The sequence below is a fragment of the Sinohyriopsis cumingii genome, chromosome 6 (genome assembly GCF_028554795.1).
Source record: "Sinohyriopsis cumingii isolate HCF-2022 chromosome 6, ASM2855479v2, whole genome shotgun sequence".
Lineage (NCBI taxonomy): Eukaryota > Metazoa > Mollusca > Bivalvia > Unionida > Unionidae > Sinohyriopsis > Sinohyriopsis cumingii.
In genome coordinates this window covers 14,019,856-14,164,034 of record NC_142966.1, presented here as the reverse complement: position 1 = coordinate 14,164,034, position 144,179 = coordinate 14,019,856, and the positions used below count along the sequence as shown (strand labels likewise).

The 144,179-nt window shown below is 35.9% G+C and overlaps 1 protein-coding gene across 1 annotated transcript; it reads left to right on the top strand.

Annotated features, from left to right (window-relative positions):
* The first annotated feature begins 49,484 nt into the window (after window positions 1–49,484).
* LOC149796388 (cholecystokinin receptor-like) lies at window positions 49,485–109,161 on the top strand. The gene is made up of 3 exons (XM_089961066.1): window positions 49,485–50,171; window positions 102,916–103,284; window positions 107,417–109,161. The coding sequence occupies exons 1-3, from the start codon at window positions 49,841–49,843 to the stop codon at window positions 108,061–108,063; spliced, it is 1,347 nt and encodes a 448-aa protein (XP_089817192.1). The 5' UTR covers window positions 49,485–49,840; the 3' UTR covers window positions 108,064–109,161.
* Window positions 109,162–144,179: the final 35,018 nt, after the last annotated feature.

Below are 144,179 nucleotides of genomic sequence, written 5' to 3'. Positions count from 1 at the left end.
AGACGCTATCTTTTGCGCATTGAAATCCATATAATAGAATTATTACTTAGAATTAGGCATTCTTCATAGTACGATCAGTCTTGGAAGTCTTTTAATATAAATATAGGAATATATACAACGGGAGAATGGATAGAAATATTGCAGATTTAACGAATGTTTAACAATTTTAAATTCACATGGTTTTGTTATATATGTCTATATTTACTAACAAGCTAATGTCAAGGAACAAATCTACACCACTTCCAGCTACCTTCTCTCCAGTCGACCTTTCGGACATGTTTGCAAATTTCTTCCGTGACAAAGTACAAACCATTAGAGATAAGCTTGACACCACAATTTCAATTGATTGGTCATCACCATACAGTTGGGATACAGAATTTGAGGGGCAACCATTAGCAGCATTTGAACCTGTCTCTATGGATTTCGTACGTACAATCGTGATGAAGAGTGCACGAAAGTCATGTGAACTTGATCCAATTCCAACATCACTGCTGCTTGAGTGCTTAGATCCAGTATTGCCTTCACTAACTGATGTTATTAATAGTTCTCTCTCATCCGGGGAATTTCCATCCTTTTTTAAAACTGCCATTGTAAACCCTCTGCTGAAGAAACCAACACTAGACCATAACGATTTAAAGAGATACCGCCCAGTTTCTAATCTCCCATTCATATAAAAAATCTTAGAAAAGGTTGTTCTATCCCAGCTTGTATCGCATCTAAATTCAAACAGTATTTTTAGCAATGTACAATCTGCATATCGCCCTTGCCATAGTACTGAAACCACTCTTCTAAAAGTAGTTAATGACATTCTCTCTGTTTTGGATAGCGGAAAGATTACAGTCCTCACCCTCCTTGATTTGGCTGCAGCATTTGACACAATAGACCATGATATATTGCTTCACCTCTCCAGCATGTATTTGGCATTCATGATACAGCCTTACTGTGGTTCAGGTCCTACTTGGTCAACAGGACACAGATTGTATCTGCAAATTGAATACACTCCAGCCCAGTTGATCTATGTTGTGGTGTTCCACAGGGGTCTGTTCTTTGACCTGTTCTCTTCATTCTGTACGCTCAGTCGCTCTCAAGTGTCATAGATCATCATCCAGTGTCTCACCAATCGTACGCTGATGACACCCAAATATACAAATCTAGCCACCCAACGGAAGTTGATGCTACCATCCAAGATGTAGAGAAGTGCATTTCTGATGTGAAATCATGGATGACATGTAACAAGCTGCAGATAAATGATGATAAAACTGAAGCCATTCTGATCACAACACAAAGACTTTCTCATTCATATCCTTTACCTCAAAGAATAAATATCAGCAACACTAACATTAAATTCACACAATCAGTACAAAACCTAGGTGTTACTCTGGACAGTATTCTCAAATTGCGCCAACATGTCATGAACATATGCAAGGCTCCATTCGCAAATATCTTTCAGCTGATGCCACTAAAACACTTGTGTGTTCATGAGGACTTTCAAGACTGGACTATTGTAACTCACTTCTGTCTGGTTCAACTCAATATCTGCTCCAGAAACTTCAAAAAGTTCAAAACATAGCTGCTGGGATCATACTTTGAGTACCAGGATCAGAGCACACCTCCCCGATGCTCTGTACCCTACATTGGCTATCCATTCGATCCAGAATCAAACACACAATTTGTTCTCTGTGCTACGTTTCACTGTCGGACTCTAGTTCAACATACCTAATCCAAGACACAGTGATCACATTCAAGAGGGCTCTCAAAACTCACTTATTTCGTCTGCAAGAACAAACTTAAAGACCTAATGATGTTTCCAGCCTTAAATATTCTCAGCATGTTTTTTTAATGTTTTCTAATTTCATGGTGTTTGTTTTTTTAATCATATCATTATATGTTTTTTATCTTATAGGTATTGTCTAATGTTGTAAACCGCTTAGAGCTTCTAAAGATTAGGCGCTATACCAAGTCCACATTATTATTATTATTATTATTATTATTATTATTATTATTATTATTTCCTTCTATTTTCCGTGGTTTAGGGTTGTGAAATTAATGTCAACCCGGTTATTTGCATGGCATATATATTTCCCACATACATTAAAAATAACATGGCATTTAAAGTGTTGGTATAAAGCAAATTTATATATCATTATTGGTATGCCAAATTCTGATCCGCCCATGGCGCAATAATAAGAATATATAAACATTCTTTGAACTGCAAGTCCATATACTGATAACGAGTTTCAACTGATTCATTAATCATAAATGACAGATCAAAATAGCGATAAAAAGTATTCATAGTCCTTGCTTTTTAAATGAAATTAAATGGTACACAATTTCATTAGAATCGATTCTTTTTTCCAATCCTCTCTCCCCTCTCGTGCGTAAGGAACAAAATAAGCAAAAATCTGGAGTGAGAGAGAAAAACATATTGCGCTGGACGAAAACATTAAAACTGAATTTGCACCAAGTAACCTACATTAATCTGGTTCGTCGTAACAGTATGTTTACGCTTTCCTTGGGATCAATCTTCAGTGTTCATAATATCAATGATACAAAATTGCAATAACCAGTCGACACTAGGACTATATATTAAGTTTGTCGGTTACGAGGCACACATGCTGTAGCGTTATTTACTGATTTATTGTTGTTGTTGTTTCTTAAACCTATTATAATGTTCTAAAAATAGAATATTATTATGTAATATAAACATGTCCAAATGGTCGACCAAGGTCCCCCCCCCCCCCGCCCCGATTATGGCAGCTAGATACGGGCTAAAATCCATGAAAATACGAACGTATGTGATATAAAAAAAATATGTATAGTATATGCACTATATCAATTACATACTACTCGTTTCCTTTTAATGAAAATTTATACATCTCATGGTTTGTCGTTGATACAGCGTACTTGCTATAATATGTTTAGATAACTAACGTTTTGTCCAAGGTTGTGCGTAGTAGTTTAAGGTAATATTTAACATTCATAATTTGGTAAAATGGCATTTTGACCTTTGAAATTTCTGGAAGCGAACGTTTGACCCACATCATGCTCATCTTATTGTGTCAGATTGTTATATAGGGTTCTGATAAACATAATTATTTCATTCTTACTTTAAGTTCAGTCTCTGGATTTATTTACTGCTGTGTCCAGAAATAATTTAAGGGTATCATTTATTTAAATGATATTCCTTAGAATTACTCAGTGCTCATTGATATTTTAGACTAAAGCAATATTATGGGATTATTATGAATTCATTCAAGGACATTCTGGATTATAGCACATCATCTCATCCAAGACTATTTGGCTCTCATCATCATACTCGATACTGGAATTCATTTAGAACACTCTATACTTTTGGACTTTTGATAAAACAAATAGGATTACCTGAGAACTAATTCACAATGCTGTCATTTCCTTTTAAATTTTCACTTTGCCTTAGTTAAAGTTATTTTATAAGTTAAATAAATTATTTGTTTAATGCAAATGAACTTTCTGGTGTTGCGTTTTCTGTTACTTAAAGGCAATATAGTCGTTACAATATGCGATAGCGCAACATTGACATTCCTCGTGTTTTCATTATTCTTAAATTCAGTCTTATAGTATGGGTAAACACATGCAACAAAAGTTGTTTCAGGTAATTTTCATATTTTTAATTTACATTCTTTCTTATTTTATCCTTAGATTCGTCTTTCTTATAAAGAGAGTTGTAAAATTAATCCCATAGCGAACAAGATACGATAATAAAATTTCGTAGCTACTTCAAGTTTAAGGAACAAATTTATCTTTTCAACCTGATCTGGGTGGGAGTTTTTTTTTATCATGTGTGATGTTGTTTGTGAATGGGTTTCCCATCTCTATGTATATGTAGTGAACTAACGAAAGGACAGATTATGGAACTGAGAGCGACCAATCAGTGGTTAGTAGTGAAGGGGGGGAGATTAGCGACAATGGGAATTAGCATTACAGAACCCCTTGGGTTAGATTAGCGACAAGGGAAATTTAACATGGAGAAAAATCGTGGGTCAGATTAGCCACAAGGGAAATTAACATGGAGAAAAATCGTGGGTCGGTTTAGCGACAAGGGAAATTAACATGGAGAAAAATCGTGGGTCGGTTTAGCGTCAAGGGAATTTAAACAGGGTGGGTCTTTATAGCGTCAAGGGAAATTGAACATGGGATTTTTTTTAAAAAATTTTTTTAAAAAAAAAGGGGTAGGCAATTGAAAGGCTATCTCTTTTCGAGAAATATGGCTGGCCCTGAAAAGGGCCTTTGGGTTTATGTTAATGTATTCATAAACATAAATGGCACCGCATTGGTCTTCTTCTTGTCCTTAGGCTGCGTCTCACTGTTGGTCCATAAATCAGCACTCTTTTCAGGCATCCTTGTCTTTCAACGTAGATCCTACGTATCCACAGGCTTGTGTTTGTCCTGTGGACAACGGTCCACTTCGATCGGACATACATGAGCAAGTCTGTCCGAAACATCATGGAAGACACAAGGGTGGATGACTCAACTGTGGTCCACATCTTGAAGCGACGAGAATAGGTGAATCAATGCAGTGAACTGCGCTTATTTATAGGTAGAGGAAGGATTGAAACCGATTGAGTTCATTCACCAATCAAATCATGCGTTACAAAATTCAGTCAGCTCGCATCCAATCCGAAGAGAGCAGTCTGTGACGTCACTTGGTCTATATGGATTCGCTAGCGCTTGTGTGCAGTCAGTCTATGCGACAGTGATTCACCATGACGGAAAGTCAGAAAACGATCCATTGGGGTGCACCAACAGGGGAGACCGTCCAAGGGAACCCGGACTTACTTTCAGGAGAGGTGAATTGGGATTTTGTGGATTTTCTCTCCTCGCAAGAATTTGTTCCGGAACCTTCGTTACCTTCTTCATTACCGCAAGTGGAGAATTTTAGACAGAGACAGAAAGAAGAATTGGAGAAATTTATACAACGACAAAAGGAAGCGGAACAAGCTTTTCTCCTACAGCAGCAAGAAGAAGAGGTAAGAAAAAAACAACAGCAACAACAGCAAGAAGAAGTAGCAGCAAAGAAACAAGAGGGTGAAAATCAAACGGTCACGGTACTGTTGGACATTTTAGCGGAGTTAAGAAGTCTGAAACAAATGTATCAGACTTCTTTATTACGACCGAAGAGAATACGACCTTCCCGAGCTAAACACGTCAACCCTGTGACTAAGCCTACCGTACCACCCTTAGTGATTTCAACCCAATCATCATCAACATTACGCAGTTCAGAAGTAGGCCTTGGCCGTGGCAAAGGCATAAGGCAGTTAAAGTTGATTGCTTAAACTCACCCCTACACCATAAAGAAAAAAGGCCCTTTTCAGGGCCAGCCATATTTCTCGAAAAGAGATAGTCTTTCAATTTGCCAATAACTCAAAGAAAATATTAAACAGCCCATTTTACCCTTATAGTACGTGTCTGTGTATCAGTGCGTGAGTGTACGTTCTCATTTTAAAATCAAAACTCAAAGACACTTACCTTATATCATTCATTTATTCTTTTCTCTATTTTTACAATCCAATTCATAACACAACACTTTAATTAAAAGTTCATTGATTTCTTCTTTTTCTCCTTCTTTAGTCTCTCGGTTTTTTGAATTATTTCACCGTCACACTCTTTTCCTCTTCTTCTTCCTCCTCGCTTTCTTCCCTTCTTCTTTTTTTCTCCTGTTTCTTTTTCTTCACCTGTCTTCTTTCTTCCTCAGAAGAATCCCTCTCTTCCTCTGAAGAATCATTCTCTTCTTCTGAACAATTCCTCTTTTCTTCTGACTCCTCTTGTTTCTTTTTTGGGCAATCTGGAGACCAATGTCCTTTTTCTTTACAATAATAACAGGTATCTTGACTTTTGTCTTTTTTAGCCCCTGTTTTTTTTCTTTTTTGACGGTCTGGACACTCTGAAGACCAATGCCCTTTCTTCTGACAGATATAGCAAGTATCTTGACTTTTATCTCGAAAGGAAGGAGAGTAGTCCGTCGGCTGGTCTGAAGAGAATTTTCTAATGATCCCTCGCAAAGCTCTGACGAAACATTCCATCTGGGTAGTCTCTTCCATCGTTGTGCTCGGATTGAGAGTGAAATGAATAGTGAAAGAACAAGACACACACCCTTTTATATACGCTGGTCTGCCATGACTATAAATTAGTCTATGGTGTTTGAACTTGAGTCATTTGACGTTTTTCACTCAGGATGAAACGATCCTATTCATTTGAGAAGAACGAAGAAGAAAGTAAGAGGCAGAAACGTGATCTATCGCCTCGTACCAGGGCTGAAATCTTGGCACAAATTCATGCCAGTGATTTTGAAGAGGACATGAGTGAACCGGAATTTGAAACCTCTAAACCAAGTTCACCACCCTTAGTCAACCCTGAAAAATACTATTCCATTCGAGAGACGGAAAAGCGCTCCTCTAGAAAATTTAGAACCACGGCTTACAAATGCACGGTGAAGTTTAAAGATTTCAAGGCTGAAGTGCCGTTAGAGAAAGCAGAAGTGTTTATCACTGGGGTGTGGGATTCTTTGCTCACTGCACTCAAGCAACAATGTCAACCCAAAGAAGACGATCGCTTGAGACTTTCCATACAACACGACGGTTTGAAATCCCTTGTTTGGATCGAGTTTAGCACCCCTGCAGAATTGACCGCTTCCAAAGTCATGGACAAGATTCAACACGTACAACAATCTAATGATCAGTTTGACATCACCGATGGTAAAGCCACACTGGACATGACCCACGTCTCTCCTCCTCAAGGAACTGGATACAAAAAGATGTTATTGGTGAACGACCTTCGCAGCACCAAAAAGAGTCTCGTCCAAATTCACAACCCTCAAGACCAGATGTGATTAGCCCGAGCCATCGTGGTGGGACGAACCTATGCCAACAAGAACGACACGGCAGAATGGAAAAGAGCCTGGAAAACTATTCAACGATCCGACCGAGCCAAACAACGAAACGAAGCAGAACTCCTGTTACAACAAGCCGGACTGTCCAAAGACACACCCTGTGGCATTCCTGAAATTGCAAGATGTCCTAGCTCCACGATACACCTTGAAAGTGCACCCTCAAGAAGTGCGCGGACCTCTGTTGTTTCGAGGGCAAGATTTTAAGGACGGAAAATACATTCATGTCTATTATCACGATGACCATTTCGATACCATTACCAGTATCACTGCATTCCTGGGATACAGTTATTACTGTGAGAAATGTGACCATGGTTATAACAATCGAGAGCTACACAAGCATTGTGGATCGAAATGCACAGGATGTTTGGCCTCTTCACCCTGTCTGAGCGAAGAACCAGTGCCTTGTTCAACTTGTCTGCGTACGTTTGTCAGCCCTACCTGTTACCAACAACATCTGAAAACGCAAGGTTCACAGAAGAAATGTGCTTGTCAACTGCTGAGATTGTGCTCTACGTGTGAACAAGTCATACGTACCAATAATACCAAGGCACACGTATGTTCAGGAAAGAAAAAATGTCACATTTGTCACCACATCGTGGACTTGGAACACCAATGTTACGTGCAAAAATACCAACCCCCACCAGAGAAAGAGGACGGTCACAAGAAGAAAGGCAATTTCATCTTTCTCGATTTCGAATGCATGCAAGAAACCGGCATTCACATTCCTAATTTCTGCGTGGCTTATCGAGCGTGCGAGAAGTGCATTCAAGAACCTATCTTCAGTCATTGCCCTCACTGCAGCAAGATTCCCGGAGGGCGTGGAAAAATCTTTCGGGGACCAAACACGTTAGTCGATTTTGCCCAATGGGTCTTAGACCCCATCGACAAGACGTGGAGCCAAGAGGACATCGAACGTTACGGAGATTGTCATCGTCATGCCACGGTGATGGCTCACAATTTCTCCGGATACGATGGACAGTTTCTTCTCAGATACTCTACGGAACAAGGCACCGAGCGTCCTAAAGTCACTTTGAACGGAGCCAAAATCATTTTCATGCAAGTGGGACAAGTGCAGTTTAAAGATTCGATGAGCTATTTGGCCATGCCTTTGAGTCGAATGCCTAAAACGTTTGGAATGACAGAAATGGCTAAAGGGTACTTTCCACACTTTTTCAATACGGAAGCCAATCAACATGCCGTTCTACCCCATTTGCCTGAGGCTCACTATTACGACCCCGACAACATGCGTACCGAACAACGAGAAGCTTTCTACGCTTGGTACCAGGCTCACGCCTCGGACCCTTTCGACTTTCAGGAAGAAATGCTAAAGTATTGTCGTTCCGACGTGGACATTTTATAACGTTGCTGTGGAAAATTTCGAGAACTGTTCATGGAACACGGAGGGGTCGATCCTTTGAAAGAAGCTTGCACCATTGCCAAAGCGTGTTCCTTAGTGTATCGACAACGATTCATGCCTTAAAACACCGTGGCTGTCATCAGCCCTCAAACGACCCACTATGTCAAGCGTCAATACTCGGTCAAAGCCCTACGTTGGTTACATTACTTGTGCGACAAGGAAGACAAGTGGATTCAGCATGCCCGCAACGGAGGGGGTGAAAAGACCATCGGAACGTATTCGGTCGATGGCTGGGACTTAGAAAACTCCAAGATCGAGTACGAGTTTAACGGTTGCTTATTTCACGGATGTCCCGTCTGTTGCCCTGACCGTGGCACTAAAAATCAGTTTTTACAACGAACCATGGAAGACTTGTACCAGGACACTTGTCAGCGACGCCTAAAGTTAGAACAGCAAGGATACCAAGTGGTGGAAATGTGGGAACACGAGTACGATCACCGTTTGAAAACCGATCCCGAGTTTAAACGCCTCGTGGAAAGTTACCAGTTCATGGACCCGCTGAACCCGAGGGATAGTTTGTACGGAGGAAGGACCAATGCCACCTGTTTGCTGTACCAAGCCGACGAAGAGAAAGGAGAAGAAATCAAAAACTTGGACGTGTGTTCGCTGTATCCCTATGTGTGCAAATATTGTCGCTTTCCTGTAGGGCACCCGCAATTGCTGACGGAACACATCGACCTGAAAAACATTCGACAATACGAAGGCTTGATCAAGTGCAAAGTTTTGCCTCCCACGAACCTATACCATCCCGTCTTACCTCACCATTGTCAAGGCAAACTGATGTTTCCCTTGTGCCGTACTTGTGCCCAAACGTGCAACCAAGATCAGCCTTGCCATCACAGCCAGGAAGAACGGGCCTTGACGGGAACCTGGGTCAGCGTAGAATTGTTCAAAGCTCTGGACATGGGATACCAACTGTTAGAAGTGTACGAAATTTGTCACTTTCCCAAGACACAACAATACCACAAGGGTGACGCCACGCAGAAATGCATTTTCGCAGACTACGTGGATGCCTTTTTGAAACTGAAGCAAGAAGCCAGCGGCTATCCGTCCTGGTGTCACACTCCCGAAGACCAAATACAATTCAAAGAGAAATACTATGAACAAGAAGGCATCACTTTAGACCACATCGAGAAAAACGAAGGCAGACGGTTGTTTGCCAAAGTGATGTTAAATTGCTTGTGGGGTAAAATGGCACAACGACCGTGTTTACCCAAGACGGAATATTTGACAGAACCTTCCCGTTACTTCCAGATGATTCACGACAAAACCAAATACATGAAACACGTGGACGTCGTTCGAGAGAATTTGATCTTGGTCAATTACGAAGAAGATCTGGACTTTGTACAAGACGACCCTTTTAGAAATGTCATCATTGCGGCTTACGTGACAGCTCATGCTCGCTTAAAATTGTACGAAGCTTTAGATCTGTTAGGGGAACGCGTCCTGTACTTTGACACGGACAGTTGCATTTACATCCATCACCCGATTCAACAGCACCCTGACATCGAAGGAGACCGTTTAGGAGCCTGGACAGACGAGCATCCCGACGACAAGATTCTAAGTTTCGTCAGTGGCGTTCCCACAAATTACGGCTACGAATACCGGAACAAACAAGGAGAAGTGCACACGACGTGCAAAGTAAAAGGACTGACTCTGAATTATCGTACCAGTCGTGTGGTGAACTTTGGGGTATTGAAAGAAGCCTTGCAATCGGGAGAGGATGCAAACTTTAAAGTGACCACTCACCAACCGAACAAGATTGTACGTTTACCCACTCACCACATCGTCAGTCGACCCTTGGAAAAAGTCTATCAAATCGTGTACCAGAAGCGAGTGAGACTTCCCAATCACTTTACGTTGCCGTACGGTCACGTCGGTATTGGTCTGTATATAAAAAAGGAACCCTAGGCAAGATCGATAGTTCATTGTGACTACCAAGACCGAGCGAACAAGATGAATACTTTCAGAGAAACACAGAAAAAGTTGTTTAGAAGGGCACAATTCAAGTGTGAGGCTTCGGAAGTGGAATGCGATTGTGAGCCTTGCGATGGGTACGATGCTGTACGTTGTGACCTGAGCGATGCCGTAAAGCATCATGGGAACTTTAGTGTCCCTACCCCTATCATGGAAAGTGATGCTGTGCGTGTCAAACCTGTGGGATGCGAAAGTGATGCCACTCGTCCTCTTGGACATTTTACTAGGTTTCGTTTTAAAGGGGGATGTTCACCTTCACGTCTACCCCCCTACGGATGTCATCCAGCCCTGAGCAAACTCCTGTCCATGTCACCCAACCCTCATCGAAACGAACCTGTGAAAGACGAATATTCGTTTCCTGTGCGTTTGTCGGAATACTGCGACTTTGAAAATCGTCTTCAATCGTTCAAAGGAAAATGGCCTAAGTATCTGGGAGGACCGACCCCCGAAGAATTAGCCAGAGCCGGATTTTTCTACTTGGGCGAAGGAGATAAAGTCAAGTGATTCAGTTGCGGTGTATCACTTCACCATTGGGAACCGCAAGATTCGGCCTATGTAGAACATGCTCGATGGTCACCGAATTGTCATTACTTACCCTTAGTGGGACCGAGACATTGAAGTAACTTACCATGTCGTTGACGAAGAAGAAACCAGATTGGCTAGGAGTCAAATGTTGGACATCACCGAGACCAGTATTTAAACTTCATTTCAAAAACGATATTGAATCATAACCTAAAGAACTGCAAGAGAAGATTTACAAGGAAGTTTGGCAGGGGTTTGCCAGAGTGAAATCTCAGTGGGTCACTGTAGAACTTTTGTGTCGAGAAATTCATAAGAGGAAAGTGAAAAAAGTCAACCAGTGTGTTAGATTTCTTTGGGTCAAGGGTGCATTCATCCTATTATATCGCTTTAGACCGTTTACATCAAAAGAGTTCAGTGACATTCTTGGACGTTACCCTGAATGGCAGTGGTCAGAAATTACTCACTATGTGGATTACTTTTGTGAATTGTACTTTACAAGAGAACATTCGTGCTTTGCCTGTGGAATTGAGAGAAAGGATTTACCGAGAGCTGGTCAAAATACAAGTGAAACGTAAAGAACAATTGCATCCGTTACGTCACCAGATCTTTGACCACTGGTACCTGAATGGTATAAGAGGACTGATTCGTCAGAATTTTTTTCAGTGGCCAGATCTTGTTGAACACTTTCAGTTTATGGATGAGGATGGACCAGACGTTCGTAATTTCGGTTACTTGGAGATTCACTTACTGCAACGTATTGAGGAAGACGAGTTAAAGGATTACCAACATTTGTTACATGGAATCTGCTTAGAAAAAGACGAAACCTCTAGACAAACTCTGACGTTTCAATTACAGTATGTAACATTTAAATTCCCTACTGGAGAACGAACGTGTTTGGTTAGAAATTACCTTTATTGCTTCCGAAACAAACACACTATAAAATCAAGTTACCATGCCACGGATTATGTCACATATCATTCAACAGATTCCGTGGAAGGAACTCAATGACCATATTCAAACCGTGGATCATTACCATCGATTATTACAAGAACTTTATCCATTCAATTTGGGACGACAAGTGGTGTGTGTCTTAGTGACTTGTTTTCTGGGATTTCGTTTACCAGCCGATTCTTTGTGGACTCTTTACGATCAGTACTTACCACCTCAATGGCCTTAAATGGTCACGAAAAACTCCTTTTGCTCAAAACCTTGCGTTTTCATCTGGATACTTCTCGACCTCAACAGGAAAAAAAGATTCGTCAACTTTTAGCGACCCAAGACGTGTATGACGATGTGTGTGTAGCTTGTGACTTACATCCCCATTGGACAGATGTCCGTGCCTGGAAAGAATGGGGTTTTGAGGCTTGGACCCAAGAAGCGGCCCAGTATGCACAAGAGTTGTTCAAGGAGAAAAGTTACTTTTCAACCCGTGTTAGTGACGGTGCCAGAAGAACCCGTCACCCAGGACAGGATTGTCGTGGACAGACCTGAAAGACCCTTTCGGGAGGACACTTATGTGACCTTACCCCCTACTATAGAACTGGTTAGAACATTACCCAAAACATGTTGTACAGACACTTGTTTTTATTCCACGTTCATAGTTATCATGTGCCTTTTATTCTTGTACTTAAGCCTTTGGCTTTTATGTATTTTTGTCTTTCGTATTCATGTTTGAAAAAAAACATTCAATAAACGTGTTCTGAAAAAGTATATAAACTCTTGTCTTGTTTGTTTTTCGTGTCACAAGTGACATTTCTCACACCATGGCTACTCTGCTGTCTCTGCTCCCTCTTCCTCTACTGTCAAAGTCATCGACGAACACTTAGATCGTGCCAGTTGGGAGGCTTTGTATCTTCGCCATCCCTTTGACATGCTCATTGCTGGACCTAGCGGTTCTGACAAAACCGAATTCGTCAAACGTTTGATCGAACATAAACATCATTTGATCGATCGGCCCCCTCAACGGATCGTGTGGTGTTACAAAGAGTGGCAATCGGCGTACAGCCTCTTGCGAGAAAGTCAAGGCGATTCCATCGTGTTTGTGGAAGGCATTCCTAAAGAAGACGACGGCATCGTCTCTGACTCCCGTCAAACCCATTTGGTCATTTTCGACGACACGTTAGGAGAAGACGAAGAAGAAATTAAACTGTGGTTCACGCGTAAAGGGCATCATGTGCCAGTGTCGTTTACATCACCCAAAATTTGTTTCAACAAAGTAAAGCACATCGCACCATCAGTCTGAATGCGCATTACGTGGTCTTGTTTAAAAGCCCTCGAGATAAATCGCTAGTGCAAGTCTTAGCCAAACAGTTAGGGACGCCTTGGCTGACTCAGGCGTACGACGATGCCACTCAAACGCCACACGCCTATTTACTCGTCGATTTGAAAACTACGACTCCCGAGGATTTGCGATTTGGTACCCACTTGTTTCACCACTGGTGCCAAGACGGAGGGCCTGTCCTGTACACGTCTCCGTCCTCGACTTCATTTCACTCCCCATCAAAAAATCTATAAAAACCTCAGACCCTTTTTCGTCTGTCTCACACAGTGTGAACATGACGTCCCTTCAGTCGCATCTTCCCGTCAAATTGATTCGTACCTTGTATGGCATCAGTCGAGAAAAAGATCCACAAACACGAGCTCGTGTCTTAGAAGCTAGTCTCAAAGAAGTCTTACGATGGTTCACGGTGACTGCACGTCAAATACTCCAAGGAATCATTCAGATTCCTCATCAAACCCAACGCTTTTTCGATCGAAACAAAGTCGCTTTGGTCCAACTGGCCGATCCCCGCATCGACACTCAAACCAAAAAACAAATCATTTTGAAACCTGGAGGGAGCGGTACTCTAGGAGGGGTCATCATTCGCTCACTCTTAAGATGGGATCCTAATGCCCCCAAAGTTATCCCCAAGACAAAAGTCCAACGAAGCCCCAAGAAGAAAAAGTAAAAGACCAGGTCCCCAAAGAGAAGAACTTCTCCAGTGGCGGGACCCTCCTCTTACCAGACACCACCCCGGAAAAGGAAAAGAAGCCCCAAGAAAAAGAAAAGTCCACAGAAGAAAACTAGTCGTAAGAGAGGCACTTCGGCCAGGACGCAACCTTACACTCGCAAACCACGACCTGCCACGGCGGTGACTACGTCTCCGGCATCCTCACGTTTGTCCACTTCTCCGTTGATGACACCAGGAACTGAAGAGTACTTGGAGACGTTGATCACACCAAGAACATCTCCGTTGATGACCCCCAAAAGAACTTCCCCAGTGGCAGGACCTTCCAATTTTGCGGCAGTGGCTGCTGCTCACAAAGTACCTTTTCCCAAAATCAAAGTCCATGAAAGATCGGGCATGTTACAAAGTTTACTGGATTTGTCCAAGCAAGAACTGGCTCGATTTAGTCCTTTACGTACCCCTGCACGACGTGTCATGCCTGTCCTCAAACTAATACGCCGTAAAGACAATCAGTGGCGACGCGTTCCAGTATAAAAAAGGCCTGTGACCGAGTAGGGTATCAGTGTTTTTTTTGTGCTCCTAAAGACTCAAAGATGTCACCCTCCAGAAAACCCCAAGGAAAGAAAAGGAAAGGACTGCCACCACGTTTAGCCAAACATGGGGACATGTTATGTGTTCTGTCCAAAGCTTCTCCACCCCTACGAAAAAAACTCATTCAAACGGCCTCCAAAGAGGTCATCGATACCGTGTGCGAATGTTGTTTGAACGTTTTAAAAGGCACAATCCCTTTGTCCAAACACCAGAAACAATGCTTAAGCAAGCATCGTCACGTTCTTCGCCAAATGGCTCGAAAGAAAATTCCCATTCGTCAAAAAAAGAAGATGTTGGTCCAACGTGGAGGCATTTTGCCTCTCTTGTTAGGCCCCATACTGAAAGGAGTCTTGGGAACCATGTTGGGAGGACTGGTGGGAGCAAGATAAAAAAGCCTTAGGAATTACCTAGATCTATGAATCGACCCCTGACAACCCCATTGAAGGACGAAAACTAGCTTTAGTGCCTTACAAACGATGGATGGAATACCATCGTTGGCAAGAACAACGCACCCCGCATTTACCTCCCAATCCCAATTTGAGCGAGATGTCCCAGTTACAACACGAATTGCAGTCCTTGATGGATCGCCAAGATTTGTCCGAAACAGAAAAATCGCAAAAGTACGGTCAACTCTTGCAACGACTGCAACTCTTTCACCAGAAAGCTTTAGACGAAACAGCTCTACCCACTCTGAAAGATTTTAAGACCTTGATGAAAAGTCCAGCACCATCATTACCACCACCACCACTACTACCATCCCCAGGGGTCACCAGAGATGCTACCTCACGAAGACCTGAGGAAGAAGAGATGCGAGAAGTGTTTCAAACACCGTCAGCAGCTCCCATTTCAAGTAAGATTGCAGCATCCTTGCTGACACCGTCCCCCACACCCCAACGAGAAGAAATGAAAGCTTGGGTTAAAAGATGATGTCCACTCCTCCTTCGACAGAAGTGAAAAAGAAAGAAGGGAAACCAGAAGCGAAAAAAGAAAAGAAAACCAAAGCCATTCCATTGCCACCTCCACCACTACCTTCGACTTCTACTCCCGTAGCCCATCGGACACGTAAATCCGTTTCCAAACCACCCTTCCGTCCCACCCAAAGTAGCATCACCGAAGAGTGGGTGACTTATTAACACACAAAAAATGGAAAAAGTATTAGCCAGCATTTACTACGATCCCTCCCATCCTGCAGGTTACGCAGGAGTTCAAAAACTGTATCGTGCTGCCAAAACGCGACTGAAAAGTCTCCGTTTACCTCAAGTGCAACGATGGTTACAAGAACAAGCTACCTACACTTTGCACAAACCCATTCGACGCAAGTTTGCCAGAAGTCGCACCCGAGTGGAAGGCATCGATCATCAATGGCAAGCCGATTTAGCCGATGTCTCTCATTTGGCCAGCTACAATCGTGGCTACAAATATTTGTTTTGTGTCATCGACGTCTTTTCCAAATTTGCCTGGGTCGTGCCCTTGACTTCCAAATCGAGCAGCGAGTTAGTGCGAGCCCTGCAACGGGTGTTGAAACAAAGCGGTCGTCACCCTCTTCGATGGCAAACGGACAAAGGCACCGAATTCTTGAACCAAGCTTTCCAAAAAGAATTAAAGAAACGTGACATTCATTTTTTTACCACCGAGAATCCCGAAACCAAAGCCAGCATCGTGGAACGTTTTCAACGCACTTTGAAAGAACGCATGTGGAAATATTTTACGCATCACCACACTCTGAAGTACATCGACATCTTACCGCACCTGGTGCAAGCGTACAACCAATCTTACCATCGAAGCATCGGACGTGCTCCGCAAGACGTGACTCCCGACAACGAAGTGCTGGTGTTCGAGCGTCTGTTTGGTACGTCACCGACGAGGGCTGTCCCCAAGAAAAGTGGAGAGTTGGCCGTAGGAGATTGGGTGCGCATTGGCAAAACCAAACGCACTTTCGACAAAGGTTACTTACCTAACTGGACGACCGAATTGTTTCGCGTCACTGGACGAGTGCATGGCCGTCATCCTGCCGTCTATAAATTGGAAGACATGAATGGAGAAGTGCTCAAATGAACGTTTTATTTGCCCGAGTTACAACGTGTCACCAAAAAAGAAGACGACGTGTACGACATCGAAAGCATTCTCGAACGCAGAACCCGTAAAGTGGGCAAACGACGTGTCAAAGAAGTCAAAGTACGTTGGAAAGGATATCCACCCAGTTTTGATTCTTGGATCGACGCTTCGCAAGTCATCGACTATAAAAAGAAGTGACCATCATGCCCTTTCACACAGCAGACGCAGCTACGTCGACCACTCCTCCTTCACCCAGTTCTTCTGTGCAAGATTTACAAAAACAACCCTTGTGGGTGTGGTGTGGAGAACGTGTGCCTAAAACGCAAATCGTCTTTTTCTGCCAAATCTTCGTGGTGTATTGTGTCATCGGGGCAGCCATCGCCAATTTGAGTTTGCAACAAGGAGACAAACAATTGTGGACCATTTTATTGAGCAGTTGCATCGGTTACCTGCTTCCCAATCCTTCCCTGAAATTCTCCTCGAACGGGAACCACGGGAACCTTGTGTCCAGTGCCAGAGTCAGTCACCACTCCAACAACCAGAACCCCATTTTGGGCGGAGACACGTCTCTGACGTCCAGTAATATCCCCTCGGACAGCCACAGAACTCTGGAATTATGAGTCACGAAAACCAATTTTACTTAACCTTACCCAGTGACAGTTCCATGGAGGTGTTTCCCCACAACACGTTGTGCTGTTACACGGCTAAATTACCTCAGACCATCCCCTTAGATCACGAAGCCCATTGGGAAGTGGCTTTAGTAGAAATCATTCACCCGACCCAAGTCCTCAATGTTCTTCCCAATCAAAATGTTTTTGATGTGGAAGTTTATGACGAGCAAATGCAACAGTACTTGGATACCAATGGCAAATATGACAAGAAAACCCGTACACAAAATCAAAAGTACACCACCTATCACTTGTTCATTCCCCCAGGCTATTATTTTAGTGGTCAACATTTGGTCAGCACCATTACCTCCAGGTTTAATGTCGTGTTTCTGAAAGCTTTGGAAAGTGCCAAAAAAGTGTCACCATGGAATACCACAAAACAGCTCGTCGCTTCTTGATGAAATTTGACGGGAGTAAAATCCTGTCCATTTTATTTTGTCCTGACTTGTTTGACATGTTGGGCGGAGACATGGACATGAGAATGGCCATGATGAAGAAAAACGAATTACCCATCGTTTACGACAACGAGTCTTTTAGCAAGTTATTTCGTGCCCCGGTAGAACTGAACCAAGGACTGAATTTGATGTTTGTGTACTCCGATGTGGTGGAGTACAACGTGGTGGGACACACCTGCGTACCGTTACTGCGTGTCATTCCTTTCAAAGTGGATTCTGCCGCAAACGCTGACGAGGAAGGTGGAAACACTTACCACGTCCACCGCGAATTTGTCCATCCTCACTATTTACCTGTCAGCAAGTCGTATTTGGACACGGTCAACATTACTATAAAAGGAGATTTAGGACAAAATATTCCATTCACCAAAGGAAAAGTCACGGTGAAACTCCATTTTCGAAAACGGTTTTCTCACGACTCGTAAGTAAGTCATGTATCCAGTGTACCGAGGAGTTGCACGACAGCGAGGACACGGCTTAGGAGACATGTTAAAATCGGCCTTTCGTTCGGTGGCCCCAGTCTTGAAACCGATGGTGACACGCGGATTGCACGCCTTGAAAGATGCGGCACTGACGCAAGGCAAAGAATTTCTCCAAAATGTCATCATCGACAAACAAAATCCTAAAGAAGCCTTCATGAGGGCAGGCAAAAATGTCTTGCTGCAAACGGGCAAAGACATTTTGGGCCGACGAGACACACCTATAAATGCCCTGCACGCTACCGAATCAGGCATTCAGCAAGGACAAGGCAGAAAGAGACGACGAAGAAAACACCCTTTCACCAGACTTCAAGCGAGAAAGGCCAAGAAAAGAAGAACCGTTCGAGACTTAGACGTTTTCGATTATTGAGAAAGAACAGAACAAAAAATGATGCACCGAGAGTCTTGCGCTTGTTCCAAGACGGAACTGGATCTGTTTGCCATGCCCCCCACCATGATGACGATGCAAGAATCCCAATGGGTGGAATTTCACCCCGTCTCCTCATTGACAGCCTCAGCTCCCATCGAGTTTGAAATCAAAGGACAGCCCGAAGATTACATCGATCTGAATAGCAGTTATTTGAACTTGAAAGTCAAAGTTGTCGATGAGGACAATTCACCCCTAGATGGCGATGAGGTAATAGCTCCCGTCAACAATTTCATGCATTCCTTGTTTAGCGGAGTGGACTTGTACTTGAACAACAAACTGGTCAGCAGCAGCATGGATACTTACCCTTATCGTGCGTACCTGGAAAATCTCTTGACGTACGGAATAGACGCCAAGAACACTCATCTCAATGCCTGTGTGCTATGGGAAGCTGACGAAGCAGGCCAGTTTGAAGAATTCGAAATTGATGCAAAAAAAAACACCAAACAATGACGGAATTATAGAACGAAGAAACAGAATCAAAAGTGAAAATAGTTTAGAACTGATGGATCGTTTGCATTTGGACATGTGGTTGCAAGAGAAATATTTGCTGAACGGGGTGAATGTCTGCCTGAGACTGAATCGTAGCAGTGCCGCTTTCCATTTGATAGGTACTACCGCTTGCAAAACTGTTATCGAGGAAGCCAGGCTCTACGTACGACGCGTGGAAGTGTTACCTAAAGTGGGAAACGACATCAGTCAGACGTTGAGCAGAACGACCGCCAAGTATCCCATACGAAGGGTGGAAGTGAAAACCTTCACCATTCCCGTTGGACATCATTCCATGATCGAAGATCATCTGTTCCAAGGACAGTTACCCAAACGTTTGATCCTTGGTATCGTCGAGAATAAAGCCTTCAACGGAGATTTGGGTAAAAATCCTTTCCACTTTCAAGACTTCAAGGTGAAGAAAATCGAAGTCAGTCGCGATGGCAAGACCTTGTGTACCCGACCTTTCGAACCTGACTTTGAGAAGAAGAATTACTTGAGATCGTACTTGTCCCTGTACGAAGCCACCGGCCAGTTAGGAACCAACACCAGTCACGGCATTACGTACGAGGATTACGCAGGAGGCTATGCTTTGTGGGCTTTCGATTTTACTCCAGACCAAGGCAGCGACGAAGGACATTTCCACCCTATAAAATCCGGCCAAATTCGTGTGGAACTTCAGTTTGCAGAACCGCTGAAAGAGACAGTGAACGTCCTCCTGTATGCAGAATTCGATAATACCATAGAAATCAACAGTTTGAGAGAAGTCATTCTAGACTATTAGAAGCTATGGAAGACTGTTATCCCTCTTTGCCTAGTGGAGAAACTTTGGAGATGGAATGTGAGGAGACCCTGGAAAAAGAAGTAATCATGATGAAATCGAGATTGCCAGAACAAGACGCCCATTTAGTCTCCTGTTTTGCCAAACACTTGGTCGACAAAATGACGGAATTGATCAAGAAAAATTGTTATGGATGTCAAAACGATCATCCCAGTCAAATTCAACACGATAAATGCCTGATGTTAAGTCAAGAAGAAAAATTGGACGAGTATCTGGACGAAGCTTGGAGTCTCATCTCGGACAAAGACGTGTTGCACCAGTGGTATAAAGACTTGCGTGAACATTCTTGTCCACCATTAACCACTCAAGAGATCCATCGTATCGAAGCTCTCCTGAATCAGAGTGAGGAAACAGAACGAATAACTGTTTATTCGACAGACATTTTCAAGCAAAAAGTCAGGATCGAATTGACGACTTATTATTACCTGTGAAGAAAAAAACACAAAACAATGGATACCTGGGAACTTTATTACCTTTTAAACCACAGTTCGTATACGGCTTCTTGGAATCCTGTCGTCTGTGCTAAAGATGAACTCCCTCATCGCAAACCTCAAGACCATCAAGCTTACGTGATCAACACGGACGACAGTCATCTCCCAGGAACCCACTGAGTAGCCGTCTACTTTCCTCAAGAAGGATGTGTGGAATATTTCGATTCGTATGGATTGCCCCCTTTGGAAGACGATATCATTGACTTTATGAGAAGAAATGCTCAAACCACCCAATTCAATAACGTGAAATTACAAGGCACAGATTCCTTGGTGTGTGGACAGTACTGTGTGTATTTTCTGCATCATCGCAGCCTGGGCTATTCCTTCGAACATTTAGTGACTCATTTTGATCCTCGTTCTTCTTCAAGAAACGATGTGAAAGTAGATCGATGGTTTTGTGACCATTATGCTTATCTTTTGTCTCAAGCTAGGAAACGTAGTGTCCATCAATGGCCTAATGATTTCCAACAGTGGAAATCACAATTTCATTCACAACGTTGTCAGCCCTGTTTAAAGTAAATTGTCCATTGAGAAAAAATGTTGTGTTTTGAAAAAAAATTATTTGATGTTATCATGTTGGGTTATTGTTAAAAATGTTAGAGTTGTTGTTTAGTGTTAAGTGATTTTTGAATAAAAAATGTTGTGTTTTGAAAAAAAATGCCTTTGTCTTTTGTTTAGCTATAAGAATGTTGGATTGATGCTCTTTGATTTCTTACTATCCCTCTCATGGCACTCACTGAACGTTGCGGCTCGAAAACCGTGTGGGGGATGTTTTCCTTCACGTCCGCGCTTTGACTTTAAGAACCGGGGTTGTTTCAAGTCTAACCATCCATTGTCGACTCATCCTCCTAAGAAGATGTGCTCCAAACTAGCTAAGCTCAACGAAGCCTACGTGAATTTGCATAGGGTCAGACACAGTCTGATACCGAAGCCAGAAGAAATAGAGAATGTGAGAATGTTAAAAATCACTGAAGACCTGATAGAAGAGCTCTTCAGAGAAGAAATGAACCGGGAAAAAGAAGAATGGACAGAGAAGTACAGACTTCAGAGACAGCAGCAACAACAGCAACAGCAGCAGCAACAACAGCAGCAACAGCAACCTGAAGCTGACAGAGGCTTTGTCGATTGCCGTATCGACACCAAAGAGTTCTTCTTCTCTTTCCGAAGAAGCAGACCTATTGCCAGAAAGTCTATCCTCAGAGGACATCGCATTCTTAGAAACTAAAAAAGAATGCCATAGCAAGCAAAAAAAAAACAGCCCTTTTCAGGGCTACCCAATACTCTAGAAAAGAAATAACGATCGATTTGCCAATGTGTGTAGGTAGAGTAGTGTGAAAATAAACACTAACTCTTTATTGATAGTGAGAGTGTATGTGAATGTGTGTTTGTGTTAGTAACAGTTCACGTAAGTTTAGGTCAATAGTAGATTAAAATAATGTCTTTTTTTGGTGTTTGAGGTGTATATTTGGGGTTAGATTGGATTGCTTTGCGTATGTAAATAGTCTATTGAAGTGATTTATAAAAAATTGTTAGAATAGGAATGGGTAGCATAAAAAGTGAGTGAGTGTTTCTTTTAGGTCCGCGCGTTGTTTTTTTTTTGGTCATGATCTAGGTAAGATGAATTTTATGTTTTTAGGGGGATGTTTTCCTTCACGTCCGCGCTTTCACTATAAATTGAAACTCATTCGTCAGTCTAGCTACCCTTGTTGATTGATCAACACCACCACCAGAAGAATGAACACCAGAATTGTGAAACTGTTAGAACTCCAGATGCACCTGGAATATACCAGACGCATAGTAAATGAACTATCAGCGGAGGCTATCGTAGAAGAAGAAAGAATAAAGAAGGAAGTGGAGGAGAGAAGAGAGAAGGAAGAAGAGGAAAAGAAAATAGGAGAGAGGATGTCATACAATATTCCCGAGACAGAGGATTGGGGTGCTGAAGCGAATCATCCCGCCTCTGCACTCTCAAGACAAAAAGTAAAAAGAGACTGGAGTCAAAGATGTGTGTATGGCGCCAGACCTGGAAGGTGCAACCATTAGATAGGTGCATCTGGAGTTGAAAAAAACAGCCCTTTTAAGGGCTACCCAATACTCTAGAAAAGAAATAACTATTAATTTGCCAATGTGTGTAGGTAGAGTAGTGTGAATATAAACACTAACTCTTTTAAAAAATGTGAGTGTATGTGTTTGTGTGTTTGTGTGTTTGTGTTTGTAAGAGCTCAGGTATGTTTGTGTGAATAGTAGATTATGGGTTTCTTAGCGTATGTGAAGAGTATAGTTAGGGTTGTATTATATGAAATGAGAAAGTAGGGGGATGTTTTCCTTCACGTCCGCACGTTGTTCGGTCATGATCTAGGTAAGATCAATTTTTATGTCGGGGGATGTTTTCCTTCACGTCCGCGCTTTTTGTATAAGAACCCACAGTATTCGTCGTTCAAACCATTCTGCAAAGAATAAAAAAGAAGATGGCTTCGAACCACCTTAACAAAATGGAAAAATTGCAAAACGTCATGGACAATTTAGGAATGTTTGAGCAAATGTTGGTTAACCTAAACGAGGATCACTAATCATATAGTCCCCATCGAGTGAAGATGGAGATAAACAATTTACGAAAAATGAAGGTAATCATCAGTGATCTGTTGAAAGAAATAAAGGAGGAGAAGGAGGATGAAGAGGAAAGGATAAGGATGAGAGCATGGAATGAAAAAATTGAAAAAGAAGAAGAAAATGAAAAGAGGAAGAAAGAAGAGGAGGAAGAGAAGAAAGAAGAAGAGGAGGAGAAGAAAAAAGAAAGAGAAGAAGAGTGTAGGAGATAAAATAAGAACTTGGTGGAGGAAAAGGAGAAATTAGAAGAAGAAGAAGAAAACCCAAAGGCCCTTTTCAGGGCCAGCCATATTTCTCGAAAAGAGATAGCCTTTCAATTGCCTACCCCTTTTTTTAAAAAAAAATTTTTTAAAAAAAATCCCATGTTCAGTTTTCCTTGACGCTATAAAGACCCACCCTGTTTAAATTCCCTTGACGCTAAACCGACCCACGATTTTTCTCCATGTTAATTTCCCTTGTCGCTAATCTGACCCACGATTTTTCTCCATGTTAAATTTCCCTTGTCGCTAATCTAACCCAAGGGGTTCTGTAATGCTAATTCCCATTGTCGCTAATCTCCCCCCCCCTTCACTACTGTGGTTTCAACTTATGTCCCAAATTGGTATAAAACCCTTGTGTAAAGCACATAGGTGAGCTAAATTAGTCTCCTCCTGAGCAGAAAGGAAACCAGACGTTATTATTTAGGACACTAGAAGGAACTACTTATGTATTCCTTTGTCCTTTTTAATGTTTCACCAATATTTGTAAACAATGTTTTAATGATAGCTCTGTCATTTATTTCTCGAGAGTCGTTATTATTTTGGATAATTATTTGTAATTATAAGACTTGAACTTTTTATTCAGTAGGAGTCATGAACTGGCTTTGCTTAGACAATGACTTCGTGAATACTGTAAAATCGAAAAACTAATTCTTAAATAGTGTCTGGTAACCGCATTTTTAAACTGGATATACTCCTGTGTGCAACTGTCTAACTACTCGCTCGCTTCCAACGTATTTTGTCTCCACAATGTATTGTCGTGTTGTAGATGTTTATATGTGTGTGATCAGGTTTCTTTGAAACTGTTTAAGATAATGAAATTAAAAAATTTACAATAAAGGGCAGTAATCTTATGTTTCATGTTTTCATAATTGAAACAATTTACAATATGTAGTCACAAATAATTATTCTCAAATATTTGTTCCACTATTTTGCTATTGTACATCAGAATGCAGTTTGCACCTGATAAGCTATTTAATAAATTAGTGTCAGAGATGAAAATGATAAACGTATGCTGGCAATTTATCAAGTAATAATACTGCAATGAAGAAGTCATTCGACGTGTTGTGCCGGATATCCACCAGTCCTTGAAAGAAAAAAACCAAGACAAAAATCAATTAAGCTTGACTTCAAGGAATATACTTAATAAATCTTGCTCACAACGTAAGAATATTGTAATTTCTATCCCTGCAAAGCTGTATTGATTGTGAGACTAACTTACGCTACCAACAAAGGGTACTGCTTTAAGATGGATTTACACTGGCTGGTCGTTTGTTAAATGCTGAAGTATTTTACTGTTTACAAAATCGATATTTCTATATAGCTGACGGTCCAGGCAATATGAAATCAGTTATAAATTATAAGGTTGACTTGCATTTCTACTGCTACTTTTACCTGAAGACCTATCCACAACATAGGGTCGTTACGTTTAAATGTTAGGGTCATTGTGTATAAAAGTTAGGATCTTTGCGTAAAACAGTTAGGATCATTGCGAATAAAAAATGTTAGGGTCATAACGTAGAAACGTTAGGGTCATTATGTAGTAAAGGTACGGCAATTACGTTGAAAAATTTAGGAAATTACTCTATCATTAGCTTCAAATAAAATAATATATAACTCAAAATGTAAAGATTGTCATGTTTGAAAGACTCCTTTTAAATTTCATAATGAAATATTGAAATATCTCTGTGAGAGTAAAATTATATAGCCACAGTGACAATACCACTTTTATCGATAACGTGACGATACCACTTTTATCGACACAGTGGCGATACTACTTTTATCGATACAGTGATGATACCACTTTTACTGACACAGTGACGATACCACTTTGATTGCCACAGTGACGATACCACTTTTATTGTTACCTAGGTGATACTAATTTAATCGCCACAATGGCGATACCACTCTTGAAACTACATTCTACCATTTAGGATATATATTCGCCCTAATTTGTGATATTCAAACTGTATTTCCATAGCTAAGCATAATTCATTTTTTCTTCTTCTGCTCGTTCTCTATCTCCATCACATCACTGTATTTATCTCTAACTCCATACAGGGAAGTATAGATCTTACAATGTGTCATATCACTGTATTTATCTCTGTCTCCCTCCATACAGGGAAGTATAGATCTTACAATGTGTCACATCACTGTATTTATCTCTAACTCCATACAGGGAAGTATAGATCTTACAATGTGTCACATCACTGTATTTATCTCTAACTCCATACAGGGAAGTATAGATCTTACAATGTGTCATATCACTGCATTTATCTCTGTCTCCCTCCATACAGGGAAGTATAGATCTTACAATGTGTCACATCACTGTATTTATCTCTAACTCCATACAGGGAAGTATTGATCTTGCAATGTGTCACATCACTGTATTTATCACTGTCTAACTCCATACAGGGAAGTATAGATCTTACAATGTGTCACATCACTGTATTTATCTCTAACTCCATACAGGGAAGTATAGATCTTACAATGTGTCACATCACTGTATTTATCTCTGTCTCTCTCCATACAGGGAAGTATAGATCTTACAATGTGTCACATCACTGTATTTATCTCTGTCTAACTCCATACAGGGAAGTCTAGATCTTACAATGTGTCACATCACTGTATTTATCTCTAACTCCATACAGGGAAGTATAGATCTTACAATGTATCACATCACTGTATTTATCTCTGTCTCCCTCCATACAGGGAAGTATAGATCTTACAATGTGTCACATCACTGTATTTATCTCTGTCTCCCTCCATACAGGGAAGTATAGATCTTACAATGTGTCACATCACTGTATTTATCTCTGTCTCCCTCCATGCAGGGAAGTATAGATCTTACAATGTGTCACATCACTGTATTTATCTCTGTCTCCCTCCATACAGGGAAGTCTAGATCTTACAATGTGTCATATCACTGCATTTATCTCTGTCTCCCTCCATACAGGGAAGTATAGATCTTACAATGTGTCACATCACTGTATTTATCTCTAACTCCATACAGGGAAGTATTGATCTTACAATGTGTCACATCACTGTATTTATCTCTGTCTAACTCCATACAGGGAAGTATAGATCTTACAATGTGTCACATCACTGTATTTATCTCTAACTCCATACAGGGAAGTATAGATCTTACAATGTGTCACATCACTGTATTTATCTCTGTCTCCCTCCTTACATGTAAGTATAGATCTTACAATGTGTCACATCACTGTATTTATCTCTGTCTAACTCCATACAGGGAAGTCTAGATTTTACAATGTGTCATATCACTGCATTTATCTCTGTCTTCCTCCATACAGGGAAGTATAGATCTTACAATGTGTCACATCACTGTATTTATCTCTAACTCCATACAGGGAAGTATTGATCTTACAATGTGTCACATCACTGTATTTATCTCTGTCTCCCTCCATACAGGGAAGTATAGATCTTACAATGTGTCACATCACTGTATTTATCTCTAACTCCATACAGGGAAGTATAGATCTTACAATGTGTCACATCACTGTATTTATCTCTGTCTCTCTCCATACAGGGAAGTATAGATCTTACAATTTGTCACATCACTGTATTTATCTCTGTCTAACTCCATACAGGGAAGTCTAGATCTTACAATGTGTCACATCACTGTATTTATCTCTAACTCCATACAGGGAAGTCTAGATCTTACAATGTGTCACATCACTGTATTTATCTCTGTCTCCCTCCATACAGGGAAGTATAGATCTTATAATGTATCACATCACTGTATTTATCTCTGTCTCCCTCCATACAGGGAAGTATAGATCTTACAATGTGTCACATCACTGTATTTATCTCTGTCTCCCTCCATGCAGGGAAGTATAGATCTTACAATGTGTCACATCACTGTATTTATCTCTGTCTCCCTCCCTACAGGGAAGTATAGATCTTACAATGTATCACATCACTGTATTTATCTCTGTCTCCCTCCATACAGGGAAGTATAGATCTTACAATGTGTCACATCACTGTATTTATCTATGTCTCCCTCCATACAGGGAAGTATAGATCTTACAATGTGTCACATCACTGTATTTATCTCTGTCTCCCTCCATGCAGGGAAGTATAGATCTTACAATGTGTCACATCACTGTATTTATCTCTGTCTCCCTCCATGCAGGGAAGTATAGATCTTACAATGTGTCACATCACTGTATTTATCTCTGTCTCCCTCCCTACAGGGAAGTATAGATCTTACAATGTATCACATCACTGTATTTATCTCTGTCTCCCTCCATACAGGGAAGTATAGATCTTACAATGTGTCACATCACTGTATTTATCTATGTCTCCCTCCATACAGGGAAGTATAGATCTTACAATGTGTCACATCACTGTATTTATCTCTGTCTCCCTCCATGCAGGGAAGTATAGATCTTACAATGTGTCACATCACTGTATTTATCTCTGTCTCCCTCCATGCAGGGAAGTATAGATCTTACAATGTGTCACATCACTGTATTTATCTCTGTCTCCCTCCCTACAGGGAAGTATAGATCTTACAATGTATCACATCACTGTATTTATCTCTGTCTAACTCCATACAGGGAAGTCTAGATTTTACAATGTGTCATATCACTGCATTTATCTCTGTCTTCCTCCATACAGGGAAGTATAGATCTTACAATGTGTCACATCACTGTATTTATCTCTAACTCCATACAGGGAAGTATTGATCTTACAATGTGTCACATCACTGTATTTATCTCTGTCTCCCTCCATACAGGGAAGTATAGATCTTACAATGTGTCACATCACTGTATTTATCTCTAACTCCATACAGGGAAGTATAGATCTTACAATGTGTCACATCACTGTATTTATCTCTGTCTCTCTCCATACAGGGAAGTATAGATCTTACAATTTGTCACATCACTGTATTTATCTCTGTCTAACTCCATACAGGGAAGTCTAGATCTTACAATGTGTCACATCACTGTATTTATCTCTAACTCCATACAGGGAAGTCTAGATCTTACAATGTGTCACATCACTGTATTTATCTCTGTCTCCCTCCATACAGGGAAGTATAGATCTTATAATGTATCACATCACTGTATTTATCTCTGTCTCCCTCCATACAGGGAAGTATAGATCTTACAATGTGTCACATCACTGTATTTATCTCTGTCTCCCTCCATGCAGGGAAGTATAGATCTTACAATGTGTCACATCACTGTATTTATCTCTGTCTCCCTCCCTACAGGGAAGTATAGATCTTACAATGTATCACATCACTGTATTTATCTCTGTCTCCCTCCATACAGGGAAGTATAGATCTTACAATGTGTCACATCACTGTATTTATCTATGTCTCCCTCCATACAGGGAAGTATAGATCTTACAATGTGTCACATCACTGTATTTATCTCTGTCTCCCTCCATACAGGGAAGTATAGATCTTACAATGTGTCACATCACTGTATTTATCTCTGTCTCCCTCCATACAGGGAAGTATAGATCTTACAATGTGTCACATCACTGTATTTATCTATGTCTCCCTCCATACAGGGAAGTATAGATCTTACAATGTGTCACATCACTGTATTTATCTCTAACTCCATACAGAGAAGTATAGATCTTACAATGTGTCAGATGTAGAATCTATTCAGTATGCATTGATGAAACCAATGGATTGCTATCAAAACATTCCTTTAAACTAACTCAGAACAGCCAAATGTAAATTTCTAGTATTAACACTTTTATAACTAGTTTTCTAGGTGAATCTTGTAAACTATCAGCGACAACTTATGCGATCCATGGCTATGTGTCACCAAGTATTGTATGGCTGTAACTCCTTAAGTCAAATGGTGCGTGTTTTTCAGAAAATGAAATCTGATTAAATCAAGTAATACTATTATTTTAAGTAGAAATTTTAACTCGCATCACAATCGTGTTTGAAGCACTGGCTAGTGTTAATTGCAATCCGAAATTAAGTGACAATTAAACGTGTTAATTGCAATCCGAAATTAAGTGAATTAAACGTGTTAATTGCAATCCGAAATTAAGTGACAATTAAACGTGTTAATTGCAATCCGAAATTAAGTGACAATTAAACATCAGATACAGCGCCTGCTAGACTGGAAGCTTGCCAAGACCAAACATTAACGTCTGGATATAGAAGTAAAGAAAAGGATAAAAGAAAATTCTTACAAATAAACTTACAACCGCTCTGTTGCGTTTCAAGTTACTCCACCTCAATGCTCTCACTCCGCGCATGTTAACAACAATAAGAATTATTTCATCTTCGTAAGATTACGGTCGTCAGTTTTACAAAATACAATTTTTTGAAGGATAGTGTGTGCAAGAAATATTTGTAAAACATCGCAGTCTCAGAATCATTGTAAAATGTGGGAACCTTTTCTTTACGATATAGTAATGCAGCTGTTAATCGCAGTGGCACAGAATGAAAAACACCCATACACAGTCAACGGCTTTTGCCTTTAAAAATATATATTTAAAAGAAAATCTATATTTTTTTTGAGTAGATATAGTGAAATGGAAACATTTTAAATCAATACAATGTTTGTCGATCGTGAAATATTTGTATATATCTATTTAAAAAAACCACAGATATCTTCAGTGTAGCAAATGCACGAACTCTGTACATATTGGTGAATGATTTTATAGTACGTGTTGGTTTTACAAAAGTGTACATCCCTATTTGCTTATGTCAGATTTCAATACATGTGTGACACAGCAGTTTACATTATTAAAACAACAAAATAAACCCAAACAAATAAATATAAATAAGCCTCAGTGAAATTCAAAGAAAGATAAAAAGCATTAGAAAGCCATGCTGCTATCATCAAAGCCTCCATACCCTAGCTAGTTTGAATGATTTTTGCGAGCGGGTTAAAATACACGCCTTAGTAAATTGTGAGGTGTTACGAATATCCATGACAAAAGTTGTCGAGGGAGGACTGCTTCCCAGAAGATACAAAGGCAGCGTTATACTAGGATCTTTAAATTAGATATAATGTATTATTTTCGTAGGATGACGATGGTGGAACAACTCTCTGATCGACAGAGATATAAAAAGATTATTCTGGCCTTTTTTACGAAGGTGTCACTCCTTGCAATTTAGGGCGCTTACGTTGCTGGGGTACAAAAATAAAAGAAGTAATTTATCAATTTGCACAGAGATTGCGATTACTTGCAAAAGGTAAAGAACTACGTTTTGTAGCACACACACTAGAAAGGCTTATGCAGAGTTTATTCATTCCATTCGTTCCGTCAATACACCATTTCTTGCAGTCAATCTTGACTGCGTTAGAAATGCAAGTATATGTATTTGTATGAGATATAAATAAAATATATGTATAATATGTACGATACATCTTTAATATACCACTCGTTGCAACCATTTTGCATTAAAAGTTAACTCGGCAAGCCTCCTTTCCGTTCGATGAAAACGTGCACAACTCGTATTATATCAAAGATAAACTGTCAAACTATATTCATTTATCTATCTATCTACCTATCTACCTATCTCAGTTATATTTAAGAAACAATAGTAATTTAATATTCTGGAGTATTTTAACTGGATGTGCACATAACATAAACATGTCTAAAAGAAATATAAAGCGTCACACACACACACACACACACACACACACACACACACACTTCTTACAGCAACGTGCTTTACCATATCTCTTTCTCGCTTGAGCTGTCTCTCTGTCTCTCCACTTGGATATGTTTATAAGTGTATGCGTTCCAGACGCAATATACTAGAAGTGCCACATCCCAGATGTATTTCTTGTTTCCTGACTAGCACGCTCAATTTAATCCTTACCATCTGCAGACTATGCTTGGTAGTTACTGGCGGAAAATTTTCAGAACTGTGTCTAACTCCTAAAGATTGATTGCTAAATGTTTAATTGTCTTGTAAAACGAACATTACATTCCATTAGGCAAAATATGGATAACATGAATTTCAGCAAAAGTTTGTTTTTGTTCTGATTTTATATATATAGCTATAGTATTTGTTTGCCAGTGTATTCACTAGGGTGGAGCAAACAATAACTATCAATAAGAAATGAATAATGTGATATTTATGACTGAAGCAAAACAAGGTTTACAATAACATGTCGTTAATAGGCATGTCAATATGAGTCGTAATCGTTCATTGCATCCACATATCGTTAATATGCATGTCAATATGAGTCAGTACATTACACCTACATGTCGTTAATAGGCCCGTCCATATGAGCCGGGATAGTACATTACACATACATGTCGTTAATAGGCCCGTCCATATGAGTCGTGACAGTACATTACATCCACATATCGTTAATAGGCATGTCAATATGAGTCACTACATTACACCTACATGTCGTTAATAGGCCCGTCCATATGAGTCGTGATAGTACATTACATCCACATGTCGTTAATCATCATCATCATCAGTCTCCTGACCTAGTGTGGTCATCGAGGCACTGTGCTGCTGAACATCTGACCAGTTCTCTCCACTTGTCTCGATCATGTGCCAATGCATGTGTCTCCGCAAAACTTTTCCTGGTCCATTCTGTGATGTTGTCAGTCCACTTTTTTCTCTGTCTACCTCTCCTTCTGCCATCCTGGACGCTGCCCTGTAGGACTGTTGTGGATAGACTGTTGGCTCTAGTGACATGGCCATACCATTTCAGCTTTCTCTTTTTGACGATGGTGAGGAGGTCCTCATATTGGCATACTTTACGCTTGATGGTGTTACGCACTTCTTCATTTGTGATATGGTCCATGTAAGAGATGCTAAAGATGGTTCTGTAGCATCTCATTTCAAGTGACTGGATTCTTCGTTGTAATTCTGCTGTCAGGGTACAGGCCTCACATGAGTACAAAAAGAATGAGATGACTAGAGCTCGCAATAGTCTGATTTTACTTTTCAAACAAATGTTCTTGTCTCTCCAGATGGGTCTTAGCTTTGACATAGCTGCCACTGTTTGTGCTGCTCTTGACAAAATTTCTGCTCTTGATCCTCTTCGGTGATTATGGAACCAAGATATTTGAACTGGCTCACTGTTTCCAGCTCATGTCCTCTGACTTTAATCTTGGCTGAGATTTGTTTGCCACTATTTGTCATCAGCTTTGTCTTCTCAGCGCTTATCTCCATGTCAAATCTGGAAGATGTTTCATCCAGGTTCTTCACTAAGGTGGCAAGCTCGTCTTCACTACCTGCCAGCCCATCAATGTCGTCTGGTGATGTTACGCCCTCCAATGCTTACTGCCCCACGGTGGTTTTCCAGGGCTTCGCTCATTATGCGCTCCAAGTAGATGTTGAAAAGCGTGGGTGACAGGAGACAGGAGACAGCCTTGACGCACTCCCACTGTTGTCTGGAACCAGTCCCCCACAGAACCTTGGGCGATTACTGCACTGGTAGCCTTGGCGTACAGCTGCTTGATGGTATTGGTTAACTTTTGACCCATGTTATACTTCTTCATTGTGGCCCACAATGCTTCATGCCACACTCTATCAAAGGCCTTTTTAAAATCTATGAACACATGATAGATGTCATGTTGGTGTTGCGAGTACTTTTCACACAGAACCCTGAGATTAAATATTTGTTCTGTTGTGCTTCTTCAACTCCGGAACCCAGCCGTTCTTCAGCGATTATTTCTTCTGCTTGTGGTTCCAGTCTGTTCAAGATCATCTTTAGCATTACCTTACTTGCATGGCTGATCAAACTGATAGTTCTGTAATTCTGGCACAGCTGGAGATTGCCTTTTTGGGGAGTGTTATAATCAGTGACTGGGTCCATTGGGTTGGCCATTCACCTGTCTGCCAGATCTTGTTGCAGATTTTTGTTAGTAGCTCTTTCACTGATTCTCACCCACTCTTGATAAGTTCAGCTGGGATGTTGTCTACTCCAGCTGCCTTCCCATTCTGCAGTGCTCTTATTGCTGACTCCACCTCTTCTTTGAGAATGGGAAAGTCATCATCATTTGAGGAGTTTGGAACTTCAAGCACCTCTGGGTCTCCTGTAGACTGATGATTGTAGAGTTCTTTGCAATACTCAGTCCATCAGTGTCACTCGCTTCTGTGAGGCATTTTCCATTTTTGTCTTGAATGGTATTGACTATTGGTTGTTTCTGTCTGGTGAGGTCTTTCACAATTTGGAATGCCTTTTTGCTGTTATTCTTTATCAGATTGCTCTCTATTTCTGTGCACTTTTGTCCAATCCAATCTTCTTTTACTTTCTTCAAGTTTTTTTCTGATATTCTTGTTTATTTCTCGGTACTCCATTGCCCCTGTTGTGTGTCTGGTGTTTTTGAGTTCTCTTCGGGCATCACACAACTTCAGAATCTCTTCTGTAACCCAGGGTTTTTTCTTCGGGCGATGGAGGCCAATGATGTCCTTGGTAGCTGCTGTCATGACTGTGTTTAAGGTGTCTGTCATCCCTTTAACATCACCATCCATCACAAGGAGTGGAGCATGTTTTTCTCCAATTGTGGCTTGGAATGACTTGCAGATGTTAGGGTCCTTCATTTGTTCAAGGTTGAATTTGAACCTTATGTTCTTTGGCTTGTTGATTTTCTTCAGCCTCACTCGGAAGTTCATAATCACGAGGTCGTGATCACTCCCAAATCAGCACCTGGGAACGTCCTTGTTTTTGCTCTATTGATGCCAGATCGGTAACGGTTTTGAACCAGTATGTAGTCGATCTGATTGTGATGGGTTCCATTTAGTGCGTGCCATGTCCAGCATCGTGAAGCTTTATGTTGTCCCAGGGTGTTGACTAGTACCAAATTGTTGTAGCTTGCGAACTCGAGCAGCCGTCTCCCTCTTTCATTGGTAAGCTCATTTCTAGAAGGTCCACAATGATCTTTCCAGTCTTTTAAAGCATCTTTGCCAGCTTTGGCATTCCAGTCTCCTTGGATGACAAGGATGTCTTTTGTCATTAATAAGCCTGTCCATGTGCGTCGGGATAGTACATTACATCCACATGTCGTTAATAAGCCTGTCATTATGAGTCGTGATAGTACATTACACCCACATGTCGTTAATAGGCCTGACAACATGAGTCGTGATAGTACATTACATCCATATGTCGTTAATAAGCCTGTCCATATGAATCGTGATAGTACATTGCACCCACATGTCGTTAATAGGCCTGTCCACATGAGTCATGATAATACATTACATCCACATGTCGTTAATAAGCCTGTCCATATGAGTCGTGATAGTACATTACACCCACATGTCGTTAATAGGCCTGTCCACATGAGTCGTGACAGTACATTACACACACATGTCGTTAATAGGCCTGTCAACATGAGTCGTGATAGTACATTACATCCACATGTCGTTAATAAGCCTGTCATTATGAGTCGTGATAGTACATTACACCCACATGTCGTTAATAGGTCTGTCCACATGAGTCGTGATAGTACATTACACCCACATGTCGTTAATAGGCCTGTCAACATGAGTCGTGATAGTACATTACATCCACATGTCGTTAATAAGCCTGTCCATATGAGTCGTGATAATACATTACACCCACATGTCGTTAATAGGCCTGTCCACATGAGTCGTGATAGTACATTACATCCACATGTCGTTAATAAGCCTGTCCATATGAGACGTGATTGTACATTACATAACATGTCGTTAATAGGCCTGTCCACATGATTCGTGATAGTACATTACATCCACATGTCGTTAATAGGCCTGTCCACATGAGTCGTGATAGTACATTACATCACATGTCGTTAATAAGCCTGTCCACTTGAGTCGTGATAGTGCATTACATCACATGTCGTTAATAGGCCTGACCACATGATTCGTGATAGTACATTACATCCATATGTCGTTAATAGGCCTGTCCACATGATTCGTGATAGTACATTACATCCACATGTCGTTAATAGGCCTGTCCACATGAGTCGTGATAGTACATTACATCACATGTCGTTAATAAGCCTGTCCATATGAGACGTGATAGTACATTAGATCCGCATGTCTGATTATAACTGATTGTAAATCACTGATTACTCCAAACAGTAGGCATTTGCTACCGAGCATTTTTTGCACTTCTATCATAAGGATTATCATTAAAAAAATCTTCTGCATTATTTGATACACAAATGCCTTTGCATTTGATAATGTATTATTATTATTATTATTATTATTATTATATGAACTTTAATTAAGTTGATTTGCATATGATTTCTAACAGAATGACCAACGTTTGTGCTTACGTAAACGTTTGTATTAAATAATATTTTCCGTTCTTTTCAGTCGTACAATCTTTCTGGAGTGCTACATGCCAAACAATCTATCTTTCTAGCAAGCTAGGTACAATACTTGGAGTGCCACATCCCAGACATATTTCTTGTTTCATAACTAGCACACTCTATTTAATCCTACTTAGCACGCTGAGTTTAAACCTAACTCGCACGCAAACCTAACTCGCGCGCTCAACTTAATCCTAACTCGCACGATCAGTTTAATCCTAACTTGCAAGCTCAGCTTAATCCAAACTGCACGCTCTGTTAAATCCTCACTAGCATACTCAGTTGATACAAGTTCGACGTCTGTTTAATCCTAAATGGCACGCTGTTGAACCCTACCTAGCACACTCAGTTTAATACAGATGCACAAGCTTAGTTTAATCCTAGCTAGCACGTTCAGTTTAATCCTAGCTAGCATGTTCAGTTTAATCCTAGCTAGGACGCTCAGTTTAATCCTACCAAGCACACTCAGTTTAATTTTAGCTAGCACGCACAAGAGATGAATCCAATTTTACTTTTGCTATAAGTCTTCAGATATTTGTATAGTTTTGAAACGTAATAATTATCTAAAGTTTTGAAAGGCAACAAATTGCCAAATGGTTTTGAAATGAAATTATTATCGTATTGTTTTTAAATTTGTTAATTATCGTATGTTTTTTAATTGCAATAATTATAGTTTATTAAATGCAGAATATATCGGATGTTTTGAAGTGTAATAAATATAGCTTATTAAATGTAGAATATATCGTATGGTTTTGAAATGTAATAATTATTGTATGGTTCTTTTAATGTAGTAATTATCTATAGCTTCGAAACGTAATAAGTTATCATACGTTTTTGAAATACAATATTGTGGCAATGTCTTGAAATGTAATAATTACATATAGTTTTGAAATGTAAATATGTCGTATTGTTTTGAAATTTAATAATGATCCTTAATTTTGAAATGTAATAATTATCGTATGGTTTTGAAATGTAATATATAAATATAAGAAAGAAGTGGCAATTGGCGCCTTTCCCAGAACCTATGCTTAACATTTCCACCATGTGAACATTTTTTGTTTCTGGAATGGTTAGACTTTGTTTTTAGGACAGAATGAAAATCGTGTTGGTTTCAAACTGAAAAATAAAAGTGATTGAAATTTACATGCTATATATTTATGTATTTACTACTAATCTAGAAAGAAGAAACCAATAAACAACACATCTTTCTACACAATTAAACAATTAATAAACATTTCGATAATGTGCTTGTGTTTTCTTTACGTATTTTCGGATCAGCGTATAATACAACGTATTGCTAATTCGTGGCCTGTTAAGTTAATTTTTGTTTAAATTTAGACTACATGCTCTGTAAAGATGCCAACTTTGGATTACGTTCTTTTTCTGGTCCTGCTATTAACCATGCATATTTGTTTTTTCCTATTTCCATATGTTTCAAGGATATAAATTTTATTATTGTGAATTGTTTCACAAATTAAATTTCCAGGGTCAAATATTGACCCATTAAAGTCACTTACGAACATGACGATGTCAAGGATAAACAAAATTTTGGAACAACAAGCACGCCTGGTTTTAAGACCACACAGGTGGCTTTTCCGGAGAAGAGCTGAAGGCAAGACAATTCGATACGGCTTTATTTATCTGGTGATGTGTTTGTGCGGTATTTATACTCATAATTAAGTGTGGAAATATTTCATAAGGTAGTTAATGTGCATTTTTAATGCAGCTGTTGCCGCCAGCACCTCATTCGACACATTGCATACATGACACCACTACAGATAACTACCAGGTTGTTCCGGTTGATGCCTTCCATGGATGCTTTGCAGATTAATCATGGACAATGATCTCGTGAAATCTAGCGAACAGGAGAGATGCCATATTTTGAAAATACGAGAAAAGGGTGACAGGGCAAACTATAAGATTAATGTTCAAACATTTATATCATGGACTTTAAAGCTTGTTTTGTTTTTCTTTAAAGAACCAACTATAGGACGTAGAAATAAAATGAAGATTTTATATTTTCTTCTTGTTAAGGGTAAAGTTCTGAAGTCAAAATTTCTTTGAAAGGTAAAGTTTAGTAAAGAAAACATTATGGAAAAAAAACCTGCATGACAGTTATTTCCTTCGTTGCCGTCGCAGTAGTTTTAGCTTTTTTTGTTCTCATCGGTATCACGATCAGCTGCAGAATCGTCATCAGCATCGTCGTTGTAGTCATCACCAGAATTGAGAGTGTATGTATGTATGTATGTATGTATGTATGTATGTATATTTGGTCTTAATTTCTTGGGGAAAATAGAAAGGGGCTATTTAATGTTTTTCTTCTATTCCTATTCCGTTTACTTTGAGTAAATTCGAGGACCATTGATATTGGAATGATGCTCTGTATTTAGAAAATATGGTTGCAGAGTTTATTCAGAAGTGAGCGATGTTAACAGATTGTCCTGGTTTGAGCGGGTGTTAAAGAAACGATTTACACCCGTGCGCACATACCGCCGCTGAACAGTAGAGATTGATTCAGTATGCTGATGAAGTCTTTAGGCGAGGACGAAAGCTACAGGTTAGCTTTCTCGATATTGTTTGTGTATGTGATTGAAAAGTTAAAAATCATTGTCACTTATCAAGTCAGACGGAATTATGCCAACACAAGATGTTTTGTCAGGACGCTGTCCACTTTGCGGGACCAATCTTGTGTTGTAGAGGTTTAATTTTTCATTATCTGTATTATGTGACAAAATTGTTTCATACACTGGCAAATGCCAGTATTTATTCTAAAAGTTTGGTAGTCAAACCCATCCCATATAACTTCATGCTGTTAAAATATTGTCTGTTTTCAAGTTAGCAATTTTGTAACTGTACAGACGAATTTAATTCATTTATACACTGTATTTATTAAAGGATGATAATGGTCGAGGTCTAACAATTCCGTGAGTATATTCTTACTGAATACAGATTCATGTACGAACATGGTTATTATAATAATGATCTCGTGCAGTAGTTCTAATGAAATGACTTAATATGAAACAAGACAGTTCACGTGCGCGCATGCGTGATCTATATAATTGCATTTTTACTTGACTATATACGATCGCTTCGGTGGCCTAGTGGTTCGACAGTCCGTCTCGGATGACGGTGGTCGCCCTGTTTGAACACGGGTCGAGTCATGCCAAAGACTTTTTAGAATGGTACTAACAGCTGCCCACATTTGACTAACCGTTAGTGTTAGGACTGGTCGGCCTAGTGTCAGGATAATTTGACTGGGTGGGACATAATGCAACATGTCTGCGGCATGTCTCTATAAACTGTCACACTGCAGCTATCGTAGCGATATAACTGAAAATTATTTCAAGCTACGTTAAAAATCCATAACACACACACAGACACACACAGACACACACACACACACACACACGTTAATACATAAGCATCTCATTCACGAAATTTCTCTCAATGTCTTCGCTATAATCTTATCCTCACGTAGACCATCCCTGTTACACTATCCCACACAATTAAGCTTTTTGACGCAGCATTCACTTTGCTTATGATGCCCTCATCATATTTGTTGTAATGAAACGTTCTATGTTCTTTCTAAAGTGTCAGTTTTTCGAAGTATTATGTATCTCTAAGGTTTACTGAGGATCGGCTATATTTCGTTCATTATTACTTTCGAAGCCTTGTACATGTCCAGAAATTCAATACTATGAAATATGAAGCGTCAATGAGAACGAGAAATGTGTCTTCCAGCTGACATATATTGAGCGCACTAACTGAGCGCTTAAAGCCATTTTCCAGCATATGATAGGTTACATATGGCGGCCAGTATAACTTTTGGGTGAAGAACCAGAGTGAACCACAGTAAGAACCAAGTGAGGCTGCTGGCAGTTTTCTCACCTGCCCACATTTGACTAACCGCCGAGTCGAACACACGCTGATAGAGGTGAGATGAGAGTGATTGATAAAGGCGAACTCTTTATAGAGCTCGGCGCCTCGGCACCCCAACAATATTGCATGACGTCAATGAAATGTTTAAAATAGCGTCAAATGCGAGTATTGCGAGAAAAGGGACTGTTTCTATATTTTCGTGTAATATCAGTTTCTCAGATAAAAATATAACATACATTTTTTTGAATGCTTTTTACAAAATATTTCAGTTACGAAATGTGCATACTTTGCTGAAGTACTTTAAGGAGTCAGTAATTACTGAAGCCGAAAGAGAAACCTGAAACGGTTTAACAGCAGGATGACTTTACAGATGGCTCACAGATCATCCCCATATCTCGCTGCGCTCTATAATAATCCCGCATTAATATGCTCGCTGTCCTAGTATAAGCGGTTACTATCAGTCCTAAAAGTCAAAAAAATGTATTGAAGGTGTTTTAAAACATATTCGCAGATCCCGAGGACTTATCAGCAATGTAGCGCCTGAAAGAGACAGACAACTTAAATGTTAGAGAGGTGAAATATTATTTACAGGCATACAAGATAATGAATAGTTTGATGGGATGAAAGTATGGACAAAGCTAGGTGTGTTACAGTAATGTTTACACGATATTATAAATGCTGATTTGTCCATTTTAGACATTTATACATATCCTACAATGTTTCAAAAAAGTTGTAGATCTACATTTTTCACATAATGATAACACTGAAATCACGGGCAATACAACCACACATTGAATTGGGAAACTAATAGTTTATAAAGTTAAAAGCAGTGCACTGAATTTCCTAACTAAATGAAAACTATTTAGTCAAGTTAACATAGCAACGAGTTTTGCTGGGTAACTTACCTTGATCAAGCTAGTACAAATGTTGCATTTAACTGGGTATCTTACCTTGGTCAAACTTTCACAGGAATGTATTGAACTGGGTAATTCATAAATATGTCAGTACAGAATCAGACGAGACAATTAAGTCTTATAGGTAAAATGTATGAGACAATTGTTGTGTATCTCTACATTAGTCGAATCGTAGGAAAACCCAATCAGAAGAGTTATGTCTCATCTAAAACCTATTCTAGCACTTGACGAACCATTTCGTATACTAATGTTAGATCGTTAGGGAATCAGTTCAAGAATCCTTAGGTTTTAAAACTTTTGATCTAGCTATAGGATATAATGTCCAAGGAACAATTCAGTTATTAAAAGAAAAACATTTTTCAAATTTCGATTCAGATATTAACCCTTTTGACTATGTCATTGTTTTTAAATAAATATTTTCAAAGATGGATCAAGTAGCAAGAACTAATTTTCTCTCTGCTGTATCAAGATTAAAGTAAAGTATAATATACATACAAAATAAAGGGATCATCAGCCTGGAGGACAAAGATCTGGCTGTCTTGTCAGTACCTCAAAATTCTCTTCAGGCTAAGTATTATGGTCCTAGTACCATTGCAAAGAAAGCAAGTGACTCAAATTATGTCACTAATACTCCTGTGGGGAGAGGAATTAAAAACAACTTTGGCAAATACATTGATAGAAACATTTCTCTAAATCATTCATTCAGTAGAGCTGTACCTGTGAGGATTTGAATGATGGGAAGAAAGAGTGATTTTGCTTTGACCAATGTTCCGAATTCGGAAATAATAAACAATCTGGACCAAAAACGTTCGGATTTACAGCCACAATTATAGAGTGAATTGAAACAGCTGTTATGTGGATATGAACACTTGTTTCCATATGTTTCAACTGGAAAACTTTATTTTTATCATGACCTCGAAAATGTAGATTACATACAAGTGAACAACTTCATTGCAGGATGCATCATCTCAAACAGGAATGTTTGAAAAAAGAAATTTAATATTTGTTGGAAAAAAATTTTATTGAACCAAGTTTAAGTAACTGGGGTTCGCCACGTATTTTTGTGCCGAAACCAGGTAATAGTTTCCGTATAGATACTGCTTATAGTCAGGTAAACAGTGTCATACAAACAGATTCATTTCCGAATTCCAAGAATCGATGACTACACTGACAAAAGTAAAATGCAAAATATGTCACCAAGCTTGACCTTTTGAAAGGATTTTGTCAAATTCCACAGACTGGAAGAGCAAAAGAAATTCCGGTATTTGCAACTGCTTATGGACGTTATCAATATAAAGTGATGCCATATGGTATGAAAAAGTCTCCGTTAACATTCCACTGTTTACTGGATCTGATTACAGCTGGTCTAGATAACTGCAGTGCGTGCCTCGATAGACGTCTTCATCCGCAAAGATACCCGGAAAGCTGGAAACCATTCTGTAATTCTTTGATAGGCTCAGTGATTCAAATTTGACAATTAATTTAAGTAGATGTGAGTTTTGGCATGCTTGTGGTACATTGTTTCGATATGCTAATGTACTCGGTAAAGGTAAAACCTGTAGAAATTAAAGTAAAGGCTTTATCTGAATTCCCTGTGTATGTCAATACCAAGCAACAAAATACAATTTGTTTTATATTATTGATGTACCTCTGATCAATGTATTGAGTGGGAAAATCAAGATTCTTTGGCCTGACAATAGGGAGTGTATTATCCAGAATTATAATTTTTCTTTAATTGTTTTCTATGACTTTAGATGGTAATGGTGTCTTATAAACAATATATTGCAAAGCTAATTTCTGTATATGAGTGTGCGTTCTATTTTAAGATAATGAGCAGTAAATACGTTGATTATTTTGGATCAGAGGTCTTGAAAATGCACATGCATGCAGTTGAAGTGATGTATCCGATTTAATGGTTGTAATGTTGTGATATGTCAGGTGAAATGTAATGTGACATATGTCACATATGTCACGTAGGGCTTATTTAAATACATGTCACGTGGTGATGAATTGCGACATAGAGTTGCGGAGATGTATATCAAGAGAATATTTAACAATGATTCCATTACTATTTTTATCACTGTTGGCATTTTATTTTCAGTCAGCAGAACTGTTTTATGTTGTGTTTATATTTAATTTGAGAGGTACCATCATTTTTAAAAATTATTTATTGGAATTACAAAGTTCTCAAATGAAATATTTGAACTAAGCATTATTTCGGAATTAATCTGAATTTATTCGAAGGAGTTCTGGAAAGTGTCACTGTGATACATCAAGACTGTTGTCAGTTCAGCACATTGAAGGACATTGGTACACCAGCTCACTAAAGACCTATAATTCGTTTGGGACACCATTCTTTTTGGACATGTTATTGAACTTCTAAGATTATTTTTAATTTAATTCATAATAATGTATGTTGCTTCTAAAATTTCATTTATGTCTTAGTGAATGTAAGTGCTTGTAACGTTAAACAAAACTTGGAATAATTTCCTTTCGTTGCTTAGCAAAAGATCATATTGTCGAAACACAATACTGTTTAAAGGCTCTTCCACGGTAAAATTGCCTATCCCGAATATTCAATAGTCTCTCTCTATCTATCTCTCTCTCTCTCTCTGATGGAATTTTCGCATTCTTGTAAATGTCTTTCTGCTGCTAGAATGCATCTAGTATTAGTCCAGTGGAAACATCGTTTGTTGTCAAGGATCGGATGAATCCAATGTTAAACGTGACCCATGTGAAGAACAATGTCAATGACGCTTTCAATGTTTGTATAGTCCAGTGGAAACATCGTTTGTTGTCAAGGATCGGATGAATCCAATGCTAAACGTGACCCATGTGAAGAACAATGTCAATGACGCTTTCAATGTTTGTATAGTTCAGTGGAAACATCGTTTGTTGTCAAGGATCGGATGAATCCAATGCTAAACAATGCTAAACGTGATCCATGTGAAGAACAATGTCAATGACGCTTTCAATGTTTGTATAGTTTAGTCATGACAAATAACATATCGAATACAAGTTTTTTTTTTCTTTCTATGTCATCTCTGACGTTACTTTTTGCCTTTAATCTGACACAGATATGCTTTTTGGTTTCCAATCATTCTGAGCTTTTCATCATGATGTTACCTTTGTCTTATACATCATTCCTTTTATATTAAACTGAAGTTAAACAAGACAAAAGCCAGACGAATCCTAGTCATTAAAGGGCATGCCTGACATATTTTTTTCTTTTCTCGGTTTCCAACTTAGATACAAGTTTTATAAGGCACAAATGTTTCCTGATGAACCACAAAAGAATACAAAAAGTAACAGTTATATAATTATATTATTACGTTATACTTTAAAAATCACTGCATCCGACTAAATCTGAGAAGTACACACAAAAATGGATTGAATATGGAATGAAAACAATGTTGGCATTCATTGTGATAGAGACTGGTTTGTTTGATGACATCGTTAAGAAGAATTGTGACACAAAATTACTATCTTAGTTGCCGACCTTAGACAGTGAACTAATTCTGAATTTATGCAAAGTGATTGTTCAGAGAGCAAGATTATCCGTCGACTTCACAATTTCAAATGCAACGCCTTTACCGTTTGATCAACTGACTTTTTCTTAATTCCTAATCACCTAACATGCTCACAGACAATATTTTTCTTTCTGTTTTGCACATCATGCACCGTTGTCTATCCATGTATTCGTGTTGTAGTGTCCAGGCAATGTTAAACCTCCATTTATTGTTAGTATAATTATTTTAAAATAATGATAAGTTTGTGCTATGGCGTTGTTTATGTGAATTCTGAATCTAATTGCTCAATGTAAACATTTTACTTCCCATTTAATGTGCATGGTCAACTTCCATTGTTTTTCTACTGTAATGTGTTGTTAATTAAAATATGATTCGTAATGAGTAGGTTCCGGATAATGTCTGATCCAATACAAGGATCTTACACAGTGATAGCTGATTTTGGTATCAGTACTATGTGCTGTGTATGTTATTTTTCATTTACGTACGTACGTTGTATGTATGTATGTATGTATGTATGTATGTATGTGTGTGTGTGTGTGTGTGTATGTATGTATGTATGTTATGTTATGTATGTATGTGTGTGTGTATGTATGTGTGTGTGTATGTATGTATGTATGTATGTATGTATGTATGTATGTGTGTGTGTATGCATGTATGTATGTATGTATGTGTGTATGTATGTATGTATGTATGTATGCATGCATATTTGCTTATGCTTTTCATTATTTATTGTGTAGTCAAAGTGGAGGTAATAAAAGAGTTACTGTAATTATTGCATACACCAAGTCATTTATGGCCTCTATCTAACGAATTAAGAGATAAACAGCTACTTCTGAAGTTATATTGATAAAAACATTTTTTTTTACTGAACTATATTTTCTGCTAAGATATCTGATAGAAACAATAATGTATCAAATACGTTGTAATGGGATACGGAAATCCCTTTATTGAGTAAGAACTGTGTGTGATCGATGCTTAACAGACTACATATGATAGATTATATTACTCATATTGATGTTCTAGATATAAAATAGGACCATTTAGATCCTGACATATTCGAGTAATGGAGTTTAAGCTTAATTTACTATCTGTCATGGAACACTCAAATACCTACCACGATTTTAGAAGAATGCTTTTCTGGGAGATTTTAAAGAAAATGCCACATTATGCTACATCTATTGTGGACTTCAATCTGCCTCTACAATACCATTATCAAACGAAAGTTTTTCAAATGAAGAAAAATTTACAGCTATACATTTTGCTAATTCGTTTACATCATTTCAAATTAACTTCTGACCTGAACAGTACACGTTCGAGCGTGCGTTCTGACCTGAACAGAACACTGTTTGAGCTTGCGTTCTGACCTGAACAGTACACTGTTCGAGCTTGCGTTCTGACCTGAACAGTACATTGTTCGAGCTTGCCTTCTTACCCCAAAAGTACATTGTTCGAGCTTGCGTTCTGACCTGAACAGAACACTATTCGAGCTTGGGTTCTGACCCCAAAAGTACACTGTTCGAGCTTGCGTTCTGACCCCAACAGTACACTGTTCAAGCTTGCGTTCTGACCCCAACAGTGTACAGTTCGAGCTAGCTTTCTGGCAAACATTTAGGATGCGATTTCTGAAAGATGATTTTCAACACACAAAGACCTTCTTCATCCCTCCAAACAAGGGAAAGGTCAAGGCTGAAGAGAAAATGGTGTGAGGAAATGCACCCTATTTGCAATAAAATCATTTAAAGTAACGCACATGAAATGACTTCAAATATATGGTATCATTCGGAAAATCTCTAGCATGATCTCGTCAGTTTCTGTATTTGTTTCAAATATTTTCCCCTAAAGTAAAAAGTGAATATTTAAGAAGAACTTACAGTATTGTCAATTAAAAATTAAATTCCAAATAGTCCTAAATAATCCCAAATAGACGCAAATAGTCCCAAATAGTCCTAAACGTTCTATTGCATGTCCAAATGTATGAAGTTCCAATTGAATTATAGTGGTATTCCATATAAATTCCGATATTGAATGTATTAATATGCCGGTAGTCTCGAAAGTGCGAATGTACCAGTGACATGGATAATGGCGATGTACTAACAGTCATGTGATGTTTCACAATAACTGATTGTCATTTATCACCTTGATTAGAATAAAGGAAACTAATAATAAACAGAGGATCACTGTTATCAAAACATTTTGATTGATCCATAACAGGAGCAAAAGTGAACTCATCAGGATCGTTAACAATAAATGTGTCAGCTAAAAGGATACTGTCCTGATCAACATCCTCCTCAGAGCTTTCTTCGCCATGGCTCTAGTAATTCACAAGCTCGGTATAAACCAGGGATTTCGTTTTCAATAGGATCGACTTTCGAATCCAAGCAAAGGTTGTCAGTTACAAGTGGACTAACCGCAACCTTATCTCCAGCTTAATAAGGAAAGAATACACACGATATGGTAAATACGTCAGCATTCTGTCTGTTACGGGTTCAGAGATTATGACAAATTTTCACAATGGAGAGTAACATTAGCAAATCAGCACTCTACTCCATGAATCAGAGCACTGTCATTAGAAGAAGACTTCTCAGACAAAGTCCAAGTACCCGATGATAAAAGACTCCGAGAAGCTTCTGTGTCCGTTACAATTACACTAGGGATGGGATCGGCACTAATACGTGGTATAGAACCTTTCGACATGAGTAGATCATAATTATCCATAAAAAAACACACTGGGGTTTGTTCAACCCAACAAATGTATGCCTTTCAGTACGTGACTATGACCTAGACATCTCAGAAAAAAAAGCATAATGAATTAGTATGGAATAGGTCCGTCTTGATTCTTTTGCTCATTTTCAATCTGTAGCAATCTGAAAAAACTGCCCTTTACTTGTAATAGGCGCACCCAGACTCCACTAGTTTAGCTAAGCAGTATACTTTGTGATAATAGAGTCCAATGGGTATTTCAAATTTTCAGCAATTTTTTGAAACATAGGAAAACATTTATCTACTTTTATTTTCTTAAAGGGGGGTACTAACCTAATATATCTAGTAACATAAACAACTGAATTCGTGTATAAAAGTGGGAGCGTTTTCCACTGGCCAGCTCTAATTCTTTTAATCAAGATTGAAATTACCTTTCTTCATTTTCTCTTTCTCTCTGCATCTTTATTTCACTCTCTTCTCTTTCTCTTTGCATCTGCATTTGCATTTGCATATCTTCTCTTTCTTTTTCTCTCTTTCTCCTTGATCTTTCTGCAACTGCGATTCTTTCTTCTTTCTGGAGCTGCATTTGTCTCCCTTTCATCTTTCTCCACTTGCAGTTGTCTCTCTTCTTACTAGAACTCCATTCTTTCCTCTTTCTGAAACTCTTTCCATCTTATTATGTTTTAATTTCAATTCTATTACTTTCATTTCAGAGCCTGATAGAGATTTATTAATCGAACCCAAAGCACTTTTATCAAAATATCTAATTTCCACCAAATTTAGGACCAAACTATTTTTTCCTTTCTTGCTTCGTTCAAGAATATTTTCGCCTCAGAAAGATCCTATTTTCTGGCAAGCTGGAGCAATTCGTCCTTTTTCAAGGACTCTACCCCATTCCTGGATAAGATTTCAAAAACAGTTCTCCACCAGAGATGATATTGCTGGTTTCACTATAGACGTCTCAAATATGTGAAATAATACAGGGAATTAGACAATTCTGACACAATTTGAATTTAAATTTCAAAATCAGTTTTCTGAAAAATGTTAGACAAAGGCGTATTCTAGGACAAGCCCTCAATGTTCTCTTACTATTCTAAACTTCTTCATCTAAGTAACAGAAAGAGCAATAATCAACAAGTTTCCTTAAATTCAACTTAATTTGTCTAAAATACTAAGTGAAAATTTCATAAAGAACTTACAGCATTACGAATTCAACCAAGTTCTATCACGAATCCGAATGCACGAGGTTCCAAATTCCAATACTGAATGTGCTGATGTGCTGCAGCCTTGAATGTGCTACTTTGCCAGTGACCTGGAATGTGCCGATGTGCTGACAGCCTTCAGATGTACGACAATAATATAATCCAAACCGTTCTTGACCGAAATCACAATAATTCCAAGTTCACGTTTTACTTCAAGAATACTACTGATACTGCGTACTTTATAATTCCAGTGAATAATAATTTGAATAAATCAATCTACCCAAATCAAAAACTGAACACCGCAATACAACTGATTTTGCTTGAGGTGTTAGGTCAAACATGTATAATATTTTTCAAGTAAATACCATGAAAAAGCAAATAAAGCCAGGATGAAGGTCAGTCTCCTCTATAAAACATTCAAAGTTGTCAACAAATTTAGCAATTACCAGGTGAAAAACTTAATGTTCTAGTCTTAGATTCAACATTGTTACCATTAACAATGATCTAAATATTTAATTTACACTTACAGAGAAATATCAGCTATGCATTATGTTGCCTACACAATAAATATTATTGGTCAGCTACACCATGATCTCTCTCTCTTCCTCTCTCTCTGTCTCTCCCTCTCTCTCTCTCTGTCTCTATCTCGTTCTGTCTGTCTGTCTGTCTCTCTGTCTCTCTGTCTCTCTCTCTCTCTCTCTCTCTCTCTCTCTCTCTCTCTCTCTCTCTCTCTCTCTATATATATATATATATATATATATATATATATCCATCTATCTATCTATCTATCTATCTATCTATCTATCTATCTATCTATCTATCTATGTGTGTGTGTGTGTGTGTGTGTGTTTGTGAATTTATAAAAGGGCTGGATACATGATGTTGTTGTTATTGAGAGGTGCTTCTGTTTATTTATTTAAAAAATAGCTAAAACTGTATACCGATTTTGGATTTTGTTGGTTTTAGGAAAGTAAACGAGAAACCTATTTCATGTCACGGTTATTTATATGAATTTGCCAGATATAATCACTTAATTGGGCATACTTCAGTCTGACATGCTCTTTCAGCAATTAGGTGTCTCACAATGGGAGGATATTTGGACCGTTGAACTTTTTATAATAAAAGGTATGGATATCCTAAAGTGTAGATCCTTCATGATTTTTAGTTACAAGGTTTTCATTAACAGAAATATGTACTAGAGCATCTAATATTTTCCTAATTTCTCTGAATAACCCACCCATAATAATACAATATCAAGTATGCTAATTCTTGTTAATGTTTAGTTTCAATTTCGTTTCTTATATTCTCTTATATGATGTATCTCTTTTGAGATTTCAATATCCAATATTTAGCCGAAAGCCTGTACATATTCTGTAAATAAACTGTTTGTGACTTCTTTTCCTTTTGGATTCGGGGCTGTTAATTTTCATCCAAAGCAACGAAATTGACCTCAGAAAATTATTGACGCAAACACTAGTAGTTATTGCAACGGACCAACGCTTGTATTGAATACACACATTTTTGCGACATACATTGTGTGTGTGTGAGAGAGAGAGAGAGAGAGAGAGAGAGAGTTTCTGTAATTAGTGAGACAGAATAAAGGGTAAAAACCCATCGAATGAATTAAAGTGTAACCCTTTGACTATTGACCAGTTGGTCCGTTTAGCACAGTTGCAAACTGTTTCTCGGTGATAATGGTAGTATCGCCAAGCACACTTAATTCATGGACAATCGCATTACTATGAGTGGGACGTACTTACGTCTATCTGATTGGTGCAACGGATCATTTGCGAAGGAAAAATATAATAAATCTTCACTCGTGATGTGGATATTTCATTTTGTCTGCCACTGAGAACAACTGGCTTTCTATTTAAAGCGCGAGCGAAGGAAACTGTAATACTTGATGCAATATTCCAAGCGGCAGGGAGTGTTCGATATGCCAGTCAGTTTTCACCAGCAAAGATCACAAGTTTCAATGAATCATGAGTTACTACTGTTGCCGAACATGACTAAATAACCTTAAGATTATTGCGAATGGTGAAATACTCTAAAATAATTACGAAATTTCAAAGACTGTAGAAATCGGTATCACCTTTAAATTGTTACTCTGAAAATACCACAAGAAGAAAACTAGTTTTTACGAGGTACTTTCTTTGTCGTATCTTCTCCGAATTTTAAATTCAGAGACATAGAATGTCTGAGTTTCCTTTAAATTTGTCTGTAACCACTGAGAAAATAGGACAAAGGAATCAAACTCCGAGGGAGGAATTGCAGTTCACCCGTGATATGGCAATAGGGGTGTACTCTGTTATATTCGCTTTGGCTTTGATCGGGAACATTCTAGTAATCCTAACCCTGGTTCAAAATAAGAGAATGCGAACTGTGACGAATGTCTTCCTTCTGAACTTATCCATCAGTGATCTGCTCCTAGCTGTATTCTGCATGCCCTTCACCCTGATCCCCATGATGATGCAGAACTTTATGTTTGGGGAAGCCATGTGTGTCATGATTCGCTACCTACAGGGTAAGTAGAATATCGAATACATAATTTCGTACAAGAATGCACATTACATATCAAATTAATGAAACGAGTTTAATAACGTTTGCTTTTTGTCAGCCTTTACGACCAAATCATTAGATAAGGCATTACGTTTGTAGTGTTTGAAACGAACACAAATGTAAGATTTTATATTCTATTACGCCAATTTGGGTAAGTGAGAACATTCTCAGTAGCTTCCCGCGGGTTGGTGGTTCTTACGTGTATTTTCGTAAGTTCTTCCTCCACCGGCTATATTGACCGTCAGGTATTGTCTATCGTGTGCTATCGTGTGCTGAAAGTAGCGTTAAAGCCACAACAACAACAATAACTACAACACATTATATTAAAAATCAGGATAATTTCAACTCTAAAAATATACATACCTAAAATAATCTTCAAGGATCTTTGCACGACTAGTATTATATGCATATACCATCTATGTCCTCATCCGACATTAAACACGTGTATTATACGCAAATACCATCTGATGTCCTCATCCGACATTAAACACGTGTATTATACGCAAATACGATATGATGTCCTCATCCGACATTAAACACATGTATTATACGCAAATACGATCTGATGTCCTCATCCGACATTAAACACGTGTATTATACGCAAATACGATCTGATGTCCTCATCCGACATTAAACACGTGTATTATACGCAAATACGATCTGATGTCCTCATCCGACATTAAACACATGTATTATACGCAAATACGATCTGATGTCCTCATCCGACATTAAACACGTGTATTATACGCAAATACGATATGATGTCCTCATCCGACATTAAACACATGTATTATACGCAAATACGATCTGATGTCCTCATCCGACATTAAACACGTGTATTATACGCAAATACGATCTGATGTCCTCATCCGACATTAAACACGTGTATTATACGCAAATACGATCTGATGTCCTCATCCGACATTAAACACATGTATTATACGCAAATACGATCTGATGTCCTCATCCGACATTAAACACGTGTATTATACGCAAATACGATCTGATGTCCTCATCCGACATTAAACAACGTCTTGTATTCATATACCATCTGATATCATCATCCTAGATTAAACACGTGTTATACTGAACACAAATGAATAAAAAATATCACTAAATATTACACTTTCGTTAAGTAAGCTCAAATTAGACTACCAGTTGTTAACTGAGCATGGTACCAGTCCCGGGTAAGCACCTTTGATACCGTATCCAACACGTTGAGATCGGATCATGGGCTATAATATTATACTGGACATTGTTTCTATTTTAGTTTTTGGATAAGGTTATAGTGCTCTCGTTGTCTCCACATTTTATATTTTATTTTCTACGACGGGACAGCGTTATGATGTGCCTCATAAGCGAAACTGTTGCTTTTCCGCAATACCTCGTTCTAGTGATATAAGCATTACTACGCTATAGCGAGTTTAGCATTACCACGCTCTAGCGATATTAGCATGACCACGCTGTAGTGACTTTAGCATTGCCACGGTCTAGCGACTTTAGCATTACCACACTCTTGCGACATTAGCATTGCCACAGTCTAGCGACTTTAGCATTACCACACTCTAGCAACAGTTATCTCAATGACAATAATAAAGATGAATAAATCACAATATTTTGATTGCACATGAAGAGGACGCTGACTTCGATTAAGAAAAATATGTGTTGTATTGTGTGCCATTTAGTGGGTCATCTAGTGGGCCATAGAGTGGATCATCTAGTGGGTCGTCTAGTGTGCCATCTTGTGTGCCATATAGTTGGTCATCTAGTGGGCCATATCATATTTAATCTAGTGTGCCATCTAGTGTGCCATATAGTTGGCAATATAGTTGGCCATCTAGTAGGCCATAGTGTATGCCATCTAGTGCACCATATAGTGTGCCATCTAGTGTGCCATATAGTTGGTCATCTAGCTGGCCATTGAGTGGATCATCTAGTGGGTCGTCTAGTGTGCCATCTAGTGTGCCATATAGTTGGTCATCTAGTGGGCCATATAATGTGCTATATAGTTGGTAATATAGTTGGCGATCTAGTGGGCCATATAGTATGACATCTAGTGGGTTATCTAGTGTGCCATATAGTTGGCCATCTAGTGTGCCATTTAGTGGGCCATATAGTGTACAGTCTAGCTGGCCATCTAGTGTGTCATCTAGTGGGACATCTAGTGGGTCATCACGTAGGCCATATATTGCTAAATTGCGACACTTTAACAATGAAGATCTTTTTGAAGCAATAAAAACAGATAAAAACGATCTGAAAAAGGTACTTAAAGAAATAACCTCGATATAATTCACTAAATACGAACATACTTCTCATCGGTATAGCTATGAAAATCAGCCAAAATGGGTGGGAGGGGAACCAAACTTTAATCAGAGCAAATTGTTAAATGCTTCAAGTGCACATTTATACTGGACACTTAATGCTGGCATTCTAAAGTTTGACATAGCAGGTAATATTTTGAAAAATAAGCAAAGACCAAGCGTAGACATTTTTTGAAAAATACATAAACGAAAAACCAAGGTAAATAATGTTTTGAAAATAAATAAACGAAGACAAAGCATTTAAACTTCTTTAAAACATACATAGACCAAGACCAAGCATTTTTTTTTAAACATACATAAACAAAGAACTAGTATAGAAAAGGCTGCGCACAGCAATTATAAAAAAGACCATTGCATTTCAATCATTTCACAGCGAACTGAATACGATATTTTCGTTTTAAAGAAAAGAAAACTTTGAAAAGCAAACGTCACATGCAAGGAATACAGTTTTCAATATAATATAACATGTCTCAAATAGTCCACTTGGACTTTAAATAGTGTAATAACATGTTATATCAAATAGCATATTGAGACTTTAAATAATTTTATAGCATGTTGTCTCCAACAGTCCATTGAGACTTCAAATATTATAGTATGTTGTATCAAGCTGTCAACTGGGACTTTAAATAGTATATGTTGTATCAAATAGTCTATATCGACTTTACATAATATAATTACATGTATCAACTAGTCTATATGGACTTTAGATAATATAATAACATGTTGTATCAAATAGTCTATATGGACTTTAGATAATAGGATAACATGTTGTGTCAAATAGTCTATATGGACTTTAGATAATATGATAACATGTTGTATCAAATAGTCTATATGGACTTTAGATAATATAATAACATGTTATATGAAACAGTCCATTGGGACTTTAGACAATATAATGACATATTATATAAAATAGTCTATATGGACTTTAGATAATATAATAACATGTTGTATCAAAAAGTCTATATGGACTTTAGATAAAATAATAACATGTTATATCAAACAGTCCATTGGGACTTTAGATAATATAATAAAATGTTGTATCAAATAGTCTATATGGATTTTAGATAATATAATAACATGTTGTATCAAATAGTCTATATGGACTTTAGATAATGTACTAATATGCTGTATCAAACAGTCCATTGGGACTATAAATAATCGCATAGCAATTTGTATCAAATAGTCCACTGGGACTTTAAGTAATATAAAAGCTTGTTGTATTAAAAAGTCCACTGGAACTTTAGGTAATATAAAAGCTTGTTGTATCAAATAGTCCACTGGGACTTTAAGTAATATAAAAGCTTGTTGTATACAATAGTCCAATGGGACTTTAATATAACAGCTTGTTGTATCAAACAGTCCATTGGGACTTTAAATAATCGCATATCATTTTGTATCAAGTAGTCCATTGGGACTTTAAGTATGCCTCGTAACATACATATCTCCTTTATAAGTGAACCGTGCTTTGCAAACGTAAGAATGTTAAAATATGAATCAATGTGCGAATAATGAAGAAATTATCAGTTGCAGTTTACAATTTCACATGTGCCGAAATGAGCATAAAAGGAACAAATAGCAAGCTTTAACATGGATGAATATCTGAGATATGAATATATTTATTTATGTAAAATATAAACATTTGAGATATAAATGTCCAGAGTCATGTCAAAAATATACATATGAGATATAAACGTGTTGGGTCAAGTCAAAGATATAAATTTTTCTTCATGACAGTCCATTATAAGCCCCTTATGAAAATGGTCACGTGCCTTCGAAATGTGCTACACGGAGCGGGTACTATTAGATATTCACAGACTTAATTGGGATTTCCTATATGAAATGCATCAACTAAAATCAATAATTTTGCCGTTCAAGTGTGGTTAATATCTGAACATTTGCGTAAAGCACAATAATATGTATTAAATTATTATATACGATCACACGTTGTGTTGGTAACTTGAGGCTCTTTACAGTATGTTTCGTCATGATGATCATGGCAGTGTCGACTCCTTGACGGATTATAATCAATGTACAATCGAGCAAATGAAATTGAATATGATGATATCTGACATGATGATTATGCATTACGTTAAGTCAATGGACCCATTTCATTTTTGACTACCATATATATTAGTCACAATTGTGTAGTTTCTTAGTGTCCCGGAGGAGAGGGAGCCAACACGATAATTCATTTAAAATGTGCTCGTCAAATGTAAATACTCCCAATTTTTTCAAGATATTTGCATTTCTTTCGCATGTTATTCTTGATCGTTGTTCGTTTTATGTTTCATTACTGGTGAGTTATGACGCGAGTGCAATTATATATGCGCGTTTTATTCAAAGTTTCCTATTTCTAGGATATATTTTTACCCCTTACCCATTTAGTGGTATACATACATACATACATACATACATACATACATACATAAATACATACATACTTACATACATATATGTGCATACCTTCCGACCAACTTAACTACCTAAATACCAGCTACCAACAATTATACATACATAAACTAAACGTGAAAACGGGTCTCCATGCAGTCAATTGGTCTAAAGTGCCCGGAATCGGGATCGGTCAATGTGGGTACGTGAGAAAGCTTGCCAGTAGCTTCTCGTGGGTCGGTGGTTCTTTTCAGGTTTTCCGGGACTTGTGCTGAAAAACGGCTTTAAACCCTTTAACAACAGCAACATGTATGTTGTTATGTAGGGAATCTGAATGGCCTATATTGGAATTGTAACGCAGTAGTATTATGGCGATGTGTTCACCGATTTAAAATAAAGCATCCGATTTGGTTGACTATTCGGTACTTATTAAAGACTATCAGCCTACAAGTTTTACTCACACGCAGTTGCTTGTTGTAAAGAGCGTATCATGTATCTTGCTGACAGACCCCAGTTTGTTTCTAAGTGTAAATATATGTCTGATGCGAGTCGTAGTTTAAGAGGTGTAGACGTCGCCTTGTGTCCAGTACATTCCAACACTGATCTTTTCGTTGACGAAATATATCCACAATGAGAATAAAATTCGAATCTACCTGCATCAGATTTGACGATTATAAATTGCAGATTGTAAATCTACATCTACATATTCAAATATCTTGACATTGAGAATAAACTTCAAATCTACCTGCATATTTATGCGTCTACTAAGCATAAACGAATGATAATTAGGACAAGGCAGGGCCTATCCGGTGACATGAATATACTTCTACCTCATAATGGTTTTGACGTGTCTAGTGTTAGAAATCAAATGCGCCTTGGAATCTACAGTGATCACCTGGAACTCAGATATCGATCATATATGTGCAATGGTCGTCAAGAATAACTCTCTCTTTTGTAAACTGTACCACCTCCTCAACAACATGTGCTTTATTTTGGGACTTCCACTGATAGTCTAATTCTGCACCATATACGCAAACACATCCAAGTTTATAATCTATGCAAAATCGATGATTTCCAGAAAATAGCTGCGCGAATATTTCTGAAACTTCTTATTTCGACTTCCTCGAACGAATTATAGCCGTGTCTTCGATGGCTGTCTATACAGAATCATACTCGCTATTTTAAAGTATTCATGACATATTCAGATCTAATGTTTGTAGAAAGACTGATTTTTAGAATTTTGCGATTTATTTTTCCAGGCTGATATAAAAGTATACGTACCACCTTGCATTGTAATGTTCCAGGCTCATATAAAATATATGTACACCTTGCAATGTATTCTTCCAGATAGAAAAGCAACTTTGACACTTTGTAATGTATTGTATCAGTATGATATTAAATAATATGTACCCCTTTCAATGTATTGCTCCTGGTTGATATCAAAGAATATGTACCCCTTGTAATGTATTGTAGGCATGTGCCGAACATTCGCTTCGTATTCGTACTCGGCCCCGAATAGTGTATTAAATGAAGCATTCGTATTTGGCCCCGAATAGTAGGTTCCAGACGAATACGATTAGTACAATCAGGTCAAGCTTCGTCAGCAGCAGACTCTGTGTAATCAGCCTTGTTTACTTACGGTAGGTGGCTAGGTAGGCGGCAAGAAGCCTGTTCATTCAGGAAGTAGGCAGACTTATGGGCTTGCCGTCTGCATGCGTTGCTGAGTGGTGGTCACACTATGACTGTTGTAATAGATGTAACATGCTTTTTGTTGTTCGAGGCTATTTGATGAACATTTTGTAATTTCGACAGGGTTAGATCCACGTTTCAAACTGAACCTTGTACCGTAATTTATCTCAATCTCAAAATGCCGACACTGTCAACAGCATTGAAGATGAATCTGACAATCCACCCAGTAAGTAAGCCAGAAGTGCATATGTTGACTTCTGGACCTCACGTGACTCGATGCAAACGTGCAGCTACCAGCTAGAAAACAGTACCTCAATTCTTATTGACAAAGAATTTGAATAAATTTCTGAATGAGCCTTGTATCCCAAGGGATATTGACCCAGTGTCATGGTGGCAGACCAGTGCTGACAGGTTTCCTTTGCTCCTTTCTTGCGCCCAACATTATCTAGCAGCGCCTCCAACAAGCGTCCCAAGTGAACGTCTATTCAGTGCTGCCGGCATCAGATGTTGTCTACTTGCAGACAATGTCGAGAGGCTATTTGTTTTAAAGCTAATGTCTCCTTCCTGCAGCAGTAACTGTCGGAATACATTTGAAAATTTGTATTTTGATATTCATTAGTTAACGTATTGGCATTATCAAGACGTTTAACTGTAGCACTTTGACATTTTTGTAATGCCTTAGTCATTTGAACCCTCACGTGTTCGTTATTAGTTACTTTATAAGCAATTAAAATGTCATTAGGCCTGCTGAAAATTATTTTTGTTTGCAGCATTTGGTAACTATCCGTATTCCTATTTGACCGAATAGTCATGAGCATCTACCGGTATTCGTATTCGGACGAATAGTTAAAACCATTGTTCGGTACAGTCCTACTTCATATGTATTACGTTTATCTCTTACTTCATATCCATTTTATACCAATTTGATACCTTTACATGTATCACTTTTATTTCTTAGTTCATATCCATTTTATACAAATTTAATATATTTGCATTGTAATTTGTGTCTTGTTGCATATTTAATAATTGATTTATTAGGAATCAATTCTCTTCCTAAATACTATGCGATGCTGTTGTAGATTTTTTTAAACTTTGAATTCAGTTGGCGCTACATTTCTATTTTTGTTCTGATAAAACACTACTACTACTACTGCTACTACCAGCACTACTACTACTACTACCGCCAGTACTGCTACTACTACTACCGCAAGCATTCGACATTGCTACTGTCTCAAAATAAATTATTGCAAATTCTCTCCCGTCAACCATTCACAACGAATTTCTCACAGCTGCATAATGCCGATACACCCTGTTTTCTCAGTTTCATAATTCCGATGTACCCTGTTTTCTCAGTTTCATAATTCCGATGTACCCTGTTTTCTCAGTTTCATAATTCCGATGTACCCTGTTTTTTTCAGTTTCATAAGCCGATGTACCCTGTTTTCTCAGTTTCATAATTCCGATGTACCCTGTTTTCTCAGTTTCATAATTCCGATGTACCCTGTTTTTCAGTTTCATAAGCCGATGCACCCTGTTTTCTCAATTTCATAATTCCGATGTACCCTGTTTTCTCAGTTTCATAATGCCGATACACCCTGTTTTCTCAGTTTCATAAGCCGATGCACCCTGTTTTCTCAGTTTCATAATGCCGATACACCCTGTTTTCTCAGTTTCATAATTCCGATGTACCCTGTTTTCTCAGTTTCATAATGCCGATGCACCCTGTTTTCTCAGTTTCATAATGCCGATACACCCTGTTTTCTCAGTTTCATAATTCCGATACACCCTGTTTTCTCAGTTTCATAATTCCGATACACCCTGTTTTCTCAGTTTCATAATGCCGATACACCCTGTTTTCTCAGTTTCATAAGCCGATACACCCTGTTTTCTCAGTTTCATAATGCGAAAATAGTTGAACTATTTAATTTGAAATATGGCATTGTTCTGTTAATGCATCAGCTACGTGCGACTTTTTAGGTTATAATTGTTGGAAGTTTTCTTCCTTCATATTAATTGAGTAGTTAGCCTAACACTTAGCTAATCCTAGTCCCACATAAGTTAGATTTTTAAAGAAAAACAATTTCCCAGGTTTTTCCTTATTGTTTAAACTGTCTATTTAAAAGAAACCTTGTGTATCGTAGGTATTGTTCCGAGAACATTTCATTCTTTTTATTTTGATATATGATTGATGGATTCAATTTACATTATAACCTGTAAAGCTTGACCTTACTTCAGATGTGCATATATTATAACACTTCTAGCTCCGCATCTTCTTTTTCACTTCCTCGACTCCAGAATTAAATTGTAAAAAGGAGCAGATAACTTTGTTACATTTTATATCTTTTTTCGTAATTCATTTATGGCACGTTCGAAAGATGGTATTGTCAAGTTTGTCAAATTTAATTCCTTTATTTTTTTTTACATATGTGGTGCAATTCGACATAGGTTTTTCATCAAACCCATCAAATTGATGTGTATTCCTACATCTACTTCCGAAGTTATTTCACAGCCTGGCGGAAATGGCCGAGCAATGTTAGAACAATAACAACAAGAACACAACAACAACAACAATAACAACAACAACAACAACAACAACAACAATAATAATAATAATAATAATAATAATAATAATAATAATAATAATACTCTTATAAGGGTATAAATAATCTAACAAGGGTAACAAATTTGGTCATGAAAGACCGATTTGTCATGTGGTCCTCACGTTTTGTGACAGGTTATGTTACAATTATTGTTTCACTTACATATAATCAGGTATCCTCGCACACGTATTCTCACAGATTTAAAATGAATTAATCTGTGTAACTATAGTGATTAACATGTGCGTACAACATACGGTAATCGCTGCGTCATCATCAGACCAGTAATTCCACCAAAGGTAGCCAGTTTAACGTTTGAACGTCGCGCAGCATGGTCTAAATATTGTATCTAATGGACACATGAATTCTGAGTACAAGCTTGGTATTCAAACCAAGCTATGCGTTGGATATAAAACGGATTTCTCTTGCACACAGGCAGTTTTTAAAATGGACAATTTTATTCAAATGAGACGAAGGCAGCGGCTTTCTGTCGAGTATATGCATATCCTGTCCTAAAATGTCACCCAAACAAAATAATTTTTCTTCAGTTAATGGTGCTACCGGAGAGTCGACTAAATAGTTTTAAGACAACAAACTCGATTCGAGACCTTCCTTGTTTGTGTTCTTGCACGATTCGCTCATGAAATTATGGAATTAAATGTATTTTTATTTTTTTCAAAAGACTGGTTGAAAATGCAGCATGACCCATTAGAAAGGCATGCATTACAGTTTAATGACAAGTAAATGCAACCATTTTCAAATATTTTGCACTTACAAATATGTGTGTCATAAGCCTTTCAATTCTTTTTCACATGAATATAAAAATACCCCTTTTCCTGAAAGCGAATATCTAATGGACTTAAGAATCGAAGCCTTTGTTAGATCGTATGGCAATTTATGAAGCCAGTAAATCTAACTAAAAAAGTTTAAAGTAATAGGCGAGTATCCTTTAAGATTGCAAAGAACAATAGTTTTAGGATTTTGAAAGAGCAACCATAAAATTCGCGTATGTATTTAAATCCGCGTGTAATTGTGGAATATTCACCCATCTATTTCAAAGGTCGTTTTGGAACCGCGAGGGATTAGGGAAATGCTGTTTCGATTTGCAGACATTCTATATCATAGCAGAAGCAATAAAAGACTTGCATTAAATCTTTGCTATAAATCTTTCTAGAGTACTTTTTAACACCTTAAAGAGGAACTTGCAATTTCTGAATAAAGCGATTAATGCTCTGTGTCACCAGTTAAGCATTCAATCAAGTGGCTATAATATGAAGACGTAGAAAGGCATACACGGCAACGAAAACACTGAATAATACAGACTTAATTTGCTTGCTAATGGTATTGGCATTCAATATAAATCCATTGATCATTTGTGACTCTCTCTCTCTCTCTCTCTCTCTCTCTCATGTCTTTATTTCTTTATTTTCGTAATTGTTGATACATGTCTATAGTGCATGTAATGTTGTTTGTGACTGTAAAGTGTGATGATCATCCATAGTCACTACATTTGTACATTTTTATCCTGCGTGTAGATTTGACTTTTATAGATATTAATCTAATCATAGGTGTTGACAAGTCACATTCAACCTATATACTGAACCCTGTTGACACTTTTGGGGTAATTTCTCATTGGCTGGTGGGATAATTTCTCATTGACTGGTGGAGTAATTTCTCATTGGCTGGTGAGGTCAGATGGGTTCTTAGAACAATTTTTTTCCCATTGGATGTGCTTCTCAGATGGGTTATTTTAACTGATTTTAAGGCCATTCACGTAAATTTGTAACAATTTTGGAACTTTTCGTGAATTTTCTATACTGCGGAAAGTACGGAAAAGCCTTTGAACAATTAGATAACAACCAGTTGAGCTTCGGCAATGGAACTAAGTAAACATTATGGTGTGTATATGTCATGTATATATAATGCAAAAGCACAATCATTTATTTTTTATGAAGCAAATTTAAAACGGTCGAAATTGTACAAATGTACAGAATGTTGCAATGGCCTGAAAATCTAATCAGGTGATCTATATATAGATATAAATATGCTAACATCAATCTTATTGGTTTTCGTTGAGTAGCTTGTGCACATGGACAGACGGACATCACCAGTTCAAGACCACACCTCTGTAGGGGCATAATTAGAAAAAGTAGTGAAACAAAGAAAGAAAGGGAATCCTTCAAAGAAGACATCGCACAATGTTCGAAATAATGACGCACATTCAGTTTGGCAATATATTCTACCACAGACCAGCCAAATGGCGGACATTAAGAACTACACACACACACACTATATATATATATATATATATATATATATATATATATATATATATATATATATATATATATATATATATATATATATATATATATACGTCCACGTCCTTTGTATAATAGATAATAGTTCCATGGATACTATTTTAAGACAGTGATCTAAGCACATGCTTACAATGAGAAATCGATTAAGGTTGACAAATGGTACCATACACAATTTATTAAAAAATCCTGTATGCCTATATCAGCGCGCTATATTATCACTTGGTGTATAGAAACAACTTTTTTCACTTTGTATACCATGTTATTGATTATCTTCTCGTGCTGATTCTGGAATCCATATAAACTGCCATCCGTCATGTGCTAATTGATAACTCGATATACACCATTGTATTACGTAAGAGATTGATATTGTCTAAAGTTAAATAAGGAAAGCTGCATTTGCTTTGTTGTAATCATGTTATCACACCAAAATAACATAAATATGGTTCCCATCACGCAAGCATAAAACGGCTATTCACGCCTGACAGCAAGTAATAAATTACTTATTTAAGCGTTTTATGTAAAAGGTTTTTCTTAAAGCACTAGATCAATGCTTTGGTGACTGTAGGGGTTGGGCAGCACTAGATCAATGCTTGAATTAATGTTGGCGCTGGACGGCACTATATCGATGCTGGAGTGAAAACCATCATGACCTAACCCTCGGTATATTGGAATCCTCTCTAGATTGAAATGTTATGAAGGTTACAAACTTTTTTCATTATTATCATCATTATCCTTTCCTAAACCAAAACCTATATAATCCGAAAACCGAAACAATATTTTTTCTTTCAAATTCAATTTTATACAGTTTGATTTCCCACAATACTGAAACTCACTTGAAATGTATTTTATCCGCTAAATTCCTGATCTACGCTGGACTAGATAATTTTACGGTTAGAATCTATTGCATGCAGGTTTATCGTTGAGAAAGTGCTCCAATGGTACGTGAGGTTAAAACAATAATCGACACGTACGCAAACACAGTCTTGGTCCAAAAATCAAGTTAATCTAGGGTCATTGCATCCTACAAGGAACCGGCTTTCTGGGTAAATTATTAATAACTAAACTCTTGTAGATACTCTGTTATAAAAGCTTATTTTTATCTGCCAGTAATCTAATTGTGATTGACGATATGCGTTTGCATAAAAGATCCTTAGAAAGTTATTTCTTTTATATTTTTAAATGTAAATACCACGGCTTTATTGACAAGGCTTGCTGCATTACTCATGATTCTGTGCCGATGAATACCAACCAGCAGTATTTAAAGATTAAGAGTCAATTTATATCCTGAACCCTGTTTTAGAAGGTGAGACAGTAGCTGTCATTGCGACATGTCATCACCGGCATGTGAATATGTCAGGATTAAACTATCCTTTCGGATCAAATTTGTCTAATAAAAGTGTATAAATCTGTGCCAACACCTGCGATGAAACAACTTGAAAAGAAATTGGTATAACCATCTTATGAATTATACGGAGTATATAAACTGTCATTAACAATTCTGATGGGCAACTTAAGATATTATCTCGTTCCCTAGGTATTTCTTCAGATGATGACTGCGTGGAGCAACTGTATTTATTTATTTGACGGGATGTGATTTTTAAAAGGAACATACGCTGTTTAGCTACGTTTTCATTAAACGTTTAAAAATAACAAACAACCTTATTCATCTGTGCACTATTACACGCATAAACACATATATTATCTCACACGCATAAACACATATGTTCTCTCACACTCACAAACACATATGTTCTCTTACACGCATAAACACATGTTCTTACACACGCATAAATAAAGATGTCCCGTTGCACGCGCGCGCGCACACACACACACACACACACACACACACACACACACACGCACATACATATATCTTCTATAACACGCAAACAATGATGTTCCTTACACACACAAAACACGTATGTTCTATTACAAACACAAATACATAAACACATATGTTCTCTCATAATTATGTTCTTTCACGTCACATAGGCGCTTTAAAAAGACCTATGTCACATATGAGAAATCCTCAGTAACCCGAAATCCTATCAAACCGAAAATAAATGTTTGGTACAAAGGGTCATAGGTTTTGAGGGGTTCATACATATATTTATCACACTTTATGTATAGTGTGTGCAGTTTAATATTCTTTTGATATTATAACATGTTAACATGTCACTTTATATAATTCTAATTGCACCAACAAAAAAAAAAAAATCCATGAAATTCCTGCGCAGTATTCTCTTTACTGTTTGGCTGCGATCGTGGGAAAATTTCATTAACTCCACCTACTGGAACGTTTGTTTTTACTTTAACTACTAAAGTTTTGGCAGCCATTTTTTGGGAATCGACTGCCCAAAGGGAATTGTGGCAAAAGGTCAAGTCATTCTGAATATGGCCCTTTTACCCACAAATGGGTTCGTTACGCCATGTATAGATTACACTGGTCAACAGTGAAATCATTACTGACTTGAAAAGGCCCTAATCTGTAGTATTTTGGTGTGCCGAACACGAATATAACCGTGAAAAATTTGTATTGGCTCTCGTTTTGAAGATATTCATATACCTCATTTTCTATGTTTCACTGTGTAAATTTCTCCAGTAGGACTGCAGCAACATCCGGAATAATGATGTAACATTGCATAATACCATCATGCTCACATCATCCACAGTTGATTGCATCATTTTCTGATGCAATGCAATACTAATGCCATGCGGCTGCTGAAGTAAGTTGACGTCAGCAGTGTACTATACATGTGTAGGCCTATTATACTAATGCCAGGCGGCTGCTGAAGCTGACGTAAGCAGTGTACTATATAAAGCCCAATCAGATAGGTTCAGCATTTAAAATATTTTAGACGTTGTGCGAGACAGTTCAAGCTACTGTTACATAAAACTTATTATTTTATCCATTTACGTACAATAAAGAACAGTAATGCCTCGAAAGTGTGTTAATACCGCGGACAATTTTTGCTATATTTGTGGGGAAGTGACATTTGTCAACCAGAAGAAAAGTATCAATTCTCAAGTGAAGAAGGCATATCATCTTTACTTCGGATGCAAGGTTGGTGACCAAGACAAGCCTTGGGCTCCGCATATATGCTGTGCTACATGTACAACACAGCTTTCACAGTGGTTGAATTGCAAAAGGTCATCAATGCCGTTTGCAGTCCCAATGGTGTGGAGAGAGCCAAGCAACCACCTAAATGACTGTTACTTCTGCTTGGTTCCTCCTCTTTCCGGCGGAATAACGAAGCGAAAGAAGTCGAGAATAGTCTACCCAAACATTCCGTCTGCATTGAGACCAGTTCCACATGGTGAGGGACTTCCTATTCCAGAACCTCCAGCAGAATATTCTCTTGATTCATCTGACGAAGACAAAGGTGAGTCGACCTGTTCTTCTCCTGGTCCATCAGCATGCAGTGATCCAGATTTTCACTCTATTGCATCATCAACCCCACACAGAATAACACAGGAAGAACTAAATGACCTGATTCGTGATTTGGACTTATCAAAGAACAAGGCAGAATTGCTAGGATCAAGACTCCAACAATGGAATCTTCTAGAAGAAGATGTCACAATTACTGCATATCGAAGGCGCCACCAGCAATTGGAGCCTTTCTTCAGAAAGGAAAGTAATCTGATATTCTGTTCCGATATTGAGGGCCTCATGAATGCTTTAAAAATCACTCATGACCCACAAGAATGGAGACTATTTGTGGACTCTTCGAAACTGAGTCTCAAGGCTGTGCTTTTGCACAATGGAAACATTCTTCCATCTATTCCAGTAGTGTATGCTGTCCACATGAAAGAGACATACGATAACTTAAGGCAGCTACTGAATTCCATTGAGTATAACAAGTACAGCTGGCACCTCTGTGGTGATTTGAAGGTAGTTGCCCTTTTAATGGGACTGCAGCAAGGATATACAAAATACATGTGTTTCTTATGCGAGTGGGATAGCCGAGCAAGGGAAATGCACTACATGAGGAAGGAATGGACTCACAGGCAGAATGTAGCCATTGGAGAGAAGAATATCCAACACCCAGCTCTGGTTGAGGCTCAGAAAATCTTGCTACCACCCCTTCACATCAAACTAGGTTTGATGAAGAACTTCGTGAAAGCCATTGACCGGACTTTGCCAGCATTCCGATACCTGCATGAAAAATTCCCTCGACTCAGCGAAGCAAAGATTAAAGAGGGAGTTTTTGTGGGTCCTCAGATTCGAGAGCTTTTCAAAGATGACCGGTTCAACAACTTGCTGGAAGGTGACGCGAAACAAGCATGGAATGCTTTTCGCCTAGTTTCTACAAACTTCCTCGGAAATGTTAGGGCAGAAAACTATAAGGAACTAGTAGAAGACATGTTGATGAAGTATAAGAAACTTGGCTGCAATATGTCTCTAAAGATTCACTTCCTTCATTCCCATTTGGATTTCTTTCCTAGCAACTGTGGTATTGTTAGTGATGAACACGGCGAACGTTTTCATCAAGATATCGCAACAATGGAACAAAGATACCAGGGAAAATGGTCCACTACAATGCTGGCTGACTACTGCTGGACACTCCTCAGAGATGCTCCCGAACAGCTGTACAAGAGACAGGCGAAGAAATCTAAGATGTAGTCAATGACTTGATTTTTTATAGGTAGGCTATTACAGTTGACCTTTTACTATTGGAATGCATTTCGTTATGTAAACATTAATTTCTTGCAGATTACAAAAAAACTAGAGCCAATTTTGCAATTTGACTGTCATATTCGTGTTCAGCACATAAAAATTGATAAGAATTGACTAATTTTATTTCAGTAACATGACTTTTGTAAAAATTTGTTGTCCAGTGTTACCATGCGCTGAAAAATGGCGTTATACCACTAACAACAAGAACGAATACAACTAAGGGAATTGATCATTTGACAGCGTGCGTGTGAAACGGGGTGGGGGTATAGCATGGAATCCAAGAGCGGTTTAAATGTTCACATATAGAAGCAAATTAACTCACTTCTGTTCACAGAAGAATGTGGACATAAACCGCCCTCCAAAATGAAAGAACGTTAGCCATCCACATCATCTTTCCGCCGTAAAATGGCTCTTATCATGTGATACCATTCCAAATTTGTCTCTTCCTATTAATAACTATAGTCTACTGTTCCAAATAGAACAATGCAAATATCAGGTTACAAATACATTACTATAATTCTGGAATATCTACATTTGTAATCATCCCTTCACATATCCAACAATTTGAATGCTTAAAAGTGAAACTGAGAGTTACACATTCTCGCTGTTAAACATTTTTCTATGTGACTTCACACTGGACTTGCAAATATCTTTTTATTCCGATTGACAGTTGCTCGATAAATTATAATTGGTTAAAATTAAACAAATAAACGTTGCTAGTTATAGAACAGTGCAAACAAATCCAGTGATTATTTATCACAACAAATGAAAGGTGCTCCGTCTGATTAAAAATGAATGCAATTATTTCAGGTAAAAACTATGAGATAAACAGAATCTCAGATGGCCAAGGATCGCAAAATGCCATCTAATCTTGGACTTTTCTTTAAAGAAACCACATAATTACCTCCTTGGTTTTAATCCTTTTGTTTTTGTCTTCAATTTCCATTGATGAGATCAATGTTCAGAAACATATCCATATATACATGTAAATTCACTCTGAATAATGATATGATGGATGGCATATCAAACTTTATTGGCATAATAGCAGGATCTATTGGCATAATAGCAAGATCTGTTGGCCTAATAGCAGGATCTATTGGCATAATAGCAAGATCTGTTGGCCTAATAGCAGGATCTATTGGCATAATAGCAGGATCTGTTGGCCTAATAGCAAGATATTTTGGCCTAATAGCAAGATCTGTTGGTTCAATATCAACTTAGGGAATGATGGATTTTGAATAAGACTTGAAGATTGAGTCGCTGGTCGTTAAATGATTCGTTATTTCGGCCGTGATACATCTGTTTTCACATGTAAGAAAAAGAGAAAAGTGTCGGAACGAGCAACTTTTCCCGACGTAATGTACTTTTAAATACTGAGTAAGTAAGACGGATAGACAATTTATGTCATGAAGCCTTCGTAGCTGTAGAAATGTACCAGATCTATTTAACAGATCGAGCCTCAGAACGGGAGAGTATATCCTGCGACAAGCGAATCAGAGATCGGTTTGATATCATAGCAGTGTGTGTGTGCGCGCGCGCGTGTAGTGTGATAGTTTATAGTGATGTCTAGCATATGTGCATCATGCCGCAGATATGTAGCATGATGTCCCACCCAGTCACATTATCCTGACACCAGGCCGTCCAGTCCTAACGCTAACTCTTAATGCTGAGAGCCAAGTGAGGCAGCTGTTAGTACCATTTTTGTAAGACTGTAATATGACTCGGCCGGGGTTCGAACCCGCGACCTACCGCATCCAAGGCGGACGCTCTAACCACTAGACAACCGCAGCGGTAATATCACAGCAGATATAAGCCAATTTGTAATCATCTTTATTATGAAAAGCGTACCATGGCAATAGTAAGACTGTCATCCTGATTTTAATAAGACAGTGTTATAAACCCGATCTTAATACAACAATACTTTAATCCTTTTTTAAATAAGACAATATTGTCATTCTGGTCTTAATAAGACAATACTGTCATCCTGATCTTAATAAGACAATGCTGTAATCCTGACCTTAATAAGACAACACTGTAATCCTGACCTTAATAAGACAATATTGTCATCCTGGTCTTAATAAGACAATACTGTAATCCTGATCTTAATAAGTCAGTACTGTAATCCTGATCTTAATAAGACAACACTGTAATCCTGATCCTAATAAGTTAATACTGTAATCACGATCTTAATAAGACATTATTGTAATCCATATTTTACGTAGATAATAATTAAAAATGCAATAACGTGATATTACGAATATAGTCATATCGGTAGCCATGTTTCATACCAACTATAAATTTAGAATATTTTCCATCCGAACTGCAGAAATCAATATGCGAAGTAATTGAAACAAATGAACAGTGATAATCTTAATTACGTTAATTAAAATCGAAACTAATTCTTATATGTCATTTATTAATTACACTATGCAATAGAAAACATATTAGCTATTTGACTGTATTGGATTAGTTTGGATAATGAACTCCATAGCGAATTATTTGGATATTTTAGACACACGTAGTAGGTAATCTTAGACATTATATATTTGGATATTTTAGACACACGTAGTAGGTAATCTTAGACATTATATATTTGGATATTTTAAACACACGTAGTAGGTAATCTTAGACATTATATATTTGGATATTTTAGACACACGTAGTAGGTAATCGTAGACATTATATATTTGGATATTTTAGACACACGTAGTAGGTAATCGTAGACATTATATATTTGGATATTTTAGACACACGTAGTAGGTAATCGTAGACATTATATATTTGGATATTTTAGACACACGTAGTAGGTAATCGTAGACATTATATATTTGGATATTTTAGACACACGTAGTAGGTAATCTTAGACATTATATATTTGGATATTTTAGACACACGTAGTAGGTAATCTTAGACATTATATATTTGGATATTTTAGACACACGTAGTAGGTAATCTTAGACATTATATATTTGGATATTTTAGACACACGTACTTGGTAACCATAAACATAATGAATTCTTTCTTTTCGGTATTACAGTTGTGTTTGTATAACATTGAGTTGTGTTCTTATATGTGGCTTGTAAAGGCTTAGTAATAAGTAAAAAGACACGTGTAACAAGAAAAACAAAGCAAGAGTGAAATTAGAGTTTTATGATGTCTAGTCATAAGGTAATTGCATAAATATTATTTTTAGTAGGGGAAGCATTGATTTCGTATTCCAGTCTTATGCAGGTGATTGGTTCGCTCGTTATTTGGATCTGTTGCGTGAAACAATATAATAGATCGTTTATCAACAATCACAAGATGTAAATGGTACGCAAACTGATGACAAATAAACCAATTGTTAGCTAGAAGCTGTCCTGAACCTTATTATATTAGGTAACATGATGACAAATAACCCAATTGCTTGCTAGAAGCTGTCTCAAACCTTATTATATCAGGTAAAATGATGACAAATAACCCGATTGTTAGAAGCTGTCCCAAGACTTATTATATCAGGTAATACAAACTTGCTTAAGTTTTTAATGTTTCGTCACCTAATTGATTCAAACTAATTTTTCATTTTAGAATACAAACCTAATTTTTTTGTTGTAACAATTAATTATCTGTCTATACCTGTTGCAAGATTTCACACAGAAACCGAAACAACTTAGAAATTGGTATGTTAAAAGAAGATCAATTTTAATTCATTGCATGAATAAAGAAACTTGTTTAATGAATTAATTCAAATATATTTTAAACGAGAGAAAAAGAAGAAAAAAGAGTCTTCTATTTTGTAACAAAAATGTTTATAATTTGTTAAAATATAGCCATTTCGTTAAATTTTATTCTTTAAATATTGGTTTATGATTCACCTTCAATCAATAAAATTGCATGATAATCTGCTTCGTTTTGGATACAGTGCCTCTACGCAAAAGTTGTGTCCCTTACAATGTTCATCCGGTGTTGTGCCTGTAAAGTAGGTCAGTGATCCATTTAATGATGTTGATAAGTGCGGGTATTCATGGACTCACCGTTTGTTGGCAGAATAGTAATGTAATGTGTGTGTTTCTTTATAAACACATATATAAAACGTGACTTTAAACAATTTCGGTTTTATAAAACATCGCTGCTTTTTCGGCATTATCGATGTGGTGAGAAAGATTAATTTCCAACACTGGCGAAGACGTTTATGAATGTTTATTTTAACAGTATTCTGTTTTAGAAAAGCCCAAACTGTTTTCCATTTGAAATTCATTATCCGTTGTTATCAAACCTAACAACTAAGTCACTCATTTTCCTAATTCGTGAATGCCAAACTAATCTTACAGTAATTTTTCTGTAGAATAGAACTTCTTCAGTCTTTCTTCCAGTGTATAAACAAAATTAAACAGTTTTCTAAAATAAATAGCTAGCTGCTATGTACGTACTATATCTGAGATTATGGCAAAATAGAACTACTACAAGCGAGATCACGGAACCACAATGAGTGAGATCATGGAATTATTACAAATGAAATCATCTAACTCTTACAATATAAGAGAGATCACAGAACTACTACAAGCGAGATCATGGAACTGATACAAATGAGATAAGGGAACCATGGAACGATTACAAGTAAGATCATGGAAATGTGAACTACTAAACGTGATATCATGGAACCTCCGCAAACGAGATTGTGGAACTACGAACATATCCTCTAGCTGGTGTGATCACGAAACCACAACAAATGAAATCATGGAACTACCAAAAATAGGATAATTAAACTACAACAAGTGAAATCATAGAACTACTAGAAACAGGATAATCGAACTACTGCAAATGAGATCACGAAACTACAGATGAGGTCGTGCAACTGTCACATGTTAGATCAGAGAACAATTGAACAAGTGAGATCATGGAAAAGTGATTGCCAAATATCCCTGCTGATTCCTTACATTATGTCTGCCAGATTGCATAGTAAATACCTGATAATACTAAGTTTGTATTCTTTTAAGATAATATACTTGTGACAATTACAGACATATATAAAAACATGGTACATTCAAGAAACAGTACACTTCTAGTACTTACACACTGGCATGTAATTTTCAAGGGTTTAGCTAGATAATTATGTACGACCTTAACATGACTAATGGTATGCATACAATTGTAGAGCGGAATCAATTTTCATTGTGTGAAATGTATGACTGTATAGAAGCATTTCGTACATTATTATATACATTGAACGTTTAACAACTTCTATATCTGTACGAAACTATAACAGTCCTCCAGTATTGAGGTCATCTTATTTAACATGGTAGTCTTTCAACACAGGGGTTAAATTTACCACGGCACAGTATTTCAACATAGAATCTTTTAAAAAATTACCATGGTACAGTCATTCATTATATTGACTATTTTAAAACGTATCACGGAACAGTCTTTCAAGATAGGGTTTATTTTAAATTTACCAAGGCAGATTATTTTAGTACTGGGGTTATTTTTCAATTTATCATGGCACGGTCTTTCAGTAAAGTGATTTTGTTTAAGTTTATCATGGTACAGTCTTCCAAAATACGGGTTATTTTTTAAATTTACATGGTACATTCCTTCAACATAGGGGTTAATTTAAAACTTAACATGGTACAGTTCTTTAATGTACTGGATATATCGTGACGTTTCCGATCACACACAATAAGAGAACGGTACATGATGACTTTAGGCATTCTATTTTATGGAAGACTCAAGTAATTTGTATCCTATTATAGTATTGTAAGATACCTATATAAATTTAATCTCCATTTAGTCTTTAGATAAAAGTATAATTATATTGATGATTAAATATAATGACAAAGAGGTTCTCATCACCCACCCCGTGATTATATCAAACTTCTCCTATTCTGGATGGCTAAAATCACACAGACGTTTACTTTCATTCCCAGTATTCACCCCAGAACAACTGTATCGTACGTTTTACTTTTGGGACATCGGTCATCTTTAGTAATCTGAACATATAATTCAGTATTCCATAATATCTTACTCTACTTACATTGGCAATTTACCTTACATTATTTTAGATACATTTGGTGTGTATTTTGTTATACCATATATATATATATATATATATATATATATATATATATATATATATATATATATATATATATATATATATATATATATATATATATATATATATATATATATATATATATATATATTGCTTTTTGGACAGCTACATCCAATTATTAATCTATATTTTCCATTGAGTTTTTTAGTTGTATGTGAATCAATTAGCCTGTTTTCATTCGAATACTAAGATTTATTTTTAGCAGTGAATAACTTGTTAATTAAATTTAAACTTTTAAATTATGAATGAAATCCACGCTTAAACCAGTTAGTTATATGATTTACAATGACAAAAATTGTCTTTATTGTACTTGCCGACGTAAAATATTGACTAATTAAAAAGAACTTCAACCAGGACTACGACTTTGAGACGTATTGTATTGACTAATTCAAAAGAACTTCTACCAGGAATACGACTTTGAGAAGTATTGTATAAGGAAAGGGTGCTCACGCAGCAGAATCAATGCATTTTTGACATTCTTCAAAAGTGTTTCCTATGAAACTAATTTAATAAAATCAGGTGTTTACTGGAGTATTGACAAATAAATCTCGCGCCAGCATCCGCTCAAAGAGCACATAATCAAACTTTGTATTTATGAAAATGGGTATAGACGACCATATTACGTTTGAGGAAACTCAATAATGACCAGTATACAAAATTCCATTGTTAGATGTGAAGGAAGAAAAGAGAATGACTACCAATATGAAAAATCTGAAATTTAACAGTCTAATTTAATACTCTCTTGGGAATCTGTAGAATACTAAACGGAATTGATACTTCATTGGTGTGCGAAATGTTCACCAGTTTATTCAAAATCAGAAGATTGGTTTTCTTCTTTAACTGTCAGAAGCAAAAATTATAGATGAGAATTTGGTTTTAGTAAATATGAAACAGAAAAGATGTATCTTTGACAACACCTATTTAAGGGTGATTTATTATTGCAAGTGGCAAAATATTCGAAATGTGCAAAATGTATATTATGAAGCAAAAAGTGATAGCATGTGATTTGTAATAGACAAAACAAACAGCAACAAAAAATAAAAACGATTATCTTTGCAAAACCTTACTTGGCTGTTTTCACAGGAAATAAACCTTTAACTGTATTATGTTTCCACTAGTTTATTTCAATTTTTTTCTGATAATGTAAAATATTTGTATTGACCTAGAAACTGAGAGCCATAACGACATTTGTTATTTTAAGTAAACTTGTGTAAGCGCAAATTATATCCGGATATTTCATTGTTATTAGTAGTCATTATCTGCTATTTAGCGAATTTGAGAATTATTTAAAAGAAAATATGTCGTCTGCAAAAGATAATTTTATTTGTGCATGGCTGTCTTTTTCTAATCTTCTTGGTTTAAACCTCTTGGTTTCAATGTTCTAAGGCGGCGTATCCAGTAAGATTCCTTTTCTTTCCTGGTTTGGGAACTCCAGTTGGGGTTGTGAGCAAGTGCAATAAGTGTTATATCAATGAATGCGCTACCAGGGGAGGAGAAGTTCTTATGCGACCGGGCTTCCGTACAGCTTCTTTGTCATCCAATTAGATCCATGAAGGTTGATACTTTTGTGTAGCTTTTCAGTTTCTCCGACATACTGAAGGCTACATATCTTACAAGTGATGAGATAAATGACATTCTGTTTTGCACGTTTTGTTCGGACCATGTACGTTTGACTAGAGAAAAACTAAATATACATGGTCCAAACAAAACGTGCAAAACAGAAAATGTCATTTATCTCATCACATGTAAGATCCGTAGCCTTCATCATGTCGGAGAAACTAAAATACTGTTAAATACTAGTTTCGCACTGTTAGTTGTCAGTTATATATATATATATATATATATATATATATATATATATATATATATATATATATATATATATATAAAACAATGCCGTAGATAAGGTTACTTTGATTATGTCTAGAAAAGATATATAAGGTTAAGGTTTTTTCTTGTCTACGAATGTCAATAAGTCTTATATGATACTGCCTGTATACGTCGATAAGAGATATATAACACTGCCCTAAATAAGCATGCTTTGTCTCTGTATTTCAATAAGAGATATACAACACTGCCCTAAATAAGGTTGCCTTGTCTGTGTCTGTGTATAACAGATATATAACACTGCCCTAAATAAGCATGCTTTGTCTGTGTATTTCGATAAGAGATATACAACACTGCCCTAAATAAGGCTGCCTTATCTGTGTCTGTGTATAACAGATATATAACACTGACATACATAAGGTAGCGTGGTCTATATGTGTCTGGACGAGATATACAACACTGCCGTAAATAAAGCTGCTTTGTCTATATAGGTCGACAAGTGATTTGATTAGCACTGTCGTAGATACGGTTGCTATGTCTATGTACGTCGATAAGTGATATGTAACACTATTGTAAATAAGGTTGATATGTATATGTATGTCGATAAGAGACATTCAGTGCGTATTGGAGCACCTTTACAATTTGATAATTCGTTAAGTCTTTGAAAATTATATGGTTACTCAAGCCTTATTGCTAACCATTGTATGTTTGCTTTGTTTAATTTGGCTACACTTTAATGATACGTGGTAACGATACATGCTTCAGCCATCTGGTTAATACACTAAAACATAACCAAAAACATAATATTCTCACAAAAGGCATGAAGAATAGCATTATATTTTTGTACAATTACTTGAATCGTTACTGTTTAATGTCTGACACTAAATATTGACTGGGATAGCTAGTTGCTTTCTACTTTGTATATATCATGTTAGAATTATTATCTACTAGATACAGTGTATACGTATGGTAGTTAATATCCATTTACTTCATTGAGACCCAAGATGTGTAATAATTTCTTTTCATGCGTAAAAATCACTTCCTTTTATAAGTGTTATCAAAGCAGAAATGTTATGTTGTAGTTTTGTTGGTTACTATTTGAATTTTATAACATATATATTTAAATATTCGCTTGTGCATCTGAAAGAAAATAACAGTTAAACTGTTCCATTTCTTATGTAGATAATGTATGATCTCTCAGATCTAACCAGATAAAATGCTTGTATAAGAAAACAAATTTAATATAATTCCTATACGATACTGTTGAACATTGTGCGTAAATTATTAAAAGCGAGTTGTTAACATCTCTTTTGACATGTATCAGATGGAACGATATGAAACAGTACTCTCACATTACACCAACATGTCATGAACATATGCAAGGCTGCATATCTTGAGCGGAGACGCATCACCTCAATTCGCAAATATCTTTCAGTTGATGCCACTAAAACACTTGTGTGTTCATTAGTACTTTCAAGACTGGACTATTGTAACTCAGTTATGTCTGGTTCATCTTAATATCTACTCCAGAAACTTCAAAAAGATCAAAACACAGCTGTTCGGATCATACTTAGAGTACCACGATCAGAACACACCTCCCCGCTGCTCTGTACCCAACACTGGCTATCCATTCGATCCAGAATCAAACACAAACTTTGTTCTCTGTGCTACGTTTCACTGACGGACTCTAGTCCAACATACCTATCCAACCTCATCCATGTGTATACCCCAGCAAGATACTTACGCTCCTCTTCTGACAATCGTATACTCATTATTCCCACTATGAAAACAAAGTCATATGGACAGCGTTCTTTTGCATACCAGGGCCCATCAACGTGGAACGAATTGCCCACTGAACTTAGACACAAAAAGAAAGTGATACCATTCAAGAGTGCTCTAAAACGCACATATTTCGACTGCAAGAACAAAGTAAAAGACGTTATAATGTTTCTACCTTTTATGTTTTCTAATTTCATGATTTTTTTTGTAATCATATCATTATTTATGTTTTTAATGTTCTATTTGTTGTATAATGTTGTAAAGTGCTTAGAACGTCGGAAGATTAGGCACTATGCAATGTCCTCATTATTATTACTATTATTATTAATTAGCAGGTACACTCATGACTTCAGGTATCATTCTAGGTATTAACAATTGTAGTGATTATTTAGGTTTACAACTACTGTGAGTAAATGTAATACAGTTATGTACTGGATTACGATGATGAATGATTTTTTTTTTCTTGCTTTTGTAAACTTCTGTATCGACTATACATAGCTATTTTTATACCAGAACTTTGCAATACATATGTAAACTTTTAAGCAACACAAATATCAATGCTACAATATATTTGCCCAGAATGTTCCATTTCATCTGAAAGTTGGTAACATTATTAAGTTTTAGTTTTCTACATTTTATATGGCATCATCAGGATCTGTAAAAAATTGTAGTCAGAAAGCATTTACTAAAGAAATGTGTATCAAAAGCTTGCCATTTTATCTTCTTTCTGATTTAACGATGATCCGCATTTTCTGTAATTCTTTTATCGTATATATAGTTTGACTCTTTCTTGCACTAAACTATTATCATCAATTGATTCGAACAAAACATACTTTCTATAAAAGCCAGACCTATGAAAGCCAGAGCTTTGACTACGGCTCCTCAGATACATTATGCTGTTGTTGCCGCTTGTTTTCTTACAAAAATGTTGTGATATTGCAGCAGGTTTTATTTGAAATATTTCCAGAGTGTCTACCCATCAGCGGTTTCATCCAATTATTAAAACTTTATTATCTTCAAGGTTATATGTATGGTATTAATGTGTGCTCCTTGAACACTGTACAACTTCAATCAAGGATTTTTCAGATGAGTAGGCATATAGTTGGTACTCTGTCTCTATTGCAATGTAAATCTTTCGTTGTGGGTTGGTAATTCTAAGTAATTAATCTCTATCGCAATGAAAATCTTTATTGTTGGTTGGTAATTCTAAGCAATTAACCTTTATTGCAATGTAAATCTTTAGTTGCGGGTTGGTAATTCTAAATAATTAACCTCTACTGCAAGGTAAATCTATAGTTGCAGGTTGGTAATTCTAAGCAATTAACCTTTATTGCAATGTAAATCTTTAGTTGCGGGTTGGTAAGTCTAAGCACTTAACATCTACTGCTCTGTAGTTCCGGTATCAATATGCAAGTCGATGTAATGTCAATATCAATATTTGACGTGCAGTTTAAAACTCAAAGTCTTCTTTTAGCCTTTTCTAATTATAAATCAAAGTTTAGTAAGGTATGGTATGTTTCTATAGTTAATACAATATATATATATATATATATATATATATATATATATATATATATATATATATATATATATATATATATATATATATATATATATATATATATATATATATATAACATGGTTTGAATTGTATCTCAGACACTCGATATTAATACTTTCTTCTTTGTGGTTATTTTAGAAGCAATGCCTACCTTTACTATGTTCATGTACTTTTCAAAATAATGCTGCCATGTGTATCAGTAGTGAACAGCTCTTAGTTCAGTCTTATGGTCGATGCCATATATTTTCTTTTCAAAACTAAATGGGAAACATTATTATAGATAGCCTCAAAATATTTTATTCTCTGTAGCTAGAATTATATTTTATCGTTGCTAACATGGATTTCCTTTTCAGATTGCACTTCTCTTGTAATATAGTTCTCCATTTCCAGATGATAATTTAATATTCACTTCTTTTTGGTGTGATTTTCTCTTTAAATTTATTTCCCCAGTATCAAAGGTGTTTCTTAATTCTTATGCATTTAGGTATAATCATCCCAGTTACAATCGACACATTATTGTCCCTGTTATACTCCATTAATATCATTTTAAAGTATGCACGTCATTGTCTCTCTTATACTCGATTAATATCGTTTTAAAACCTACACATCATTGTGTCTGTTATACCCGATTATTATCATTTTAAAGTCTACACGTCATTGTCTCTCTTATACTCGATTATATCATTTCAAATTTTGCACATTATTGTCTCTGTTATACCAGATTAATATCATTTTAAAGTCTACACGTCATTGTCTCAGCCATACTCGATTAATACCATTTTAAAGTTTGCACGTCATTGTCTCTCTTATACTCGATTTATATCATTTTATGGTCTACAGAACATTGTCTATGTTATACTCGATTAATATCATTTTAAAGTCTACACGTCAGTGTCTCTAATATACCCGATTAATATCATTTTAAATTTTACACATTATTGTCCTGTTATACTCCATTAATATCATTTTAAAGTCTACACGTCATTGTCTCTTTTATACTCGATTAATATCATTTTAAGGACTACAGAACATTGTCTCTGTTATACTCGATTAATATCATTTTAAAACCTACACATCATTGTCCATGTTATACTATATTAATATCATTTTAAAGTCTACACGTCATTGTCTCTCTTATACTCGATTAATATCATTTTAAATTTTACACATCATTGTCCATGTTATACTATATTAATATCATTTTAAAGTCTACACGTCCATGTCTCTTTTATGCTCGATTAATATCATTTTAAGGACTACAGAACATTGTCTCTGTTATGCTCGATTAATATTATTTTAAAACCTACACATCATTGTCTCTCTTATACTCGATTAATATCATTTTAAAGTCTATACGTCATTGTCTCTCTTATACTCGATTAATGTCATTTTAAGGTCTACAGAACATTGTATCTGTTATACTCGATTAATATCATTTCAAAACCTAAACATCGTTGTCTCTGTTATACTCGATTAATATCATTTTAAAGTCTAGGCGTGACTGTATCTCTTATACTGGATTAATATCATTTTAAGGTCTACAGAATACTGTCTCTGTTATACTCGATTAATATCATTTTAAAACCTATACATTATTGTCTCATTTATACTCGACTAATATTATTTTAAAGTCTACACGTCATTGTCTCTGTTATATTCGATTAATATCATTTTAAAACCTACACATCATTGTTTCTGTTATACTCCATTCATATCATTTAAAAATCTACACGTCATTGTCTCATTTATACTCGACTAATATCATTTTAAAGTCTACACGTCATTGTATCTGTTATACTCGATTAATATCATTTTAAGGTCTACAGAATATTTGTCTCTGTTATATTCGATTAATATCATTTTAAGACCTACACATCATTGTCTATGTTATACTATATTAATATCATTTTAAAGTCTACAGGTCATTGTCTCTTTTATACTCGATTAATATAATTTTAAGGACTACATAACATTGTCTCTTTTATACTCAATTAATATCATTTTAAAGTCTACACGTCATTGTCTCTTTTATACTCGATTAATATCATTTTAAGGACTACATAACATTGTCTCTTTTATACTCAGTTAATATCATTTTAAAGTCTACACGTCATTGTCTCTCTTAGACTCGATTAATATCATTTTAAAGTCTACAGAACATTGTCTCTGTTATACTCGATTAATATCATTTTAAAACCTACATATCATTGTCTCTGTTATACTCGATTAATATCATTTTAAAGTCTACACATCACTGTCTTTGCTATGCTCGATTAATATCATTTTAAAGTCTACACGTCATTATCTCTCTTATACTCAATTAATATCATGTTAAATTGTACACATTATTGTCTCTGTTGTACTCGATTATTATTATTTTAGATATTAAGTTCTACACATCATTGTCTGTATTATACTCGATTAATAGCATATTACATTTTACACATCATTGTGATCGTTATAATAGATCAGTATCGTATTATATTCTACACTTCATTGTCTCTCTTTTACGCATTAATATCACAATCACACGTCAGTGGGGCCCCGAGTGGTCGAGTGGTCTAAGGCGCTCACCGTTACGGATCGTTGCCTTCTCACCTCTCTCTGCAGAGTTCGAGTCTTGGGTTCGGCCAATGTGTTTATGTGAGAGATCTTGCCAGTAGCTTCTCGTGGGTCGGTGGTTCTTTCCGGGGTTTTCCCGGGTTCTTCCTCCACCAGTTATACTGGCCGCCTATCTTGCCTACATGTCGCAATTTTACGCGATTAATGTCTTTTACAATCTGCCTCTATATTATAAAGTCTACACGTCATTGTCTTTTTTTATTCAATTAATATCATCTTGTGTTTTACACATTATCGTCTCTATTATGCTCGATTAATAATTTTTAAAATATTAAATTCTACACATCATTGTGTTCATGATACCCCATTAATATCATATTACATTTTACACATCATTGTCACTATTATACTTGATTAGTACAATATTACATTTTACACATCGTTGTGTCTAGTATACTCAATTAATATCATATTACATTATACACATCAATGTGTCTTTTTTTACTTGATTAATATCATATTAACGCCTACACTTCATGTGTCTATGTTACTTTGTTAATATCATATTACATTCTACACATAATTGACTCTATTACACTCGATTAATATTATATTAGATTCTTCACATCATTGTCTCTAGTATACTCGATTAATATCATATCACATTTTACACATCATTGTCACTATTATACTCGATTAGTATCATATTACATTTTACACATCATTGTCACTATTATACTCGATTAGTATCATATTACATTTTACACATCATTGTCTCTATTATACTCGATTAATATCATATCACATTTTACAAATCATTGTCACTATTAGACTCGATTAGTATCATATTACATTTTACACATCATTATCACTATTATACTCAATTAATATCATATTACATTTTACACATCATTGTGTCGATTATAATCAATCAGTATTATATTACATTTTACACATCATTGTCACTCTTATACTAGATTAGTATCATATTACATTATACACATCGCTGTGTCTATTTTACTTGATTTATATCATATTAACGCCTACACTTCATGTTTCTATGTTACTTTATTAATATCATATTACATCATACACATCATTGTGTCTATTTTATTTGTTCGATGCGCAACATAAGAAACAAAACTAAGACCTGTCCAATGTGTAACATAAGAAACGAAGCTCCGACAAGTCCAATGTGTAAAATAAGAAACGAAACTAAGACGTGTCCGATGTGTAACATAGAATCGAAACTAATACATGTCCGATGTGTAAAATAATAAAACCAGTAACCGATATTTTTGTACTGCGAATATTAAACCGATGAATATTGCATAAATTTGATATATCATAAAAAGATCTCATTACAATTAGAAAGGAAGCAACAACACTACTGATACGAACAAAACACTGCTAATACGAATATAACACTACTAATTCGAACAAAACACTACTAATTCGAATATAACACTACTAATACGAATATAACACTACTAATACGAACAAAACAGTATTACTAATACAAATATAGCTCACATTAAACAAAGATGTCATAACGATGACTATTTGAACCTAATCAACATATCATAAGTAAGTATTTTAATCAAGCCAGACGGAATTAAAATGTTAGGTGTTAGATGTGGTGAGTTTTGTTGTAGGTGCTACACATTTAACAAATCTGAGCTTGTGACTGACGTAATGTAAATATAAACCGTTTTATTTCAAATGATTCTTTGGGTTTATCAGATAAAAAACAGGTTGGCATAAATAAGTAAGAGCAAATTGAAAAGGGGCTAAAATGTGATCGAAAAAAACGGCAATAGAAAATATGGAGAAATACAAAGATTTTAAAGCTGCCATCCTTATTAGTGAGCAGATCTTGTAGATCAATTAGTTTGCTTTCTGTCATCGTCTACTTGTTTCTTAGAGCGAATGTGTTAGAGTTGGATCATACTAGCGCTTATTGCTAAAGTCCTATCTTGAATGAAATACCGCACTAAATTATCTAATATCATTTGACAATTTATAATCGCATCTAAGTGTATTCAAGTGATCAGCTGGTTAACATTTACTAATTAAGGTTGTTACTGATAGGATGCCAAGATGTAACAGTGATCTATAAAGTTTAGCTGGTCTTGCGTTGACACAGATGTCGAATGCTTTTTCATATGCTTGTCTTTCACTTGTTCGAGGTCTGGTTTATTCAGTAGGTGAGATTTTGAATGCTACATTTATTACACTAATTTCCAGTTCCTGTTGGCCAAAGCTAACATTGCAGCCAACTGTTTTAAACAAATTGCCAGTTCAAGAGAAACCATAGTACCTGTGTTTGCAGTAACATACATTGCAGGGTAGGTTATATAGGCTCTGGTATGCAGACAAAATAAATTATAACCGACAGTAGACGTAAGGTATCCAGTAGAAGTCTCCAAGGAAATAAACATGCAACCAATTAACAGCTGTCTGAAGTAAATTCAGTGAGTCATAGTTTGACGTAATGAAGAAGGTCTCATAAGGTATTCCCTACTTTTTGTTGGAATTAATCAGATAACGGGCAACGTATTGTCTGGAGTTATTGGTAGTGTAAAAAGCTGACGTTTGAATACGGCTGTAAACGATGATTTTATCTATAGCTGATGATTTAGCATCAGCTGCTTTTGTGTTAGCTGAGTTTGTATTTGATTGTACAAATGGATATGTAAACGCCAAAACAGAAAGTATTAGAAACCCATAACTTAGTCTGTAATGTAAATCAAGTTAGCTCGTGAACCCATCAACATCCATATATATGCGTTATTATGCTTGTTTCAGGTCCTATGTCTCTTAATTAAGTACAGATACACGTATAATAATGTCACCATTTTTATCGCTATTTCTTACATATATTTTCTTCTTTATCACTGCATATACTTTGACATTGTATTGGAAACTATCAGCTTCTGGGATTATATTTGTGCAACATTCGTATTCATGGCAGTGTACATTCCCACACTGTAGTCACGTTGAACTTTAAAATCCTGATTATATCGATGAAATCATGTGGAAACCTTTTTAATCTGATTCGTAATATTGCTATCTAAAATTAATTTCTGATATAATTCTATATTGAAGTTTGAAAAGTGAAAGAGAATGTGTAATATATATATATATATATATATATATATATATATATATATATGTTTGTGTGTGTGTGTCTTTGTGTGTGTACATGTGTGTGTTAATTGTAATAAGCAAACACAAAGTAATTATAAAATACAAAAGTCTAGGACAGATACGTAACAATGAATATGGCGTCGCAAAATGCAAGCAGAGCTGAGTATCCTATCTGAAGCAGAATAAGTACTGGTAGCTTTGTTGCTTTTACAATAGTTTCTATTACAGAAATGGATGGTCAGCAGACAGGAAGAGGAAACTATATTAGACAGTCGTTACTGTTTAATGTATTTGTAACGATGAAGATGATTCTACCTTTTCCATGTGATTTCGTACATCTCCAAGGCAACTTAATGTCTTTAAAACTGCTTTCGCTTATCTTATATTTGTTAGTGGAAAATGCTCTTATTTGATCTGGATCAGAGGACACGCGTGATCTATATATAGTTCATTATCTTTTACACCTTCCTAATTGGCACATCTTAGTTATTAAATGTGGAGGTAAACTGATAGTACACAAAGTCGATGTCGTCTCTGATTTGATGTTTAGCCTTAATATTTATAACGTACATTTCTATTTAATTGTAATATTCTGCACTCAAATCTGCCGTCACCGTTGCACACACGTCTTTTGCTGTAAGAATTCCAAACTTTGTCATGGACATCAAAGAAGTTGATCATTATATTATCAATTAGCATGTTCAAACATGCATTTACCGGATAAAGTAGTAAGACAGAGCCAGAACACTCCTGTGAAGACAATGCGTGGTAAACACACAATAAAATATCGAAAGATACCCCGTTTTGGGTGTAAATAGTGAGCTACCGAGTTAAACAGAATCTTCTACACAATTTTTCTTGCGACATAGGTCAAGTGGTCATGTTCGTGTTGTTGAATGCAATATACATTTTTAAAAACTTGTGAAATTTGAATTTGTTCCAAAATCAATAATGGATATTAAAGTAAGGTTCGGGCTGATCATCCCAGTTTATTTAAACAGTTCACAATCGACTACCTGATGGAATCTGTCGAGTTTGTAAAATTCATAACAATTATAATGTAACATGTAAGCCTTAGTTTCAAAACTCCTCTCATTTTATTTTACTTTTGAAACGTTGTACATTTTACAGTGACAACAATTTTGGAACAGAAATTCAGAATTTAGTAAGAGGAGAGAGAATTGAAATTTTTTCTTCAATGAATTAGGTTTGCAGATCCAGCAGTCACTCTTAAATAAATGAAATCAACTTTTATTAAGAAATTTAAGTTGTGTTTAATTTACGTATGGAAGATTTTTGTCATAAACTAAGTAACAGAAAGCAACGGAACCAACAAGTTTTGTAAAAAAAAACAAAAAATATATTCATCAAATCTATAAAATGAAACTGTAAGGAGAACTTACGGTGTTATGAATCGAACCCAAAGTCATAGTAAAAAGTGCAATTCAAGTCCAAAAGAATAGAATGTTCCGAATTATTTTGAAATACTCGAATGTATATATCACAATGGCATTGTCCAGAAATCCTTTGAATGATTCACAATACTCCCAGAATAATGTTCTAGTCAAATGAATAGCCCATACATGTCTCCTCTCAAAGAATCTAAACACATCATTAACCACATCTGCAGACTGATTTTAACATATCAAACAAGTATCCGAAACAGGAATGTATTTAAAAATAGAAATGAATTTGATTGCTCTGTTATATACACCTTCAAGTGTCTATTACGACTATATACTGCAGTTGACCACACTCGACAGGTCGTACTACTCAATATAATATTTCACAATACCTGTTCACATCACCAAACCCATTCAAGGGCAAATAACCTGACCCCAACAACCAATAAAGAAATTACTCCAAACGTGTCAACACTACATTCATAGAGATGTGTACACGGTACATTTAATTAGAATGACAGAAATCTAGACGAGTCTTCTTGCATTCCTAAATAATGCCATTTTCTATCTTTATATGTTTGAAGGAAGTTTGGAGGAAACACGGTCAACATTTCAACGTGTTGTTCTTTTCATATTGTCTTACTCCAACCGGTTTCCGGATTTTTTCTTATGTTTTAGTTTGCAGTTTTGCTTGTTCATTACTTTTGTTTCTTTATAGTTAGGAGCCGGATGAAGCTAGCTTTAAATATTTTGTCACACTTGCCTTAAATCTATAAATGAATCATCTAAATCATTGATTTATTTAATATGCAACTTTTCCTATATACAGTTTTGTTACATATATGTTTTTAAAACATTAAAGACTGTGTTGTGTTTCATTATGTTTTGCACTTAATATGTCATCGTGCGTTGAATGGACTGCACTAACATGCTTTGCCGTTTATTGGGCTAAACGTGGCACAAAACTGAACATCATTATGGCCTAAGGACTCGTTAGGATATGTGTTCACACGGTGCTACGAAAGAGGTCCCAGCAGTTATCAAAATCAACCAATTTGCATGTTAGTTAAGACCTCTTCAAAAGTTCAGCGAGTTTGCTAATTCCCTGTTCTAGATGGTAAGTTTGTTTTATGCAGTAATATTGATATTTTCAGCAATTACTGCACGAGATTAGACTGTTTGGTTCATGCAGTTCAAAGCTTGAAATATAAGGAAAATGTTTTGTAACTTTACCGCTACCAATTTTATTTAATTTTGTTTTGAACCAATCCCATGTCGCCAATTTGTTTTAACTCAATAGTACAGAATACCGAAGGGATTAGTTTCTTATTATACAATTTACAAGTGATCCAGACAGTCTGATTCTCGAAAAGGCGGTAAATTCATGTTTTGTAAAGTTCTTATTTGTTTACCACATTAATAAATATCACAGATCTTATCGCTTGCATAGTACTTGTATGGAATACCCCATCAACATTCTGCTATATATTTTAATAATTATATTCACAATCCGTATATAATGGACAATAACAATAGTAATGGATGCCTAGACTGAAAATTAGAATGAATGAGATGGATTTGATAGCATACAACTAAAAATAGTGGATGATAACAATACATGCATCTTCCCGTCGATCTTTGTGATAAGGTGATGGAGAATGTATCAAGAATATTAAAGAAATCTTAGCATTAAAATCAGGTGAACCATGGAAAATTGGAAATCACTTCAGTCTGAGATTCTTTCCTATTAGATAAATTCTTTATTTTCTCTTGGACTTTCCCTAATACTAACTGATGTTAAACCAGCTATTTGATCAAAACCAAGGTAATTAATTGTACCATTAGAGCTGTAACCTCATATGTGTAGATAACCACCGGTCAGCAACTGGAATGTATGATATCGTATCAAGTAAATAATTGGAATGTATGTAAATTATCGTATCAAGTAAACAATTGAAATTTATGGTACTCATTGTATCTCATCAGTGAATAACTGGAATGTATAGCAATTCATCGTATCAAGTAAACAAATTGAATGTATGATAACTTATCAAGTAAACAATGGATGTACAGAAATGACGCACGCTTCATAGATACCTTCGTGGTTACATATCATTTTGATGGCCCAAACACACAACTGATCATTCTGAAGAGTTGACATAGGAACACATCTACCGAACGCCTGAAGGTCATATTTAACAAGTTTCTTTAGTTGCGTATCGTAGGCTAGAAACGTATGAATGACCATCTGGTACGCGACAATGTCACGTAGGACAGGAGCAAAACGCACACATACACAATTGCAATGATAACGCTTCCTCTTCTACAATCGTTTGACAGAGACAATTTGTACATACGGTAGTCTACATAATTTAGTTTTACTAACATAAGTTAGGATATGGTACCAAATATGTAATCTGTATCCTGTACGTCAAATGTGTTGGCTCGACCTGTAAAGAAAGAAGAAAAAAACACGATCAACATTTGCAGTACACATCGTAGCAAAGATCGCCAACCACCACGGATCAAATGACCATTGAGCACAGTCACTCAGGATGATACCTCTTGAATCTAACACGTGGTGGACTATTACAGAACACATACGTACGTTACAATGCTGGATTCGGCAACTGAGAAAGTATGCTCATTCCGGACTAAAAGAAAACAGATGTAACTTTTCTAACGCAGTTCGGCCAAAATTTAACTGCAAATATTTGCGATCATGTATTCCGATGTTAATACTCATTAACTCTGTAGATGATATTATTATTTGATATTATTATTATCATTATTATTATTATTATTATTATTATTATTAGTAGTAGTAGTAGTAGTAGTAGTATTGCCTTTTAAACATCAAGCTAGAGCATTCCTATGACTCATTTCTACATATAATATTAACTAGATATACTGTTTGTTTTTTTAAAAGTTTATTTTCTGTTCTTAGATGGCGTTTATATAGTTTTGCTTCAAATAGCCTCCGTCCCTTGAATTAGGTCAAATCAAAATTCTCCGTACGGATAATGTGCGTTCACGCCGATCACCTTTAATGTTTAAAAACTGCTTACAAAACATAGACATGCAAACGTTTGTTATTTTCCATCGGATGGTTTTTCTTAATGTTGAACTCTTTTCCTGAAGGTTTGCAAGACTTATATAGTAGTTAAAGATTTTTCTAAATATCTTGTTTGGAAAAAGAAGATTGCGATGTTCAGTTGAAGAATACGTATTTTCTGTTCTGTATACTCTTCTTTACTTAATCTTATTCTCTTTTTGATATATACTTACTTGTGTTGATATACCGAGGATATTATAAATAATGGTGAATTAAGAAGGAATTAAATTTCCAGTTAATTATGAATCTCTGACTTAGTATAGTAATTATAATTTATTGTAAAGACGATGGTGAAAGTTGGAAAAAAATTAAAAACATTGTAATTCGTGTAAGATTCAAGTAGGGATATACCATTTGGAGGCCTTTGCAAGGCGTTTTGCTAACAACTACTACCTGAAGAGGCACATTACCCCTATTTGTGGCCTTACTAACTGAACATTATTGGATTTGGATACAGAAGGCATCCTTCTCCAACGGTTAGTTTTATACAGTTGAATTCACATTAAAAGTCATCATTTTGTTCTTATTTCCTGCCTAATGTCAAACGAAGAACTTCTTGTGAAATTGATTGTGATTTTCAATCAAATAAATACTGAGATCAATATTCATCATACATGTACGAGGAACAGTTATACCTGTTGCAAATATTTCTGTGAAATGAATCTTTCGCAAGTAATAACAAAAAAAGTGACAGATGCGAAAACGAAATGTTTTGTGTATAGATGTTTTAATTTAACATCCTGGTATTTTCTTACCTATAGTTTTGTCGTACATTACGAGCTGTTAATATTTAAGTGCTTTTCTCTAAATAAAGTATCCTTGCTTATATACCATTTTCCCCCAGCTATATGGACTGTACGATTGTTTTAACTACAACCCGATTGACTACCATCAAGTTTCACCCCAAAAATATGTGCATATGCCGCAACTTGCACAAATAAATATACCATTAAAAATTATTTTCTACTCGATATCCTATATTCCAGCTCTAATCCAAGCGTCTTTGTTTTCCAAATCATCTATCATTTTACCGCAATACAGCAAAGCTGTTGATGGAATTCAGATTCAACACTTGTTAATATTTTTAGAGTTTTAAAATAATGCAGACAACTAATTGTATCTGAAAAATAATTTAGGCCATCTGCTTGTAAGTCCTACCAAGACAGGCATTTCAACGTATGTAGGAGTCTACGAACGATTAGCGACAATATGTGCATTGTGACCACCACTTGAGTATAACTGAATCCACCACTCGAGTAAACTTTATAAACGCCCCTAGAGTACAATTATAGAAACCAATAGCGTTAAATAAGGTTTTCAAGACAATTTATATATTCTAACCACCTCAAGATTAAAATAAAGTTTCCATGACTGACTCGTTATGAATTCTTAATAATTTATAATGGTCTTTATTTGGGGTTATCATTTCATTTACGGTGTTTTGACGAAAGTAAACGACATATGTATGACGTAAATACCAGAGCGTTTGTGGGCAAAAAGGAGCTTCGGATAATTTTGGCGTAATTACCGGAATCCATGTGGCACGAGGGAGCGCTGGCTGGCTCCGGCGTAATTACCGGAGTGCAAAAGAGCGCCGACTAGCTATGGCGCAAATTACCATATTGCATGTGGGCACGAAGAAAAGATTTCATGATCTTTAGCGTAATGGATTTAAGTTATCTTTTTGCCACAGATGTAATTGAAATTATTTTCAAGACATTGATCTTCACCCTGTTGTTTTTCAGTCATGACACAAACACAGAAAGTTGTACGATGGAGATTGAAATCTGTAATCACTTTAATGAAGTGATGTCATTAACTGTCACAAGAGTATTCACGCTGAATATCCATGTACCCGGATGATTCCTGACAATGAATGAAAAATCTTTTAGAAATAATGAGGCTCAACAAAATGTAGTGTAGTATTATCTTAGTGTCGGTCGACCTTAATTATATGTCAATATCTGACTAATTAGATGCCAATATGTAACATATATGTAATTAATTATATGCCAATATTTGACTAATTATGTGTCAATATGTGACTAATTATGTGCCAATATGTGACTAATCATATACCAATATTTTACTAATTATATGCCAATATGGGACATATATGTAATTAATTATATGCCAATAGTTTACTAATTATGTGCCAATATGTGTCTAATTATATGCAAATATGTTACTTTCAAGATGTTGAAAAGACAGCATTTTGGTTTTCATGAGAGATTCAAATACTGAGAAAATGTTTCCTCAAAAACTCTTTTTGCTTTGTCTAACCGTGTTCTATAGTGCTCTGTCTAACCGTGTTCAATGCTGCTTTGTGTAATCGTGTTCTATGCTGCTTTGTCTAACCATATTCTATACTGCTTTCTCAAAATCTGTTCTATACTGCTTTGTCTCGAGTGGCCGAGTGGTCTAAAGCGCTCTCCGTTACGGATCACTGCCATCTCACCTCTGTCTGCGCCAGTTCGAGTCTCGGATTCAGCCAATGTGGGTATGTGAGAAAGCTTGCCAGTAGCTTCTCGTGGGTCGGTGGTTCTATTCGGGTCTTCCCGGGTTCTTCCTCCACCAATAATACTGGCCGCCATGTATAGCCTATCATGTGCTGAAAAATGGCGTTAAACCCCACAACAACAACAATACTGCTTTGTCTGTGTTCTATGCTGCTTTGTCTGTGTTTTTCCGGCTTTGTCTAACCGTATTCTATACTGCTTTGTTTGACTGTGTTCTATACTTTTTTTGTATAACCGTGTTCTATGTTGCTTTGTCTAATCGTGTTCCATGCTGCTTTGTTTACTAGTGATTTATACTGCTTTGTCTAACGGTGTTCTATGCTGCTTTGACTGACCGTGTCCTATGCTGCTTTGTCTAGTCGTATTCTATACTGCTTTGTCTGTATTCTATATTGCTTTGTCTAACCGTATTATATGCTGCTATGTCTAACCGTGTTATATTCTATATTGTCTAACCGTGTTCTCGACTGCTTTATCTTACTGTGTTCTAATCTGCTTTGTGTAATCGTGCTCAGGACTACTATGTCTAACAGTTTTCTATACTAATTTGTTTAATGGATTTTAGACATCTGCTCTGTGTCACGGATACAGATCATTCTTACCAAGGAATATTGCCTATAGGAAGACAAAAACGCAAACTCAAATTAACAGGCAGCTGGCGCTTTTTATCTTACATTACTCTAATACGTTAGTGCCAATTTACGAATCCTTGAAAAAGAGATCATTTGTTAATGAAAAATGTTGATTCCTATGTGTAATACATTTCAACGATGCTCATTTCTAGATTCAAATGCAAAGCAAATGTAATGAGATTCTACAAATATATTATCTCGCTCAAATGATGCAACCCTAAATCAAGTCACTGACAAATGATACAACCCTAAATCAAGTCACTGACAAGTCCATGACGTTAATCGCTCACATGTATTCTTTACACCGTTAATTTTTAGTCGAATCTGCGCCACATACATATTCTGGACACCATTTGAAAGGTTCATATCAGTGTAAAGTACTGATCCTATAACCTTGACGTGAAGATATTTTTATGACCGGCGTAAAATATGGACATGTTATGGACATGTTACCTAATTTGTGTAAACACAGACTTTGATGTACACCCCTAGACTTTGTTTCTTGCAGTCTTAAATTGGTATTGTCCAATCAGAATCAAAAGGGTCAGAAGTATGCAGACTGGATGGTTTAGCCCTGAAATAAAGAAAGCCAAGAAACGGCGTGATTTCTGTCACAAACAATATCACAAACTAAGTCATAAACGCGAAGAAATTCAGTCACAGAAATGTAATCGTCAAAGTTAAAAACTGCATTTTTCAAAATTAATTGACAAGTAAAGTGACTGCAGATAGATACGGAAACACTGTGGTACCTTTAGTTCAAGTTAAAAAGTTAATGATTTCCATTCAGAATAAAAACTGATAGGTAATCAGCACAGAGCAATTGGTTATGGCAACCAGCCTAAATACCTGCTTCATTAGCTTCAATAATTGGAAAACATTCTTTAATATCACAAGATTTTTCAATCCTAATAGATTTTTTAGAGTTGAAAGTCCAGTTACATATCTCATATCAGATCCATTACGTATGTGTTGACGATGTTATAAATCTGTGAGAAGCGTGATGGCAAGAAAGTAACAAGACTAGATGATGTTGCTAAAAATACTCAAACATTCATCACAAAGAGCTGCCTCTTCAGCTGCTAGCTTGATAAATAAAAGTGTTGATGTGGGTTTCTTTCTAACTAATCTGAAATTGGCTAAAGTCTTTCAAGTCTCTAAACAAGTTAATAGGTCTTAGCCAATAATTATCCACCCATATCACCTGTACCATCCTTATCTTAATCTTACGAATAATACTTCGCCCCTCACCTTCGATAATTTCTAAGACATTTTGTCTTCTACATAACTTATTATCAGATTTCAGAGAAATGCATTCATCCCAAACTGCCCACACAAGGTGGTTGATTCCTATCCAACACCTATAGATGACAGAAAAACAATGGGAGCAATTTAATTAGATTATTTTAAACGTTTGATTTAGAAGATCACAGGATATTGAAAGAATGTATGGCATCAAAAATGTGTGATAATTCGCCAGCTTTACCTGATTCTTACCTAATTGGAAAGCAACAGTAGATCTATATGGCCGATGCTACATATTATTAACAGTATATCAACAGTGGAGTCTATCAAGGCTCTATTCTTCTGTTTCCTTTATTTCGTTTTCTTCAAAGATTTCTTAATTTATATGAAAGATACTGAAAACGATCTTTCTGCAGGTGGCATAATCTTAAATGCCACGAGTAATGCAATCCCTTCCCTTGATGCGAATTTACAGAGAATGTTACATTGTGTAGGAAACTGTGCAATTAAAGACAGAATTTACAGTAGGACGTTGAGACTTTACACTGTGTAGCAAACATTGTGCAGTTAAAGACAGAATTTACAGTAGGACGTTGCGACTGTTACATGGTGTAGGAAACTGTGCAATTAAAGACAGAATTTACAGTAGGACGTTGCGACTGTTACATGGTGTAGGAAACTGTGCAATTAAAGACAGAATTTACAGTAGGACGTTGCGACTGTTACATGGTGTAGGAAACTGTGCAATTAAAGACAGAATTTACAGTAGGACGTTGAGACTGTTACATGGTGTAGGAAACTGTGCAATTAAAGACAGAATTTACAGTAGGACGTTGCGACTGTTACATGGTGTAGGAAACTGTGCAATTAAAGACAGAATTTACAGTAGGACATTGAGACTGTTACATGGTGTAGGAAACTGTGCAATTAAAGACAGAATTTATAGTAGGACGTTGAGACTGTTACATGGTGTAGGACACTGCAATTAAAGACAGAATTTACAATAGAACGTTGAGACTATATATTGTGTAGCGAACAGTGTGCATTTAAAGACAGAATTTGCAGTAGGACGTTGAGACTGATACATTGCGTAGGAAAGAGTGTACAATTAAAGACATAATTGACCGTAGAACGTTGAGACTGTTACATTGTGTAGCAAATAGTGTGCAATTAAAGAGAGAATTTACAGTAAAACGTTAGACTGTTATATTGTGCAGAAAACAGTTTACAATTAAAGACAGAATTTGCAGTAGAACGTTGTAGGAAACAGTGTACAAATAAAGACAGAATTTACAGTAGGACATTGAAACTGTTTCTATGTGTAGGAAACTGTGCAATTAAAGACAGAATTTACAGTAGGACGTTGAGACGATTACATGGTGTAAGAAACAGTGTACAATTAAAGGCAGAATTTACAGCTGAACGTTGAGACTGTTGCATTTTGTAGAAAACAGTGTACAATTAAAGACAGAATTTACAGTAGGACGTTGAGACTGTTACTATATGCAATAAACAGTGTGCAGTTAAAGAAAGCATTTACAGTAGGACGTTGAGACTGTTATATTGTGTCGGAAACAGAGTACAATTAAAGACATCATTTACAGTAGAACGTTGGGACTGTTACATTGTGTAGGAAACAGAGTAAAATTAAAGACAGATAAAAAGGAACTGTATCAAAGTTGGGTCAAGTCAAAGACAAAAGAAATTAAGGACATCAATATATTCGTTAATGGAATAAAATTAAATAGCATAGAAAATCAAAACCTTGTTACTGTTACATTTGGGTTCAATGGACACATAAACACCAAGTAAGGGTCCTAGAACTCTATGTAAAATAAAGCTAAAATCTTCACAAAAACTATATAAAAAAACACTGTTGCTTACAGTACCAAGCCCATAACTGCCTTTTCTAACACTTTGCTCTTGTTTTAGTAAGGGTTGCGTGCCAATAATACAAAAGAGCACAAATTGTCAATATTCTGTTTTAACTACACCATTTTGATAATATGGTAAGATTATTTTTAGACATATAATTGAAGTAAATAAATGTGTCTCTCATAAGAAGATTACAGGGTGCCTCTAGGCGGGTTTCGATTTATCAACCAGTTAACCAGACAAAAGTATGGTTTCAACCAATTTCATGTTATCATTTTAAGTTCGCTTACTTACATTGATAGTAACACTGATGAAGATTGAGTTATCTCACCATGATATGACTAAATATGCAATATTCTCCTAAATGCGCTCTCAATCAAACATTCCACATTCTAAAAAACCGCGAAAATACCGTAGAATTTAAATTTGTATCATACAGCTAAATACGTTTTCAATAAAACATCCGCGTTTATGACCGCCCGAATTTCGTAGAATTAATATTTGTATTATACATATATATATATATATATATATATATATATATATATATATATATATATATATATATATATATATATATATATATATATATTCAATAAAACATCTACATTCTTTCAGACCGCCCGAATTTCGTACAATTATATATATATATATATATATATATATATATATATATATATATATATATATATATATATATAATGAGTGGGTGTATGTTTTAATAGATTTAAGTTTGCATGAGAGAGAGAGAGAGAGAGAGAGAGAGAGAGAGTTTCTCGATTAGTATTAGGTTCGTGAATTGTAATACTATATAAGTCAATGTATTTTCCTAAGAAAGGCTATTTCTAGTCTGTGGTAGACTCTACTGACATCGGTAGTCATGCAATGATTCATACTGACATGGACTGTCATGCAATAATTGATATTATATTGACGCTTTCGTGACAGGAATTGACAAAATAGTGTAGCTGATATATTTTCACATAAAGGTTTATTTTAGATAATTGCTGGATTTAACAGCGATTTCAACACATTTGTTATATTATGCCATTACGGGAAAATAGGACCTAGGTGTGTTTGCCCAATGACAACTGATTGAGATGGCCTGGGTGGGGTTGGGGGACGGAGAGGTCGAGAATGTGGCTTCAAAAATTCTTTTAACGTCTGAAAATAAAATGAAAGAAAGTTGGTTCGATTAATCCGTGTTGCCTCTAGCCGACCCTTTTGGCGTCGAAAACATTAAAGTTTTTTCTGCAATGTGTTGCATTTGCTCGATGCCAAAACAGTCAGATTGTACAAAGTAGTAACATCAGAGAAGCAAATTAGTCTGACAAAATTCTTCCATCATAATTGTTTGACTGTTATTACAATCATAATTACAAAGGAGACTTTATTTAATTTTCTTTATATCAAATGAGGATACATATTCCATTATACGTAGTGCATAATTCATTATATGTCGTGCATATTCCATTACACGTAGTGCATATTCTATAATGCGTGGTGCATATTCCATTACACGTGGTGCATATTCCATAATACAAGGTGCATTACATTGTAGTTCTTTTAGTTTACTTTTTTAGTTTACTTTGCAAAATAGTCATTATATGTTGTGTATATGCCATTATACGTGGTGCATATTACATTATATTCCATTATCCATTATACATAGTGTATTTTCCTTCATACGTTATGCTTTTTTCGTTATAAGTGGCGGATATTACGTTATACGTAATGCATATTACATTAAAAAAGTGGTGCGTATTCATAACACGTTGGCATATTGCACTGGTCTAGGAATCGCTGAATAAGCGTTCCTAGACCGACCAAATTGACTGCATGCGTAAACTTTTCAGACGATATTTTCACACAGTATGAGGGGTACTCGTTAACGTCCGTAAGAATATCAGAAAGCATTTGTTCAGATAAGGAGATTGGATCAACATAATATATTGTGTGTGTGTATATAATCAGATCCAGACAGTACTGAAATATTAGTGACAAGTCTTTTTGAGCAGAAACAGTACAATTACGGTCAGTAACATGCGCATGCGTAAAATTAAATATACATATATTTACATATGTACATATATATATATATATATATATATATATATATATATATATATATATATATATATATATATATATATATATATATATATATATATATATATATATATACATATATGCATATATTTACATATGTACATATATATATATATATATATATATATATATATATATATATATATATATATATATATATATATATATATATATATATATATATATACACATATATATACATATACATATACATACATATACATGTCCCGTGTTGTTGCAACTGACTCAAAGTTTCCCTGTCTATTTTAACAATAGCGTAGCTAGCAAAGTGTAGGCTTCCGTGTCAACACTTTCTATATTTATAAATAATTCTCTAACATCAGAACAGTGTCAGTAACAGTGTTTACAATTGCGTATGTATCCTTATCCCACTTTACGTACAATTTGTAGACCATATCTTGTGCAACATATAGACAAACAATTCAAACGTACTAACGATTTGATTTTCGGCCTTGGGTTTGGGTTGCAATTTTATTTTCACAACTATTTTAATTTATTGTATCATCGGACTGTTGTTTTGTAGTTTTTCAAATAATATAATGAATATAATATTGTGTTCGTTTGATGCTTTATGGAAAGATATTTTTTACCAGCTATTGACAGGTATAAATATCATCCTATAGGGCCAGACCCATATATATATATATGTATATATATATATATATATATATATATATATATATATATATATATATATATATATATATATATATATATATATATATATATATATATATATATATATATATATATATATATATATATCGGAGAAATCACTCATAGATTGAACAACTCTTTACATAAATTTCAGTTTAGAATTTGTAAAACAGGATAAACTGTCATTAAATAAATTAAATTGCTCTGTTATGCACCATTAAAAAGAACTAGGTCTTGTTAAGGAATCTAAGCGAGACGAAGTGTTTATTGAATAGGTTGAGAACCCAGTCTTAGTGTGCTATACATGCCGGAAACGGACGATATTGCAAAGGAATTATGGCTTCCCATGCATGATAACGTTTCGTATCGAGCAAACAATGGGGTCATATTTTCCTGTAATTGTGGACAATAAATAGCTCGGACACAAATAAGTTATTTTTTAAAAATGAAATGGAATCATTTTGGATTGTATCAGTTCGATATTTGTGCAGTCGAGCAAACCGATAAAGATGCAGTGTACTACGCTTCAGCATCAATAGACGAAGTAATTTTAATGTGTCTAAAAATCGATCAAGAGTTTCTCAGTTTGCGTCAACTTAATCTCATAAATATATAACCGTTTTTTGTCTACTTAAATTATTTAATGCTAAACAATTAGCTTGCTCAACATTAAGGCATATAATGTTGCCTAAGAACTATTCAGACTACCAAATGGTTGTCAAAGTCAACAATTACTTTATAACATAAAGAATACAAATATAGATATCTTATCGTGTGAGTAAAAATAGTTTGACATATGTGTGTCAATTACTGGCCTAATATGCAGTTGCCGTAAATAAATCCAATAAAACAAACTGTAATGTAATTTCACGATTTTGCGTTTCAATTTGGCGCATGACTGCAGTCAAATATTTCGAAGCAGTCGTAATTGTCTCCAAAAATCCAATGGCACGGTCCCTAATGTCTTAATTGCCATTTTCACTGTAGCCCCCACCCCCCCCCACCCCCGACCATGTTCCTACGACCATTACTACGGTTGGTGTTCTCAATATTATTGCTTCAATCAAAACATTGACTGTTTCTTCTTTAAGCAATCTGTTGCTGCAATTCGCCGTCTTAAATTCTCGAAAGAGGACCCTCATTAAATAAACGTGGGATTTCGTGTAGCTTGCTGTCTTACCCGATCTTATGATGGTGCAGATTGCTGCTTAAGCAGGCGTGATAGGAAACCACTAATACCAGGGTATACATTTTAGGGACATATTAATATTTCACCAAATGTAAACCTTTTCGACCTTCAGAACATTTTACTTAGCAATCTCATTACAAACATCAGTCATACAGCAATAGTACTCCAAAGTTCACTTATACTTTAATATTAATCCAAACATCATTCATACAATAATAGTACTCCAAAAATAATTAATACAATAATAGTATTCCAAACATAATCCATACAATAATAGTACTCCTAACATAATTCATACAATAATAGTACTCCTTACATTATTCATACAATAACAGTGTTCCAAACATAAAACATATGTTAATAATGCTTCAAACATCTCTCAGAACAAATAGTACCCCAAACATCAATCCAACAGTAATAATATAACAAACATCACTCATTCCTTTATAGTATTTCAAACATTACTCATACATTAACAGTATTCCAAAAAATAAGCTATACACTGATAGCATTCAAAACGTTAATGATACATTAACAATTTTCGACATATCACATATAGAAAGATTACTTCGAATATCAGTCTTACATTAATATTATTCAGAATGTGAATCATGTGTGTGTGTGTGTGTACTTTGCATTGTTGATTAGGTTTCGTTAGATATTTTCTGTTAAGTTTTGTACCTGACCTTGTCCAAAATGAAGAACATTATTGTATCGATTATTGTGTATTTAATACAAGGGTTATTATCAACAGAAGGTGGCCTGAAATATGGTAGGATGCTTTTGATAAGTTAAAGGCCTTACTTGCAATGCACCTATTTTGCAGCTCTAAATGTCAGTAATATTATTCCGAACATCAGTCATACAGTAGATGTTTTCCAAATATGCCCCATACAGAAAGATAATGTCCAACCATCAGTCAGTCGGTTCTAGTATTCCAAACTTCAATCATTCAGTAATAGTATTCCAAACACCAATCATTCAGCAGTATTATTCAAAACATTCAATCATTCGGCAGTAGTATTCCGAACATTCAATCATTCATTAGTAATATTTCAAATATTCATTCCATAGTATTATTCAAAACATTCAAGAATTCACTAGTAGTATTCCAATCATTCAATAATTCTGCAGTAGTATTCCAATCATTCAATAGTAGTATTCCAATCATTCAATAGTAGTATTCCAATCATTCAATAGTAATATTCCAATCATTCAATCATTTAGTAGTAATATTTCAAATATTCAAGCATTCAGTAGTATTATTCCAATCATTCAATCATTCATTAGTATTATTCCAAACATTCAATCATTCATTAGTATTATTCCAAACATTCAATCATTCTGCAGTAGTGTTACAAACATTAAGTCATTCAGTATTATTATTCCAAACATTCAATCAATCAGTAATAGTGTTCCAATCATTCCATCATTCAGTAATAGTATTCCAAACATCAATCATTCTGTAGTAATATTTTAATATTTAATTATTCAGTAATATTATTCTAAACATTCAAGCATTCAGTAACGTAGCCCAAACATTCAATCATTCATTAGTAGTTTTCCAAACATTCCATCATTCAGTAGTATTATTTCAAACATTCCATCATTCAGTAGTACTATTCCAATCATTCCATCAATCAGTAGTAGTATTCGTAATATTCCTTCATTCATTAATAGTATTACAATCATTAAATCATTCAGTAATAGTATTCCAAACATTCAGTCATGCAGTATTATTATTTCCAACATTCAATCAGTCAGTAGTATTAATCCTGTAGCAGTTTTCCAAACATTCAATCATTCAGGAGGAGTAATCCTAACATTCAGTCAATCAGTAATAGTATTCCAAACATCAATCATTCAGTAGTAATATTCCTAATATTTAATCATTCAATAATAATATTCCAAAACATTCAAGTATTCAGTAACGATACTCCAAACATTTAATCATTCAGTATTATTATTCCAATCATTATATCATTAAGTAATAATATTCCAAACATTCAATCATTCCGTAGTATTATTCCAATCATTCCATCATTCAGCAGTAGTATTCCAAACATCCATTATTCAGTACAAATATTCCAAATATTTAATCATTCAGTAGCGTAGTCCAAACATCAATCATTCAGTAACTGTATTCCAAATATTCAAGCATTCAGTAACGATACTCCAAACATCAATCGTTCAGTAATTGTGTTCCAAACATTCAAGCGATCTGTAATGGTATTCCAAAGATTCAAGTGTTCAATAAAGGAATTCCAAACATCATTCATACGGTAATAATATTTCAAATATCAGTCATACATTAGTAATATTCCAAATATCAGTCATACATTAGTAATATTTCAAATATCAGTCATACATTAGTAATATTCCAAATATCAGTCATACATTAGTAATATTCCAAATATCAGTCATACATTAGTAATATTCCAAATATCAGTCATACATTAGTAATATTCCAAATATCAGTCATACATTAGTAATATTCCAAATATCAGTCATACATTAGTAATATTCCAAATATCAGTCATACATTAGTAATATTCCAAATATCAGTCATACATTAGTAATATTCCAAATATCAGTCATACATTAGTAATATTCCAAATATCAGTCATACATTAGTAATATTCCAAATATCAGTCATACATTAGTAATATTCCAAATATCAGTCATACATTAGTAATATTCCAAATATCAGTCATACCCTAGTATTAATATTCCGAACATCAGACATATATTAGTAATATTTCAAACATCTGTCATATATTAGTATTATTCCAAACATCATTCAAAAATTAGTAGTATCAAACATCAGTCATGTAGTAACAATATTCCAAACGTCAGTCATACATTACAAGTTTTCCAAACACCAGTCATACACTAGTAGTATTCCAAAGATCAGTCGTACATTAACAGTATTCAAACACAAGTCATGCGGTATTAATATTCCAAACATTAGTCATACATTAGTAGTTTTCCAAACATCGGTCATACATTAGTAACTCTCTGAAGATCAGTCGTACATTAGTAGTATTACACATATTAGCCACACATTGGTAGTATTCCAAACATTAGGCATACATTAGCAGTATTCTAAACATCAGTCAAACATTAGTAGTATTCCAAACATCCGTCATAAGGTAATGCTATTTCAAACAACAGTCATAAATTGGTACTCAACCAAACATAATTTTTACCATAATAATATTCCAAATATCCGTCATACATTAGTAGTATTCCAAACATTAGTCATACAGTAATAATATTCCAAACATCAGACATCCAATAGTAGCATTCCATTCATCAGTCATACATTAGTAGTGTTCCAAAATACAGTCATACATTAGTAGTATTTCAAATATCAGTCATACATAAGTAGTATTCTTAACATCAGTCATTAATTAGCAGCATTCCAAACATCAGTCATACAATAATCGTATTCCACAAATCAGTCATACATTAGTAGTATTCCACAAATCAGTCATATATTATTAGTTTTCCAAACTTCAGTCAGCCATTAGTAGTATTCCAAACATCAGTCATACGTTAGTAGTGTTCCAAACATCGGTCATCCATTAGCAGTTTTCCAAGCATTGATCATACATTAGTAGTATTCCAAACATCAATCACGCATTGTTAGTATTCAAAACATCAGTATCCATTAGTAGTATTCCAAACAACAGTCATACATTAATAGGATTCCAAACATCAGTCAGATATTATTCGTATTCCAAATATCAGTTATACATTAGTAGTATTCCAAAGCATCAGTCATACATTATTAGCATTCCAATATCAGTCATACATTACTAGTATAACAAACATCAGTTGTATATTATTAGTATTACAAACATCAGTCATACAATAGTAGTATTCAATGATCAGTCATCGGGTAATAATATATCAAACATCAGTCATACATTAGCAGTATTCCAAATATCTTTCGTACATTAGTAGTATTCCAAACATCAGTCATACAATAGTAATATTCAGTGATCAGTCATGGGGAAGTAATATATCAAACACCAGTCATACATTATTAGCATTCCAAAAATCAGTCATACATTAGTAGCATTCCAAACATCAGTCATACATTAGTAGTATTCCAAACATCAGTCATATTTTAGTAGTATTCCAAACATCACTCATACATTAGTAGTATTCCAAACATCAGTTATACATTAGTAGTATTCCAAACATTAGTTATACACTAATAGTATTCCAAATTTCAATCATACATTAGTAGTATTCCAAACATCGGTCATCCATTAGTAGTGTTTCACACATCAGTCATATATTAGTAGTATTCAAACATCAGTCATCGGGTAATAATATTCCAAACATCAGTTATGCATTAGTAGTGTTCCAAAAATTACTCATACCTTAGTAGCGTTCCAAACATTTGTCTTGAGTTCATAATATTCCAAACATGAGTCATACATTAGTAGTATTCCAAGCATCAGTCATACGGTAATAATAATCCAAGTATCAATCACACAAGTTTAAATTGAATGCAGAAAATGATAGATAATGTACAGGAATCAATGTAATTTTCACAAAATCTGAACACTGCTGTTCTCTTTGTTGGAAACTTAATACTGATGTGTTCCATTCGTAAGCTATACAGTATTTCAATGTTGGAAAAACAGATATGGAATGGAGTTTGTGAAACAACGATTGCTTTGATACAAAGAATGAAATTGGAATAGGTCTCCGACTGTTATCCATATAAACAAGCATGCTAATTTTGGCATTTCAGCACTTCTTCTAATTTGCAAAACAGTTACTTGTATTGTGGCGAAATTAACAGGACGAGCTTATGTAGGAAGAGTGTGTAAATGTTCTGCTCCATTTAACGCAACTTCAGCTTTTCTTGTCTCAGTGTTTTCTAATTTTGAAGAAAAATACCCATGAATATCTTATAGGATTATATGCAAATTAATTGTCATTTTCGTTTCATTTCAGGTGTGTCTGTTGGGGCCAGCTGTTTCACTCTCGTGTCAATCTCGTTAGAGCGATACTTCGCGATATGTCAGCCCCTACACTCTCGACGATGGCAGACCCTCTCTCATTCTTATAAAATAATTGGATTGTGTTGGCTTTTTTCGGGAATCATCATGATTCCGATTGCAGTATTTACAAAACACATGACACTTCGGTCCGGCGTGAAAATTTGCAGGGAAGATTGGACCAATAAACGTCTTGAGATGGCGTATACGGTGTTTCTAGACGTCGTCCTACTGCTGGTTCCCCTTTGTATAATGGCCGGAGCTTACGTGAAAATTGTTCGCACGTTACGTGCAGGGATAATGATGGGGGAGCAGATGGATAACAGTAAGTTCCATCACGTTGAACCGCTTGTGGTTACTATCATCTATACCATTAACTGTACACTTTTATGTCTCTATACCTCTACCATTATACTCAAGATATTTGCTCTTCTTTATACCTATATCATTAAACGTCCGATGTCTTCTATTGCTTATACCTCTACCAGCATAGTTGCCATGTCTGATGTTCTACGTACTTCTGGCAGAGTACAGCCCATGTCTGGTGTTCTCTGTACTTCTACCAGTGTACTTCCCATTTCTAGTGTTCCCTGTACTTCTACCAGTGTACACCCCATGCCTGGTGTTCTCTGTACTTCTGCAAGTGTACTCTCCATGTCTGGTGTTCTCTGTACTTCTGCCAGTGTACTCCCCATGTCTGGTGTTCTCTGTTTGTTTACCAGTAAACTCCCCATGTCTGCTGTCCTGTGTACCTCTATAAGTGTCGTCACCTTAAACCTTTTGTCTTTTCGTCTGTATGTATATAAATAAACTCCCATGGTTGCTATTCTCTATGGTTCCGTTAGTAAATCTCCAAGGACTGCTATTGTTTAAGGTTCCATCAGTAAATCTCCATGGACTGCTATTGTCTATGCCTCCATTTTTTCTTCCCATGACTGCTATTCTCTATGCTTCCATCAGTAAACCTCCAAGGACTTTTCATCTCTATGGTTTCATTAGTAAACTTTCCGGGATTGCTATTTTCTATGGTTTCATTAGTAAACATTCCGGGATTGCTATTCTCTATGGTTTCATTAGTAAACTTTCCGTGACTGCTATATTCTATGGTTCTATCAGCAAACATCTCATGTATGCTATTATCTATGCATCCAGCATTAAACATCTAATGGATGTTGTTCGCCATATATCAATCAGTAAATATCCCATGTCTACTTGTATGTATGCCTTTATCATAAAACGTATGATGTCTTCATTCAAGAAATATGTGTCATCATCTTCAATCTGCCATGTCTTCTTTTTTCTGTGCCCCGTTAGTCGTAACCTTTAAAGAAATCAGTATCACCACATCAAACGTCCCATGACTGCCACCATTCATGTCTGTCAGTAAACCTCACAAGTCTGTTAGTATGTATGCCTCTCTTAGTAAACTGTGAATATATCAGTATAATTACCTTAAACCTCACATGGCTTTAAGTATCGTTGCCTCTAGCTGTAAACTTTAAAGGTCTGATATTCTATATGGATATGTTAGCAAATAAATCAGTATAACCACTTTGAACCTCAAGGCTTTTATGCCTCTGTTAATACGCCTCTAATATCCGCATGTCCCTTTCTTCATTTTAGTGAACCTTCCATGTCTCCTATTACATATGCCTCCTCGTCTCCTATTACATATGCCTCTCTTATTACATATGCCTCCTCGTCTCCTATTACATATGCATCTTCGTCTCCTATTACATATGCCTCCTCGTCTCCTATTACATATGCCTCTTCGTCTCCTATTACATATGCCTCCTCGTCTGCTGTTATATATGCTTCCCCTGTCTGTTGTTCTCTATGCAACCCATGCCTTCTATTATACATGGCGCTCCTCCACGTTTTCTAACTTATATGCCTCCCATGTCTGCTATTCTCTACGTCTCTACCATTAAATTTCAAGAAATCATATTCTTCAACTTAAACCACCTATGTCAGCTGTCATCTGTGATTGTATAAGTAAACTCTGGGCAATTAGTGCAATCATTTATCATCATGATGAAAGGAGGCAAACCAAAATAGTTTGCTTTCAGACGTTACACAAGCATAGGTGCTATTTTCATACGTAAAATCAATTTGAAACAGATGTAGTAAAAACTAACCATTGAAACAGATGTAGTAAAAACTAACCGTTCAAAGAGATGTAGTAAATAATAACCATTGGATCATCGTGTATGTAAAACGAATAAACAAATCAATAGAATATGACTACCTTGAAAAAATAAGGAAAAGCCCCTAAAAAAGAGTTAACATTTATTCTTATTTATTAGGACTTTTCGCATTTTTTGGTGGCAAAAGAAACTGTAGGAGTGTATTTGGAAAATACAAACTGTAGGAGTGTATTTGGAAGATACAAACTGTGGGAGTGTATTTGGAAAATACAAACTGTAGGAGTGTATTTGGAAAATACAAACTGTAGGAGTGTATTTGGAAAATACAAACTGTAGGAGTGTATTTGGAATGTGTTGTGAAAATGAAATCCATAATTATATGTTGACTATGGTAATAAATTAAATGGCATAATATAATATGATTTTGTTTTATTATAAACATTGTTTATATCACTCTATTACTACAACTAATTATGTGTCTAAAATATGAATAAATCATGCTAATTAGATGAATTATATGCCATCAATTATTGGATTTCCTGAGGGGAATAATCATGACATTGAGTGCAAATATATCATTTTTTTCTCATTCCCTGTTCATATATACTGAATTTGTTATTATATGACATTGGCGTAGTCGAGTGGTATGAACGCGACTGGTTGAAGATGAACCAAGTTCAAATCAAGCAAATTATTTATTTTCTTATTGTGCTACTTTACTTTGAATTGGGGAGGAGAATTATGTTATGTATATTATAATAATTAAGTTTATTTTATGTGCAAATATCCATAAACGACAACTAACAGCTGGACAATTTTTCAATCTGTTATACAGCTTGATGTCCAATAAGTCTGAGTATAAAAAAGATATTTCAGTATGCTATGAGCGAATAACAGAAATAGTTTATCTCTTGTGTGAAAAAAATATACCCGTTATTCACTTTTTTTAAGCAAATGTCCTCTCTGTATTTATATATATTTACCACTTACTCTAGTCCGATGACTTAGCGATTTACTGGGAAGATGAAAGCAACAAATTTGGCCTGATGGACTCTTATGGCCTATTATTTAGTTTTAGCCTAGGAGAACCACTTGGGTTTTCCAAATGTTTTACAAAAACACTAAATGGAACGAGTCTTCAAGCAGAAATGTTCCTTTCCTGTCTCCTGACTGAGATCAAAGGGCGGGTTATGTCATCCAATATAGTAGTCAGTTTCTCAAGTTTCTCGAAGTGATCAGAGTCTACATTTAGGACCTCAAAGGAGTGGCGGGGCAGATACGTGAATGTCCCTGTGACCACTTTGTGAAGGTCAATATGGTATAGCAACAAGGCATGGAACACTGGGAGTGCTATCAGTCTTGACTCTCTGAGGCTGGTACAGATGATGGTCATGGTGTAAACTGTGCAATGTGTACCTATAGCAAAGGTCATTCAGACATCTGCCAAAGTCTGAGTTTCGGACAGATCATAGAATGTACCCGTAAGGATGATGACAACAGTTGCGTCTACAGTACAGACTTAAGCGGTATTCTATACGACTCCAGGTCATATACGACGTCAACCAGAGAACCTACTGATAGTTTTATTGTAATTGTAGTTGGACAAGATGCTGTAACCTGATTTGATTAACCCAGGTTTGCCTGGTGGGTAGGTGAACTCTTCAGCTCGGAGGGGTCCGTAAGGCCAACATTTCCCACTTGTTATTTGGATAATGGCAAAAGTTTACTTGGAAATTTATCAATGTGCCAGAACGTATCTACATTTGTCAGAAATGGTGTGTAGACATGTCTTATCACAGTTTTAATCCACTACTATGTAATAGACATTTGAACGATACGGATATGTCTTGCTGATAAACATATATATGATTATAAGTATATTGATTTCGCGCCCGAGCAACCATTTTACTTTGAAGTGGTATACAATATTAGCAATAACTATATGTATTATGTGGTATTGCAGATTAGGTTACCTTAAACTCATACTTTCATACATATTTGTCCTTCGTACGTCTCGTACAAGCCCAAAAGTTGATTTTTGTCTTGAAGTGCTGATAAGTTTGATTTTGGTGTTTGGCATGAATGCTTGCCATAATTTAGTAGGTTTCCTAAGCTAAATCTGATCAAAATATCATGTGTGCTTCATGTCAGACTCGGTGCCTTGAACTACCCAGTTCAAATAATATTGAAATAACGCTAAGCCACCTGACTATTCAGGTTTTTATCGCTACACTTTATTAACATTTCAATGAACAAAGCACTGACATGGCAATACATTTTTACAAATTATTTATCTTTTGTTTTAAACAGCTTCCTCCAATCGATGTGGACAGACGAAAAAGTTAGTAAGTGAACTAACGTCACTACGAAAGACATCAGTTCGGAGTTATATAATTCCCAATGGATCCCCTATACCACTAAAACATTGTACTTTGAACCAAACGAGAAACATTCATGAGGGGTCGCTCTCAGAAAGTCCATGCAGCAGCCAAGAGTCAACCCCACGAAGAAAGATGGACAAAACCGAATTCATTAGACAAAGCAACTTTGAGAAGAGCCGAACGTCTAAATTGAGGGTCATCAGGATGTTATTTGTGGTTGTTGTGGAGTTCTTTATATGCTGGACCCCACTGTACTTCGTTAACACCTGGCTAAGTTATGATAGAAAAAGCGTAGAAGTAACAATCTCTAATCTAGCGTTGTCGTTGATATTCCTTTTGTCCTACCTTTCGTCCTGCTGTAACCCTATCACGTATTGCTTTATGAACTCCAGTTTTCGGCAATCTTTTCTGGCAGCAATCCAGTGCTGTTTGAGAGGAAGACAGGATCTTGGACGGTATCCTTCTTTAAACTCCAAAACATCTTATCGCACGAGCGTTCACCGTATGACATTCTATGAGAGATGCAATGATAACCTTGATCAATGCGATAAAAGTTTGGAGACTGGAGACGAATAAATCAACGTCGAAATCAAAATTTGTCGATGAAAGTTTGTAATATTTGCTGTTCAGATGCCTAAAATGTTATGTACTAAACTCTTGTTAATACTTATTCAAGGCCAATCAGCTTATGGCTGTTTGATGACCAACAATGACAGATCCTGGGAGAATTGGAAGCTTGCACAATTTTAACATCTCTAAGGTTTAATGAATTTCTTTAATCTAACACTGATTGTGGGGCGTTGTGAACATCATGAAAGAACCCAAATATCGATTGATGATACCCGATCGCAGAATTTTGGAAGAATATGCACGATAAATGACTAAAGGACTAGCGATGTTCTTTGCTTAACATTTAATAGTATATCGTGACGGATAATACTTGTTTCATGCCAGTATTTCTCTGTTACAGAGGGAATGTACCACGAACGTCAGGAGACCATAGTGATGACCTTAAAAATGGGCAAGGCTTAGAAACGTGCATAATGCAGTAGCCGTTTCAGTATTTCATTCACAGATTCAACACCTGGAGAACTTATCCCGTATGACATAAATATCTTTTTAGAACATTACATTACCATAATCAGGAGTGTCAGAGGTTTAAGGCCACTAGCGGGATTTTTTCTTTACCCGCCATAAAAAATGATATGTAAACAAAAACTGACCACCTTACACATTAATAGTATAAATAGTATGAGTGACATTTCTTGCCACTTTTAAACTAATTTGTCTACGTTTTTACTGAAAAACTCAACGCTCAATGTGTCTCAGATATATGGTTGCTCCGAGAATTGTTTCAAACTGGAAACAATAGAAAATTCTTATTTATTTTAATAATTTGAACAATAGCTTCTTTTTCCCTGCGGAAGGATTTAGACTTATCAAAGATTCCAATTTATTAAGCAACACTCCATGTTTCGTTATAAGCAAGACTGCATTTAAAAGGAAGGTTTGGATATAAGCAAGACTGCATATTTCTAAAAGGAAAGTTTGGATATAAGCAAGACTGCGTAGTTCTAAAAAGAAACGTTTTAGAAAAGACTGTACACGAATCACACGATTACTTATATTTACAAAATTATGCTAAAATAAAGGTGTCGTCCTTCTGTGAGATCAGATGAGTTTATGGTCATTATAACATATACCCAGTATTCCTTATCAAATTTTCAATCAAAGGCATATGAATGTTTCTTTCGAAATTGTATATTTTTTCATGATGTTGAGAAAACTTCACCCGATATAAATAATTTTTCATTCCTATAAAACAGATTTTCAAGATAGAATTCAAGTTCCATTTGTGTAAGAAAGATTTACTCAATGGAATTCATATCCCGTTCTTGTAAGAAAGATTTACCGGATGGAATTATCATTGTTTGAATATCTAAGTAACAGCTATACGCATACTATATTTGGCCACATGCAATCATCTAAATCAGCATATAACACAGAAAACTCTACGAAACCATTAATTCCTGTGTCCTTTTAGCACACGTGCATGCATAATAGCTATCCCACTCCATCTTAGATACTTAGAGGAACAGAAGGGAGCAAGAGACAATGTTTTCCAGTAGAGCTTATCAGGAGGCTTCTATCATACTGCCCGTGCACCGTTATTACTCAGCTAACCATATCATCAGAACCAAGGGTGGTTATCTAGAAACTGCGCATGCGCATACGACCCTTATGAGCTCGAAAGAACATATTATACCTAGTCAAAAATCAGGTTTCTGTGTACAATGCAGCGGAAAACTTTCATTTAGAGTAGGGTCGAGTACCTCCATAATTTATAGTTTGAAATAGAGTTGTGTCGAATGATTATATGAAGATAATAATAATAATAATAATAATAATAATAATAATAATAATAAACAGAGGATCTCAGATGGGTAACAATTTAATATTTAGTTTGTGAAACGGGTTGAATAAACTCCAGCTTTTGCGAACCTTATGGCCTGCAAACTTTGAAAATCAGCTTTCTATGTATGGCATTAGTTCAGCATCGAAATATGTGACTTTTTTCAGTTGCCGAAAGTCAATGCAAAAACGGTTTGTCCCGTATTTCTTTCTGACTAATACAACGGGGGACGAGTACGTGGAAGGTTCGATCACTTCTTCGGCAAACATTTTCACCCACTTCTTCGTTAATTGTCTCTCGCGCATTAAATGGTATTGAATATCTTTTAGTCCTAATCGGCTCTGAGTTATTCAGCTTGATCTCGTGTTGAATCAATCCAGGACGGCCGGGTTTGTCCGTAAACACGTCCGGGTATTGGGACAAAACCTCCAAGAATTGCGTACGTTGACCCTCCGATAAATCCGGGCATACATTGATCTGGTCTATACCTTCTTTTCCTACGACAATCGGATATTCAAGGGGGATTTTGGTACTTGAGACGAATTCCGATTCGTCACACGACCTATCCTTTATCACCGCTATATATACTATGTTCAAGACCCCTTTATCAATTGTTTGACTAGGTCTTTCTATGTAGAGTTTCAGCATATTGGCGGGAAATATTATGGACTCACCTTCCATGTCAATGATGTAGTCCATTTCGCCTTCCACCTGTTTGACTTCGTATGGCCCTTTTCATTGGACTAGCAGCTTGTTTCTATTCGTAGGGAGAAGCACCAACACTTGATCGCCTACATCCAACTTCTTGCTCCGCGTTCCTCGGTGTAGTACTTACGACTAGATTTTGCGAGTTCGTCTTGCGCCATTCGACATGTTCTCTGTAACCTTTCGCGCAAGTCTACCACGTATTGGTAAGTGGTCTTGACTTCTTCGTCCGCGACTTCGTCTGACCACAGTTTGCGTAGAATGCGCATAGGACCACGAACTGTCCTACTGTACAATAGTTCAAACGGAGAGAAGCCTAGACTTTCGTGAGGAACGTCACGATATGCGAACAGAATTGCGTTCAGATACCTATCCCAATCCTTATGTCTTTCCGCACACATGAATATTTTATCACATAGTTTTATTTCAGTAGAAATTATTTAGATAAAAAGAAGAACGAATAAGTTCGCATATTCTGACAGACGCTGTACCTTTCATTTGTTGTGCGTAAAGAATAGTCCCAAATAAAGTTAAAATAGTAAAAGTATATTATATATTTTTGATAACTATAAATGAAACAATGAGCGTCCATCCAAATAAACAGAACATTTTTACAAGACAAAACATTTGTCAACACAAAATGACCAACGCGTGTTATGTCACATTGTTTGGTACGGTGCACAGTACCAGTTTGAGTTGGCCAACACAACACATTGACAGTGGTTACGTTTAAATTCCACAACTAAACATTACATTGTTGCGATATTTTTGTGAAAAGAAGATTACTGGATGCAGAAATACACATATTTACTTAATTTATTTGTGACCGGATATTTTGCAGCATTTGATTTGGAACGTTAGATTGTACAGAAGACGTAAACGAATCTCTTTTTTGAGTCGGACTTGCATAACATACTTACTGCGTAAATATGCTGTGGTTGGATAAAGTTCTGTCAGTTCGGAGTCCGGTTTATGGCTAGATTTTTCTGTGAACAAAGGTGAGTTTATTTACTTCAGTAAGTTCCTATTTAAACCAAACTTGTATATAGGATTGATTCCATGCGACAGATACACGCCCATCCATCACCACCCCGACCCTCGTTATCATCTAAGCAATACCCATAGTTTTACTTGTTGATATTGTTCTTGTCTTGGGGGCATTTGTCATTTTTCATGTACTGATATGTTATACACGACATAACAAACCCCTATGAAGGTAAATTGGCAATATTAAAACAAACGAGACCTAATGCCCTTTCGCGAGTCGATTAAAAAATGTGGCCAAAAATGTTCAATTAAAAAAAAAAATTCAGAAGGCGAGATAAAAAGGTTTTCTCACGATCCCAGCCAATCAGTAAAGAGAATACTGCACAATAATTTAATGGGGTTATTTGGACCAATCAGTATCACATAAAGTGATATGTTTACATGAATAATATGAAAAATATTAAACTGCACACACTATAGGCCAAGTGTACCGACCATGTGATAATAATAATAATAATAATAATAATAATAATGATAGTAATAATAATAATAATAATAATAATAATAATAATGATAATAAGTATGCGCATGTAATCCGTTGTACTAAAGTTTTAATAAACCCAATTGTTATTTCTTGTGGGCAATTATGATGAGTGATCAGAAAAGTATTTAGTGTCAACGTTTATACCAAACTAATAACGAAACAGGTATCTCTCCATTCCTCCCTGCCTCGCTCTAATTATACCATGCTAATAACGAAACAGGTATCTTTCCATTCCTCCCTGCCTCGCTCTAATTATACCATGCTAATAATAAAACAGGTATCTCTCCGGATCCATTCCTCCCTGCCTCGCTCTAATTATATCATTCTAATAATAAAACAGGTATCTCTCCATTCCTCCCTGCCTCGCTCTAATTATACCATACTAATAATAAAACAGGTATCTCTCCGGATCCATTCCTCCCTGCCTCGCTCTAATTATACCATACTAATAACGAAACAGGTATCTCTCCATTCCTCCCTGCCTCGCTCTAATTATACCATACTAATAATAAAACAGGTATCTTTCCGGATCCATTCCTCCCTGCCTTTCTCTAATTATATCATTCTAATAATAAAACAGGTATCTCTCTGGGTCCATTCTTCACTTCCTCGCTCTAATTATACCATACTAATAATAAAACAGGTATCTCTCCAGTTCCATTCCTCCCTGCCTCACTCTATTTATACCATACTAATAACGAAACAAGTATCTCTCCGGCTCCATTCCTCCCTGCCTCGCTCTAATTAAAATTAAATAAGATAATATCTTATGAATTTCACAAAAATAAACATGAAGAATAAAATAGTTCTATTCACGCGAAGGTGCATCGGCAGTTGGATTACGTTTTCCATTGACGTGCCTAATATTAATATTCTATTCCTGCCACATCAAATTCTACCTTAATAATCTCTGATTTTGTTTTCATATTCCTAATGTAAGTAAGGGGGTTGTGATCACTGAAAACAATATTCAGAGAAGCTCATGAACTAATAAAAGCTTTAAAGTGTTACAGTGTTGCCAGTATTACAGCCAAATATTCTTTCTGGATGGTGGAATAATTTATATGGTGCTTGTTTAGTGTTAAAAAATAACCCACACTGGATAACCTACACCAGTGTTGTTTCAGCCAACCCCAACATCACTTTCATTAACAGACATTTTATATGATTGACTTAAATTAGGTATGGCCTTAAATTCGTACAAAGTCCCCTTACATCATTCAGACCAATGAAACTTGGTTTCTTACTCAACAAAATCTTCAGTAGCTCGACAATTGTGTCAAAATTGTAGCAACATTTCCGATAATATCCAGGCATACCCTTTAACTGCATCAGTTGCTTTTTAACTAATAGGAACAGGCAAATTCAAAGATAGCCTTGACCCTAACTTCTATAGGTCTAATATGACTGTGTCTGACAAAATGTCCTAAAAGCATATCATATGTACGGCGAAACTCACTTTTACATAAATGTATTGTCAAATTTACAACATTCAGTGTATCAAAGCGTTTCCTAATGGTTCCCACGTGATCTTACCTAGTGCTTTTATAGATAATGACGTCATCAATGTAAGTGTCACCATTATCTGGAAATTATCTGGACCAGATGAAAGTATATTTATTAAACTTTTGAAAGCACAAGGTGAACCTTTCATACCAAACGGCATCACTTTATGATGGCAAAGTCCATCTGGAGTTACGAATGCCGAAATTTTTGTTGTCCTTTAAATAAGTAGAATTTTCTTGAATCATTTCACTAGGTCAAACTTGCTGACATATTTAGCATTTCCAATTATTTCAATGCATCCATCGCTTCTTATCAATGGAAATAAATCTTTTTTGGTCACGCTATTCACTTATCTCAAGTTTTTGCACACGCGGAAAGTATTTTCTGGTTACGGCTGTAACAAGATAACCGAGTTGGATTTCGAATTTATAACACTTTTGATGGTGATACAAACATAATGATGAATGACTTGAATGGAAAAAAAATTATGATCAATACTTGTATGTATAAGATCCAAATATTGGACAAATTAACACAATCCGTACGAACCTAATAATGTAAAATAAATGTGAATACAAGTAAATGACCTTACACAATATAAGGACAAAGGTTAATGATTCACATTAATTTCATACGACGAAAAGAATGATGTGTTTTACTCAAAAAATGATTCACGGTAAGTTCACACGAGTTAAAGATGTGTTTTACTCAGAGAGTAAATATGATGTACTTTACTCATATAGTAAAAATGGATTCACTCAAATAGTGAAAAATGAGGTACTTGATTCAAGTAGTGAAATAATGAAAACAATGGGACAGATATCATACAAACTATCTTTACAGTCCCAAAACACTGGATATAACAAACCCCAAAATTAGCCCGCGGCTGAAAGATTACATGTATGGAGGTACAAAATACACTCTGTCACCAGAATACTTGGCTACCAGTCACACTGGTCAATCAAGCAGTCAGAATTACAGGTAGTCACCGACCACTATTCAATTCCTTGGTTAATCAAGCAATCAGCGTCCACCAATCGGTCAGCAACGCCCGAGCACCTGCTACACAACCAGCAACACACTGTTCAATCAGCTCTACGGCTGCTATGGTCAGCTTTAAAGCTGTTATGGCCAACTTATATTGTCAGCTGTACAGCTGGTACCCCGTCCACTCTGATCAGTTGAAAATAAATCTAACAAGGGCATATGCGGTAATAAGCAATGACATTATATACGGTAAGCTATACATTTACATTATCGGCACAACATTATAAAGCAAAAAACATGTTCAGATGCGAACCTATCTGCGTCCGATAAGAATCCTATGATACTAAACGTTTCTTAATAAAATACAACTGTATTGCTAATATAAATCTCATGTTAAGTCACATGTAAGCATAGAAAATATTTGCATCATACGATGCAAGCCGGAGCTACATAGAAAATGTACAAAAATAAATGGTACAATTGAAGTCATTTCCTTTCTTTAAAACAGTATAATGACCATACCATTAAGCGTTCAATAGGATTTGGAGGTATGGGCAAGAGAGAGAGAGAGAGAGAGAGAACTTTATCACCAGGTGAAAAAACCCTTTCTTTTGTATTTATGTCGTACCTTAATTTCATTCACGACTAGAGTTCGAATTAGTTCTTGCTATTTCACAAGGCTTCGGCAGGTCATATTTGAAAACAGAAACATGGTCAAAAAGATTAATTTCTGACGTTTCTCTTATAATAACTGCAATGGACCACGGACAGGATGTCCAAAAACTCATTGAAACTAAAACCTAACGATTTTTGAAGTGATTCCCTTAATATCAGACATCAACAAATGAACACCCTCTTTCCAATCATTTCCTGCGTCAAACCAATATGAAAAATATTTCACAAACTTTTGATGAAATATTTCTTAAGCCTCTTGACTCTCAGCGTGATATAAAATTTAAATGTTGGATCCTAATTCATGCATCAGTTGCTGAAAAATTAAAGAAATTAATTTTGACCCTTGCTGAGATTGGACAGACTTGGGACAGACTTAGGAAGACCAAATTGTGTAAATCTCTTTATCTAAGATTTTACTGTCGTTTTAGTTTTAATATTTCTCAATGGAATTGTAATCTTGGGAACACACATATTATGGTCAACAAGTATAAGTTGCCTGACTTGTTCATAGACAAGGGCCGATAAAGGGGCCTATTATTCTGCTAAATGGTTCATCAAATGCTGAAATATGTTGAAAATGAGCCCCATGTATCTTCGATTTGGGTTCTCCTACCGTTTGTCTATACTGCTAGCTAAGTAGTCTATACTGTTAGCATACTAGTCAATACTGCTACCTAACACACGAGTAACCTTGATAATGACCTCTAGAATGTATGTCTGATCCGTTCTGCAAGACAAAAGCAAACTTCATACTTTGCTGCCATTATATGTTTTTAGTTTTAGGTACGGCAAGTTTAACTTTGATATATGCAGCTAATGTCTTTCCTTTCTCGTCCGGTAAGAAAAAAACTAACTTTTATATTTACAGCTGGTATTTACTGCTAGAATATCTATCCATTGATGTTAGGTACAGAAAAGGTAACCCTCATATTTGTTGCTGGCATATATTTCCTCGGCAGTGAGTAACAATAAGAGTACATGACGAAACCAATAAGCTGAGTAAAATAATAAGTTAAAAATGTAAATTTTGAGGGACACGGTATTATGAATTATATCCAAAATAATCCTAAATGTCCACAGCCTCGGATGCAGGAGATCGTGGGTTCGATCCCCGGTCGAGTCATACCAAAGACTTTCAAAAATGGCAATAACAGCTGCCTCGCTTGGCGCAAAGCATTATGAGGTTAGTGTTAGGACTGGTAGGTCTGGCGTCAGGATAATGTGACTGGGTGGGACATCAGGCTATATGTCTGTGGCACGATGCCCCAGTGCTAGACATCACTATAAACTGTCACAATGCAGACATCGTAGCGATATGACTGAACAATTGTTTAATTTACGTTAAAAATCCAAATCACACACACACACACACACACACACACACACACACACACACCATTTTACATTTATCGATATTTTGTTGAAGATATGCAAAAGAATTTTTCTTTGATTGATCTGATTTATGGGACGAAAGCATCATAAAAGCGGCATTTGTTATTTTCGCGTTACCGTCAACATATAAACTACTACAGTGTACTTGATAATTGGCTCAACAATTAGACTGAAGCTAGTCAACCATCTTCATTCCAGGCTTATGTCAACTTCCGGTTCTGCCATCCATCGTATATAGAGTTTCTTCCTTCACAGTTCTCATCACGATAGTGTGATTTCATGTTTCATAGAATCCTTTGTAAGCAACGGTGTAGAAAAGGAAGATTCCAGACGAGGCTTTTAAGTGGTGAATTTTATTAGAGAAATAACTATCACAATAAAATCTTTCACGACTACAATCCGGACTACATAACCTGTACCTTGATGAGGCCGATCAATGCAAACCGTCTCGTTTGCATGACAATACATTCAAATGCCGCACGCTTCAGAGTGTATTATGTCGCAGTGTGATATTTTATCTTCTCGTTGGCTGAACAAAATGCTCAAGTGATTACGAAACTCGGGGAGTTTTTGTACACTATGTGTGTTATTGAAGGTCATATACGAAATATAAAAATATTGTCCATTCGTGTTACACTTGAAAATACGACCATGCACATATATAAAAAATGAGAAGGTTTCTGCATATAAATTCGCGAATGATGGGAAATTCTACCCTAAGTTCATATCTAACACTGATGCACAATGAAGGATTGTCGTTCTTACATTCTCAACAAAAAACAAACAAACAAACAAACACGGTCGTTGTTCAAATTGACGTGTTGCGAATACCGATGCAACCTTAAAACAACAAAGCACCCACTGAAAATGTTATATTGCTTCACACGGAGCTTACAAATTTAATCTGAAAATTAATAAATCACTCTAAATTTGAAATGACATTTAGATATATATAAAGATTTAGATAATAGTTGCCGACAGAGTCCAAATAATGGCGGTTTACAGCATATAATTGTACTGTTTTACGTATGTGAACATGTGGAAATAACATGTATTTTTACCATTAAAATTACATGAGACACACAAAATATATGACATAGTCGGTGATTCAGATTTGATCTGGAATTAATTTTAGTGCCATACATAATCAAACGAAGACGAATTTGCAGAAAAGACTAATTACAACAACGGCTTTTCCACTCCATTTTGCGAACAGAGCTTCCTCTGCAATTTCGTTAAATTCCCAAACATTTGATGGGTTTCATATGTAGCCTTTCTGAACTTATTCACATATAATTACGCATCACGTGAAGCATCACGTAGCACATATTACGTTACGAAAAATAAAGTATCGATTATAGGTTCAGAAGTCAACTTTCAGTCAACAATATAGTTCCTAGGCTGAATAATTTAACAGATATGCTAGTTAATCAGTATATGGCAATGCAAGAGATCTCAGACTGCGTAATGCTTTTCTGAATTTCGCAGTTTTCTCCGGTATGATGGGCAAATACGCCCATCTTATACAACAATACATCACGTTCATATAACGTTATGGGCAATACACAGCATCCGAAATGAGTTATGAAAATAATTTTAATATTTTTCTCATTTAGACATTTTCACATGTGAAACATATTATTACGATTATATGATCATCAAAATAAGTAATAGAAAAGAGAGACAATAAAAACAAGTTTTGTAAAATTCAACAAAGAATACAAAGTGAAAATGTAAAAAGAGAACTTACGATATTGCGAATTAAATCCCAAATAATCCTAGAATTACAAAAACAAGTCCTAATAATTAATGTTCTGAATAGACTTAGTTGAAATCCAAATTAAAACCATCGCTGAAGGTGTAGATGTGCAGGTGGCGGCCCGTGTCGTGGTTTTGTACCAGCAGTATTGTTAGATCACAATAATACAATCCAAAATTGAATCCTTACTAAACATTTCAGTACAACTTCAAGTCTATGTTTCCAAGGATATTACTTTTTAAGGGCAATTTGTGTTTGCAGAGAAAAATCACTTGAAATAATTAATTTGAATAAACAAAATTCCAAGATTTGATAAGATTTCAAGGCACGAATAATTAATTGTTCCAGTAACACGATTACGTAGACTTCTACTTGACTTCCGGTACCAATTAACATTTTCTAAAAACAACTAATGGAAAATAACCTTCTCGATGACTGTAATGCTTACTATATAAATTCTAAGTTCTAGTTAGAAGGTATATTACTGACATTAATGCTTACTATATAAATTCTAAGTTCTAGTTAGAAGGTCTATTACTGACATTAATGCTTACTATATAAATTCTGAGTTCTAGTTAGAAGGTATATTACTAACATTAATGCTTACTATATAAATTCTGAGTTCTAGTTAGAAGGTCTATTGCTAACATTAATGCTTACTATATAAATTCTGAGTTCTAGTTAGAATGTCTATTGCTAACATTAATGCTTACTATATAAATTCTGAGTTCTAGTTAGAAGGTCTATTACTGACATTAATGCTTACTATATACATTCTGAGTTCTAGTAAGAAGGTCTATTGCCAACATTATAATATAGAAAATGTAATATGTCAGGTAGGCCGGTATGTTTTTAGGGGAATTCCAGTACATAGACCCAGTCCCAAATAAACATGTTTACTTCCATTAATAATGGACCTTACTATTAAATCCATACACAGAGAAAATATTTTAACTATATATTAGTTGTCTACAGAATAAAACAATAAAAGGAAATTCAGGTCCAGTAGAAAATAAACTTAATTTTGGATAAAGTTACGTCCAACATACAATTTTACCTTCCAATAAGCATGTAATGAAATAAGCAAAATAAAAATAAAAAACTAATTAACAATGCAAATTAAAAATACGTAAAAAATATGTTCTTAATTTTTCAAATGTTTCGAAGAAAGATTTCTATCTTCTAAACTTCAAATCCAAATGAAATTTAGGATATAATAAAAAGAAGGTTATTCTTGCCTGAGTAAATACTAGATAGACTTTATCATGTGATATATATATATATATATATATATATATATATATATATATATATATATATATATATATATATATATATATATATATATATATATATATATATATATATATATATATAATACCTATTCGTGGTGCCAAGAATTGAAATACCAAGTTACAATTGTTGCAAGTCAAGTAAAACCAGATAGATCATTTCGTTGGTAAGAGAGAGATACCGGAAAATCCGTGTATGATTGAAAGACATTCAACTGGTGACAGATGAAACCCCGAAAGCCATGTTTAACTGAATAGGACTCTAACTGAGCTCATGGAGCTATAAGTTGTTATTTATTTTGAAACGTCGTGCTGGAATGGATTAAAAGAAATAGACAATCGCAAAATCATAATTAAATTGTTCCTCTTCGTAAAGAGACACTTTTACTTTATGACTCGGGTCTTGCAAATATGTCTCAAGGTAAAGATATTGTGTCCGATTGCAAACTACGCCTGTCAGTCATTCGTAGTTATGGAAAAAAACTGTTGGTTTTTGTCTGTCGCATATCTAACTTGAAAACTGTAAAAATGAATGATTGTAAACGTCTCATCTGAAAACTACCATGCATGGAGTGCCAATCTTCGTTTGACAGGTGTCAGACAGCCTCGAACGTCAACTTTATCTGCTTCCTAATTCTGGCTATTCTGGCTACGTGCTTCCACCGACAAAGTAGATTATGGTCTATAACGTCATTGTAGTATTATCCAATCTATACGGCCATGCCAAGCATCCAACAGAAATTTACATTGTCTGAATTGATGTAGCAATTAATAATGTTGCTCACTTTTGATACAAGTGAAAGTAATGACATAGAGAAGCATAGAAAAGTTGAAGATAACCAACCACCCATACTCCAACCCACCCTAAAAGAAATAAAAATCTATCCGTGTTAACAGTAGAAAAATCCAGTTAAATAAGTCTGCTGACGCACATAGCCACTGATTAAGTACTGAATAATTATTAAGATCATTGTTAAGAAAGAGTATTTTCTTTTTCCCCTCAGTCATCATATATCTTAAATATACAAAACAAGCATTCGTAATCATTCATTCATGAGAGAGAGAGAGAGAGAGAGAGAGAGAGAGAGAGAGAGAGAGAGAGAGATACGGATGAAAAGTCTACATGACCTAGTCACAAAGTTTCAACAGCAAATGTTTGGGCCATTTCTTGTGACCGTGATACAAAAACATTGAATCAGCTATTTTCCAACTTATATTGAATCAGCTATTTTCCAACTTATGTCCCTTAAAGTAGCAGCGATACAAAAATCTTATCCTGGTATTTAAAATTTTACAAGTCGGTCCAGTACGTGAAGTAATGCATGTTAACATTGCTCGAATGCTGAAAAAGCGTCAAATGACCACATTCAGGTCAGTATATTGAAAAAAGTGTCAGACCTGCTAATAGAAGCCATGACAACTCGATTTCAAAACGCCTATTTTAGTAAAGTAAAATATTTAGGTCATTCAGCATCAGTCGGCATCAATATATATATATATATATATATATATATATATATATATATATATATATATATATATATATATATATATATATATATATATATATATATATATATATATATATATATATATATATATATATATATATATATATATATATATGTGTGTGTGTGTGTGTGTGTGTGTGTGTGTGTGCATTTTTCACCTAAGTAGTGTGAAAGAAGTCAATTGTTGTAGTCTATATGAATAGCAATGGATTTTACCCACGACATATGGATCTTAGCGTTGGCGATTTTGACATACCGACTTTTATTTAATCGCTAATTCTCTCTATATCGTGACAATGCAGATGAGACTTGTCAGGAAGCCATCCACTTTACGAAAGCAATCTTCAGCTATAGAATTTTTATAAGACATTGTTGAAATATGTGGTTGCGTAACTCGGATATTGTGGTCAACGTTGGATAGAGTCGATAATGTTTAACTCATTGTTAAGGGTCTAAGGATCTAGACCGACACTTATCCTGGATGAGGAGGATCAAGAGACATCCATATGCAGCTAGGAGAAGAGAACCACAAAAAGATCATTCCTTATACACAGGTGAGATCTGAAGAGTTAATGTTCATCGCCTAGATGCCAAATGATAACATCATCATATAGGTTGATTTAATTGAATAAATTATATATTGTTAAAACTATGTTCTTAAACTAAGGAACATAAAAGATCGATCACCAACAAGTTTTAATCAAATTCAACTAATAATTTATTTCCCTAGATTACAAAGTGAAAATTTAAAAAGAACTTACGGTATTGTAAATTAAATCCCAAATGATCCTAAACGTTCTATCTTAAGTCCGAAAATATAAAGTTCCAATTGAATTCAAGCGGTATTCCAAATAATTTCCAATATGGAATGTATTGATGTACCTGTAGTCTCGGACGTGCTAATATACTAATGGTTTAGACCGTGGCGATGTACTGAGAGTCTTTTGATGTAGTAACGTAATACAATCCGCAATGTTCTTGTCTGAATTTACAATAATTCCAAATCAATGTTCCAGTCCAAGAATAATATTATTGAGCATTTGTAATTACAGCGAGTACTAATTTAATTAAATGAATCAATTAAGATGTTAAAGCAAAAATGTAAACAACATTGTATAAAAAGCCAAGACATGATATTAGAGCCAGTATGTAGGTAAGTCTCCTCTATAAAATATTTTGTTAACAAATTTAGGAATTTTAAAATGGAAATCAGATGTCATAGTCCCAGACCCAAATAAACATGTTTACCTCCATTGATAATGTTTTGAATATTTAATCCACTATCATAGAGAAATATTAGCTATGTATTGTATTGTATTGTATTGTATTGCATTGTATTGTATTGTATTGTATTCTGTTGTGTTGTGATGTATTGTATTGTATTGTATTGTGTTGTATTGTTTACAAAAAATGTTCCTTGTCAGGTACAGAGTGAATATGATTTTGGACAAGGTCATGTACAAAATATAGACGTCTAGAAATGTATAATGTTTAGCTGTGTCACAAAGAAATCATCTAAACTTATATATTAATGAGAGGATGATATTTAAATATGGAACACAGATCTAAAGAACCGTGTCGTTTCTGTCTTTAATAAGTTCAGTCTTTTATTAATCATTGAATTAATCATTGATGTATATACAACGCGTCCTTTGTGATCTACAATTTGGCTCAACAATACGCATTTGAAATGTTCGTTACTCACGCAGATCTGTATGTATAGCAGCAACAATACAAAATTATACACAACGTGCACTATATGTTTACATGTGTGTGAAAACGCATGTTTTACAGTGTTACAATTTATGTATTTTAAACACGTATGAATTGATACTACGTACATATTTTTTTGTAACCCCTGGTACATGACTTCATCTAATTTTTATACCTTGTATCCATGGATATAAATAGTACAATATATCTTTAGCTGTGTTTTGCTCACGTGACCCGAGTATCTTGAGAGTTAATATTGCATAAAATCTATAAATAGATGCTTACCTATGTGTTGACAATTATTTGTAATAATCTTAATAACAAGAATTAAATGGCGCTTATGGCTTAATTTTTCAGTGACTGATGGGGGTTTTGACGTTTGTAGAATAATACTGTAATTTTCTATTGGTTGGACTAGGTCACATGAATAGGCCAATTCGACGCAAAATGACTAGTATATTCTGTCACATGGGGTCTATTACAAAATACAGTTGCTGTAAACTGTGTATATAAAGAGAAAACTGTACAATCAGTTTCATTCCGATTTTTGAGTCATTCACATTTCTTGTGTTCCTGTTGTAAATCTGCAGACGTGTTTTATTGTGTATTTAGATGCTATTCTTGAGAAGAAAAAAATATGTTTTGATTATTAAGTGGAAATAGAACGTGCGTTTTTATTTGAACAATTTCTAAAAATGTCCTTGTTCAAGAATTAATTTAGAGCAATAGTATTTCCAGGGAAAATAATCACTTTTCTTTTCAAATAAAATAAAGTAATTAGATCAAAAACTGGTCACAACATAAAACACATGAACGTCTCCGGTGTTAAACAAGTATGACTATTATTTCTCAAAATATCATCAATAAATCTAGCTACAACGCAAAACAGATACCCGGAAAAACCTAATGGATACATCTAATTTAATACGTAGTCCAAGTATGGCCTTGATACTACTTTATGAATCTTACTCTGAGAGAGAATTTTAAAAAGTTGTTTGCTACAAACTATCACTGTTTCTGAATCAAGGTCAGGAACTAGGTCAGCATTAAATACAATGTTTCTATAAAGTTGTTTACTTAAAAATTAAAAATCTGTCAGAACTGAACTCTATTCCAGTAAATAAAAGTTACATTACAATAGCAAGTATTGGAACAAAAAAAAAATTAAAACTTACAAACAAACAATTAAATTAAATCAAAAATAAATTAAAATAAATATACATATATGTTATAGTATAGAACTGGAAATAAAAGTGCTCTTAATTCATTCTTGGACAAGGACATTTATTAAATTTTTACAGAATTCAAATTGGAATATTATTTTCTGTGATTCAACAAAGAACTGTTGACACATCAGTACGACGCTGACCACAACTAACGTCATTGCCTTCCATTTTGGATTTCATCGGGACTCGAACTCAGATTAATTTATAACTTTTAGTAATAGGACTTTTATTTTTTTTATTTTTGGATTATTTTTGGATTTGAGTAGTAACACCGTCAGTTCTTTTTTCTCCTTTTACCCTTGTTTTTCTAGAAAAATAAATTATTTGTGAAAGTTTATAAAGCTTGCTGTCTTCACTTTTTTCTTGTTACGTTTTGTAAGAGCATAAACACGTAACAATATATATATATTTGTTTAGTGTTGAATGTCCATCACAACAACTTAAACGACGAGGAGTGATTTATTTAGTGTTGAATGTCCATCACAGCAACTTATATATATATATATATATATATATATATATATATATATATATATATATATATATGACGTCTAGGGGCTTAACATATGTATCAAGACTAGGTAAAACCCTAACAAGCATTACATTTATTTTCTAAAGTATACATTTATTTCCCTAAATTAGAAAATCAGGCAAAGTGAAAAAAATGAAAAATAGCTTACGGTTGCATTCTTAGAATATTGGTCCTAAATGTACTATGAATTTCACATTAATCCGGAAAAATTACCAAAGGTGCTTAAGAATGATGTTTATAATGTGCTTATGTGCGAGCACCACTGAAAAAAAAATCAGTTCTATTATGCACGCTTTCTTTATTCAGGGTAAAATATCACTGAAGTCCTTGAATGTTTGATAGAATTCAACGGAAGAATCTCAGCGAGACTATCAGATATTGCCCTGGGGTAAAACCATCAGATATCAATGAAAATTATTTACCACTTGTAATTAATAGCCATAAGAACCCTCGAGCAAGAAACTGTACCGATAATGATTGATAATATAACGAAATAGTATCAACATTCAAAGACATGAAATCTTCATCCGGTGACATATAAGTTCCTGGTAAACATGAACAAAAATGAACGGCCCATATTCAGATCAAATAAGAAAGGAGTTTAGTGATGAGTATAATTTCAGTCAGTTCTTAGATTGGTCGCTACCATGGACATGGCTGTCAGAAGGGTACATTTCCCCTCGTTGGGTTATTTTCTTTTGTCGTTTCTACAATCCTTGCAGAGTAAAGTAAGTAGTACGAATGACCGGTGCTTGTCTGCATAGTCCCACTAGACTCTACTCACCTGGCTCTAGGCTGTGTACACATTCAAAACATAGTGAATAATAGACAACGCTCACATAGGGGCTGAATGATCACGGTGGGACGTATGGAAAACCGGCAAAGTTGGGCAAAACCCAACAATTCCAGCCCTTACACTTGCCCCTGTCGTATCAGATTTCTGGAACTACTAAAAATCAACAACACTAGAACATAAAACATTTATGAAAAAAATTAATGTGAAAGTTACCTAAAGGAATCACTCCTCGTTATTTAAGTTGCTGTGATGGATATTCAACACTAAACAAATCACTCTTCGTCGCTTAAGTTGTTGTGATGGACATTCAACACTAAACAAACCACTCTTCGTCGCTTAAGTTGTTGTGATGGACATTCAACACTAACCAAACCACTCCTCGTCGCTTAAGTTGGTGTGATGGAAATCCAACACTAAACAAACCACTCCTCGTCGTTTAATTTGTTGTTATGGACATTCAACACTAACCAAACCAGTCCTCGTCGTTTAAGTTGGTGTGATGGAAATTCAACACTAAACAAACCACTCCTCATCGTTTAAGTTGTTGTGATGGACATTCAACACTAAACAAACCACTCTTCGTCGCTTAAGTTGTTGTGATGGACATTCAACACTAACCAAACCACTCCTCGTCGCTTAAGTTGGTGTGATGGAAATCCAACACTAAACAAACCACTCCTCGTCGTTTAAGTTGTTGTGATGGACATTCAACACTAAACAAACCACTCCTCGTCGTTTAAGTTGTTGTGATGGATATTCAACACTAACCAAATCACTCCTCGTTATTTAAGTTGTAAGGTGTTGTGATGGACATTCAACACTAAACAAACCACTCTTCGTCTTTAAGTTGGTGTGATGGAAATTCAACACTAAACAAACCACTCCTCGTCGTTTAAGTTGTTGTGATGGACATTCAACACTAAACAAACCACTCCTCATCGTTTAAGTTGTTGTGATGGACATTCAACACTAAACAAACCACTCCTCGTCGTTTAAGTTGTTGTGATGGACATTCAACACTAACCAAACCACTCCTCGTATTTAAGGTGTTGAAATGGACATTCAACACTAAACAAACCACTCCTCGTCGTTTAAGTTGTTGTGATGGACATTCAACACTAAACAAACCACTCCTCGTCGTTTAAGTTGTTGTGATGGATATTCAACACTAACCAAATCACTCCTCGTTATTTAAGTTGTAAGGTGTTGTGATGGACATTCAACACTAAACAAACCACTCTTCGTCTTTAAGGTGTTGAAATGGACATTAAACACTAAACACACCACTCCTTGTCGTTTCAGTTGCTGTGATAGACATTCAACACTAACCAAATCACTCTTCTTCGTTTAAATTGTTGTAATGGACATTCAACACTAAACAAACCACCCTTCGTCGTTTAAGTTGTTGTGATGGACATTCAACACTAAGCAAACCACTCCTCGTCGTTTAAGTTTTTGTGATGGATGTTCAACACTAACCAAATCACTCCTCGTTATTTGAGTTGTAAGGTGTTGTGATGGACATTCAACACTAAACAAACCACTCCTCGTCTTTAAGGTGTTGACATGGACATTAAACACTAAACAAACCACTCCTCCGCGTTTAAGTTGTTGTGATGGACATTCAACACTAAACAAATCACTCCTCGTCGTTTAAGTTGTTGTGATGGACATTCAACACTAAACAAACCACTCCTCGTCGTTGAAGTTGTTGTGATGGACATTCAACACTAACCAAACCACTCCTCGTCGTTTAAGTTGTTGTGATGGACATTCAACACTGAACAAACCAGTCCTCGTCGTTTAAGTTGTTGTGATGGACATTCAACACTAACCAAACCACTCCTCGTCGTTTAAGTTGTTGTGATGGACATTCAACACTGAACAAACCACTCCTCATCGTTTAAGTTGTTGTGATGGACATTCAGCACTAAACAAACCACTCCTCGTCTTTAAGGTGTTGAAATGGACATTCAACACTAAACAAACCACTCATCATCGTTTAAGTTGTTGTGATGGACATTCAACACTAACCAAACCACTCCTCGTCTTTAAGGTGTTGAAATGGACATTCAACACTAAACAAATCACACCTCGTCGTTTAAGTTGTTGTGATGGACATTCAACACTAAACAAACCACTCCTCATCGTTTAAGTTCTTGTGATGGACATTCAACACTAAACAAACAACTCTTCGTCGTTTAAATTCTTGTAATGGACATTGAACACTTTATAAATCGCGATAAAACAGACTTCCAAAAGAAGTTAAATTGTTTTCGTAAAAGATGCGGTAGACTGGTAATTATTAATTTTCATACTGTTCCTGTCTGCATGTTGTACGTTCATTAGATTGAACGCTGTTACAATTATTATTCTTGGCTTGTCAGGCTTACTAAATACAGACTGAAAAAATATCTATCACATACTCGGAATATTCAACAGTCTTTCAAATTACTTTAAAAACGCATTATGAACAGATACAGACGTCATAGCTTAATTGTTTATAATGAACGGTAACAAAAGAAAATTTAGGAGACATAATTAACCATTACCTAATCCACAACGCATCGTTTCCCACATAAAAAAAACTTTTAAATTTAAAAAACAAAATTGCAGAAAAAAATAATATTAATAAAAAAATTTAAATTCAAGCTCACACGTTTTAGATAGCAACGTTGACTAATTAATTCTGTTTTAAACAAGTGGTTCAACGCACTTTATATCATTTTGTGAAGAGATAGTGAAGCAAGATAAATTACTGCTATTTGTGCAGTATATTACAATATTCATGTTCAACTATATGTAGGTGTACCCATTACGAAAACAATGAAATGTGCTATGTTCCAATTTATTGTGTCATGTACTCAAGTTAGTTGTTAGTATAAATAAGAACACACTCAAATGTCCAATTTGATGGGATGAGTATCATGTTTTATAGAAAAGATGTACTGCGTTTGAATGTCAATAACCACGAAAGGTGACACTGTAATAGGAAAATACAACTCCACTGAGATGATAAGGTTTGAGTATCGGTGCAACAATTAGTATATATCAGTATACAGGGAAGTTAGGTGACAATGTGCTAAATTAAAAGATATCGCCATAAGTAATCGTATTAGTGACGGAAACAATAATCTTGGATATTACAAGTTAATAATCAATTATTTGACTCATAAATCAACTACAGGTTTCACTAGATCCAGCAACTAAATCTGAAACTCTGATTCATAAATCTAATTCACGAGGATGGGCATTTGCCTACGTGGGACATGTACCATGTACTTACTAAGATCAACTGTGCAATCATAATTCAAATGATACGTTTGAACATTCTTAATGTATTTGTGTGTTTTTAAGAGTAACGGTTAACAATTATTAAGATGAAAAATTCACTGGAATGTGATATCAGATGGCACAACAATACCGCACTATATCAAAGTACCAAATTAAACAAATATTATGTACATAAACAAATTCATAACGGAAATAATATTTTGTGATATTTCAATTGCATAAAGCTAGATATGTGTCTCACAGATCAACTATAGGCCCTATGAGGCCTTCTATGATACAGTGAATGTGAACTTCTGATACCAAACATTCTAAAATATATGGTCACATGCTCATGTGGAATATGTAAGCATGTTCAGATAAGTTGTATAAAGTTGAATTTAAATAATCTGCTTGAACAGTGTAATGTTTATAGTGTCCGTTAAAAGTTATTGTTTTGTTGTTGTTGTTGTTGTTGTGGGGTTTAACGCCATTTTTCAGCACACGATAGACTATGCATGGCGGCCAGTATTAATTTTGGAGGAAGAACCCGGGAAAACCCCGGGAAGAACCACCGACCCACGAGAAGCTACTGGCAAGCTTTCTAACATATCGACATTGGCTGAATCATAGACTCGAACCCACAATGCCGTCGTTAGAACGGGATATCAGTGTGTAACACAATGCCGTGATTAGAATGGGATATCAACGTATACCACAATGCCGTCATTAGAATAGGATATTAGTGTATATCTCAATGCCGTCAATAGAATGGGATATCAGTGTTTACCACAATGCTGTCATTAGAATGGGATATCAGCGTATACCACAATCCCGTCATTAAAATGGGATATCAGCATATACCACAATGCCGTCATTAGAATGTGATATTAGTGTATATCTCAATGCCGTCAATAGAATGGGATATCAGTGTTTACCACAATGCTGTCATTAGAATTGGATATCAGCGTATACCACAATGCCGCACTTTGTCAATCAATTGCTAAACCAAATTGAACAACAAAAGACATGCATTTTTGTTAAACGTACTTCATTTTTCCTGTTTTCTTGCATCTAAGGGTACATATGCATAGGGAATGTATATTTTATATTTTTGACTTATATTTCAATTGACATTATTCATTCTCTGACAGTTTGAAATGCTTTAATTGACAGCTTGGGTAGGCTCGAATATGGACTTTTCGTCTCCATTCTCTCATTAAGTGCAATATGATTATGTTTATAAATAATAATAATAATAATGATGATAATAATAATAATAATAATAATAATAATAATAATAATACTGAAAGCCATACAAGCAGATGTGTGTTAGTCATATAGTCATCCCATCATAAACACATAAAATAACAGCTTGGATCCATAATGAATAGTATTAATGACCTAAAGGCACAGTATAAACTAGAAAGATGTGTTCTTTTGCTTTCAATGAAGGTCATATTTTTTATAATGTGTAGGATTCTTACACATCGATAATAATGAGTATCAACCATACAGACCCTATATATATATATATATATATATATATATATATATATATATATATATATATATATATATATATATATATATATGCATTTTCTGGCATACATTTAAAAACAAATTCTAAATAAGAAAATCACAAGGTTTCTTGTATAGTTCTTTTTTAAAACATCTGAATTGCATAGGTCTTTTTTTAAAGTCAACATACACAACATGTCAAACTACATGTGCCTAGCTTTAATAGTAAACCTGGCATACCATTTTAAACTTGTATGGATGCATCACAAACTAGACTCAGATTACAATTGTTTTTCCTACATGGTCCCTACATCTTATTCTTAGTACTGAACTTACCTCTGTGTCCAGATCCTAATATAATATATATTAATATATATACCTGCAAAGATGAACTCATATTGAAGTTCTCATCCTAGGTTATTAGGCACTGTTTTGAGAGGCTGGACTGCCAACAAAGCAGCATGTTACGGGTCACACATTTCACTTCCGGGTCAGCATAAATGCCTCATTACTCTGTACTGTCGACGTAATACATAGAGAAAACGACATCATAATCTCACATTATGAAGGACAAGCAATTACCTTTAAATCTAAGAATGCCTAAATCTAACTCTTTATCGCCACCAGAATGAGAGCGGAATAAATGCTATAAAATAGACCGGGACTACATCCGTGGGTAACAACCGGAAGTAATAATTGTGACCCGAGTCCTTGAGCTCAAAATATACGTTTTTATAAGGCCCCATGTCTATACACTACCATCGTAACTTCTAAATAGAGCAAACGTCTTTTTTCACTAGACGGAAGACCCTTATATACCAGTATTCCACATGATTAGGAAATATGTGCTTGTAAAGAAACCTGGGAAGCAAGAGTTATGAAGACACCGCCGTCAAATATCCTGGACAAACTCCTGCACCTAGTTCTTTCAGTTTGAGAGCAAGAACTGCCTCCAGACGAACAAAACACCTATGGGGACTAAGATGCCCCCCCCCCTCATGTGCGTATATCTTTATGGGCCGATTAGGAAGCTAACTTTTTGGCTTCTGCAAGCCATAACCAAGGCCGATAAGTATGTTTCCATGACGATGTGAAAACGAAATGGAAGGATGGGAAGGAAATGCTTGACGAATTTATCATGCAGATTCATACTTTCGACCATTCGATCATTTTAGCTGCTGAAATTTCGAACACTGATTATATATTTTTGACAACTCAGTTATGTCCTACTACTTTAGAGCATAACTATTACCAGCTTAAAGAAAACCCCTCCCCCAGAAAGTAAGACATCCCAGATAAAACATGTAATTGCATATTTGTAGATGGCGCAAAGATTTCATTGCTGACCTACCTGCTTGCGTCATGAATTGCAGACCTTTGTTCTAGCCGTGTCCGCCTGTCAAGATGAAGCTTTAAAAGTCGCATCGTTCAACACCGTTTTATTATTACACTGTTTGGTTTAGGTACATTTTGTAACACTTTTGCACTATATCTTGGGTCGGGCGATGTGACAGGTATCCCCATAATATGATGGTCTATTTATTATTAGACTTGTCGAGTAAAGTGTTAGATCACGAGGTACTAGTGTATATAGAAGTTTAGCTGATTCAGGATTCTGTTGAGTATCGTCAACAGAGAAAGTAGACAACAAATGCAGGAATTAAGACAGTCGTTAGGTAATTATTGCAATACATAAGGTATAAACTTTTTCCCACTATTACCTTTTCTGATGTTATAAGTGCCAGGGCTGGAGAAGATTTATCAGACGCCAATACTAATCTCTGAGTAAAAATAGGGTACGAACAGCAAGGGGAGAAGGTTTGCCACCAAAGCTGTAAATGTTTCTACCCACACCCAACTTATACGTCACGATATCTGCAAGAATTGTTATGCACATTTTCTATAGCAATTACGGTTGTGCAATTTAACGTAAACTGAGTTTTTGTAATCGTCGGTACCTCTGTTTTTGTAATTGTCTTCCCTGTCTAACGGTCTAGTGCTCTCGACACTTCTCCGGTGCCGACTTCAGCGATGGTATCAGTGCTGGTGTTTGTCTTGTATTATTAATATTCTGAAACATGCCCTCAAATACTGGAAGGAGATATAACCTTAATCTTGTTCGTATTTGTCGACACCATACACGAGAGTTATCCCATATGCTTCCGCTTTATTTCGCCAGAGATGCATTTCTCACGATACAGTTTAGTAATGTCATTTCGATTGATATTGCACTTCCCAGTATAATGCATTTATGCCACTGCGATTTATATTGCAGTTTCCATTATAATTGTTTTACGCCGTATCGACTGATGCAGCACTTTCCACCATAATTGATTTATGCCGTTTCAATTCATATTTCACTTTCCGCTATGAGAGGTACAGGAAATAGTAAAGCTGGAAATAGAATTGCATCTTCCTGGAAATCAAACATTATGTGGTTATTGATTGAACAGAGTATGAAGATGCTCTTAATAATTAATATAATCAGTTATGCATGACTAATTACAATTTCTTGATATATATAATTCGTAATGCATGACTAGTTACGTTACAGTTTCTTGATATATATAATTAATAATGCATGACTAGTTACAGTTTCTTGATATATATAATTCATAATGCATGACTAGTTACAGTTTCTTGATATATATAATTCATAATGCATGAATAGTTACAGTTTCTTGATACATATGTAATTAATTATGCATGACTAGTTACAATTTCTTCTCAGGCGAAGGACGGTAATTCTGGTTTCCTGAAAGACAGAGTTACGTCTTTAAAATGCACAGTGTACTAATTATAAACATTCAATTCAATGGTTCATTTACATAATAAATCATCTCTTGTCCATATAGTTGTTGCATTTTCGTCACCAATGACGCTGTTATAAAAAGTATTTATTGCGAAAAAACAAATCAAGAATAGAGTGGGCACTTTAGAAAACCAAAAACAAAAAAAAAAAAAACGACGCTTGTGAAATATTTAATGAAACATAAACTCAGTCCAAATGGGACGTGTTTCTCTTCTTTCGTGCTTATAATTTGATATTAATTTAAAGATCTCTGCTAAAAATGACCCAGCAGGAAAATCTGTTGAATGATTGCTTGCCTGTTTTGCCTGTACAGCACATGATCAAAACACTTGACCATACATGCAGCAGTACCATGGCAACTAAACCAAACGAGATAACGAAACCCTTACATTCATCTAAATTTGTCCTTTCTTCAATGAAGATTTTCGACCTTTCATATTGAACACGATATTAGTTTGACGATTTTCAATATTTTAAATCCAACTGAGAATTTTGTTAAAAGTAATTGAATGTACATTTGTGAATATTTATAACAAAAAGTGCTCATCAATATCTCACCGACGAAAGATGAGCACAAAGCAAGAACATAATCGATCTGCTTGAAGCAAGGTATTGATATAAATTATAAAAAAATATTTGCCGTACAATAGTAGCCATAGGTCGCGAAGTCATCACTACTTTACAATTCCTTGTATTTCTACGTGTGTCTTGTCTTTTATATAAAATTTTCAGTCGGTTACACCATGAACACTATCAAAACGGGGGAAAAATACAAGAGGAAATGACAACTGCCTGAAGAAGGATATATATATATATATATATATATATATATATATATATATATATATATATATATATATATATATATGCAGAAACATTTTAATCCACTTATTGTAAAGAGAAAGAAAAGAGAAAGAAGTGTAGACCAGCTGAGATTAAAATACAGAAGCATTCTAAGAGTATACATATATAATAATTATAAGTATAAATCTTATTAAACTAGTTTAAAATGATATGTAAAGAAATATAGCCAAGAGATAATTTAAGATTGAAGATGCATCAGTCGATTTTCACAAAATAGTGTTAGTTTCCTTTTACAGTGTGCATTTTGCTTTAAAACTGCTGTTCCTACGTTTCCATTAACCCACTTATCCACTATTCATGCGAAGAAAGTAGGATGATGCCATGATATCATAGAAAAAATATAATCATTTTGTCGTTCACACTACTGGGTTTACCTTTTGACAGGTGCCTAGATTATTCTCCTATTCTAACATAACTTTGCCTTCAATCAAGATGAAAAAGACAGTCTAATATTGTCGGGCATACCATTCTATGAATAAAGTGTTTATTTCCTGTACATGAGAAAGACAATCCAATAAGGAAATACCCTTTTACTTGAGGACGTAGAAAACAAATGCAGAAAATGCCCGTAAATAAATCACCACACTAATGAAGAGGACGATCTAAGAATTGTTAAAACATTTGGATTATTGCTCTGTACAATATCGATTATACACAGTGTAGGACCTAATGATAATGCTGCGTCTTGCTTCTCTGAGAACATAACCCTTAAAGTAAAATTCACTATATATACATATATATATATATATATATATATATATATATATATATATATATATATATATATATATATATATATATATATATATATATATATATATATATATTTATATTTATATTTATATATATATGTGTGTCTGTCTGTCTGTCTGTCTGTGTGTATGTATGTGGGACTATAGGGACTATCATTAAAAACCAACCTGGGGGGATATAGGGACTATGTAAATTTAAGATGGGAAAAAACCCTGGGGAGATATAGGGACAATGGGAGTTAACATTGGGGAATAGTTCGTGGGCCTGTCTAGGGACAAGGGGAATTTAACATGGGACTATAGTGTTGGCCTATCTAGGGACAAGGGGGAAATGGAACAGGGTCGGGACCTATTTTAATAAGGTCCAGACCTGATGGGTCTATGAAAATGGAACAGGGAAAAAAAATTGAAACAGGGAGGGGTCTCTAATTTTTTTTTTTTATAAATAAAAAAAAAAAATAAAAAAAAAATAGGGTAGGCAATGAAAGTCAAGGTCTTTTCGGGAGATTGGAGTGGCCCTGAAAAGGGCCTTTGGCATTCCTCTTCTTCTATTTCCTCCACTTCTTCATCCATCCCCTTTTCTTTCCTAATAATCCTTTCTTCTTCTTGTTTATTTCTGACTCTGGTAACCAGTCAGGATGGCCCAACTCTCTAAACTTGGTCTGTATCTTCATCCAATTCTGATTTAGCCTCTCAAACTCTGTCTGTTTCTTTTTGTTTTCCTGATCTTTTCTTTCTTTACTCCATGTCTCTTTAATCTTCTCTACTTCTTCCTCCATTACTTTTCGCATCAGATCTTCCCCTTTCTTCATCTTTTCCAACCCCCATTTTACATTCCTCCGCTCTGTACAGTACAATATCTTTTCTAGGAAGCACCGGACTTGGATGACATGATCCAGTGCTTCCTTCAAACTTCCCACTCTGACATAAGGTGGGTCAATGAAGCCTCTTGAATTATTGACTTCTTCTATCATCCCTGCTATGATATCTCTGGCTGCCTTTAGACCTTGAACTTGACTGTTTACCAAGTCTTTCATATCTCCATGCCTCCATTCCTTTTCTATTCTTTCCACCACATATTCTACATCCATTATCCAAAAATAGATGTCTCTCAATAGATTAAATAAAACTGATACTTGAGTCATTTTGTCTCAGTTATTCCGTAGAATGGTGCGAACGACGACGGTTGTGGGTTCTTATACGAAAAGCGCGGACGTGAAGGAAAACATCCCCCTAAAGCCCAAAACTTATTAAACCTAGATCATCACTTAAAACGCGCGGACGTGAAGGAAAACATCCCCTACTTTTCTCATCTCATATTATCTACTATCCACATACGCGAAGCAGCAATAAACAAACCCCAAATCTACTATCCACACACGCAAAGCATTAAAATCAAACCCAAATTTAGTATCCACACTAACCAACTTAAGCGCTTACAAAACCCAATAATCTACTATCCACACAAACTTACGTGAGCGCTTACAAACAGCCCGCCACGCAGCCATTTTGGATCATACCACCTCGTATAAAAGCTAAGTACTTTAGTACAAGGTAGGAAAATTACTAAGCCTGCGGGCAATTAAAACTCTATGCTGTTTACATCTCACTATAATATATTTTACCTTACTTGTACTAAATTCCGTATCTACTCAATTTGCCGCCTATTCTCTTAAACAGTCTCTAAGAAACATACTAGAACCGACTGGATTGAACCCACACATGATACAAGCACCAAATATCATTGTGTGATTTTCAATCATAGAGAATAAATTCGACAAATTACACAACTAACCACTACCTTTTTCTTATAATAACAACTCTAGCTGTTAGCACTGTTCCCGAAAACAGGCACTAGGAAACACACTGATACCACGCCTGGTCAGAATCTCACAAATTACAAGCACAAGCTAACCGCTGTGAGATTTTCCGATTCACGGAACGTAACAGAATCTCATCTCTCATTGTTTCTTCATAACCACAACCACTATTAACAACAATAAGTAACCTAAACTTTATTCAAAACCAAAGTAAGAATGTCTCAATCAATCACAAACAAACTTAACTTTAACAATAGAAAACAAATTCTGAGAAACAATAGGCTTGAAAAGGAAATGAAATCACATAAACCTCCCACCCCTATGACACCAAACCCGCAAATAATCACGGGGAAATTGGATCTCAGTGAAAACTCCAAGCACCTTGAACTTTGCGAGAAGAAACTCAACTTCTCATCCACTCCTGAAAGGAAAGATTTAACAACACCGCATCTAACCACCCCTGAGAGAAATGAACTAATTCAAATATCAGCAGCCGACTTAAGTATCAACTCAACTGTAAGTTTCAAAAACTTACTAGATCCATCGGCAAACAAGGACCTGGATGATACAATACCTATAGAAACACCAATATCGCCACTCCAAAAACAAGACCAGCCACCCACCCCCAAATACATGGTCATTGCACAATCCCCGGAAAAAAAACATATAGCCATGATAATAAGAAACCCACCGAAAATAGGGCCCAACTCATGTAACAAAGGAAAAACTACACCCAAAATGGGGCCCATGGTAACGATAACTCCACCCATTCATATCAGTAACAACAAACCGAAATATCATAACAGTCAGACCCCTGGACCATCAAAACCCTTAACTGAAGAACAATTACTCAGCAGCCGAAACAAAACACAAGCTAACCCAACCACTAAATCAAAACCTAACAGTCAGACCCCTGGACCATCAAAACCCTTAACTGAAGAACAATTACTCAGCAGCCGAAACAAAACACAAGCTAACCCAACCACTAAATCAAAACCTAACGTGTGGGATGGCAAGGGTAAAGGGAAGGGACCCATGTTTACCAAGAACGAACCTGCCCCCCAAAATAATTCAAACTTACACCCCCCCAAAGAACCAAAGAAACAGGCCAAATTTTCATACCACCCCATAGAACACACACTTTACATCAGTAGCAACTCCAATAAACTGATAAACTTAACTGTTAACAGTCTCACACAGGCCCTCCTTAGGGTTCATCAAGGACAATTCAAAATATTTAGGCCAAACACAAGATACATAATAGTACACTGCAGCACTCGCAGTCAAATGGCCAAATTCCTAGAAATTGAAATTATTAACAACATTAGGGTTAACGTCGAAAGACACAAACAAATAGGGACAAAGAACATAATAACCAAAACACACAATAGCAACCAGATCCTCATGGCAATAAACAATAACACACGAACAAATGACTTAGCCACATACTCCCGCACGAACACCCCCACATTTAAAGCAGTTCTAAAACTCACAGGACAAAATAAAGGGATAAACAATGAAACCCTCACTGCCAAACTCAAAGACAGTGGTACCCCCATAAATAGGGCGTATAAACTCAAAAATCATTTAGGACAGGAAACCAATACAGCGATACTAGAATAAAATTCTCCACTCTCAACCATGATAAGACTAGATCACTCTGGGGCACGCCACCGCCTTGAGACATACATAAACAAACCCAGGTTCTGCAGCAACTGCCAACACTGGGGACATTTCTCTAACAGATGTAGATATACCCAACTATGCTACAAATGTGGGGGAAACCACAAAGATGTATGTTGTATAACCACACCCATATGTACCAACTGCAGGGGCCCCCACCTACCTAAATCCCACGAATGCCCCAACACTATCAAGGAATATCAAACCATAGATATCATGAACAACAAGCAAATCCCGTATCATGCGGCGAAAAAACTAACCCCCAGTAATAAAAATTACCACATCATGACCCCAAACAAACCAGCAACTGAAGCAACCACAGCCCAAACACCCAACCTACCAAGGTCAAACAAGGTCAAACAAGATCAAACAAGATTAAATAAACAAGATACATTCTTAATCAAATCCCACAAGACTCACAACTCCACCCCGAAGAATCAGATAACACTAACACCAAAATCAAATCACTGTCAAACCCGACAATAGAAAAGTTACTCACAGAGATCAAAGCCGAACTTATCAACAACCACCACTACATCGTGGATAAAATAACACAGATAATAAGCATAATAAGCAAAATCGAATCAAATTTGAAGTTAACATAATAACCCTCAACACAAAACAATCAATAAATGACCACCCCAATAATGGATTATACAACAAACCGGAACATTATAATATGGCAATGGAATGCTAGAGGCTTAATAAGTAATATCAGTGAACTCAAAGCCAAATTACAAAGCTTAGAACACAAACCAGATATTATATGCATTCAAGAAACAAAAATAACAAGTAGAACCAAACAAATACCCAAACTCCCAGGATATGCCCCAGGTCACTTCAAAAATCGAACCACGGGACAAGGAGGTGGGGGTTTAGCCATCTATATAGCAGATAACATCCCGAATGTAACAACAATAACCATAACACCAACCCCAGGTAGCAACGAAGCATTCGAAATTCAGTCCCTCATAATTCATACAGGCAAGGGTCAAATACAAATATTCAATATTTATGACCCAGGGGGAACATCAGGCACAGCTAACTTAATTACTTACAAACAAATAAATGATCACAAACAAGTAAATCAGATCGTCATCTGTGGAGATTTCAATGCCCATAACGAGCTATGGGGGGGGGGGGGGGGGCGGTGTGACGGACAAAAGAGGCAAATTGATTGAAGAATGGACCGCAGAATCTAACTTAGCCATTTTAAATGACGGTACAAAAACACGCCTTAACCCAGAAAACGGTCTCATGTCCGCCATCGACCTCACCATTTGCTCGCCATCAATAACCCAGGTGGCGGACTGGAGAGTGGATCAAACTGACCCCTTGGGCAGTGACCACTTTCCAGTAATAGTCACCCTGCAGATGACGGTCCAATACAACTCGCTAAAAAGAACCCCTAGATGGATATATTCAAAAGCAGATTGGACCTCATTTAATGAAACACTAAGCAAAATAGACACCAAAAACATAGAAAATGATAATATTAATAAATATTACGAAGACCTGATTGATACCATACTAAAGGCAGCCACCACTAACATACCCAAAACCAGTGGTAACCCACATAAACAAGGAGTCCCATGGTGGAATGTTGAATGCAAACAAGCCATCACTGATAAGAAAAAAGCCCTCAATAAATTCAAACGCACTAAAAACTCTATTGATTTCACTATATATAAACAAAAGGAGGAAAACCTTAAAAACATAATTAAACAGGCAAAGGAATCAACTTGGCATAATTACTGCACGAATATCAATATCACAACTAGTACCAAACAAGTCTGGGATAAGATTAGATCAATTAGAGGAAAGACAACTAACACCACTCCAAAAATAGCTGGAGCCATTACTAATAAAGAAAAGGCTGACCGACTAGCTCAGCATTTCTCAGATATGAGTAGCAACACCAACCACACCCCAGCATTTCAATTACATAGGGACAAAGTAGAAAGAACCCATAGTAATCTCTTTAAAGACCTCGGTCCCAAAGTCTCGAACCTAAATAAAGACATTACAACTTACGAATGGGACCTAGCATTGAAAACCAAAAACGAAACTAGCCCAGGGGAAGATCAAATAGGATACACAATATACAAAAATATCCCAAATAACATTAAACAAACAATTATTAAATTTCTAAACCAAATATGGACCTCAGGCAAACTACCCAATAAATGGAAACACGCAATAGTAATTCCAATACCCAAGCAAGGAAAAGACCCTAACGATATTAGCTCCTACAGACCCATTTCCCTAACAAACAACATTTGTAAGATCATGGAAACCATAGTCACCAACCGACTCAAACACCACCTAGAGAGCAATAATTTAATCTCCGATAATCAATGCGGATTTAGAAACAAAAGATCCACCACGGATCAACTAATACGATTAGAAACCGCAATTAAATTGGCGTTCAACTCCAAACGCAAAGCTGATAGGAATTTAATTGCAGTATTTATTGACCTCGAAAAGGCATTCGACCTTGTATGGACCAAAGGCTTATTAGCCAAACTCAACCACTACGCCATCACAGGTCGAATGTTTAAATTCATTGAAAACTTCCTCGCTGACCGTAAAATATCAACCAGAGTCGGCGACACCTACTCTGAACCACACACACTTGAAAACGGTACACCACAAGGGAGCGTACTCAGCCCAACCCTTTTCAACATCATGATTAATGACTTGGACACCAACTTAACATCAAAACTAATTGAACTCTCACAATTTGCTGATGATAGTGGATTATGGAGAGCAGGAAACCCCTCCAACCACAAAGTAATCAGCGATATTCAAACAAGTTTAAACAAAATAGGGAAATGGGCTGATAAATGGGGTTTCAAAATATCCCATGAAAAAACCATAGCAGTATTATTCACCACCAAACGTAAATTACAAAATCAGTTTCCCAAACTCACCATCCAAAATCAAGAAATTAAATTCGTAAATGTAGCACGATTTTTAGGAATGCATTATGACTCCAAGCTAAACTGGGGACACCACATAAACGAACTAGTCAAAAGGTGCAATAAAGACCTTAACCTCCTTACAACCCTTAAAGGAACCACCTGGGGATCCAATCAAGAAACCTTACTAGCTTTATATAAATCGTTAATTAGATCTAAACTAGATTACGGATGCCAAATTTACAACTCGGCACCGCAAAATAACCTCAAAAAACTAGATAGCATACAAAGAAAGGCCCTAATTATTTGCACTGGTGCACTACCATCCACATCACTAGTGGAACTTCAAATCTTAACTGGAGAACTGCCGCTCCACCTTAGAAGACAAGAACTCACCCTCAGATATGCAGCCAGACTAACAACACACCCCGACACACACCCCACCCGGCTAGCTATAAATAAATGCAACATACCTTTTAGAACTAAATTATCACAAAACATACCAGCAGGGAAATTAGTCCATCAATTAGTTGAACAACTTCCTATAGACAAACTCCAAGCAGAAATTGCAAATCACTATGACAAAGAACCATGGATAAATATCAACCCCACAGTTAACACCCTCATTACGAAATATGGCAATAAAAACGAACAGGAACTCAAACTAAACACAATCTGTACAGAAGAAATCAACTCAAAATATTGCAACTACATTAAGATTTACACTGATGGATCCAAAATTACAGAACCACCCAGAACAGCAGCAGCTTACGTAATCCCCGAACTTAACATTAAAGTAGGACGAAGACTACCTAACCTCTGCTCTATATACACAGCTGAATTCTGGGCCATACTTGAAGCACTCAAATGGATCAAAGAGAACAAAATACCCCAAGCGGTAATAATAAGTGACTCGCTAAGCGTCATAAACTCAATACTTAATAACAACACCAAATCAAGAGAAAACTATCTTAGGCAAACCAATTTATTGTTAAAAATACTGAACAATAATAACTTACAAGTAGAATTTATGTGGATACCATCCCATATTAACATACCAGGTAACGATATGGCAGATATAACAGCTAAACAAAAACTAAACGAAACCACTCACATCAACCTAGATTATAGCATATGCGAACTCAATAGCATATCTAAAACCCTCATTGATAATAAATGGCAGGAATTATGGAACACAAGCACTCAAGGCAGGAAACTAAAAACCATCATTAAAGAAGTATGTAGAAATAGGAAACCACCCAAAACAAAAGGCAGTGAACAAAAATTCATAAATAGAATACTCACGGGCAAAACCAAGCTGGCTAACAGCTTCGGACAGTACAAAGGACCACAACCACATAACCCTAACTGCTACCACTGCAGGGTCCCAGAAGACATAGAGCATATTTTTAACAACTGCCATACACTTGAAAAAGAAAGGGCTAAGTTTAAAGTTAAACAGCATAAAATTGGATCCCCTACAACATACCCAGAATTCTTGATGAACACAAACCCCAATATTAATCTAACATTCAAAAATATCATAAGTTTTATACACGAATCCAATCTACTCAAAAAAATCTAAGAAAGTAAATCAAAGACCAGTTAAAAATATAACAAATCACTGTTTGGGAATTATGACGGCCGGCTCGGTCTCGTGGGTTCACAGACTGACACAGCTGTTCATAGCCCGAATAATAAAAACCAGTTAAGGACGAATATTACAAAATCACTGTTTGGGAATTATGACGGCCTGCTAGGTCTCGTAGGTTCACAAACTGACACAGCCGTTCATACCCCGAATAATAAAAACCAATTAAGGCCACAAAAAATTAAAATAGGAAAATAGGAATTAATTAAAACATGACTCCATAATAACGTACAAACAACCATAAAACAAGTTTTCATTCCAAACCAATAAGATAGGGAATCAAAATAAATAAGGAATTCATGAATAAAAAAAAAAAAAAACCAAAAAAAAAAAAAAAAAAAAAAAAAAAAAAAAAAAAAAAAAAAAAAAAAAAATACTCCTAACCGTCTCCTTGTCTCTTAAACAACATCTGGCTGAACTTTTAAATCAAGCTTCCACAGCTATTTCTACTAACATACTCAGCCAAATCCAGGCAATGTTGGCAGACGACACTGAAGAATTTGAAACTTCCACGCTGGCAGCGGCCCTGGAAGTATCATCATCCAGCGGCGATGAAGCTGATGAACCTGCACCACCTAAACAGAGTGGAAAAAAGGAAGGCTCTGTCTACCGGAATATCGGACTGGGAAAGGCAATTGATGATATCAAAAAAGCGGACCACTTCGTCAATGCCACAAGACCGGGTGTCCCAATGTGACGTCATCGCTGCCGACCAATCGTGGCGGGAGTCACATACTGCTTGGTTTGACACCTGGGGCATTTCAATCCAACTAAGAAACACGAGTGTGTGGTGTGACTATTCCCACTCATGTCTATTAGCCTTTCAGTCAGGTTGTTAAGGACTAGTTAGTCCTACACCTGAGTGGCTAAATTAAAAAGTACTCTTTGAGTACATAAAAGCCTGGGGGATGAGGCTCCTTTTCCTTCCCCCAGGAGTAATTAAAAATCACGCAGTGCGTGAATAAAAAAGTGGTACATGTTCAAAAGAACGAAAACCACTATAATCCAACTAACTAACTAACTAGCTTACAAACACAAACACATACACTCACACTAGGAAAAAAGAGTTAGTGTTTATAGTCACACTACTCTACATACACACATTGGCAAATCGATTGCTATTTCTTTTCTAAAGGTTTGGGTAGCCCTGAAAAGGGCTGTTTGTTTTGAACTCCAGGGCACCTGGTTAATGATGGCACCTTCCAGGCCTGGCACCACACACACATCTTCTACTCCAGTCTCCTTTTACTTTTTTTGTTGGGAGTGCAGAGGCGGAATGAGTGGCTTCAGAATCCCAATCTTCTGTCTCTGGGATTCTGAAATTTCCTCTCTCCTTTTCCTCCTCTTCTTTTTTTCTTCT

What these genes read in the sequence shown, in the direction of transcription:
- LOC149796388 (XM_089961066.1), top strand. Translation starts at nt 49,841, where the DNA reads ATGTCTGAGTTTCCTTTAAATTTGTCTGTAACCACTGAGAAAATAGGA. An exon ending in CATGATTCGCTACCTACAGG is followed by an intron (nt 50,172 to 102,915) that starts GTAAGTAGAATA and finishes GTTTCATTTCAG; the next exon opens with GTGTGTCTGTTGGGGCCAGC. An exon ending in GGGGGAGCAGATGGATAACA is followed by an intron (nt 103,285 to 107,416) that starts GTAAGTTCCATC and finishes TGTTTTAAACAG; the next exon opens with CTTCCTCCAATCGATGTGGA.